The 143,655-nt window shown below is 48.3% G+C and overlaps 1 protein-coding gene across 2 annotated transcripts; it reads left to right on the top strand.

Moving 5' to 3' along the window:
* The first annotated feature begins 64,067 nt into the window (after nt 1-64,067).
* Amotl1 (angiomotin like 1) lies at nt 64,068-129,617 on the top strand. 2 transcript variants are annotated; one of them, XM_032910925.1, is made up of 13 exons: nt 64,068-64,224; nt 83,416-83,565; nt 86,429-87,374; nt 102,806-103,094; nt 105,284-105,428; nt 106,174-106,263; nt 114,829-114,974; nt 118,501-118,650; nt 121,200-121,390; nt 125,634-125,759; nt 126,850-127,076; nt 128,610-128,885; nt 129,397-129,617. In XM_032910925.1, exons 1-13 carry the CDS (start codon nt 64,176-64,178, stop codon nt 129,501-129,503), a joined length of 2,892 nt encoding a protein of 963 aa, XP_032766816.1. In that variant the 5' UTR covers nt 64,068-64,175; the 3' UTR covers nt 129,504-129,617. The 2 variants fall into 2 exon arrangements, with proteins under 2 accessions (XP_032766816.1, XP_032766815.1); XM_032910924.1 differs by having other exon boundaries at nt 86,426-87,374.
* The last annotated feature ends 14,038 nt before the right edge of the window (nt 129,618-143,655 follow it).

Here is a 143,655-nt window from a genome sequence, read left to right as displayed (position 1 = left end):
TGGCTAGGAATTGGGAGCTGAATTGCTCAGAGACCTAGGGCCGAACCAAATATGATTGACAACACCCCCCCAAAAAAACCAATGAAATGATTCCTACCAATATTCTGCTATACCCATAGATCAGTGCCCAGTCCAGGTGTCATCAGAGGCTTCCTCCAGCAGCTGATGGAAGCAGACACAGAGGCCACAGCCAGACATGAGGCAGAGACCAGGGGACCCTGGATAAGAAGGGAGGAAGAATTATAGGAGTTATAGGGGTCAAGGACACCAGGAGACCTGAGCTCATGGACTCACAGAGACTGAAGCAGCAATCAGACAGCATGGGTCTATGCTAGGTCCTCTGTGGTTGTTTAGCTTGGGTTTTTTTTTGTTTTGTTTTTTTTTTAAATGGGACTCCTAGCAATGAGAGTAGGGGCGTCTCTGAATCTTTTGCCTGCTCTTGGGACCCATTTCTTCTTCCTGGATTGCCTCATCCAGCTGTGATATGAGGGTCTGTGCTTAGTCTCATTGCATCTTGTTATGCTGTGCTCAGTTGATATCACTGGGAGGCCTGCTCTTTTCTGAAGGGGAGTGGAGAAGTGGATCTGAGGGAGAGGGCGTGAGGGGGTTGGGAGGAGTGGAGGGAGGGCAGGCTGTGGTCAGGATGTATTGTTGGAGAGAAGTATAAATAAAAATTGCAAAAAAAAAAAAACAGTTCGAGCAATAAATTATAGATAATGGGACCTATTTTTCACTGTCAATTAAACTTTCATGGCTGATAAATAAATATATCTAAATTCATGTCAAGTTTAGTTACATAGGATTAAATATTTTTAAAAGTCTTGCTTTCTGAAGATCCCTTTCCCCCTTCACTACCCCAGGGCCTCACTGCTGATGGGTCTATGCTAGAGACCCATGCCAGAGAAAGTCAACTTAGAACCTCACCTAAGAGGTCCGTTTGCTTTCAGAGGATCCTCTGCACAGTCTGCTGGTACCGTTGCTACGGTTCTGAGGTGAGACAGGGCACCATGGTAACAGGGGGACATCAAAGCTGCTCACCCTGTGGCAACCAGGAAACAGGGAAGGAAGAGAAAGTGTCCCTGCAACACACACACTGACCCCACCGTCTCTTAGGCTCCACTTCTGAAGCGCTCACTCAGCTATGAATTCACCGACGGATCAACCCACATGACATTAGCTCCCTCTCAGTCCAGTGGCCTCCGTGCTCTCTAAGGACTCAAGTTTCCTACCATAACCAGCCAGAGCAGGCTTCAGCAGGCTTCTTTTTTCTTTTTTACAGTTTAATTTTTTTTAATAGCAGATAAGATAAATTTCACAGCAAAGGATTTTTGCCTCCAATCAAGTTGGAAGAGTCTTCCCTTAAGATAATGATCGTAGTGGAGTTGGATCCCAGCAGCAGCTGCGGCAGCTCGGTTCTTCTGTAGCTTTCTGTCTCCCTTTTGTTTCCAGAAATATGGCCTATGGTGCGGCTGTCTCTGATGGTGTCACCAAGGTGTCAATGACATAAATGTTCGCAAGACTTCATGACCAGAAGAAGTGAAGAAACACCGGAAGGCAGTGCTCTTTTGCCTGAGCGAGGACACGAGGAACATCGTTCTGGAGGAGGGCAAGGAGATCCTGGCTTTGAACGTATACCTTGCGTATGAGATCAACCAGACACCCCAACAAGCAAATAGCTCGTCCTTCTGGTGTCATCCCAGGACTTCTTAGCCTATAACAGGAGGGGGGATCTGGGGAGCAGATTGCTTCCTAAGAACTTTAAGATGATGTGTGATGATGTGTAATACTCAGATTGGGAAGCACGGCATTGACTCTCCAGGATGGTGCTGAAATTCAGTGAGCTCCAAATTTTGTGACTTCTCCCTGACTTCCATAGCTCTCTGAGGATTGGGTTGAACTCAGGGAAGCTGGTCCTCTGTCGTGGGATGAGCTATCGTCTTTCCCCAGCTGTGTCCTGTTAGTAGATATCTTTTCCTTTTTGCGACAGTAACAGGGCTGTCACTGGCTCGCCAGAGTCCTGCCTCTCATATGGCTTGAGGACATTTACATGCAGAAGACAGACAACTGCCACTCTGTCTCTCAGGTTCCTTTATATATCCAATATTGTTATTAGTGCTGGGACAAAGGCCACAGAACAGGAAAGAAACCGAACCAAAACGTGTGGGGAACACCAGACAAACTATCTGTTCATTATGACACTAAATTGGTCAGTGCCCTTTAAACATCTGGACATATTTTACATTTTCAAGTTAATGTCGCCAAGTTACCTTATTTCTACATAATCTAATTTTTAAAGAATCATTATTTGCAGGCATGCAACACCCTATGATTTTAACATCAGTTGAAAAGACAGGAGAAGAGGTTCTTTTTCTGTGAATGGGGCCTGTGATGAAGGTGTCTCTTCAAGTTAGCTACTATGGGGGCTGTAGATGTAAATGCTGAAAACTGGGAAAGTTCTTTGATCCCTAAAAACCATTAGTTTTCATCCACCTGCAATAAATCCTTTCAAATAGTAAAGGGGAAAGTCCTCCAGTCCAGCTAAGGACCCATCTCTCCTTTCTGGTCAGACCACCAAGGTTTAGAATCTGATGTCCTACTGTAGGCATTCTCACACTACAAAAAAAATGGATGAGCATTTCCTCAGCACAGAATCAGATGAAAATTGAAAGACTTTTATATACCACATCAAGTGAAATATAAAAGTATTTTGCATGTAGGTACACACCAGGCAGCATTTACATGTATATACACATCTCTGTCAGCTCTGCCCTCTTCAGAGTTCTATGGCTTAGTAAAGTATAGGCCTAATCCTGCCTTGCCTCTCCCTTAGCGGAACCTCTGGCTTTGAGTAGACACCTCAGACCGACCCTATACATCAGTGTTGGCTTCCAGCAACCCTGTTCCCACCTTCACTCCCAACCTAGGAGCAACTCCAGCTCCCACCCATGAGTCTGGACCAGATCGTTCCAGCTTCCCCTCATCGAACAGGAGTGTGTGAGGGACGGAGCTTCTACACCTCCTGCTTTAGCACCTGTGCTGTGGTTGTTAGAAATGTCCCCATGTCCCGGTCACTTCACATTGACCCTTTCCAAGGTGGCCCAGTCTCTAAAATAATCTCAACTGCCTTCCATATTTGCTGTTCAAAATCTCCCTCCATGGGGAGATGGCTCCCCATGATTGAAGTGTTTGCAGAGCAAGAAGGAAGGCCTAGGTTTGGATCCCAGCATTCATTCGCAACTGAGCATAGCAACGTACATCTGTAACCCCAGCACTGTGGGGAGCAGTTGGCTGGACACCCGGTGAGAACTTCAGGTTAAGTGGGGAGCAATAGAAGAAGATTCCATGAATTGACCTCTGACTCCCACACGCATGCACAAACAGGTGCTCAGGTACACGTGAGCACACACACACACACACACACACACACACACACACACACACACTCACACACACGGGGGAGGGGGGAGTGCTAATTGAGATTTAAGTTGCCCTCTGAGCCAGGTGTCTGATACAGAGGGTGCAGTCAGGACCTCAGGAGGCCTGGGATTCACCTCCCACGTATCTCAACCGTCTTTCCTCCAGGAGCGGCCACCATGAAGCCCTCTAGGACTGCAAATGTGACTGTCCCTGTTGTGACTGCAGCTCAGAGAACTGCAAAATGGTTGAGATACCTTTCCAAGCTGCCTACCACCCTGACCAACCCATAGCTTCCTTTCTCCCTTTCGTACGTAGCAGGGTGGGGAAGCAGCTCTCCTCAGGAGAAGCACACTCATGGTAGTCCCAAGGCTGGAAGGGCACAGCAGGGTGCTTCACCTTGCTTCATCTGCTCTCTTCGTGATAGCCCTATGAGTCAGGCAGACGGGTACTAATGTTCCCATCTGTAACTTCCGCAGCCAAGCTGAAAAATGTGGAAATACCAGTTCCTGATCAGAAGACTGGGGTCAGTGCCAGATCCTCCACCCCTTACACTGTCCCTTATAAACAGGGTCCATGATGTAACTGGCTGGGTGTTCTAACCCCTCACTCCTTTCCTTCCTTCCTGCTTGCTTGCTTTCTTCCTTTCTTTTTATTTGCTGGAATGCTGGGAACATAGACAAGCTCAGAGGCATGGGGTTTAATCCCATGATGACAGCAGGCTTTGGTAGAGACGCAGACCCATAAGAGCTAGAAGACAGGACCAGGCCTCTCTCAATAGAGTACATACACCTTAATACATACACACGTGCAAGAAGGTGGAGGGACCCTCGCCCACTTCTAAGAAGGAAGAGCTTCGCTATGCCCACCTGCCTTGGACGCTATTCAACTTTGATGGGCAGAGTTCCTGAGAGCCAGACAAACAGGGAGGCACCCATTCCAGGGCCGCCTCTGGAGGCGGTTTTGAAGAGAGCTTGCCAGGGTGGAACTGGAGAATGATTGACCCTTCTCTTCCAGGATAACCAGGTGGGGCCTGAACCTGTCCCAACCGCTGTGGGCACAGCACCCAGACCTTCTGTCCCCAGGAGACCAGGGCAAGCGTGTGCAAACAGATTCAGGCAGGCCCTGTGTGGCTCTTAACCTGAGTCCCTAGCACAAGGGAGAGAATGCCTTCCTCTCCCCGGCAGCTCCCTCCCATCTCTGCCTCCGACATTCATCCCCTATCGGGTCCCAGCTTGATTCAGCTCACTCTGCCTTCATGTGTGTGGGGCTCTGACTGACAGGTACTAGCCGTGACCTTGGTGCAGCCCCTGGCCAATTCCACCTTGCCTCCTGTCCATCTTCTCTGATGTAAAAACGGCAGCCATGCCCAGGACTGCAATGGAGGAGAAAGGAGACCATCTCAATATGTTGCGAATTCTAAATTAAGACTCGGCTGACGATTGTTACTATAATGTGTTCTTTGGCTGGTTTGGGCCAGGAGACCCAGGCAATGAATCCAGTTGTTATCTGGAGACAATTTGCAGGAAATAATCCTCAAGAGACAGATGAGCTGATTAAAATATCCCTGACTCTCAGTTTAGGGCAGCAGAGGGAAGGGAGGGTATGATGTGGTGTGCGGCTGGTTCTTTTTGGATTGGGAAGGAGGTAGGGAGCATGCACTGTAATTAGTTCCCTGCCTGCAGATGGGTCACCTTCCCAGAATGGACCTCTCTCCTGCTGCCACTAATTACTCTTATTAGAAGTCCCACCGCTCGGGAGAAGCCCTGATGGAGAGGAAGTTCTCAGCCCTGCAGATCCAGAGCAGGAGCTGGGACAAGGCTCCAGATGGGAGGGACTGTGACGCGTCCTGTGTCCAGGGTTCTCTAATTGAAGACCCAGGTGCATTTCAGCCACTGGGGCAGGCTGTGTCAGTCCAGTGCAGAAGGCCCACAGGATAACGGGACCCATCCCATCTTCCTTCTGAGCCATCTAGCCTGGGTGGGTTTGAGAACCAGTTCAAAGCTTTAAATTAAAAGCCAAGCAAGTCTCCTAGAAACACAAGATTTCCAGGTCTAAGTCTAGATTTAAATTTCTATGTGTACACATATTTGGAAGCCCAAGGTTGTTTTCAGGAATTGTCCTTCAACACTTTTATACCAATGCACTGGGGGTAGAGTCTGTCTCTTACGTAAGCCCAGCTCTCACTGATCTGGCTAGCATCACTGGTCAGCTTGCTTTGGGACCAAACATTTCTATGTCATTTCTGGAATGACAGCAGGCTAACACACCCATGCACCATTTATGTGGGTGCTGGGGAACTAACCACTGAGCCATCTTTCCAGCCCCAAGGAAGCGGTCTAGAAGAAGATGGAGAGGGAACTGAATTCTTGTTCTCACCCTTGCATGCACGAGTGAAGAGAACAAAATATGATGCATGTATGTGTGAAATGGTTACTTTTCTCTGTATGCTGGCCAAAAAATTATTTTGAAAAAAGATTCTCTGGTCTAGAAGAAGAAATATACTTGGACTCAAGTTTGTAACTCATCCATTTTCTAGCTGTGGGATCTGAAGTGCAGTTAATCATGAAGGGTAAGATAAATAGTGCTCGCCTCAGTAAGATGCTGAGTGTGCCTGGCCTGGAGCAGGCACTCAGTGCATTCCTGTGGTTCTGAACTGCTCCGTCCAAGAAGCCTACACGCTGAAGGCAGACAGGCAAGGCTCAACACTGTAATTATGTCATAAGGAAATTAACTCAGTTGCCTAAACCAGAAACCTGTGAGTGAGTCCTGACTTCTCCCGATCTCTCTCCCCTTTGCCATTGGATGAGTAGAACTCACTATCTGCACATAAATCTCGAATGTCTTTTGTATCTTTTCTTTGTCAAGGGAATCTTCTCCAATTCTAACCATTTTAATATGTGCTGTTAGCTTTTCTATTGATTACTCCTCAAAGCATGTCCACCTGGCCACTGGTCTCCTTTTATAAGATAACCACATCTATTTCTGAAAGTGATGGAAGACGGTGGGCCTGGGCAGTAATGTCTCTTAAAGGTTTCCAGTAACCTGCTGCAGTTGTGGTTTGAATGTGAGCGGTTACCACAGACTCATGTGCTTGAACACTAAGTCCCCAGTGGGCGGTATTATTTTGGACAGTTAAAATTGTGGAGTCTTTAGAAGGTGCGGCCTCGCTGGAAAAGGTGAGTTGCGGGCTGAGGGGCGGCTTGAGTTCTCTTGGGGGACACTTCCTGTTTGCTGTCTGCTTCCTGAGCCCAGATCCTACATGACCACTGGTTTGCTCCTGCAGAGGGACTGTATTCCTGAGAGTGTGAACTCTCTTGTGGTTTTCTTGTGAGGCCCCAGCCTTGAGAAAAGTAACACAGTATCAAACCACTGCAGCTTTTATCAACAGAGGTCTCTTACAGAGCGCTTTTCTAGACCTTGCCCCTTGGTGCCTCCCAGGTCGCACTTTACAGGCTGATCAACGTGAGTTCAAACCGCCGCATTCTCTATATTTGGCGCCACCTGTTGCTGTTTTTGAAAAATAAGATTTATTTGTGGGGACTGAGAGGTCTGATGGTAACACTGGGCCAACTCTGATCTCACAGGCTAAGCCTTCTTCAAGGCAGAGGTGGAAGGCGGGATAGGCAAGCATGTTGTTCAGCCTGTAGTTCTCTCTGAGTCTGCTTCTAATTTGCCTGTTTCTAAGATCCGGCTTTGTGTGGCAATAGGAAGCTGATGCCCAGACTGTGCTACTAGACTGGCTGGCCTTGGGGAAGTTCGAAGTCTCCAGCCGGCTCTTCATGCTGTCTGCTCTGCTTACAAGACTCCACGTCACTTATGCCTCCTCGAAGGTGTTGAGAGGGAAAGTATCCCATGATGCCACACTCCCTGTTCTTTACTTCATCCCTCTGCTGCCAACTCCCAGGGCAGCCCTGACCTTCACCAGGGCCCAGACCTCTACTTAGCTGCTGCTTACTGCTGGGCGCCTTGGGTCCTTTTCCATGCTGATGATGGGCTGGCAAATCACTGGAGGACGGGCTCCCTTCCCAGCGTCCTCTTCCCTCAAACTCTTTCCTCTGAGTCTTGGCTGCCAAAGTGATACTCGGCTGGTTTCGAACTCACCGTTTCCCATTGTTGTTTGGTGTTTGTTTGGTCTGCTGCAAATATTCAAATAATTGGAATACAGCTGAAGGTAAAGCCAATTTTTCACTTGAGGAGAATTTCTAGACAGTTTTTAACATGATGAAAATTTACCTTTGCCATGCTTGGTGTTGTCTCACATCTGTAATCCCAACAGTCAGGAGGCAGGAACCACAGAATCATCCTAAATTCAAGGCCAACGTGATCTACATAGCAAAGCCCAGAGCTTCCTTTCAATGCCTCTGTCAAGTAGCAATCAGGAAAACTCCCTCTGAGGTTTTTTTTTACTGTCTATTGTAATGCTAAGTGCTGATGAGACCTGGGGTCTGCACAGAACCCCTGTGACCCTTCCTCCAAGTTAATTTGATTGGTGAATACAGATGCCGACAGCCAATAGGTGGGCAGAAGAGACATAGGTGGGGTCTAGGTTTTGTTGGCTTTCTGGAGAGGAAGAAGAAGCTGCCATGGGTTAAGAGTCAAGGCAGTATGGCCTTGAGAGCTAGTCAATTGGAGTTAAGAGCAGCCCAGATGGAACATAGGAAATAGCAAGTAATAACTCAGGGTTATCAATAGGGAAATAGATTCTAATTCATGGAGGCTGGGTATGTGCCCAGCTCTTGTACTGATCAAGGTTTATTGTAAATATAAAAGCTGTGAGTGTGTCTTTCATCCATTAACTCAATAACCAAATCAGGGCAGTAACCCCGGGCAGTGATTTTAATAACTTTTACTACAGCGCTCCACAGAGATGCCCACAAGACAAACCAATGGAAGTAATTTCTCAACTAAAAGTCTGTCTTTCCAGATGTGTCAAATTGACAACCAGGACTCCCCATCGCAGGAACACATCCTTGAAGTGACAGTTCTAGTCCATCTGCTAGGCTGGAGCCCTCACACCTGAGCCCCTCTTCTCAGCATTGTTCCTGCCGGGCAGAGCTCTCAACTTGATCCTTGAGGTGCACAACATGTTTTAGCCCCAGCTGTAGTGTCCCCTGTAGAAGTCTTGTAGTACTGTCTTAGAGTTTCTATTGCTCCAAAAGCAAGCGGGGGAGGGGAGGGTCTGTTCAGCTCACACTTCTATATCACAGTTCACGAAACTCAAAGGAAGTCCAGACAGGATCTCAAACAGGGCAGGAACCTGGAAGCAGGAGCTGAAGTAGAGGCCATGGAGGGATGCTGCTTACTGGCTTGTTTACTCCCTATGGCTTGCTCAGCCTGCTTTCTTATGGGACCCAGAACCACCCAGCCCAGGGATTGCCCCATCCACAGTGGTCGCCCCTCAATCACTTATTAATAGAATGTCCTACAGGCTTGCCTGCAGATTGATCTTAGGGAGGCATTTTCTTAATTGAGGTCCTCTCTTCTCAGATGATGCTAGCTTGTGTCAAGTTGACTGAAACTATCCAGCACAATCACCCTCCTAGGGCTTTTGTAATAAGGTAACACAAACATGGCGGCCTCTGCTATAGAAATCTACTGCCTCATAGATCTGGGGCTGGAAGCCAGACAGCTGAGTGTCCTCTGTAGGAAGGCTCTTCTCTGCCTCTCCTCTGGTGATTCACTGGCACTTGTCATTCCTCGGCAGCAGAATATCACCCTGGCTTTGTCCTTGTCACCACATGCTGTTTTCCTGTGAGTGTGGCTCCAAGTTGGCCACTTTTACTTTTTAAATCAGATTTGGACCCACCCTCGCTGCCTTGCTGCAGTGATGAACCCATATGTAAAGAAGGCCACACTCTGAGGAACAGAGTGTGGGCTCTGGAGAATGGTTTCCTAGCACAGCCTCTGTCTCGATCTCACCCTGAGGCTTGGTGGCAGTGGATTTTAGGGTGTACTCTAGTTAGGGCCATGTGCCTGGCCAGAGAGGAGAATACAACAGAAGTGTAAGGATGAGAGGTGTTGGGGTCACATAAACTCAAGGAAGGCTGAACATGCTCACCGACCTCGGGGATGTCAAGGAATGTTCTAGAGCCTCAGTTGAAAGCACACCCCAACTCTCTTTATACTTTTATTGCAAGCGAGAGGTCCCTCACAAGCTAATTCCAAAGTTCCTTGGTGAGTGACGCCTCACAGGAAAAGATAATGTGAGATTATTCGACCAAGAGACTAAAGAGAAAGGATTGTTTCATTGAACAACCGAGTTAACACTGACATTTGACTGAGAAAATGTTGGGGCTCGGTTCCCAGAACACATCGTAATCTTACTCGAGTTGACCAGAAAACTGATTGATAAGCGCTTTAAGGAGAAATCCTCTCAAGATGACAGACCAGTCCGATGCATCTGCAAAGGCAGTGCCTTTTATGGAAACAGACTCTGGGTTCTGCCCTAGTTCAAACCGAGCAGGAGGTTTTGTTTCCTTTGGGGCCGTCGTGGAGTTTGAACCCATGACGTGCGTGGAAAGCCCGCTGCCACCAGACTCCGTGCTCAGATACCAGATGAGAAGAATACCCAGAAAGCATTCTCTTACAAGGCTTCCAGCACAATGCCACCAACACGGGCTGCTTCCTAAGGATCTCATCGGTGCCACGGTGGTATCTACTTCTCAGTCATTTCTCCACATAAGAACAGGTCCCGCTCACCCAGCCCAAACACTCACAGTCCTCCAGGCCTTGCCCAACCCAGGCTTTGTCTCTTATCTCAGACCCTGTCCTTGGCTCCCTGTCCTCCATCCCCCTGGTCTCTTCCCTGCTTTAGACCTACCTGGTTCTCTTCCGCTCAGGACATGCTCACTTGCTGGTCCCTCTGCCGTGAGTGGTTGGGGGCCCGGTGCTCTCTCCCATCTGGGGCTCTGTTGACAGAAGCTGTCCCACCATTGCATCCCTCCTCCGTCCATCATAGCACTCAGCACCGCCCACCCCTTACTGAGGCTTTTCCTCTGGCCTCGGTATCAGCTTGTCAGATTCACATAGATAAACTACCTATCCCCACTGCTTACTACAGAATCCAAGCTTCTGGTGTCTGTCATAGACACTTAAGTTGTCGAGAGACATTTAATTTAAAAATGGGGAAACTGTAGCTCAAGGGTCACAACTGCAAGTGCTGCCTGGAGAATCCAGCTGGACCGCCCACAGCCCACCCCTTATCCGTTCTCCGCCTGGTCTTCCTCTGCGTCTCTGGAGCAGCATTCACTCATTCGTTTCTTTTTCTTTTCCTTCCCGTTTTGGACAATCCCATACATGAATACAACACACTGTAATAGAATCCACCTCCATTAGATTTCTTGTCTCCCCCTCTCCTGCTGTCCCCTCTTCTTAGCTAGTACCCCCACTTTCACATTTCTTCGCATGTAGGTCTTATGTGTGCAGCCACATCTTCGGTGTGTTTGTGAGTACAGTGGCCATGGCATACTCAGAGGACGACTTTCCACAGCTCTTTTCCTTGTCTTCTGGTTCTTACAACCTTCCTGCCCTCTGATATCATGTTACCTAAGCCTCAGGGGGATGAAGATGTATGTTTGTGAATGTGTGTGATGGTGATATATGTATGTGTATATGTGTGTGCACGTATGTATATGTGTGTACATGTATGTATATGTATGTGGTATGTGTATGTGTATGTTTGGGTATATGTATGGTATGTTATGCTTGTTTTGTACATGTATGTGTTTGTATATATGTGTTCATGAGTGATGTATGCATGTGTTTGTACATGTATGCTATATATATATGTGCATGGCATATGTGTTTTTGTGTATATGTCATATGGGTGGTGTATTGTGTTTGTGTAAATATGTGATATAAGTGGGTGTGTTATACATGCGTGTCCTTATATACATGTGTGTATATGATGTATGTGTAGTATATGTGTATGTATGTGTAGTATATGTGTGTGTTTGTGTATATGTGTGTATATTGTTTTATGCATATAGTGTTTGTATATAAGTATGCATTTGTGATAAAGGTGTGTGTTTTGTGAATGTATGTGTTTTTATATATGTGCGTATGTGTGATATATATGTATATATGTGTGTTTTCGTCATTTGTGTAAATTCATATATGGTATATGGGTTTGTATATTTATGTGTATGTGTGCTTTATGTGTATATGTGGTATATATGTGTGTTTATATATATGTGTGTGTATATGTTTCTGTGTATGTGTGGTTTATGTGTCTTATGCATGTGTGTATTTGTGTATATGTGTGTTTGTAGGTATGGATATGTGTTTGTGCATATGTGTGCAGTGTGGCGTAGGTATGGGATATGTGCTTTTGTGTATCTGTGTGGTATGGATGCACATGTTTGCATGTACCTATGCTTTATGTGTATGTGTGTTTTGTGCATATGTGCATGCTTGTTCATGTAGAAGCCAGAGGTTGGTATTGGCTCTCTTCCTCTCTCGCTCTTCATTTTGTTTCCTTTCATCTCTCACTGACCCCAGAGTTTACCTACTGGCTAGACTGGCTAGACCAGTGAGGCCCTGGGCCGCCCACCTCCAGTGGCCTCGCCTCTTCCCTCTCCTTCAGTGCTAGGGTTACAGTGCATACCACTACTCCTTGGTTTGCAGTGGGTGCTAGGGATCTGAGCTCAGCTCCTCTGGTTTTTGATGCAGATACTTTACCGACTGAACTACAACTCCAGCCCCACGAATTCTCTCTTTGTCCTTCATAACCCCTGGGCAGCACTGTGATCTCCATAGCGTCAGGTGCTCACAGGGCAGCACTCAACAACTCCTCCTCCTCACCTCATAAGTTTTCCAACCCACACTACTCCGTGTGGAGCCTGGTCTGGGAGCACCATTACTGCTCCCCAGTGACACTCTGTCACGTGACTTCTACACTCACTAAACACAAATCATTCAGTAACCCTTTCTACCTGCGCTCACACCAGACTTTTCCTCCTTTCTCCGATCCTCTGCCCTACTCACACTTGACTGCCCTCCCTGAGGGTAGGCAGGAAACAACCCATGCCAGTTCAGAGAAATCTTTAGCACATCAAATTCAAATAGATTTTTGAGGCAACCAGCAACAAGCATCTCACGTTCTTGGCATGAAGTAGACCAATGGGTCATGCCACTTCTGACAAACCACAGCCCTGAGAAGATCCTGAGGGGGGGCAGGTAGAACTGCCTGGCCCTGTCACATCAGATGTGAACCCAGGACAATCTAAAATTAGCCACATTCCCTGCCAGGCTGAGGCTCTGCTAGAGCGGCTACAGCTGAGAGCCAGCCACTGTGGCAGCACCCTCTGCCCTGGGGCTCAGCACTGAGTGGTAGAAACAGGTGATGGAAAATTGGCCCTAAAAGAAGAGCCGGATCAAGTTCAGAAACTGGAACCGAATGCTGGGTCCAGGAACCAGGACCACTAATCCAGGCTGACACAGCCAGGGTCAAGGAGAGATCGCTGTAGAACAAGCCAGACGTGCCCACATCAGTTTCTGCAAACTGGGGAGGAGTAAGGTGCAGGGAGGGGAGGGAGCATTTAGGGACCTGCTGGATGCTCATTGTGTTAGGTCCAGCATCTCCTCGTTGGTCTCTCCTGCCCTTTGTCTCTTTGATTGTTAACCAGATGGAAGCCAGATGTGTGCATCCACTCTGCGAGGGTCATACAGTCACTGAATGGTAAAGAAGGGATACAAACTAGGCTGTGGAGCACAACATCTGTCACTTTCCTCAGTCCTGTCCTCAAAGTAGCAGGATGAGGTGCTGCTATGATTGGTTGCTATGACAAAATTCCTGACAAGAGCAACTCAAGGAAGCGGGTGTTGACTTCAGATCCTACGGTTCAGTCTGTTGTGGCTGGGACATCCCATCAGCAGGAGCATGGCAGCTGGTCACATTGCACTCCTAGTCAGGAAGCAGAGAGAGATGAGCGCTGCTGCTGTTCATTCTCACTGACTTTTGCGTGCAGCCAGGATCCCGTGATGGATGACGCTACCCGCATTCAGGGGAATCTATTAGAAATGTGGCCAGAAGTGTGTCTCCTTAGGCTGACGCTAAGTCCCGTCGAGTTGAGAGTGAAGATTAACTCAGGATGTGACTTTGCTAAAAGCAGAAACTTTACAGAGATTTAAATGAAAAGTTGCACTGATGTTTAGGGCAGATCCTGAAGCTGAATTTTTGGAAAAAGAAATGCGGACACAGACACAGGACTGAGGGTGGTAGCTGGGGTGCAGATGAATAGGGAGAAGACCATGCAAAGGCAGAGGCAAAGCCATACCAGCTAAAGCAGGCCAAGGATGCCCATTATGAGGAGAGGCAAGGAGGTGCTAAGGAAAGAGTTCCCCAGAGTTCCAGGCCCGTGTTCCTGCTGATAGCTGGATTTTAGACTCCAGAATAGTGAGACTATAAATTTATGTCATTTAAGTTAATTTAGGGTACATGATTATGGCAATCTTAGGAAACTAATGCAATTACCAATCACCTTGACCTATGTAATAGTTACAGAACAACCCTCACTAAAATCTACACTCAGTACAAACACACATGATCAGTGCACCATGACATATGCAGCTACAAGGGCAGACACCATGTAGAGTTGTCCTCTGACCATGTGAGATTACATTAGAAACCAGTAAGGTAGTAGGAAAAAATCATAAATTTAATAACATCTCTTTCAACAATCTGTTGTAATGAAAAGAAACAAGCAGACCCAGAAACATTTTGAACTGAAAGAGCAAATAGAACATTTTGAAATTGAAGCTTCAGTTAAAGTAAGGCTTATCATTAGCTTCAAAAGATATCGGAAGAATGTGACACCAAAGATATAAGACTTTGTCTTAAGGTCCTAGAAAAAGAAGAAAATCAGACAACATGAATCCAAAATAAATAGAAGAAAGAAAATACCTTTTTTAGAAATCACTAAAGGCAAAAAGCTAGGGTTTGTTTGTTTGTTTTTGAGATTGGGTTTTGCCATTAGCTTATGCTGTCTGTGAGTTCCCAGAATTCCAGAATTCTCCAGCCTGTTTTCTTCGTGCTGAGGAAAGTAAGCCTAAAAGTTAGAACCTTAAAGTAAAAGGTAATGTGCTTTAATTTGGCAAATTAATTACAGAAGACCTTCAGCCTACATCATGGTTGTGAATTGTTGAGTTCTTAAAATTCCCTTAAAATTGAGAGCAAGGCAAGAACACTAACTGTCACCATGTTTATTCAGTATTGGGTAGGAGGACCCAAGCCATTAAATAAGAATAAGTGAATAAATGGACAGGAAATGTGCAGTTCAGAAGGGTGTGAATGTCAGATGATGTGATTACCTACATGAACATTCTTCTCATGAATTTATCAGAGTGGAGGGTTCAAGATTAGTATACTGACATCATTTGTGTTTTTATGTGTCATCAGGAATGAATTGGAAAAATACTTAAAAATAATTTCACTGCTAAGGGTCAAAGGGAAATATTTGAGAACACATTTTGAAGACCCGATGACCAAAGCAAAGGTGGTATTGATTACTAACTCAGGGCAAGCCTCGAGTTAAGATCAGCCCACTTCCCCACCATGCTTAACAACATTAGTAGACTGTTGACAACTGGTGTTGCCTAGACGGTGTCCAGGTCTCAGGGAGAAGATATGAGTGTCTAGCTGACTTCAGAGGCGATGAGGCCTGAAAAGGAGGCTTCTTCTTTAGTCCACTGTGACTTCTGTGGGAAACCTGAAAGCTGAGACAACACTAAGGACCAAAATCTCCTGTGTCTCACAGACCTGGCTTGCATCCTCTCTAGTGGTCTTACTGGCAAAGTAGTGACTTTAAGACTCAGCAGGACTATTCTAGAAACACGGAAAGGGCAGAGCTGGCACCACAGGTCCTCTGTGGGACACTTGCTCTGCGCCTCTGTAGACTAGCCTTCGAGGATACTATGATGAACTAAATAAAAATGGCTTCTTCACTCATGGATCTTTTTATTGATAAAACTCCACCCCTTCTCCGATTGGCTCATTATCTGCACCCTGAACAGAGGCCTTCTAAGTCCCTTTCTAAAAGCCGTGCTGACGTTTCTTACATCTCAAAGTTCAAATACCCGCTTCTACTGTCAGATTCTAATACAATATTCGATTAGACAGGGATAGTTTCTTGTTTTATTTTTTCCGCAGTGAAACTTGGCACAGAGAGATCCAGAGGCTCAGAATAGCTCAGCAAGAAATCGAATCCATGTTCAGTGACCTAGATTCTCCTTAAATTCCCATGACATGGAGGGATGGGTGAAGGGCAGTCAGCTGCTCAACTCAACCCTCTGTTCCACTTCCAAGAGGGGGTTGTAGCCATCACCACTCGGCACCCCAGCTAGAACAAGGAGTTGTCATGGAGAGCTGCTTCCTGGACCACTGAGTAACTGACCCGACTCCCATGTTAGAAACCCAATTGCTGCACCTTCTGTTTAATAGACAAAACCGAATTCTTTATAAACGTTCTTTCCCAGTCTTTCTGGTAGGACGTGGACACGTTTAGGACTGATTTGTCAATATGACCAACGACCCCACACTCAATTGGGTGATTATCAGAAAATGAAACCCAGTCACCTTCGTTAGACAGGCCTCTCTGCTAAAATGAATATTTTCCCCTACGAAGTCCAGTCACCAGTTCGTTAGTAACCTTTTTCTGCTCGCCCAGGAGCTCCGAGAACTCCCTAGCAAGGCAATTACTCCAAACTTCTCGCCCGCCTTCCTTCCCCTCTCCGCCATTTTCCTAGCCATGCGTTTTCTTTCCCTAGAGTGCTGGGGTTTTTCATGTTGGATTCTTGGGAGATAATGACCTGGCTCAAAGAAGTGAGTGCCTGGCTTTCCTCCCCTTGAGCCAGCAGAGGCTACTGATTGGTGCTTCAGGACCTTGAGAGGATCCAAAACAACAGAGCTGTGGGATTCCTGCGCTCCACCTTGCCAGGGCTGAGCGTGTCTGGGCAATGCCTGTGGCTCTGGATGGAGTCATCACGGATGAGGCAGCCGAGTTGGCTCGGTCAGGGAGCACTCGCTGCTCTTTTTAAACTCCACGGCACCAGGGATGAAGTCACCTTTTAAAACTAGCTGACTTGTTCGTGAGTCGCTGTCACTGCTGTTAGAACTTAGTGGTTTTTTTTCCCACGGCTGGGCACCAGAACTTTCTCTCAGGTAAGCACATTTTCATTTAGTTCGTTCCCTCCTAGGGACATCGGGTTCAGGAGACTCTGGAGGGCATCCCTGGAGATATTGGAGTGAGGTCAGGCGATGCTGGTTTGGATCGGGGAGGAGAGTCCTGGGTCCTCACCTGAAAGGGTAGCAGACCCTGGTTGAATGATTCAAATGAGCCTCAGGAGTAGTCGGGGGCTGCGAGTGGGGGCTGGGTTTGGGTGTCTCTCATAAGTTGTGCTTTAATTGATAAGGCAGCTAAAAGCAGCCTGTGTCGGGCTGGAATCCTCCACACTCCGTACCTTTCTGACCGTTGGTCTTGTGTTTGAGTCAACCCTTACAGATTTGGTATGCAGAAGGCAGAGGCTCTGTGGCAAGCCTCAGTTTTTTTTTTTTTTTTTTTTTTTTTGCTGGCTTGAATGCTCTCCTTCTTTCTCAGGCATGTAGCAGGAGACAAAGGGGCCCAGGATCTCTGCCCCGACATGCAGGTACCTCTCATAAACAACGGCTGCGTTGCTGCACTCCTGGCAGAAATGAGCAAACACATCCTAGTGCCTGTCCATGCAAGTTCTTCTAAGGAAATGGGGACGAGGGGTGTGTGTGTGTGTGTGTGTGTGTGTGTGTGTGGTGTGCATGCACAGGCCCTGTGCTTCCAAACACCAGAGGATTCTCTGCCCTCTGTCCCTGAATTACATTGTCACTGACTGGCACACAGATAACAACCTTGGGGAGGTTTGATAAAAGCATCAAGATTATCACAGAGATGCTTACAGATAATGAATGGGATTTGGAAAAGGAGATGATCCACTACCAAGGGACTGCTGAGAGTGTGACCTTTCACCCCTTGACACAGGACTCTCTTTCTCACAAGTACTTGGAACAATCTTGAACAATACCAGTACCAGTTTTCTAAAATTATTGTTTTATTTTTTCAAACAAGATTTTTGCTATGGACCCCTGCCTGCCCGGCAGTTTGCTGTGCATTCCGGATTAGCCTCAGTCTCACAGAAACCCTTTTGCCTCAGCCTTCTGGGAGCTTCTGGGGTTACTTTTTATTCTGAGATGGTCTCATTAAGTTGCCCAAACTTGGTTCAAACTTACTGTAACCCAGTCAGGATCTTCCAGTGTCAGCTTCCCAAGGAGCTGGGCCCACTGGTGCTGCCATGAACCCTGGCCTGGTTTACGGCCCGCCTTGGCCTGGTCTTGGCCACGTGGCCTTCCTTTCCTCATTTTCCCTGTTCTGGGGCAGAAATAAGGCCAATCTCACTGGGATAGAGAAGTAAGTGTACATGTAGAAGACCCAACACTGAGCAGTTAAGAATCGTTGGCTATTTTTTCTCTTTTCCTTTTCTCTGAAGATCTCTAATCTCTCACTGTAGCATAGCTCTAGTGTGTGTGTGTGTGCGCGCGCGCGTGTGTGTGTGTGTGTGTGTGTGTGTGTGTGTAAAGTTTAACTATATGTGGCACAGCAGGAAGGAGGCACAGCAACAAACACAGAGGTCACTATGTGAGGCCTGATAAATAAAGAGCACAGAACACGGAGACGGGCAAGCAACCAGAAACTGCACTGAACACAGTAGCCACTGAGCGTGTAGCAGGGGATTTGAGTGAGCTGGTTCCTATGTACCTGAAGACAAAGCGGACGTTCATGTGTAGCACCTTTATGTTCAGAATCCTTGGAAACGTAGGGCATATAGGATTCTGAGGTGAAATCTTCCAGAAGGCCTTTTGCTTTCAGAGTGACTTAAGGATATCCATGTTAGTGCTTTAAGCACAAGCTCGCTCATTCATTCATTCATTCATTCATTCATTGGCTAAACATCTGGATGTCTGCTCTACCGTAGAGGATTGATGGAAATTTTTCTCATTTGAACCCAAGCTAGTCTTGGGGAGCTGGTTTTTGGCCAACAAAACAGAAGGTGACATCCAGAGACAGCCAGAGCGAAGGTTTGCAGCTTCTGTCTGCCCTTGTCTACCCCTCACTCAGAGGGAAACCGGTCTCCATAGAAAGTGATGTAAGCGGCTTGTTGCTTAACTAACTTCTGGAAAATGAGGATTCAGCTTGAACTTTATGATTGCTAGTTGTCCTAGTGCCAACCCTCCCTGGGTGGCATTTCAGGCATCCCAAGCACAGGTGGGAAGATACGTTCACCATCGTCAGAGGACAGCTATGCGGGGAACTCACACAGTAGGTGTGAGCTGCCCTGCTCAGCCCAGCCACCCACAGAACCTTAGGAGACAATAATGTGCAATGTCCGAACTCAAGGGTAGATTTATGCAGCATTAGATAACTTGAGTGGAGCCTAATCTACTCAGACACCATTCCTGGGTAGAGCCCTTGAGCTGATATAAGGGACAGATATCCCATGATATCATTGGTCAAAAAAAACAAAAAACAAAAAACAAAAAAACCCCAAGGTCATTATTTGTGTTTATTTTTGTAGGAAAATTCTACTGGGTCAATAATTCTTATTTGACAAAAGAAGTGTAAGAAACATAATAACTTTGCTAATGAGTCCTACCATTGTAACACAACCATATACAACCATTGGGAAGTACCCTGTTACACACACACACCTCACAGCATCTCCTTCTATCTCCTATCTACCTCAGTCTCTGAAGCAATTCCAGAAGCTCTGCGTTGCCTAACCTGTTGGCCCCATCTCACCTTCTGATACAAACTGTTTAGGGGAATAGGTACCATGGAGAAAAGATGAAGTTAAGGAACATCCCAGCTGATCACCCCTAGGGAAAAAAATCAGTGAGGACTGGGATTGAAAATAAGTCTTAAAGAAGACACAGATTTAGTAGTTAAGAGCATGGATTCTGAAGTCAGATGGCTAGAGTTAGAGTCCGAGGCTCTCACATTTCTAGTTGGCTGAACCTACATGGTATGGAGACATTTCTTGCCTTAGTTCCCTCATCCTTCAAGTCTTGATGATGATGTCATTGCACCATGACCTTGTGGGGATTAAGTAAAATGATGCGTGTAGGGTCACTAACAGTTGCACAGTGCACCCCTATGCTCATGCCACATAGGCAAACACTAGTTAACTGTAGAAGTGACCATGTTGGTATGGTGCTGCTAAGAGTACTGCCACAACCATGCCAATGTCATAGCAACTCTGGCAAGCCCAGGCCATTAGTCAGTCACAGTACAGGTGACCGAGACAAGCCATCAATTAATATATTCAATTGAGTACTTGCTTTGTGAATATCCATCTTTATACCCAGATTTTTCCTCTTACCGTCCAAAATGGTTTTTCAAAGATTGCCAAGCCTTGCTGACTGATGTGAGGCCATGTGGTTTTGACTTTTTGAGTCTTCTAATTTTCTTCTTACCCACGTGGCTGATAGTTGAGTATTTCAAAGCTCCATTCATTTAAGCCATTATTTTTTAAACTCTGGGGGTTAAGGGTTGGTTAGTAAAGAACTCACATCATGAGGATCCGAGTTCAAGCCCCCAAACCCACATAAAAGCATGATGTGGCAGTGTATACCCGTAATCCTGGGTATGTTAAGCCAGAAGGATCACCAAGGCTAACTGGTCAACCAATCTAGATGAATCAGTGAGCTCAGGGCTCAGTGAGAGACTCTGTCTCAAACTCTATAGTGGAGATACATTGAGAAAGACACCCAACATCAATCTTTGTCCTACACAGCATACACAATGGAGCACAAAGTCTATTTAAGGAGGCATTGAAGTTGGGTGACTTTGACAGGGATCCTGAACCCAGTGTACTCCAAAAGATTTCAGTTTAACAGCTCACAGCTTACTCTTTGGTAAGATAGTCCAAATGAAGCATAACATCACTCTGGAGAGCAAGACATACATACTCAGTTCACCTCCTTTATTTATATCTTGGAAATACTAAATTAATTAATTAATTAATTAATTTGTTATTGAATGTTTTCTTTATTTACATTTCAAATGTTACCCACTTTCCTGGTTTCCCCTCTAGAACCCCCCTATCTAATATCCTCTCTGCCTGCTTCTATGAGGGTTCTCCCACTCCTACTCACCCACTCCCTCCTGCCTCCCTGCCCTGGCATTCCTCTACACTGGGGCATCGAGTCTTCAAAGGACCAAGGGCCTCTCCTCCTATTGGTACCAGACAATGCCAACCTCTGCTACATATGCGGCTGGAGCCATGGGTCCACCCATGTGTACTCTTTGGTTGGTGGTTTAGTTTCTGGGAGTTCTGAGGGGTCTGGTTGGTTGATATTGTGATTCTTCCTATGGGGTTGCAAACCCCTTCAGCTCCTTCAGCCCTTTCTCTAGCTCCTCCATTGGGGTCCCTGTGCTCAGTCCAATGGTTGGCTGTGAGCATCCACTTCTGTATTTGTCAGGCTCTGGCACAGCCTCTCAGGAGACAGCTATAACAGGCTCCTGTCAGCAAGCACTTTTTGGAATCTACGATATTGTCTGGGTTTGGTGTCTGTATATGGGATGGATCCCCAGGTGGGGCAGTCTCTGGATGGCCTTTCCTTCAGTCTCTGCTCCACACTTTGTCCCCATATTTCTTTTAGACAGGAGCAATCCTGGGTTAAAAATTTGGAGATGAGTGGGTGGCTCCGTCCCTCAACCAGTGGCCTTGCCTAACCTCTAGATATGGTCTCTACAGGTTCTCTGTCCCCTTTCTTGGGCATTTCAGCTAATCTCATCCCTGTTGGGTCCTGGGAGCCTCTTGCTTTCCTGGCATCTGGGACTTGCTGGTGGCTACCCCCAGTTCCCCATCCCCCATTGCTACATACCTCTGTTCAATCTCCTGACCCTCTGTACATCTCCCCTGTCTCTTCCCATACTTTATCCTGTCCCCCTTTATTCCTCTGCCCCCTCCTTTCTTCCTCCCAAGGCCCTCCCACCATCTACCTTCCATGTGTATTTTGTTCCCCCTTCTAAGAAGGACTGAAGCATCCACATTTTGGACTTCCCTCTTGTTGAGCTTCATATGGTCTGTGGATTGTATCTTGGGTATTCGAGCTTTTGGGCTAATATCCACTTACCAGTGAGTGCATACCATTTGTGTTCTATTGTGATTGGGTTACCTCACTCAGGATGATATTTTCTAGGTCCATTCATTTGCCTAAGAATTTCATGAGGTCATTGTTTTTAATAGTAGTAAATGTACCACATTTTCTGTATCCATTCCTCTGTTGAAAGACATCTGGGTTCTTTCCAGCTTCTGGCTATTATAAATAAGGCTCCTATGAACATAGTGGAGCATGTGTCCTTGTTATATGAGGAGCATCTTTTGGCTATATGCCCAGGAGTAGTATAGCTGTGTCCTCAGGTAATACTATGTCCAGTTTTCTGAGGGACCTTCAGACTGATTTCCAGAGTGCTTGTACCAACTTGCAACCCCATCAACAACGGAGGAGTGTTCCTCTTTCTCCACATCCGTTTTTGATCTTAGCCATTCTGACTGGTATGAGGTGAAATCTCAGGGTTGTTTTGATTTGCAGAAAATACCAAATTTTAATCTATGAAAATTTTATCTAAGAGAAAGGAGAGACAGGAGAGAGAAAGAGAGAGAGGAGAGAGTGAGAAGCCATGGCAGGTGATGTTAAGATTCTGCTCTGTGTATTTACAGGTTGTTATTAATGTTCCTAAGAGATGGATGGTACTGGGCTTTGTATGTTTAAGTGGGAAATTATATCTTATCAATTGGGTCAAAAAATTTGATCTATTAATTAATTCTTCACAGGCACGGCTCGTTCAGCTTATGGCTGGTCTAGTCATACCAGAGTCCTAGAACAAGCATGATGCAGGCATTCCAATCATTAAAGAATGACTGGCTTATATGTTTTATATATTTTATTATGAAATATTTACGTATCTATGAGTCTGTGGCCCACTGCACCAAGCCTCACTCAGATTAACATTCTACATAATTACAGTGCTTTATCAGAACTAGGTCACTGATGCTGTTACAATCCACAGACACTCAGATTTCTCTAGTTGCTTGCACTCTGTTGTGGTGTGTGTGTGTGTGTGTGTGTGTGTGTGTGTGTGTGTGTGCATGATTGTATGTAAATTTATCTCATGAGCTTCATGTGACTACCACATCAATAATACTCAAAGCTCTGACCTAACTGCAGACCTGTTTCTACTGCCTCCTGCTATTTCTAATTCCTTGAGGCCCATTGACTGTATCATACTGTGTGTTAGGAAAGAATTTATGTAGTTTTGCCCACTTGGAGTGGGACCTTGAGGACCCCCAGATTTTTGCACACATTACTGCTGATTCTATCTCATTAGGGAGCGGCACTGTTCAGAATGATGCACCACAGTGGGCTGGCTGGTTGCCATCCTGCTCGTTGGAGTAACACTGAAGTTGTTTCTATCTTTTGTTTACTACAAATCCATTAATTACTTTCCTTGTTGGTGTGAACAAATATGAAACATGAAGCAGTTCGGATTACTGTTTGAGGGAAACAGTCCATCATGACAGAGAAAGTGCGGCACAGGCTTCCCCACACAGCTGCTCACATTTCTGCAGTCAGGAAGCAGAGGACACACAGGAAGTGGGTGGGGTTACAAAGAGTTGAAGCCTTTCCACAGTGACTCAGAATCTCCTGTGATGCTCACACCTTTTAAAGGTCCCACAGCCCCGCTTCTAAAATAACTCTATCAGCTGGAAAACCACGAGTTCAAATGCATGAGCCCCTGGGGGACACATATAACCCAAACGCTGCCGTTAGTCTTACATACAAGTTTCCGTATGAAGGCAAATGTACACTTCTCTGTGACAAATGCTGACGGTACATCTGATTCCTATGGGAAGTTGATTTTAATTTTAATGGAAGCTTCTGAACTGCTTTTTGGAGGGGGGGGGCATTATATTGCCCCAGCCATGTGTGATCACGGAATTTGCCTGTATCTTTGCCAGCACTTAGCATTATATCTATTTCCTGTTTTACTCATTATGATAAGTGGGCGTGTTCTACTACTGTGGCTGTAATCTGTGCTTGCCTAGTGGGTTTAATGTGGTTGTTTGCTGTCAGTGTGAACTTTCAGTGACATGTGTACTTGTATAGTTTGCATGTTTAACATAACAAAAAATTTAACACACACACACATCCTTATTCTAGATTAAAGGCATTTATCATATGTTTGGAAACATCATATCAAATATTTTCACCAATGCTATAACCTTCTGTAGAACAAGTGTTTCATTTTCATAGAGTTCAGTTTATCAGTGCTTTCATTTTTGAAACATGCCCTCAACGTGCCACATTCCAGCCTTTCAGGCTCTCCTGTGACATACTGTGCTCTCTACGGCAAGTTCTAATTCTTTACCTCAACATAATTCTTGAACTCTACCCTTTGATTTTTCTAAGAGTTGTAGCTTGATATATTGCACTTTACGCCTTTGATTTTATTTCGTATTGATTTTTTATAAAGGCTCAAGTTAAATCAAAGGTAATTTGGAGGGAGGGTGTAAATTTGTCAAAATGCCCTAGCACCAATTTGTAAAAGGCTAAGCCTCCTCCATTGGGTTACTTTTGCACTTTGTCAAGAAGAAGCCTGGCAGGGCTTGGTGGCACTTGCTGTAATCCTAGTACTTGGAAGTCCAAGTAGGAAAATTGCTGAGAGTTTGAGGCCGGACTTAGGTTCATAATGAAAATTCAAACACACACTCACTCTCTCTCTCTCTCTCTCTCTCTCTCTCTCTCTCTCTCTCTCTCTCTCTCTCTAACACACTCAACCAACCCAGTGTGAAATCTCACTTCTTTCCCTGTGTGTCTCTGTTCAAAGTGCCTCCCAGCCCTTCCTTTATGTGATTTTAAGTATGAGTGTGCCTTTCTTTTATAATTAAACTCTGTTTGTAAACTGCTTTATATTTTACAAGTCAACATGATTTTCAGTCATGAAAAGTTCTTACATATTCTTACAGTGCTAGTTTGCTTGTGTGGCTATGTGGTTTCCCAGTATAAATTGTATTTCGTTAACTGTTTTTTAAGGACTATACAAATGTTCCCACTTTTATTTAGAAAGAATGTTGCACATACACATCTAAGATAGTGCCCTTCACCTGCTCTGCACAGTAGGCTTAGAAATCTAGCTTCTCCTACTGAGTGGCAAGGTTATTTTTGCATACACCAAATCATCTACACAATTTGGGGTCTTACTGTGTAGACTAGGGTGGCCTTGAACTCACAGAGCTGCCTGCCTATGCTTCTGCCTCCCAAATGCTGGGATTATATGCCTGGCTTTACATCAATGTTTTTGGCAAATAGTTTATTCCAGCTACAAGAACAATTGCTTTGTTTCAGCCTTATGGCGAGTGTTATTATCGGTGTTATAAATGTATCCACATCTGCATGTACAACGATAATTATTGGAAATGAAAACAAGAAATAGGAACAGCTATATCGGAAGAGTGACTTTTGGGGTGTCACTGGTGAATGGGACCTCTCCTTTTGATCATACTCAACACCTGTGTTCCTTGAAGTCAACAAAAAACATCGTATTGCATTTCTTATATAATTGGAAATAATGTCTGCTCAAACCCTAAGCCTGTAGGAGGGTGTATTCTATACTTCAGCTCCTCCACATTAGAAGAGCTTCGGGAGCTCTTAGGAGACACGGAAGCCTGGAGTCTGCCCCAGAAGTTCCATATTCTGCTTCAGAATCAGCACATTAACATATTTTAAAGGTCCCCTAGAAAGTTCTAATGCACAACAGAAGTTGGGAAATTCTGCTGCAGGGGATGGAAGGCACTCAGGGTCCCCAGAAGGCCTCCATGGCGAGGCAGTCTCAGCACATGGGTATATGGAATCACGATCCAGGGCACTCTCCGTTCTCTGTGGTGTTGACATGAAATTAAACTCAGATAAACCTGGAAAGCTGCAGCAAAGTATGCTCACACTGTGTGCACATACGCAGTTCTGGGACAGGCTGCCTTTTTTACCCCAGGGTGGAGCTACTCAGCTCCTTCCACACAAGCAGATATAACGAGCCTATCCTAGCCATTTCCCCGAGAAATCACACCAAAAATTCCCACACTGTGACTGGCATCAGGAGGTAGGAATTCTTTATTTGGAGAGCTACTTTGTTCTAACGACATGGCTGGAAGCCTGGACTCAAAGGACAGAAGAACTCTCCTATCCGGCTTACTCTCCACCTAATACTCCTCCTGATGGGGCTAGATTCCCAATGTGGGAAGCTGTCTCCGTCTCAGCTCCACTCTGCACATCTCTCCTGATGCCTTCTCCACCCTGAATGATCCTGTCTCCATATTCTTGACACATGCTTAGCCTCCCTCACAATGGTCTGCCTCTGGTTGGGTGAGGTTTTCAGCACTGGGTGACTGTAGGAATAAATCCATTTTGGGGGAAGGTATGTGTCCCTACGGTTGGCAGGGCCCAAGGGAAGATGGGAGCAACAGAAACAAGATGATCAAGCCACCATGTGACTGAAGGAAGAAAGTGATGGGAGAGGTGGGTTTCCTTTGTGTAGATAGAACATGTGCTATGAACAGCCTAGCGAAGCCATGCACTAAATCAGCCCCAGTGCGTGACGTGGAAGATAGATTTCGGTGGAGTATGAAACTTCCCAGAGTGGAATAAGATGCTGGGGGAAGCCTGGGTTCATCTCCAAAGATGAACATCTTCAAGTCCTGTTCTGACTACAAGAATCTAGACTTCTCGGAGGTCTCCTCAGCTGGAACGGGCAGGGGGATTGTGTTCACTTTGCCCTTGACTTTGAATATTGGCTTTGTGTAGCTATTCAGTCCTTGAAACATAATTCAGTCCAATGTGATGTGGAAAACGTACAGGCAGCTGTGAACAATGCAACATGAAAACATCAAACATTTATATGAACAATGTCTTGCATTAATGGCATATTCTATATTGACTACATAGATTAAATAAGTTGTATTACTAAAATTAGGGGGCTGGGGAGATTGCTTAGTGGTAGAGAGCTGGTTGTGTAAGTATGAGGACCAGAACACACAGAAAATGGTGAGTGTTGTGGCAACCTGCTTGTCATTCCAGCCTCTGATGGCAGAGATAAGGGATTCCACAGAGCAGGCTGACTAGGGACGTGAGCCATGTTTGCAAGCTCTGGGTGGGGCAGAGAGACTCTCCTCTCCTGACCACCACTGACCTCCATGTGCAGGTACACATAAGAGCTTTTGCTCCCACACAGATTCGAACACACACATACGCACACATGAATACCACATTAGTACATGGAAGTGGAAAAACAAATATATTTCCCCTACGATTTAAAGATAAAATTTAAGAGTAATTTTAAGATTACTTTAATTTAAAAATTTTAAAACGAATACACTCAAGTTGAATGCTTGTTCCTTTCGAAATTCAAATTTGTATAGATCTAACCCTCCATCCAGGTGGTGGTATTTAAAGGCGGGATCTTGGAGAGTGGGTAGATTCATTTGAGGTCATGGATAATGAGGGAGGGCCCTTGCAAGAAGAGCAGAGAGACGGAGGCCTCCCATCTCTCTCCGCCTTGTGAGACGTAGGGAGTGAGTGGTGAAGAGCCTCCTTTGTGGTGGCATGAAATCCATCAGGTGGCATCTTCTTCTAGAATTCCGCATCCTCCAGAATTGCTGGACATAGATGGCTGTGGTTAAACCAGTCAGTTTTATTCAGTCGAGCTTGCTAAAGCATGTGGCAGTTAGAGAATTAGAAATTATTTAAGAACCTCACAGGGCTGTTTTGGATGGTAGCTTATTTTTTTTCCTCCAACTCAAATATGTCTTTCAAGATGCACCACAGCCCCGGGCTCTGTTCTTGCCAACTCTCTATTCTTGGTTTGTAATCAGAGCTGTGGCAAGTTATCTCATCTGGCTCTTTGTCTCCCTGGCCTCATCCCAGTGCCTTCCCCAAGACAGTTAATCCTCTGCAGTGGTTCCCCGCACCCTGTGGCACTCGCTGCTTAGGGCTCTTCCCCAGAAGGCTCTTGTGCTGTTGCTTTGCCTCTTCACCTCTGTTGCTCTTTGCTGGCTGGCTTTCCTTCTCCCTCTGAGAACTGGCCCCCGGGGCAGCTGCACTCTTACCCACTTTTTCCAGTGATCTTCTTCCAGACAAATGCACCCTAGCCACCAGCCAATGGAGCCATCACGGAGACCAGTGACAGCCTTCAAAAGCTCCTCACAGTTCACGCTCACCCCAGGTGGAACAAAAAGGACCAAGAGACTCAAGTGTTACTGATGGCAACCAAGAACAATGGCTACTACCATCAGTGGTTGATGTTTTTTAGTGTGGTCAGGATTTCCACTGGGCACATTACAGATATTTATCAGTTGATTACTACAATGACCTGACAAGGGTATGCTGTGACCCAATGTTAAAAATGAAAATAAAAAGGGGGGGGTTTCATCAGATTAGCTTACCTAAGGCCACTGCTACTCCTAGGATTTAGCTTAGAGCTATCCCCAGAGTCCTTGCTGCTGACCACTATGTTTGCCCTGTCTCCCATAGGCTTGTCACCTCACAGCTTGAGCAGCCAAGTTGAAATTCAATGCCGATTATGGAGTGATGTCTATAAACAAATTCGCCAGGACAGCGAGCGGCTATATACTTGTGTATCGTATTGCATATTCGCTAGCTGATGTCTGCTTTCCCCAAATGGTGCTCAGGAAGGGAGACAAGACTTTTTGAGCCCTCTTTAGCACACTGGAAAAACTGAGTGTAGGGGAGAGTCCCATGCTGGGTCAATGCGTTAAGAAAATAAGAGACCCTCAGTGTCTTCACCTTTTTTCTTCGTTCCTCCATTTGTATCCAGACATTGAACTGCCAGGATGGTGGATTTTGGTGGGAGAGTTTTTGTTATGACTGCAGACTTCCCTGTGTTGTGTGAGAAGTTGAGTTTCTCAGATGAGAGTACAGTATACCAATTTGAGCCAGTCTGGTCATTGTGCTCCAGTAGGAATGTAAGGCTTTGTCCTGAGGAGGTAGCCTTAATGTGACAGACCATCATCTTGTGAGAGGAGTTCTCTCCGGTACAAAAGGACTGTGCTGAAGGAGTGTGCGGTGTTCTGAGAAGAAAGGGGACCAGGAACTGCCCTCTGCTGGGGGCGGTTCCAATGGAGAAGGTCCTGAGTTGGTTCTCCAGCTTTAGAAATAAAACGCACGAGTTCAGTAGAGGACCTTATAACTTTCAACTTCATTATGCTTCCTAAAAATATGCCTGTTGCCATAGCTCCTTAGAGAGTGGCAGTATGAATTATTTATTGGCACACGTAAAATATTAACATCAATAAATTATGCCGTAGCTTTGAAAACACTCTACCCGTTTGGAGAAGCTAGTTTGAAATAATGTTTTTCAAGTTATTGAAATTTCCGGTTCTATGATGTGGGGAGGATTCTCAGACACCAGTGAGAAGCACAGAATGATTGGCTCAATGCTCAGACCTCGAGCGTTACAGACAGAAGAGGATTCTGTCCTTCCAAGTGCTTCTCGCCCTTTATTCAACCAAGAACAGTGTCCTCACAGTACATGTTCACGTAGTCTTTCCAAAGTTTAAGTGCTACTAAGTTATATCTTTTGAATAGTAAGAGTCCAAATGTCTCTTTTTCTATATTTGGGTTATTTTAAGCTAGATGGGAAAGGATTTTCCAAATTTAGATGTTGGAACTCAGAATAAACCCTTGAGGTTGCCCAAAGAGAAGAATACCCACCATTCAACTCTCGTCAGCTATGACAATCTACCCTTGACATCGAAGCGTGGATCTCAGGTGCTGGAGAACTGAGTGGTAAGGGAGACTGAGTCCCGTGCTGTGGCCTCTTCCCTTCCCCACTTCAGTCAGTTGCTTCATTTAGCTTCTGCGTGGGACCATATACGTTTGTGTCACCCTCTTAGACCTGGCTCATCGAAGAAGCAGGCCTAGGTTTGCAAGCAGGGAGAATACTAGAAGTGGGGTGAGATCTTGCTAGTCATAGAGAGACATACACCTCACCTTTAGACATCCTTTCAAGGGCAGGACACAATCCAGAAAGGGATGAAACAGTTCAGAATGCAGGGCATGATCGGTCTCCTGTTGAAAATCTAACTGTGAATTGCTTGACCGGTGCTCATAGATGCAGTGGGTTAGCTCAGGGAGCTCAGCATCTCTGGCTTCAGCTCAGGTTGAATAGCATTTGCTAGGGAGCAGAGGAGGAGACAAGGGTTGAACCTCTAGCTCATCTTCACAATTCTAGAACCTACTCTTTGCAAATCCTTGTGTTTCCCTGTGTGTGGCCCATGTTTCTACGTGTTACTTTGTGCTGTAGTGATCTGTCCAGACATGTTTCCCTCAAAAAAGGAAACAAAAATCTATCCATGACTCCATTTAGTCCAGTGGCTAGGACCTAGGAGCCACTCTAAAGATTGCATAAATATTTATCAACTGAGTGAATTTATAGCATGCATTTATGGGTGCATACACATTTGTGTACATTTTAATTTATAGCTCAAGTTATCAGTGAGTAGTCCTGCCTCCCACGGTCAGGTCTACATTCCTTAGAACAAATGGTTGTTTAAATCCCTTAACAACAGAATATACTACCTGATTCTCCAAGCATTGTGCTTGTAGTTAATGAATTCCTTTACAGGTGGGACCAAAGTAAATTACCAAAGTACAGGCAGGATTCTTCTGAATTGTATTTCTAGGTCAAGTTCATAACATCAGAAATGACCCTGGGGACTAGGACTCTAGATGTGACTTGGCTGGTTTAGGGATGTTGGTGTCTACACAGGCAATCAGACATGCCAAGCAGGTGGGCAGACGTGAAAGCTGAAATAGGATCATGGGTAGGGGAGTTCTCAGCCACTTAAGCCAGACGGGGTCAAGACCAGATACAAGCAGAGGTAGATATGGTGTGCCTAGGTGGAGAAATTGCCAAAACAGAGGTTGTGGGTGAGGGTGCAGAGTGCTATGCAAAGGGACTTGCTAAACTGAGATTGGCTCGTGCCAACTATGACTACACATTCCTCCCCTTCTGAGTGTATTCATTTGTTCAGCACAATCTGTATCATTTACTCAGTGTCAGCCACTGGGAAAATGTAAACACACCAATATAAACAAGGCACACTAAGCTAGTAAAGTGAAAGCCAAACCTCTCAGACACATGAGTAGAGTTGTAATACCGTGTCATGAGTGGTGAAAGGGGCGGGGAGCTGGTGGAAGACTCTGGGAACACATGACCAGGTCAAACATGAGATAGGTAAGATGTGGTTAGCACAGTGAGGATGACGATCAGTCAAAATAATCCTACTCAAGGTGTATGGATGTGTGTATGAGCAAAAATGCAAAAGGCCAGGGATGACGTTTACTCAGGAGTTGTACACACCCAGCCATAGCTGGATCCTGTGTGCTCCATTGAATAGTCCTCTAGTAACAATGAGTCGACTCACCTGAGGCGTGAGTTCATCGGATAGGTTTCAAGAGCACCTGCTACCACAAAAGTGTGATTAGTGGGACAGGGGAGAGAGACCACGGACACTCGGCTGTGAGTGCAGGGGAGGCAGTGAGAACAAACCCAAATGGATTCTATGTCAGGCAATCACCAAAGGCCAGTGGCTGACTAGATGTGAACATGATCAGCCAGTGGAGGGCTGAGATCCTGAGTGGCTGGGAGACCACCTCACTTAGGAGGCACACAAGCAAGGAGAGAGGAGTTAGTGTCACGGAGTGACCATGCTAAATCCCCAAACATCTGAATCCCTGCTACTCACCTTACTTCATCAAAATCAGCATGTCTCCTTTGGGAGGTTAAGGGGGTGCAATGCTTGGCTAGGATCCTGACTCACGTGTAAGCCTTACTTAGTCCTTCCTTCTCTTCGCCAGTATTTATTAAATAGCAAGTGTGTACTCACAGCATCCCAGCGTCTCACAGCCCCCAGTGCCCATGTGTGTAGGTGGTTCATCTCTGTAGAGGGCAGTTCTAGGCATACATATCACTGTACATGCTGTCCCATGCTACCTAACGCAGTCCCTGCTCCCTGTTCTCAGAGCTGTGGCAATTTCGTTTGTCATTAGATTAACGTGGCTTCCTTAAATTTTACTTTAATCGTTGAGCTTTTACTTGGGAAGAAGTTAGATTCCTAGAGAAAACTCTGGGTAAGTTTCTTCATATGGACACAGGCTTGGAAACTGTTTTCTAAACTCTAGAATTTTATGACTGATCCCAGGGCTCTCTGGGTCTGGAGGGATAGTGTAGCAGATAGCTTTCCCAAGCTGAGTGTCAAGACACGTCAGTGGGGTCTACCAAAAGGAACCTCAAATGTTCAGATGGCTAAAATTCACTTATGGGCTCCACTCTAAGCCCACACATTCAGAAGACAGCATCTTACAAATCTAATTCCGAAACTCAGGGCTGTGTCTATCTTTCCAGGGCCTGGAAAAATAAGGAATCTACCTTACACACTGCTTTCTGAGGGGTAATTAAAAATCAAGCAAAGTTCTTGGAATTTTGAACTCCTCAGAGATTAATACACAAGAATTAATAAAGCGATTTGGAATTTCTAGCCTGTTGTAAACAAAACTTTCCCGGGACTATTAACTAATATTATTTAATGATCAATACAGATATAAACATTATATATTTATTTCAGTCAATTAAGCAAGACCATTATGGACATGACTCAGATTAGATTTATTCCAGAAACTTTTGAGTTTTTAGTTTTGTTTTGTTTTAAGGCTACCCCATGCAGTTTGGGCTGGTCTGGAACTTTCTATATAGCTGGCAATGACATTGAACACTTGATGTTCCTGTGTTCATCTTCCAAGTGCTGAAATTACAGCTTATGCTGCCCAATTTGACTTATATTTTTAGTTTTGCACAGAGAATGTCTCTTGCTTAATAGTAAGCAACCTCTAGCTCAGTTGGCTACCTATTACACACTCAGCTAGCCAAAGAACAAATAATGCAGCTTCCTCAGTCCACTGACACAGGAGAGAGATTGCCTTTGTGCCTTGCTTTTCTGTTGCTGTGAAAAGCTAGCATGACCAAGTCAACTTACAAAAGAAAGAGTTTATTGGGGTTCTGGTTTCAGAGGGTTAAAGTCCATGGCCATCATCATGGTCAGTAACATGGCAGGAGGCAGGCAGCCATGGCACTGGAGCAGTAGTTGAGAGCTTACTTCTGATCCACGAGCAGGAGGGCAGAGAAAGGGGTGTGGGGATGGCATGAGCTTTTGAAACCTCAGGGCCCACCCACAGTCATACACATCCTCCAGCAAGGCCACACCTCCTAAGTCCTTCCCAAACAGTTCTGCTAGCTAGGCATCAAGCATTCAAATATATGAACCTGTACGGGCCATCATCATTCAAAACACGTATGTAAAAGCAAAACATGCTAGTCTGCAAACTTTGGGAGCCAGAATCACCCTCTGACACCATCTTGATTCTTTTAGTAAGAGTAGGGAAAGTTTAGTCCAGATAAAGAAATTTGTTCAGAGGTCAAAGTTAATGCTAGAGCCAGGATGAGCTCTGGCTTTTGGAGTCCAAGGCTGTCATCAGCTACTGTGTTACGTTCACTCTTGTTCAGAATTATCCTCTAAGACCTTGAGACTGAACACAGATTTCTGGCGAGCTGTCTGCTGAGTGGACCACAATTTTTATCAGCCTTGGAGCTTCATCTCAGACTTTTGCTTGGTGCAACTCCCAGGAGCACCTCATCCGGAAAGCAGCAATTGACCTGCTCTGGTTACAGCCGCACAGGCTGTGGGCGGACCCATGGGGAGGCTCTGAACAGCATTTTGGAAGTTTCACAGATCAAATCAAGCTATCTGGTCTGATTACAGTAAGTCATCAACTATGCCCATCCAATCAGGCCTCAGGGTTTCTGCCACAGCGGAACTCCCACTTGCCACATCCACAGACGTGTTACTCAGTCATGTTCAATTATTCAAAAACCATTTTTATTTGAGGCCCTGTGCCTTCCATAATCTTAGGAACATTGCTTTGTAATGTGGGCAAAAGTTTGGCCATGAGTTGTCATCAACGAAAATGCAGTTTATTTCCCAGAAGGGCCTTCTCAGGGGTAGTTAGTGTGGTGGTTGGACGTTTTCATGAAAGTCAAGCATCCTTGTGACACAGCATTCCTATTGGGCTTGGCAAATGGAAGTGGAAAATTGGTCTCTGGGGTCCTGCAATACTCTTCCCCATTATTGAAGCCTATAAGGAACTGTAGAAATATATGTATATATTATATATAACGGTAGCTAGTTATAGCCTTTTAATTTGATGATTTTGATCATATATATATATGCATTCTCTCTTCCTTCCCCCCTTCTATCTTTCTCCTTTCCTTCTTCCTTCTCTTTCACCTCCTAACTCCCTCTTCCTACTTCTATTCTCCCCTCTTTCCCTGAAATTTTAGGAGTCAGTAACAGACATGAAAGATAAAAGTAAAAAGAAAGTTCTTTTCCCAAGATGCAGGTGTGACAACATTTGCTTGAGAACATTTCTTCACCAATGGACAGAGGAACGTGGCTTGGGGACACTCAGGCCAGATTCACAGCTCTGCCATAAGACTGCAGGCTAAAATACTAGGATGGACGGGAAGCTGGCCACTTTGAACAGAGAAGGCGTCTTCTCCTGGAGGGCGTCAGCAGTAATCCATACCCGTTTCTGTCCTTTATGTCTTTCAGGCGCTTGATGAGAGCTGCATGCACGAGGGGCTAGGTGGAAGCATGGATCTCAGCGGAAACTGGACTCTGGAGGAAGGAAGCTGGCTGTCCCACACTGGGGATCACCACTTCCCCAACGGCAGAGGAGGTATGGTCACTTTCCTGTTGCCAGCTCTCATGGTCTCTCCCATTCCTGCCCTTCACTGTGTCAGCCTGCCTGACAGAGTCTGATTAGACGTCAAACAGATCCTCAATGTATGCAGCATTACCTATGCTACTTTAAGAAAAAACAATTGCCCCCTGGGAAACTAGGATTCAGAATGTTTGCTTTGCACAGTGCTGATGGGGACCCGAGGTGCTGTGACTGCCATCTCCTGAGCTCTAGTCCTCACCAGATGCTATACCAGCCAACATCATTGAGCTCACACTGAGTGTCGGGCACTGGGCTCTAGCTTTGCTTACAAGCTCCGAGGCAGAGGACAGAACAGCCAGGGCTAACAGTCTAGGCTAGCCCCCCTCCCGTTCTTTCTCTTTGTCCAATTATTGAATCAGTGGGGCTCAGCCCTAAACAATGAGGGTGCTGAGGCTTCCGTGGAGTAGAGCCCACCTGTAAGAGGCAGAAGGCTGATGCAGAGCTGTGGTCCTGTACTGACTTTATGTCACCCTTCCATGCCCCCAAACCGATAGAGCTCTGTGGCGAGAGCTGGAGCCACTGATGAGATCCAAGATCCCTGAGGCCCATGCTTTTAAAGAATGTGCCTCTTGGTTGTGTACTTGCCCATTGCCAAACAATGGAAAGATGAGATGAGAGGGAGGGGGAGGGGGAGGGAAAGGGGGAGGGGGAGGGAGGAGGGGAGGGGGAGGGGATGATAACGCAGACAGACATTGGGATCGTTAGACTGCTCTGGCATGTTGTAGCTCTGACATGGAGTAGCTCACACGGAGTGAATATGGACGATGTTTATGGATCATACTCTAGTATCTCCTCTCACCAAGACTACCAGAGGGAAAGCCTCTAAAAACAGAGATTCTCAACCTGTGGGTCCAGACCCCTTTCACAGCTGCCACCTAGGATCATCAGTAAACACGGATATTTACATTAAGGTCCCTAACATTAGCAAAATTAGTTATGAAGCATCAATGAAAATCATTTTTATGGTGGTGGTGGGTCACCACGACATGAGGAACTGCATTAAAGGGTTGCAGAGTTAAGAAGGTTGAGAACCACTGTTCCCAAAGGAACATCATATGCTCTGGGAGAAGAAACACTGTTGCAGCCTATTACAAAAGCCAACGACCTTTGCACCCAATACCCATTCAGCCCCTGGGTGGATGACTGAGTGTGTGATGGATGCCCTGTCCCATGAGTATCTGTGCCTTTGTGAGAATACTTTTGCTTCTACCATCGCCCTCCCCTCTCCACCAGTCCCTTCCCATTGCTCTCAGAATGTGAACAGCATCTCAGCCAATGGCTGAGGGTAGTGGGGAGAACAGACGTCAGTGGGACCCACTGGTGCCATGCAATAGAATCAACTCTAGAGTTTTTAGAATGGTAAGACTCAGTTACCATGGTAACAGGGGCATGGCCATGCTTATTGTAACCACGCTTTCACATCCCTCTGTAAGCTCACAGCCCTGCAGTCCTCAGGCAAGGCTGGCCATACCTGGAAGGTAGAGCTGTTTTGAAGCTGCCCACAGAGGAGCCTGGGTATGGGATGAGCTTCTGAAGCTGATGGTGCTTAACACAGCAGAGTGTCCGCTCAGACTATCGGTCTGTAGTGACGGAGACACCCAGGACAGAATGAAGCAGAGCTGACATTACAGGACACAGCCCAGTGACCAGTGGTCACCCTGACTGGAACTTGAGAGTTCTTGTGGGCAGCTGGTATTGCGGGGATCCTCAGAGGACCTGGGCAGAGGTTCAGGAAAAGTTCATGGCTTTAAGCAGAGCCTGGTGAAGACTGGAAACGGTGCCAAACCCTCTGTGGCAGAGTTAGGTCTGAACTGGACAAATTACAAAAATTATTTACTAGTTATATGCGATTTCCTGGCTAAGCCCTTTTTTTTAATAGACATAGACATCTCAAACAATTCTTATCGGAAAGAAACCATTCTCGGATGATGAATGAAGAAACTAGGCCTGAAGCATTGAGAACTTTCCCGGAGTCATTCAGCTATAAATGGTAGAGCAGAGCCTGGAGCCTGGATATGCAGCACCACAGGCAGCATAGGCCGGTCCAGTCAGTGCCAAACACTCCTCGCTCTGCCTGTGAAATCTGAGATTCCGGTGGGCGGCTCCTTGACAGACCCGGGTGGCTGGCAACTAGTGACTGCTTTGCAGAGAAAAGAACTCAGAGTAGAGGCAGAAGGCACGGTGATGCTGAAACACTCAAGACGCTGGGGGCTGGTGGGGGTGGGGCGTACATCTGTCTCTGTTTACACATCTCAAGACCTGGGGGCGGGGGTGTCATCTGCTTGGAAAACCACCCTCTGACCCCACCTCAGCAGGCTGCTGGCAGCTTAGAGGCCTGATACCCAGGGTGGGATTTTCATTTGTAGTGAAGTTCCACGGAAAGTTGAAGTGTGAAGGCCTTAGGGCTCTGTTCTTGGCTTCATGGAGAACTCATTAAAATTCAGTCTCTGCCAGTAAGGCTCAGTCATCCTGAGTCACAGATCTTCAGGCAGGTCCACAAATTATCCTGAGTTTCTCCCCGCAGTTGTTAGGGAGGGACTAACTCCAGGAAGCCGATTAAGAAGGCCCTCAGCCCAGGGTGTGTGTGTGGTGTGGTGGTGGTGGCGGCAGGCGGCCGGGGTGGCGGTGGCAGTGGTGGGGTGATAAGAAGTTTCCGAAGGAAAGTCCCCCTCCTTGGTTCTTGCTTCCTACATGCTTTCAAATTCTTCAAAGGACCTGGCCCAGTGGGTCCTTTGGAACACATTACAACCTGGAACACTGTTCTGCCTCTGAGTGTCACGGTACAATTTGGTCTGGCCTGGGCTACCACACCTGGGGTTTGTTGCAGGGTGAACTGGCCTTTTCGGATACCCACAAAGCATTTCTTCTTCTAGCTGTGCTCACTCAGCTGTTTGGGGTGGAGGTTGGGGACTTCCCCCACCCCCTGCTTGCATTCCTCCTCAGGGGAGGGGCAGGAAGATTGGGAAGCCCAGCCCTGCCAGCATGTGGCCGGCAAATCACCGAAGGTCAGTGGCTGAGGTCTCACTTCGGTCATCAAAACAGAAAGATTTCCCTTGTGGTGCCGCAGGGCTGGGGAGAAGCCAATCTTGGTGGAGAAGGAAGGAAGTGGCCATTTCTGAGTGCAGCATGCTCGCCGAGCCTTGCCGTCTTTGTTATTATTCACTTCTGAGGTGATCACCGTATTAAGAGGGGAGGACCATGAACCCATCTAGATAGGTTACAGCAGAGTTCAAGGCCAGCCTGGGACGCCTAGAAAGACCCTCTGTGTCTCAAACAATACAAAACAACCCTCACCAGACTCTTGTGAGGTAGCTGCTGTTATCTCTGCACGTCACAGCGAATGGCAGCACGGCTTCATGGAGACTCGTGTCTTCAGGGCCCAGAACTCTGTCCTGTCACTTCTCTGCCAGGTTCACAGGTCACCCTCTCCAGTCTCTTCACTCCTGTGTCTCGCATCCTCCCTGGGGTAGAACGGAGCAGCAGCGCTCTTACCCCGGATGTCCTGTTTGAATCCGTCCTCCTGTCCATTTTACAGAGAAGGGCATGGCAAAGGAACATTTGGAGTCTTACCAAGAAGAATGGCAAAGCCAGGCCTAGAGCGCAGGTCTCTGCCTGTCCCTGCCCCAAGCACACCGTGTCGACTGCCAAGGCGACCTCTTGAGGAAGCCATGCCAATGTGGACAGAGAGGCACCCAGGCAGTCCAGGAAGACTCCATGACATCTCTGAAAGTTCTCCCTTGAATCCAGGGTGCTGGGGTGAAGTATGGGACCAATGGCTGCTGCATGTTGGCATCTGTACCACTCTTCCTGGGCATCGGCTGCGGATTTCAGTTACCAAAAGTGCATTTGCCCCAATCTCAACACCGCTATTTTGTCTGATTTCAGTAGATCCAGCAGAGCGTTAGTGGGAAGTGCATTATTTTCCTCTGCAGGGCCCTTTCTGTGTGTGTATTTTTGGAATCGCTTTTCCTTCTGGTTCCTGTCTGCATGCGTCTTCCAGGAACATCTTGACTGCGTCTGAGCCTGTTCCCTTTCCAATGGTGTTGAGTGCAGAGCCTTTTAAAGCTTTACCTCTGTAGCATACTTGGCTAAGGGGCTGGGGGAGGGGCTGGACACAGCCGGTCGGCTCGCACCTTTCAAGGGCGGCTTGCTTTTGTGAGCAGTCTAGAGACCTTACTTAGTGTTTTACCAAAATGAATCCTTGCAGTTTGTGCCAAGGGTAACAACTGTGAAGTTTTTGTTTCGTTGTTTTTCAATGAATTCACTACCCCACTTAGGCAACTCATTTATTTAAACTTATAAATTTCTCAAATTTATAAATTGAGGTTCGGGGAGGGAAAACCGACTTTGTTTCCTTCCTCCTTCTCATCCAGGATCTGAAGCAAGGTCGTGCTAAAAGGAAGGGATAGTAAACCCTCAGGAGGAATGTCACTTGGGCCACTTCACTCTGGGGGGTAATCGCCAATTAAAACAAACCTGCAAGCCTCTGGGTGGGTGGGCTTGTGTTTGTCCTTGGCGGCTGACATTTCTAAGGTGTGTGGATGGGAGACGGGGCTACACCACCAGCACATTTTCTTCTCCAGGGGCGGGAGGCAGGAAGGCCGCTTCCCCATTGTGTTCTGCTCTTTACTGTGGAGGCCTCCAGCAAGTGGACTGCTACAGGCCTCCACTACCTGCAGAAAGAGGCCAAGGGCCATGCCAGGGAGCACAGGCTGGAAGAAGAGGTCCTGGCCCTCTCTGTTCTTCACACTGCTGCTGCCTTGAAATAGGAGCGGGGACTTCCTCTTGCTGACCACAGGGGCCAGGACAGCAGGGCAGCCGCTCTCCACTTGGGACACAGAAAGGTAGTACTCTGGAGTGCTGTGAACCACTGTGTAGTAGAAGGAAGAATTTGTACGCTCCCTGCTGGTGGGCACTACATCTGCTTGGCTTCTCCCAACCATCTAATGAGAAAAGTTTCCTTCCTGTTCTCAGGAAGTTGAGCCTTTGCGTGAGAATTGCCATTCCTGAGAGAGTGAGTGTCCCCATTCCTGAGAGAGAGAGAGTGTCCCCATTCATAACTGACAGCCGAGGTGCAAACTTATTGAATGTGCAGTGTCTGTTATAACTCAGTGACGCTCGCGCACCATCATTTTCTAGAATAAGTACTTGGTGTGTGGCCAAGGTCCTCTGCAGGGGAAGCCCTTGTTAGACAGTGACAGGAAAGGGCTGGGGAGCTAGTGAAGTGGTTAAGTGCTTGCCAATCAGCCATGAGGGTTAGAGTTCACATTCCCAGAACCTAAATGCTGGATGGGTGTGGCAACCTGCCAGCGATTCCAGACCCAGAAATCGAGACAAGATAGAAGAACTCCAGACTAGCTAGCAAGACTAATTGTATCAGTGAGCTCTGAGTTTGACTAAGAGACCTTGCCTCATTGAATGATGGAGGATGATCGCTGCCATCAGCCTTAGGCATAGATACACCCATGCATAGACACGTGCACATCACACACACATACACACACATGCACACACACACACACACACACACACACACACACACACACACACACACAGGAAAACGGAAAAAGAAAAGGAAGGAAGGTAGAGAAATAACAGGAGGGTTGGGACCAGTCTATTCTGCATCTGCAGATTTTGACACAGCCTTGAAAGTACAGCAAATTCCTAGTAAATGGCTTTGTTTGTTTGAGATGGGGTCTCCCTTCATAGTCCAGACTGGCCTCTAACTCATAATCCTCCTGCCTCAGCCTTCAGAGTACTGGGATTAAAGCCATGGACTACCATGCCTGGCATAACTATCCTTTCCATTACCAAAGTGTGTGTGTGTGTGTGTGTGTGTGTGTGTGTGTGTCTGTGCAATGTTAATCATAAAACATGGAAAATTGGAGCCACGTATTCCAGGAAAGTTCTTTAGTAGCAAATATTGAAAGGAGAAAAGTGTGTTCTCATTAGCTTCCTTCCAGCAGAGTGCAGGTAACGGAAGCGCTGGGAAGAAAGGCCTTGGTTTGCAGTCCATACATTTATACAATAAACTCAGCCTGCTGTAGATTAGAGCAGTGTGGCAGGAAGCTTGGCAGACTCCAGACCTAATCACTCCGTGGAACACTTGTTACACTGTGTCTTCCTCAGCTCCTTGTTGCTATAACAAAGCACCAGAGACTCGGAGGCTGGGAAACCCAGTGTATGTGGTGGGCAGTGCTCAGTATCTGACGAGGATCTTTTTACGGCATCCTAACATGGTGGAGGGTACCACATTGGGGATACAGCATGAGTGCCAGCTCAGATTTAGTTCTTAGGAAGCCATGAATGCCACCGCGGGAGCCCCACTCCTAAATTCACCAAACCCTAATTACTTCTCAAAGGCCCTCTGTGTGAACCCAAGGACCTGGGGGTCATAATACATGTGTTTTGGGTTATCATAGTTAAACCCTAGGGAAGAAGGCCATTGCCTTGCAACCAGCCTTCAGCCCAGCTATAAGAACACAAGCCAAGTGCAAGAAACAATGAACACCACTCTCCCTTAATTTGAATGTATATTATGCTGTCTTTCTTTCCATAACTATAACTAAGACTGGTTAGTGGACATAAAGAACCCATCAGCACAAGCTATAAAGGCTCATAATATCCAGTAAGAACCAACAACTCCCCAGTCTTTACAACAGACCTCTCCCTTCTTGGATTTACTGAATTAACTTGTGCCCTGACAGCAAGCAGTTATTAGGTGACATGACCATATTTCATAGAAAATAAAAAGCTAATTGGGGCATAGGGAGCTGGGGGTAGCCACCAGCAAGTTCCAGATACCAGAAAAGCAAGAGGCTTCCAGGCCCCAACAGGGATGAGATAGCTGAAATGCCCAATGAAGGGGGCTGAGAACCTGTAGAGACCATATCCAGAGGTCGGGCAAGGCCCCCAGTTGGGGCATGGGGCCACCCACTCATCTCCAAACTCTTAAGCCAGAATGGCTCCTGTCTAAAGGACATACGGAGAGTCTCTCAGTGGAGCAGAGACTGAAGGAAAGGCTGTCCAGAGACTGCCCCACCTGGGGATCCAGCCCACATGCAGACACCAAACCCAGACACTATTATGGATGTCAAGCAGTGCATGCTGACAGGAGCCTGTTATAGCTGTCTCCTGAGAGGCTCTGCCAGAGCCTGACAAATACAGAAGTGGATGCTCACAGCCAACCATTGGACTGAGCACAGGGACCCCAATGGAGGAGCTAGAGAAAGGGCTGAAGGAGCTGAAGGGATTTGCAACCCCATAGGGAGAACTGCAATATCAACCAACCAGACCCCCACCTCTCCAGAGCTTGCAGAGACTAAACCACCAACCAAAGAGTACACATGGAGGGACCCATGGCTCTAGAAGCATATGTAGCAGAGGATGGCATTGTCTGGCATCAGTAGGAGGAGAGGCCCTTGATCCTTTGAAGGCTGGATTCCCCAGTTTAGGAGAATGCCAGGTGGGGGGTGAGGTGGGAGTGGGTGGGTGGGTGGGGCAGCACCCTCAAAGAAGCAGGGGGGATGTGATATGAGGGTTTTGGAGGGGAAACCGGGAAAGTGGATAACATTTGAAATGTAAGTACATAAAATATCCAATAAAATCTAAAAAAAGAAAAGAAAGGAAAGAAAGAAAAGAAAGGCTGCTGAAACTGCCAGCAAATGATGCAGCTGCTGTTAGAACCCAGGTCTGACCGACATTGAAGCCCTCCTTTGGAGCAAGACCTGGCCATGAAATTGGCAGTGGAGAGACTATTCTGAGCCTTGACTAGAAGGGGCAGTTCGGAAGTGAGGTAACACAGAGACTTGTTGGCTAGCTTCTGAGAGTGAAAAGAAGGACTCCAACGTCCTTTTGATGGTTTCTGTTGTAAAGAGGCAGCTAATAAAGAAAGTGGCATCTGGAGAGATGACGTCAAAGCAGCAGGAACTAATATAAGAGTCAGCGCCTTCAATGGGAATAGCCTGGGACAAAGGAGGGCATCCGTTTAGGTGGAAAAGGGGAAACCATGTCAGTTGGGTCCGTCCTCAGTAGAACTGGGCTTCTATCAGGACAGGTGGTTCAGTCATAAACTAAGAGGGCAGAAGAGAAAACACAGCAGGGAAACGTGCGGTGGTTGCTAGGCTAGATCGCTGAGGAAATTTAGATTTGGGGGTATGCGAAATGAAGAACCCCCGCTTCATAATAAGAGCACCAGAGACGGAGAATGGCCAAAGCTGGACAGTTTGTATTACAATGTTTCCAAGTCCTGTGTGAGCCCCACGTGGCAGGCATGCTGATAGAGCCCAGAGAGCAGAATGGAAACCCTAGTGCAATGAGGCTTCTCCTCCCTCTGCTCTGCCTGTGTCATCAGGAGGGGATGGCCGTATATGGCATCCAGGGTTTGTCTTTTTCTTTGTCACATATGTTTACCTGGTTCTTAACAAACCCACCTGACGGAGCTTCTCAACACTTTACACTGTTTAATCCATGCTCACCGGGCACATGACCTCGTCACATCTTCAGGTCATTAGGCAACCTTGGCTGTTAATTTTCTATTCTATCCACCCACTCTGTACAAAGGGGAAAGTCCAGACTACTCATGGGAGTGTGGCTGAGGAAGGTAACAGCCAGAAGGCAAAGCCTTCCGAAGAAGTGGTCAGAATTACTCAAGGGTCTGTGCCTGGCCAAAAGGAGCGGGAATAGCGTGAACTATGACCCAGCGTTGTCAGGGAGAGACAGGGTCAGACAGCAGGAAATTCAAAGACCCCTTCAGAGAGGAGGATGAGGAGAGTGACAGGCACTCTTGCTGCTGCTGAAAGCACACGGAAGGGTCTTGGGGTTTGTGTGGAAGAGGTGGAGTGGCACGTGGAAATGCATTCCTGCATATTCGGTTCCTGGATTGGGAACTTTCATCATCAATAACAGGGCAACAGTCTTTAGGGGTTGGAGTGATGGCTCAAGAATGGCTGCCAGGGTGGGGAAGGACAGCCTCCTCTCCTGCTCTGTGACAAATGCAGGCTGGGCCTTCTTTCTAGTTTCCCACAGTGTTACGTAACCAAAAGCCCGGCGTGGAAACCCATGGCTGACTTTACAAGGTAGCTCTTTGAACCAGACACGGGACCTTCTGGGTACTACAGCTACTGTCTGGTCACTTCTGGCCCCCAGAAGCTTTGAGCTGCCAACTGTCAGTTCTTTAAGGGAGAAGAGAGACCCAGGCTCCTCCCTCCATCCTCTCTGTCACTGCCAGGTAGAAAGAGGGGGCATCTGCTGTGGGCTCTGTGTCTGGAGCACCTCACACCCCAAACACTAGATCTGTCCTGGCAGAGCCATCAGTCACTCAGTACACAGTATGCCTACAGTCACTCAGTACATAGTATGCCCACACGTACTACTCAATGATCCGAACTAGGAGAGTCCCATAGCCAGACACTCCTTACAACGCTCAGATGGAAACTTCTGCTTCTCCATTTTACTTGAAACCAATCACCGTGTGCTAAAGAGGCCACCCTCACTCTCTCCCTATCATGACAGGAAGGTCGGACTCTGTGTGTCTGTGCCAAGTTACTAAGCTTCTGCTTCTCTGCCCGTGAAATGCAGAGCAAATTACTTAGCTTATTTAAACCCAGTGGTCTCCTACGAGGAGAGACAAATGCTCAGGCTATGGAGCTGGAATACAGGTTAAAAATATGGATGGAGCAGGGCATAGTCTGCCCTGCCTACTTCTAGTGTCCAGCTCTTGGGACCCCTGGGCACTGGGAGGAGTGCAGACCTGACGCAGAGGAGCAGGGAATCCATTCAGAACAAGCAAGTCTCTCATTTTAAATAAATGAGCAAAAGGGTTAGGGTGCAGGAGGACGTCCTCTATCAGGGAGTGGGGAGTCAGCGTGTGTGTCTCGTGATAGCCACGGTAGCCTAGCAACGGGCAGGGATGCATGCAGGCTGTGGGGCCGGTGGGCGCAGCTCTCTTCTCTCACTCGTCACAGCCCTCACAGCTGCTGCGCATCCAGAAGTACCTGCGGCTCCAGGAGTATCCGCGAGGCTCCTGGGAAAACTTTGGGATGTCAGCACCCAGCCGGCGGATATAGCCATGCGCCCCAGGGGCTGAGGACAGATGATGGGGTTGCAGCCCCACTCATTGGGAGCTGCGCAATCCCAACCAAAGAAAGTTGATGCGCATCCGAGAGCTTCAAGATGAGTGCCCCTAGGCTGAAGGGGTTCTTCATATTCAATGGATTAGGCAGTCTGAATCTCTTCTGGAGTCAGCTTCACTAATCGCTAGAGAGAGAGCGAGAGAGCCCCATGCTGTCCTGAGGGATCTGAGCTCTCCAGAATTCCTGGTTTATTGGCCCTGAATGGTTGCAGAGACTCAGTTTTTGTTTTCTGCCTTCTTTCTTCCCCCAGAGAGTGATTTTGTGGACACCACTCCCGCATCTTTCAGCGCGGAGGAGTTAGGTAAGTCTGGCTTTTCCCCCTTTCTCCCCACTACCAGAATTCCTCCCCAGAACCATGAGGTTCCAGAGGGAGTAGGGTTGGAAGGTGGCTGGAGAGGACCAGGAGACAAACCTCTCTCTGGAATTGGTGTCCTCATGCCGCCGCCCTTTGCTTGGTCAGAGCGTTTTAGGGGGGCTCACAGACACGTGTTGCCTTCCGATCAATTGTTACTTGCAACACTGCAGACTTCCAAATCTGGCTTCTGTGAGCATCTTGAAGCCCTGCCCAGGATGTTGCTGGCATATGTGTCTGTCTTGCCAGGTAACCTGTAGGAGGAGGACCCTGTAAGGGTGTATTTTCTCTGGAAGATGCCGTGTAGTCATTAAATTACAGGTCCTAGGGCCACCCTTTCTCCCTGGTGTTCACCGATTTTGTCTGTAGGCCTTGGGAATGGAACCTTGCATCCTCCCGTGCTGGTAGCTGTTAGAGATGCATGCATGGTCTGTGGAGAGGGACAGAGGCAGACTTCCCTGTGTGAAGAGGAGGCAGTCCTGGATCCCTGGGGGCAGCCTCACTTGGTGGCCTGGCCAGCCTGGTTTGCAAGGCTCTTCTGGTTGTTCTCTTATCACTGGCCTCAGACCCCTGTCATGAAATAAAAAGATTTGAGGGGATGAGGTAGCAATAACAGAGAGGGAAAACTACCCACAGAGCCAGAGACGTACGTACATATGTGTATGTGTGTGTGTGTGTGTGTGTGTGTGTGTGTGTGTGTGGTGTGTGTGTGGTGTGTGTGTGTGTGTGTGTGTGTGTGTGTGTGTGTGTGTGTGTGTGTGTGTGGTGTGTGTGTGTGGTGTGTGTGTGTGTGTGTGTGTGTGTGTGTGTGTGTGTGTGTGTGTGTGTGTGTGTGTGGTGTGTGGTGTGGTGTGTGGTGTGTGTGTGTGTGTGTGTGTGTGTGTGTGTGTGTGTGTGTGTGTGTGTGTGTGTTCAGATACTGGGAACTGCCGTGTCCTGGGATAATAGATTTTTATGGAGCACCATAGCACTGGGAGTGAAATTCCATCCAAGCCACAACTTGCATTTACTTCTTGGATTCAAAATAGGTCAGAAGGGTAGACATGATGACTCATGGCTGAAATCTCAGCCCTTTGGACGCTGAGACAGGAGGATCACTGTGAATATGAGGCTAGTCTGGACTACAGAATGAGTCCCTGTCTCCAGAATAAGAGAAAAAAATAAAAGTAAAGACAACCAGCCAAGCAAACAAAAGGTCTGGTTACCAAGGATGCATCCTGAGATAGGGGGAGCGGCTTTTCTATGCTGAAAACTGGTTCACACAGGTTGTAAGGCTGCTGCACCTCTGTAGATGGAATCTCAGATCAAACACTTGAGCAAAGCTGGTTTTCTAGGCACAGTGGCGAAGCTTCTTTGTAAATGCAAATGACATTTAGGCCACTTTCCAGAAGTGGTTTGTTAGAGGGAAGGACTGGGTCATGTTTTCCATGTGTCCTGTAGCACTGATGTCATCCATGCTCCATGCACGGATGGGAGATGCTATTTAGCCCTTCATGCTGGAGCTGTGCAGAAGCAAAGGCAAGGCGGACCCTGCTTGCTCAGGGGAACCCGCTCTCCAGCTGTGAGTCGTCTGCGCTAAATGATGGTTTATGTCTCTGAAGGCTCAGGTGTTGCACCCCTCTACATCTCCTTCTGGGATTAACAGGCGGGACCACCCTGCCGAGGCACTAATAAGGAAGGGAAGCTCCCCAAATAGGCACTGAAAAAATGCCCTTCTTTTCCCTCTTTAATTCAGAGTTAAGAAAATAACCTTTCTTCTTCAGCTCTCCTGAGAGACGAGCCAGTTTCTCAGGCAGAGATGAGGGCAGCTTCTCCGTTTGCCCTGTAAACAGCAGTGGTAACAGTAACAAAAGCCATCTGTAAGGCTGGGCGGTTTGTAAACAACAGAAACCGTATTGGTTCTGATTCCGCCCTCTGGAGTCTTCTGCTTCAGATTTCCTAAGTTGCTGTGAGGGGCTGGAAGCTGAAGGTGTCTGTTGGATATGTTCATGCTCCAGGCTAGTTGAGTACCCGTCAATTCCCAGGGGGTTGTCCACACTGACAGAATGCTCACTGGATGCGTCTGTGTTATTTCCACGTGATTCAGGTTCGAGGAAGTTCTTGTTGGGAAGGGGCATGATGGTTTCTGGCACCATGCTTAGGCACAGCAGAGAAAGCACCCTTCCTAGAACAATGAGCTCGCCTAGCAGCTTGTGCTTTCTGGTGCGGAGGGAGGTCCAGCTCTGGCTAGAGTACACCAAGAGGTAGAGAGAAGCTGGAGGAAAATATCACTCTACCCACCACCCTGTTGACACTCGCCGGGTAGACTTCCCACACCAAGGGATTTTCCTAACCTCTGCAGATCTCACCTGGGTGTCCTACCATCTAACTCAATGCTGCGGTTTCTTACCAGACGTAGCACAGGGCATGGGCTCAGTCACACAAGGCTGTCTCCTCTTCAGTTGCCAATGGCAAGCAGGGGCTCTTCTTTTCCATGTGGAATCACGTGACTACAAATTGATGGTTCCCACAACCTTTTCCTCCAGTTCAATAGTGGACAACACAACTCCAGGAAATGCTTTGGTTTTATCTGGTAGGATAATCTAAAGGGTGTGAGTGAGCAGCCAGATGAAAATGCATACAGGGCAAGCCATGGAAAGGTCCTGAACACAGGGCCGTCCGTCTCGAAGAGTCGGGGTATACTAATTCCTAACATGGGCATGCAACGTCCGACTCGGTCTCTCCAAATTTTAGTTAGTGTGTTTTAGAGATGCTCCATCTTTGTGTTTGCCATAATAGGCATAATCTTCAGCCGTTGGTGACTATATTCATTTTTTGTTGTTGTTGCTGCTGCTGTTGCTGCAATAGACACCATGGCCAAGAAACCTAGAGGGAAGAAGGATTTATTTGCACTTACGGTTCTAGGCAGGGAAGCCATAATGGTGAAGGAGTCATGGCAGGAGGCTTCAGGGGCAGGAATCTCAGAGATCATATTTCCCTCCACATGAGGGAAGCAGAGAGCGAGACAGGGTGAGGCTGTAAACTCCCAAACCCACCCCCGGGGACAGTGACATGTCTCCTTCAGCAAGCCTCCACTGTTAAAGTTCTAAACCTCCCTATTGACACCCGAGTATGCATGCACATGACCCTTTGGCTGCCATTTTTCATTCAGAACACCGTAGTCAGTTGGCCTCGGTTCCCAGAAGTCAGGTTGGATGCGGGGTCCTGAGAAGAGCCTTATCCAACCCAAAGTTTCCAGCTTCTAAGATGGCGTCGTTCCTCTGACAGTCAGCCACCTCTGGTAGCTGTGTAGGGACTTTTCTGTTTGTAGTAACTAGTCGGACTAGAATACACGTAGAAAGAGATTTTTGACACTTCCCAGGAAATCCCAAGGGCTTTTAAAAACTCTGTATCTGCAAATGGAGTGAAGACAGAATTCACGATTCCATATCACAACACAGAAATCCATAAACACTTGGTTTGGATTAGTTTTTCATTTTTGTTGTCCACTTGAAAGACTCGTACTTCCTGCGTTTGAATGATGGGACTGCTTTTATCAGATGTTCCATCTAGTATCTAAACTGTTTTAACTTCTTGAAGTGTCTCTGTACCCTATCTAGCGTCCATACCTGCCAGTCGGGGATGGTGAAGAGGTCAGTGACTTATTTAACACACTGTCCCCAGAGCAGTGTATGGGGTTTTCCATCCGAGTCTCTGCTGACAGACCCAGTACTTTTTGGCATATGATTAGAAGTCAATTCGATCTCTGGAATTTTATAGAAATCTGCTAACAAATTAAGAGTTATTCTCGCTGTTGCAGAAGGCAGGTTTCTCTACTATGTAATGAAATTCAGTCACCCAAACAAGAGTTTTTGAAGAGGCAACAGACAAAGGTGTGCTACGCGGAAGGCTGCAGTGACAGAAGCCACCCTCTCCCCCACTGGGGTACTGTTTTACTTGGATGGAAAGTGCCTTTCCTATAGATAACTTGTTAGATGGCTCTTTGTGAGCCAGGGTACAGTGTATGAGACTTGGGACCATCCTATGCCAGGGTTTGAGAAAGAATGCAGTCAGTGAAGGTTGGGACAGTGTTGGGGATGTGACCCATAGTGAGGAAGCAGAGAGCTGACAGGAAATGGCCCCAGGTTATTAGACTAAAAGGCACAGTGACTGACAGTGCGGCTCTACACCCATAACATTCCAAAGCAGCACCGGCCGGGCCAAGGATACATACGGGAACCTGTAGGCACTTTGCACATTTGAATCACAGCACTCTGCTTAATTACCTCTGCGTGGCTCTCCTGTAGACTAGGCCCTTGGTCTGACACAGAGGACTCTCAGATACACATCCTCCCACCCACTACAGCACTCTAGCTGTGTTGGTGAGCTCCAGAGTCCCCTTGGTTCCCTCTGCCTGGATGTCCTCCTTCTCTTCTCCTTTCTCCCCTGGAACTTGGATCCATCTTTCAACTGTTTCTGTGTGTCATACCTCCTAGCATGTCTTGGTTATTTTTCTATTTCTGTAAGGAGACACCTTAACCAATACGTATTGTGACTTAGTTTCAGAGGGTGAGTCCATGATCATACCAAGGGGAATGGCAGCAGGTAGGCAGACATGGTGCTGAAGCAGTAACTGAGCTTACATCGAGGCAGAGAGAGTTCAGGGGAAAGGAGACAGGAGACTGAGATAGCGACACACCTCCTCCAACAAGGCCACACCTCCTAATCCTTCCTAAACAGTTGCACCGACTGGGGATTAACCTTTCAAATACATGAGCCTATGGGAGTCACTCTCATTCAAATCGTCACAAAACAGTTCTTGGCCTTGGCTGAATATTAACATGAAACTCATTTCAAATCCTGAAATCAGCTCATATTCTTGGATTTCTGCAATACGATCCTTGGAGGGGACTCGAGACCCAGTAATCAAACTTGTTCTGCTTTGGTGCTTTGTACTGTCCAGTGTGCATTCAAATTGACATCACTACACGTTTTGTAGGCAATTGACAATACCTGGGCCTGCAAGGTATCCAGGTCATTTCTGTTACAAGAATGCCAAAGCTTTTACTGAGGTTTACAGAATATATACCCCAACACCGAGGAAGCACAATGGAGAAACAAGTTTACATTCTCAGCAGGAAAACAGAAACCAAAACCCAGAGGTGACATCAAAAGATGTTAGCACCCAGGTGTTACCCACCATGGCCAAACAGAAAGGCCAGGATGTTCCTACAAAAGAACAAAGGCTTTCACATGCATCAGCAGGTTCAGCAGGGGGGGCAACACTGAGGGGGGGGCAGGAAGGTCTGACAGACAAAGATGGCATCGTCCCTTCTCCTTTACCACACTGCTGGCCATCTACAAATCTTTAATAACTGCTTATTGAGCAAGCGTGGGGAGGAGGAGCCGCTGTGTGGGGCTTCCCTTTTTTCTGGTAGTTCTAGATCTCTAAGATTAATTTCCACTGGATGCAGAAGTGTCATGAGATACCGCTGAGGGTAGTGACCAGGTCATGTGATTCTTCGTTTTTATTGTCCTCTGGATTGGATTAGGGAGATACTTAGGGCATTAGCCACCATGCCCTTGGATGGGTCTGTGAGAACAGTTTAACGTTTCTAGGAATGATTGATTAACTTAGGGGAGAGAGCTGCCCTGAAGGTAGACGGTACCACCCTGTGAGTGAATCCAAAGGGAGAAAGGAGGAGCTGGATGAGCCTGTTCCTGCCTCTCCACAGCTGAGATGTAAGCACACGGCTTCAGCCAACATGTCTTCCCACCACGACGACTACCCCCTCATCCTGAGGCGATGTAGCGACAGAGGGGCCTGGATTCTGGATCTGTGATCTACCAGCTGTCTTCTTTATTCATTCCTTGGGATTTTCCAGTTTACTCTGTGTCTTTCAAACCGACATTTTAGACTCGAATATAAGTATACAGGAATGCATACTTATTTTAGAAAAAAAAAATAGACAATGTGACGGACCCGTTGGCACCCAAAGCAAGCTGTCCCCATTCTCTGTTCCCTGATTGCTTGCCCTGTGTAGTGGCTTCTTGCTCTGGAACCCTGAGTGAGCTCCTTTGCTGTTGTCTGCTCAGGTTGGGCGAACGGTCCTGAGAGAGCAGAAGATGAGATTCCTGAGCCTGGGCTTCTTGGAGCCCGCAGCCTTAACTCCCCCGTGGGCCAGTGTGTCATGAGAAAGGGTTTTCTTATGCTATTCTTGCCAGCTATATCCAGGCAGGATGTGTGGGACCAGTTAGCGAGGGGGAAACAAGATAGCATTTGTGTAACTTTCTTAAAATAGGAACTTAAATGTTTATCCACCACAGCATCTTTCTCAGATGAGGAAAGTGTTTGTAACTCCGTTTGAGAGCTTGTATGCTCGGTTCAGGACAGGCTGAACCCCAATGCCAGTGGCATAACACACCAGAGCCCTGTTTCTGGCTCATGATTTAGCACTGGGATGGTAGAAGACTCTAAATCTAGGTTGTTTTCCTCCCTTGGCGTCACCACGGTGGGGGGCGGGGAGGTTTCCATTGGATTCTCTGTATCCATTTAACAAGTGAGTCAGGTGTGCTAGGGACACTCGCTCTTAACAATCCTGTCCGAAGCTAAAAGTACTCTTTCCCTCATATCCAGCTGAGAAACAACTCCATCATCTCAGGGAAGGGTAGGCTCGATGGATGGTACAGTTTACTTTGGCACAGGAAGAAAAGAGCATCTCATTCACAGATGGTCGCTAGCTGTTGCTCAGTCTGTGGCTTGAGCTTCACTTTGGCCTCACACAAGCTTGGCATCTCTGTTACGTGGGCTGCTCTCACAAAGGCCAACATGCAAATGCTTAAACCGGGTCTAAGCTAGTTTCCCTTACCCAGCAAACATCAGCGGTCCCTGCCTTGTGGGGGCAGCGTCTCAATGCTCTGGCTCTTCAGGGCAGCTCCACTGAGTGGTCAGAAGGAGCTGGCACTGATTCCACAGCTCAGGGAGACGGGAAGGAGGCATAGCCGAAAGCAGCATGCAGCCTCCTCTTGGACTCTACAACCTGCCATCCCAGCGGCAAGCAGGCTGGAAACTGGACTAGACGGGAGTAGGAAAGGCGTCTGATCAGAATGCTTGGGCAGAGCAGAGAGACAAAGTAGGGTACTGGCTGACAAGAATCTTAAGGAATTACAGGCAGTGCGTCTTAGAGGCTAAGAGTATGGGCTGGACATATGGTGTAGGTTTGGATGTAGCATACATCTTTCATGCTTTCTGACCTCGGGCGGGTTCATCCCTACCGACATTTTATAACCTCTAAGGTCATGTGCCAGCTACTTTCAAACATATTTCCGAAGCTACTTTTCACTCTTTTCCTCTCTGTTCCGTGCCTTAGAGAATGTGTCTGCGTTTCTCGGCTTCCACCGGGACTGGGCTACCGGGGGCTTCTGGATGCATAGTGGATGGGGCAGGAGTTATTGGGGGATGTCTCTTTATTCAATCAAGATAGAACTTCAAATTAGCTGTCACAGACACAGGAACATGCCCCACTGTGACCAAGATGGGTGATTCATCCTAACTCTGCTTTTCCTTAGCCTTGACCATTACAATGTGCTAAGTAGTCCTTCTTCAAGTTCCCAGCACTCATTCCTCTTGAGCCGTGGCTGATGCGGAGGATAATAATAGTTCTGACCTCAGGCCACAGTGGTGAGCAGTATCCAAACTCAGCAGCAAACAGCGCAGCTCACCTTTGACGTCTTTCCGGCCCTAGACAGGTACTCACACACTTCCCGGCAGGGTCTGAAAATTGTAAACATTTCGTTTTTTTATATATACATTAAATAGTATTGTTCCTCACCACCCTTTCCCACTCTGTGTCAAGAGAGTATGTCATGCACAGATCTGATCTGGGCGGAAGGCTTCATAGATCTGGTCTAATCCGTTGCATTTATAGGAGATGAACAAAGAGAAGGAACAGGGATTTTAGACTCTTGTTCTTCATCCAAGGGAGCCATACCAGCTCACCAGGGTGGGACTTAAGTCACACCCCCTCATTGGTGTCCCCAGTACAACGGTTTCCAAGGATTCACGAGGTCACATGACTTAAGGAGCCACGGCTTCCTTTCAAGTTACCCTCCAGTTTAACAGCCTGGAATCCTCAGAAAAGGATGCTGCCCTTTGTAACAGCATCATGCCCAGAGATAGGAGAGCCAAGGGAACAACATGGTGAACAGTCTGTGTCCTCAGAGATGGGAGAGCCAAGGGAACAGCATGGTGAACGGTCTGTGTCCTCTCTCTGCAATATCTGGTGGCCATTCAGCTCTGGTGATGGCCTTTGATGTCCTTGCTCACATCCAGACTTAAGCCTTGGTCTCGGTTTGCTGAGTGCCTTGGTAGTGCACACTGCTCCGTGTTCTGGTTGTAGGCATGCAGATTTGCTACCCTCGGCCCCTAGAAGTCTCGGAAGGGGTCTGGTCTTCCTAATAACTGCAGAAACCCAACTCATCCTGGGATTTGAGATCCACTTGGCCATCTGCCTAGCTTCAAGCTCTTCTCCAACCCCACCCCTGGATCTACTCCAGCTATCTCCACCCCTTGGAAGCCTGTCCGTCCAGCTGTCCTCCTTGGAGGCATCAGACAGAGCTTCTGAGAGGGAGGGGATTTTACTCCAGATGAACTTTTTCTCGGAATGATTGACAGTGGAAAATTCAGTTCCCTTCACAGGAAACCTCACCCTCCCGCAGGGTGTGGTCCAGCCTCCCGGCTCCAACAGAACAATCGCAGAGGACTCCACTTGGTTACGTTGCCCACACCGAGCAGCTCGGTTTCTGCTGATTTATCTTTCTGGCCGTCGCAGCCCTTTCCTCCTCAGACTGGCTCAGTAAAGCCCATTAAGACATTTTCATCTTATGGAGAAGACAACGGAGGCTCAGAGAAATGGAGTTATCTGCTCGAGGCTGCTGGGCTAGTTAGAAGATTAGACGTGTAATCTTTCATTCATGATCCAATCTCGGTTCCTGGGGTGAGCAGTGCGCCTTATTCTCTTGGGGAAGATTCAGTTTAGAGTTGGATAAAACAACAAACGCATACACACACACACACACACACACACACACACACACACACACACACACACACACACCCTCTACTCATCCATATGTGTGGACTCAATCACTTATGGTCAGATTTTTTTTTCTGTGCACATACTGAACATGTGCAAGTGTTTTCATTATTCCTGGAACAACACAGTGTTAACAGCTTTTACCAGTGCTCACCAGTGCCAGACGTGTGAGCAACCCAGGCATGATTTAAAGTTTACAAGGGAGGACAGGTATCAGCTAGGTGCAAATTCACACCATCTTACTTTAGGAGCTTGGGCCTTGGTATCATAGATTTGGGGTGGTGGTGCTGAAGCCTCTTCTTCCAAATATGGGGGCCGGGATGGTTGTATCTAGCAAGGGGCCTGGTCGTATGTGGCTGTTGAGGATGCAGTTGTAGATGGCAATTGTTCAGAGCCATATTGTTTTAAACCATCCAACCAGAATCAGTCTGCTCCAGAGGGATTTTCTATGGCAGGGTGTAAAGCAACGGTACAGAAACGTTTCTAAGAGTCCTGCACCGGGACCCGGAACTCACGGCTACTGGTGATGCTGACACACCTGTAAAGGAAAGCAAACTCATGTGAACTCCAGGGTTTGGGGGACGACACTGCTGGACTGCGGTGGAGGGTGGGGCGTGGGCTCATGAGGGCGGGGCGTGGGCTCAGGGAGTGAGGCGTGGGCTCAGGGGGTGGGGCGTGGACTCAGGAGGGCGGGGCGTGGACTCAGGAGAGCGGGGGCGTGGGCTCAGCAGGGGTAGAGGGAAGCCTAGCTCCCCCATTAGATCTGTTCACAAAGTGATGGTGCAGCTTGCTCAGGAGGTGACAATCCCTTCTGGGAGAAGCAATGGGCTGAGGAGGCCACATATTCCAGAAGATGAATGAGTGCCCACTTTGGGGGGGAAAAAAAGAAAGAAAAAAGAGGGAAGAATATGGAATTATGGGAGAAGCATACAGAGGGATGGAAAGAGACTTTTGTCTGCCAGGTAGATGTTTCCAGAAGGAATGAAAAGGAAAGTGGCCAGTTGCTCTATGGAGTGTGTGTGTCTCCATAGAAACGTTGGGGCAGCACCCATTGTTAAGCACGCGATGGCTGCAGTGGTGAGTGGGGTGTTGAGGAGTGTGAGTAACCGACCTGGTCCTTTCTAGGGTGCTATGGCCACAGTTTTGGGGCACACAGTTGCTCTTTCTGGATTGTGCCCTGTTTGTGTGTCTCACGCTTTTTTTGTGTTACCAGGTGGACACAGTAAGCTGGCTTGCTGCGCGCCTGCTGCCCTTGCTTCTGCCTTGTCCCTTCTCTCTCTCCTCCCCATTTAGCCCCCTCCCTCTAGCTCTTTCCCTGCCCCACCGTAGTCTCTGTGCTTAGCCCGTGTTTGCTCAGGTCGGGCTCCTCTCCCTTCCTTACTCCTTCCTTTCCTTCTCCATCCTAAGTTGGATGCCTGCCTAGGGCTCCCTGCCAGAAAGTGGAGCAGGTCAAATTATGAAAGGGGATTTAAAAAAGAATGTTCTTTGGCAAAATGGGGGAAACAGATGTTTGGTGCTGGCGTGTCTGTCCCTCGATGTCTGCAGCAGCAGGGTTTCTGGAGATGAGCATCCAACCCCAGAGCACAGACATGCGTTTATTTCAACACCAAATGTGTCTGGATATTTATTTCTCCTTAATGCTCCTCTCCCTGTAACCTTTGAGCACTCAGATTTACTCTGCACAGGATTACTGGCTGCTGGCAGAAATGCTATTTTCTACTTCTTTTTAAAGCTTTTGAAATACTGGACAGCTGCCCACCCTCGTACGCACGTGCAGGTTACTCCTTAACAGGAAGCAATTCAGGACTGGTTCTTGACGGCGGAGGAAGGAGTCTGGGAATAGAACCCGGGCTGCTGTAGGGACTGAAGCAAAGCATCCATTTGGTTTGGTGATAGGGGAGGTTTCTGTGCTGTCGGCTGCTTAGAACTGGTGTCTGAGACCAGATAGTCTAGCCTCAGATTGTCATGTGGTTAAGGATGTCCTTGGGCCTCCCATGTCTACTTCCTCAGTGTTGAGACTACAGATGTGCACAGCTGGGCCTGGCTCACTGTTGCTGCCCACCAGGAAATGAGAAAAGTCTGCTACTGGCTGGTTGGTTTGCTTTTTCTTCCTAAGGCTCTTGTGTCGTCAAGTCTAGCCTCAAACTCATTATGAAAGCTAAGTGTCTTGGTTAGGGTTTCTATTGCTGTGGTAAAACACCGTGCATGACCCCTCAGAAGGAAAGGGCTGATTTCAGCTCACACTCATCACTGAGGGAGGTCAGGGCAGGACTTGAGGCAGGAAGCTCTCCTCCTCCTTTGGGTTAAAGGGGGAGGAGAGCTTGTCATGGAGGAGCGCTGCTCACTGGGGTGCTCCCCATAGCTCACCCTATGTTTTATGCACCCCAAGACCACCTGCCCAGAGCTGGCAGCACCCACAGAGCTGAGCCCTCCCACATCAATCTAGACCTCCACAGATTTCCCTACAGAGACATTTTCTCAGTCAAGGAAGAGGTCCTGTATTTGAGTCAAGTTGAGCAAAGCACCGGGACACTAAAGATGACTCTGAAACCCTCTTTGGGCTTCTTTTCTTCCGAGGGCTTGGAGTGCGGCTGTGTGCCGCCATGCCTGGTTATATGTGGTCGTGTTGGAGGTCAAACCTAGGAGTCTTACGTGCTAAGGGAGCGCTCTGCCAACTGAGCTTTCTCCTCAGACTTAAGCTTTCCTTTTTGGACTCTACGAGCTACACCCCTCCCTCCCCCCCATACTCTGGGGCTCAAAGGGAGACACGATGGCTTGAGTTAGAAGTCAGACAGCTCCAAGTCCCTGTCAGACAGGCTCTTGTGTGGCTTAACCATGGGTACCCAAGTGCTTTACCTCCTTCAGGGCTGTCTGTCTTGATGTTTTTAGAAACTCTTAGGTGCATTCGGTTTTATATACGAAATTGTGTATCAGCATTAAGAGTGAAAAGAATGTTTATTTCATGGAAAGATGACAGGCCACAGTTGCCCTCTTCCTGTGAGGTACAGTCACAGGGCAGAAACGGCTGAGGTTGCTTTCCCTCAAGGAAAGATCAATATGGACAGAAGCCCACGGGCCTCTTTCCATTGAACAGTGCCAAATAAATAACCAATTCAGTAGTTTTCCTCCCCAGGCAACCAAGTGCCCAAAGACACCCTCAGCAATGTCTAGCGATCTTTTTTTTTTCTTTCTTAAGAAAGTATTTACTTTGTGAGTGTGGGAGTTTTGCCTGTATATATGTCTGTGCTGCATGGTTGCACAGTTCCTGCAGATCCAGAAGAGGGTGGATCCCCTGGAACTGGAGCTACAGATGGTTGTAAGCCACTATGTGGGTGCTGGGAACTGGACCCGTTCTGCAGTAGTTGCAAATGCGCTCGAATGCTGACTGGTCTCTCTAGCCCCCTGTTTTCTTAACCAGACATCAAGAGGCGGCTGCTACTGCCTATCCAACTACAACACACAGAGCAGTACCCACAACGAAAGCTCTCAGCCTACTGTCAGTGCGGAAGGCTGAGAAACTTCACACTAAATCATAAGTCAGAGAACTTGATCGTGAGCTCCAGTGGTCCCGAGGTTTCTGCAGTGAGAGCCTCAATAAGAATCAGAATAACCTAATTATTCCAGGTGAATTAATCATCTGAATGGTTACTTTGCCAAGCGCCTTATATTCACAGCTACCCGCTCTGTTCAGCATCTTCCCCCAAGGTCTGTGTCTGTAGCCGGTTTTCAGAGCCAAACGCCCTTTCCCCTTTCCCATTACCTTCGTGGTGTAAATACATTTTTTTCTTTCTGGCCATGATCTTATCTTCTCTGTCTCTCACATTTTAATGGCTCCAATTATATGCTTAGTGGATATTAGGCAATAGCACCCCCAGGAGAAACTGGCGAGACAAGAGACCAGTGTGTCGCTGAGGGTGTGAGATTGAAAGCTCCCAGACAGGCCTCAGACCGTAACTTAGTGAGCCAAGCCCCCTGTTGTGGTTGTAGCACCGAGCCTGGTCGTTTTTGTCCATCCAAAAGTCCTTCAGTGAATTTCAAAAGGGAGCAGATTTCCCGCCGATGGATTCCGTACTGGTTGGTTTTCTCTCAACTTGGCACAAGCTCTAGCCATCTGGGCTGCGAGATCCTCAGTTAGGGAATGGTCTCCATCGGATGGGCCTGTGAGCCCATTTGTAGAGCATTTTCTTGATTAAAGATTGACTCGGAGGCTGAACCCAGTGGGTGGTTGTCACCCGTGGGTCCTGAGATGTATAAAAGCAGGCGGAGCAAGCCCTGGGGAGCAAGCCGGTAAGCAGCATCCCTCTGCAGCCTTTGCATTAGTTCCTGCCCCCAGGGTCCTGCCCTGAGTTCCTGCCTTGATGTCCAGTCATGGTGGACTGTAAGCCTGAGATTCTTCTCCAAGTTGTTTTGCTTACAGTGGGTGCTTACAGCGGAAAGCACACTGGAACAGATTCTGTTCTGTAACAGTTTTCTTAGGGGCAGCCTTCTCATCCTCGGGCACAGTTTCCAGAATGCAAAGGATATCCCACCCTGGCTCTCTGTCCAGTTTTCCTCCTCACACTCCTTCCCTGTCTCCTGTTTTTCCTTCTTCCACAGGAATGAGTCTGGCAGCAGTCAAGGACTTTCTTCTGCCCCTTCCTCCTCTTTCAGTACCCAGAACCTCATAGGCATCAATCCCCGAATCACGGTGCCATCAACAAGTCACAGGATGGGGCAGGGCATGTGCCTGACTCGTTAGAGGCGGCATGCACGATGCAAGACTTACTCAGGAATATGATTGATTGTATGCTTGGAAACAAGCTAAGGAAGGGAAGACAAACTTGTCTTTATGGAACAGAAGAGTGAATGAAAAGATTCCGGGGGTGGGAAGCTCTTTGTCGGTGAGGAGTAGGGTAGTGCCCTTATCCAAGGAAGGTATCTGCCACGTCTGTCTGTGGGCACCAGCCTCCTATTGTGACAGTCGGCTTATGTTGTCAGCTTTGACGATTAAGAACTGCACAGGACATTAATGAAACAGTCTGGGCCTGTGTTTGTCAGGGCTTTCTCCAGAGGAAGTGAAGGTAGACTGTGGGTGGCACCGTCTCATGGTTCTCACTGAATAAAAGGGAAAGACCAAACCAGGCAAAGGCCCCTTTCTCTGTCTACCTCCTGATCTGCCCAGATGTGACCCAGCAACCCCGTTCCTGCCAGCATGCCTTCCCACCTGTAGTGTTATGAGCTAACATAAATACTTACGTCTTGTCAGGTCTTTGGTAATGGGAATGAGAAAACTAATTCATTTATCTATATGCAATACGCTTTCTCCTATATATGCTAACATACATGCATATGCCTAACATAAGTTATACAATACACCTATTAAGACATTAATAATGGTAACTAAACCAGGACAGTTATACAATATATTGTTCTTTCTGGCCCACAATACCTTGTTTTGTTCATGGGGAATGCATGCTGCACGGCTGCACTGGACAAAGGACAGCAGTGAGGTCCTAATACTCACACAAGGGTACTCATAAACTTGATGGAAACTTTATTTCCAGAATTTGCGATGTAATAGTTTGGGAATGCCGTTGAACAGGTAAACTTAACCGATAGAAAATGAAATTACGAATAAGAGGATGTGCGTGTGATTGGTCCGTCAGTCCCAATGCTAATGTGTCTGTGACTTTGGAATATCCTCTTCTCAGTCAGGTGTGATTGGCCGTGTCTCTAACCCTGACTCTAGAGAGGCTATGGCAGTATCACCATGAGTTCAGGTTGGCCTCGGTTACATCGTGAGCACCAGGATACCCAGAGCTACCTAGCAAGGACCCTGCCTAAAACAAGAATAAGCCCTCCATCAAACAACAGCAACGTCAGAGATCCCCTCGTCAGTCCTTTGTGCACATCCACGCTGTGCCTCAGCACCTGTGATGTCATGAGCCATCGCCCTTCACCTTTAACCCCTTCACCTTTAACACACACAGTTCCGTGTAGCCAGCACTTGTGGAGGAATCTCAAGAGCTCCCCACCCAGTGAGCATCTGAGAGACTCAGTGTGAGTTCTGACATCTACGCTGAGATGTTCGGAATATGGAGATGGGGAGTTCAAATTCCTACGTACTGTGGTTCAAAAAAAAAATCACACTTTGGAAAGTACCATGGAACTCAAACTTTAAAATGACCTTCTAGAAGCAAAAGAAGTCATTTTAATCAAGGCTGCCTGATTTTTATAACTGTCATTAACAGTGACCTACAGACAGTAGTGACATTCTAGCGGAGGCTCTGTGGTTCCTCTCACGGTCAAGTCCGTGGTTTCTCCTTCTGTTGTTTTCCTCCTCTTCTCTAGCAAGCTTGGGCCTTTTTCTTTGGCTGCTTGGTGTCCATTTAACAATGCACAAATCAATAAAGACTTAGAGTGTGTGTTCGGATGGGAGCTGAGTGAGTGTGTATGGATGGATTTGCATGCTAATGAAGTATCGAGTGTCCTTGGTATTTTGAAATTTTGGAGGAAAAAGAGACTCTTGCTGAGTTCCTGAGATGCAGATGTTGATATGTTACCTCTGTGTTATCCCCCTAAGTCTGAAAGAACTTAGGCCACAGCTCTGGTCCCACCCTAAGGCTGTAGTCATTTTCTATGTGGGTCCCCGGGGAACTCACTTTACCACCCCTATGGGTAGTCCTGTATCCACCCTGTTTGGTCCCCGGAGGCACTCAAATGGGCCATCGTTGTTGGTCACCTTCCCTAGCAATTAGCGAGTGAAAACTTGAATCACGTTACAATGGATGTTGACATTTAGTGTGAGTATATAGATCCCCGCAGAAGCACAGGTATGAATCACTGCTTTGCGTGCTAGTTAAGGCAAATTATTTATTTTAGGCAGGGTGTTAGGAGTCACCATGGCTGGACTGGTGTTCTCTCCGTGAGACTAGAACTTGCTGCGATCCTCCTGCCTCTGCCACTCTACACATATACCACCATGAAGTCATCGTCATCATTATATCTTATTTCTGTTTGGCTCACATGAAGCATTGAACTCTGCAACTAAACGTTCTTTGAAACATTATGGAGACAGCCTTGTTGGAGCTGCAGCCTTCCCTCTCAGCCCATAGTTTCTGAGCAATAGATTCAGATACATTTCACTAGAAGGACATTCGCGCTCTACATTCAAGGTTCAGATTATTAGCAGTTGAATGGGCTAAGACAGAGGGTCCAAGGTGGTTAGCCTCCAGCTGGGCTTACTGCCTAGGCTGCCATGTGTCCGGCTACTTGGAGTCAACACGAGGGATGCAGGTAAGGTTCTCCTGATGAGCTCAGAAGGTTCTTTTGCCTGCAGGCTGTGCCCTAGAGATCTGTAGCGCTGGGTTAGAGGTCAGCCTTTGGGCTTCCCATGCCCTTTGCTTCTCCAACTCTTCCTCACCCTCATTTCCTTTGCAAGTGGGCTTTCTTTCCGTATGAACTGGTTCATGCCGTGGTTCCATCCTTCTCTTTCCTCTACACCTTGGTCCCCTACACCTTCCCCCAGAAGAAGTCACTTAACATTTTCCTGAAACCAGTCTTTCAACTGTGCTCATGACGCATTCTTCCTAGAAGGGCCTTTTCGTGTGCCTAGGGCTACAAATCTGCTGCTTGTCCATCCCTCCCCCACCCCCACCCCCAAGATAGCTTTCTTAAAGAAAGGAGAAAAACCTCACTTCAAAATTTTGTGATCTTTCTTATTGGATGCCATCAGAGAGATAATATCTTCCTCCCTCCCTCCAAACTCACACCTCATTGCTTCCCGCAACTGTCCAAAATTGTTCACCTCACAGGGCTTCTGGAAGGCTAACTGAAACGTCAGCAAACACATGCTATGTACAGTCTACTTTATATCTGCAACATACATTTACTGAGTCCATATGCTTTGTTTCCCTCCTGTTGCTGTGACAAACATCATAAGCAGAAGTAGCATAGAGGAGGAGAGGATTTATTTCATCTTACAGGTGACAGACCACTGAGGGACATAAAGGAAGGAACTTGAGCAGGGACCTAAAGGCAGGGTTGGCTTGCGGTTCCTCTGCTGGAGGAACTCACTTCACAGTCATAGAAGTACGGCAGTAACCATGGAGGATGCTGCTTGCTAGCTGGCCCACAGGCCATGCTTAGCTACCTATAACACAGATGAGACTAATTGCCTAGGGAATGGTACTGCCCACAGTGGGCTGAGCTCTTACACCAACAATCAAGATGCTCTCTCACAGACGTAAACATAGGCCATTCTGATTTGGACAGTCCCTCAGTTGAGACTCCTTTGTCAGATGCCTCTAGGCTGTGACAGTTGAGGCTAGCTAGAATGCTACACTTCTTTGCATGATTTGATGCTAGTCTGGTTCCTTTGCTTAGGATACTGAGGTCTAGGGATATTAGATGACCTGTCCAAGGTCATTAGGATACCAAGCTGAGCTGTCACGTGGCCCACACTTGTTTGTATTCTAGAGTTGGTGCTTGCAACTGGTCAGTTTCGCTCCCTCCTAGGGGAACACAGTAGAGGTATTAGAATGTGTACACTAGTTCCCTCCATTTCTAGTCGTTCCCTCTTCTCCATAACTATACAGTTTGTCACAGATATAAAGTAGACTGTACAGTGAAGCAGTTGGTCCCCGCTGACTGGAGGGCAGACAGCTCCTGAGCTGGCCCTCAGCCTTGCTGCTGTGAGGTAAGAGGCACCAATGGGTTTCCACCCTTGGCTTTGCTACTGAACTAGTTCTGTGACTTTAGGGAAGTTGTTCTACAGCCAGGTGGGGTTTCCTCACGAGCCAAGTGAAAGCTGTGGTACACATATTCTTCAATTCTTCCCAGGCCACACTTTTGTGACTGTCCATTTACTCATGCTGTCTCTTCCTTTGTAGTAAAAATTCTGTCCCCCATTTATTCTTTCTTGCCAAGTGCCCCTGGAAGAGAGACCCCGCCAACTCCCTCTGGGCATCACTGCCTCTTGCCCAGTGCTTCCTTTTCCTGCTCACCAAGCCCCGCCCCTCCACCCTTTCTACACAAAGCTGGTGTCCTCTCTCTCCTGTCCGGACATCTAATAAGTGAGGACCTCCTGCCCTGCTCTTTTCCCTGCACACGTTTTGGCTTTGTATCTTATACACTTTAAATGGAGCCTGTGCTTGAGAAATAACTTCACCAATTACATTTGGGCCCCCGTGTCTGAGAAACGGAGGTTACCAGATCAGAAGAGGGCTGTCAAGGAATCTGGATGGAGCCCTGAGGGTGAAGCTTGCGAGCAGCTGAGTTTAGGGAGTTGGCACAAGCCAGACATGACACCCCCGAACCCCCATGGCCTGATCAGAAGGGAGAAAAAGGAGCGCAGACAAACAGAAACCCTGATATGCCCCTAACCCTCCATGTAAGGGCTTGGGCAGCGCCCCTGGCCTCTCCTCTCAGAAGAGCAGAAACGTCCTAGAGTAGGCTTCAAAAGGCAGTGAGTGTAACAGTCTAGGGCTGGGTAAGGAGTGTTGCTTAGGGGAACAGCCTGATTTCAGAGGCGGGGCAGTCAGAAACACCGTCCTAACACTTAAAATTCTTTGCTTCTGCTTGAGCAGATAACGGCCTGGGGGTTGTGGCCACAGGATGTACGGTTCTAGGAACCCACTGAACGTTTAAAGCTCTAAGGAAGGTCTGTTTAGGCTATTCTGCTCCTCAGTGGAGCACATCGTAGCCCCTCCTATCCTGAACGCCCTACCTGATGGAAGTACTAGGGACTGGGGAACGCTTTCACCTGGAAATTCCACGTTGAAGAAAAGTTGGTCCTAAACCGAACCTAGCCAGGAGTTCGGAGGCATATCCCAGCTAAGGATTCTAAGGATTCAGACAGAAATGGTGAGTGTGACAGGAATTCAAACGCGGCAGGGGACAAAAACAAGGGAGTCTGTCTCCCTCTTTAGTCTCAGGGAGACACGTCAGCCAGAGCCCCGGCAGTTTCTGAAGTCCCGGGAGGGGCGACGGGAAACTGGGGACGGGCTCTAGGGCCCCGCGGCCCCGGCCGGGGCGGGGTGGAGTGTAGGGTTACCGGGACCAGACCAGCGACCCTCCCGGGTAGCGCGCCGGAGACTGGGAGCGCAGGGCGCCCAGGGACCCGGCAGCGGGGTGGGGTGGGTGGGACTGGAGGGGGAACCGGGCATCTCTCTGCTTCCTGAGCGCAGAAGCGCCCCTCGCCGTGCCTCTCAGCCGCCATCCCCCTGCCGCCATTCCCGGCCGCCGCGTTACCCAAGCCAGGATCGCCCCATGGTCGCCCCATGCGGAGGGCAAAGTCGCGCCGCGGACCTTGCGAGCCAGTGTTGAGAGGTAACCAGCTCAAGCTGGGGGGTCAAGGAGGGCTCCCTCTGACTGGGCCGAGAGGTTTCCGCGGCTGCTCCCGGGAGCCCAGGCTGACATCAGCTCTGCTCCAGATGTGGGGACTTGGGGAACCATACTGGCGCCGGGGCCTCTGAGTGTCCCGTGAGAGATCCAGAAGGTTCAACAAGACAAAAATCAGAATCCGATTCCGTGCCACCCTCCGAGTGCCCAGCACCCCCCGGGGCGGATTCCCCCGGGAGGCCGGGGACTTGGGAACGCGCGTGGGCCCCTGACGCCGGACTGGTCTTTCCTGTGTAGCTGGCGGGTCCCGGTCGCCGTAGGGGCGGGAGGGTTGGCGGTGCCGCTGCTCCGGCGCAGACAAAGGCGCGCGGGGCGCCCAGCCGGGACCCCAGGACGCGCCCGGCCCGGAGGCTCGGGCCCCTTCCGCCCCTGTGCCTTCTTTGTTCTCCCCAAACAAGTTTCTTGCACAAGTCAGGGGTTGGATCCGGCTTTCCCTGACCTGTTGGCAGTGCCGTGAAAAGAATATGGTTTCCGGGAGGAAACATAAACTTTCCAAGGGGTAGCTGGTTGAACTTTCTTGGAACGTGACATTTGTGGCAGACAGGAGAGTGGAACCTCGGCTGGTGACGGCCCCTGACAGCCCAGGGAACTCGCTGGTACTAGCCTTAGGTAGCCAGGCTTGGGGGATGAAGTCTCACCCTCTCCAAGTCCCCTGCTTGGGGACCCCAGGAGACGAATCCCAGGCCGACCCCTTTATTACCTGCCCCATTTTCCTCTGGAAAATGTTTGCCTTTCTGCCTGTGTCGTGGGTGTATTGTCTAAATTGCAAATGCCTTTAAGCCGGGATAATGTGTGGGTCATCTGGACCTTGGTTTCTGGAGACAAGTTTTGGCCCCAAGGGCCTTGATGCTTACTTGCATTTTGGATGGGATTTGGTCCTTTGGTCCCTCTGCTTCCTGCCCCTGGTTCTATTTTCCTACAAAGACTATTACAAGTTTGGCGGGGTTTGCTTATTAAAGTCCTTGGTGGTGGCGGAGGATGTGATATCTCAGAGGTCCACTGGGCTCAGAACAGTGTCAACTTGTTCACTGGACGTGCACAACCAGAACCGGGTAATATTAAACAGCTACAGTTCCAGAAGACTCCCTTTCAGGGAGTGAAAAGTCAGGGCTTGAAGTATGGAATGCTCATGGTTTCCTGCTTCCAAACCTAGGCCGTGGCTTCTGCCAAACTGGCTAAGAGTCTCCCTGGCTGCCTACCACACAGGGCCCAGGTGGTGTTAGTCAGTACTTAGGGCTCTCTGGGACTCGAGTTCTTAGAATAATGAGGGAACAGTTCTTAAGTCAAACTGTGTGGAAGGAAACCAAAGGACCAGAATGCATAGATTTGAACAGAAAGAAAAAGAGTGGGGCCTAGAATAGAAGGTTCTAAAGATCTTTTACGTGGTGGGGTTCCTGGTGCGTGTGTGTGTGTGTGTGTGTGTGTGTGTGTGTGTGTGTGTGTGTGTGTGTGTTGGGGGGTCATGCATGGAGCAGGACATAGAATAGAAGGTTCTAGAGACCTGTTGTTTGGTGGGGTTCCTGGTGTGTGTGTGTGGGGGGGGTCGTGTGTGGAACAGGACATAGACTAGGTTATAGAGACCTCTTGTTTGGTGCTATTCCTGGTGTGTGTGCATAGTTCTTAGGTGAGCTGGTTTTGTTTCATCTTGCACGCCACATTTTTTCCCCATGAGGAAAACCTCTGTCCACCTAGAGGTGGCAAGCAAGGGAGATGCTGTCCCTGTGGCTCCCCTCCTCCTCCTCCTCAGAAGAAGGCACTGTTGTCTAGGTGGTTCGGATTCTGTTCAGCTGTGGGCTGGAGGGTTCCATCGGACTGAAGACCATGTGGAGACCGAAGGACTTAAAAACACACCTTTCAGCAGCTGCAGCAGCAACACACGAATGTAGAAACCTGAGGGGTTTTCTGGGAAGGTCTCTGTCGTGGTGTGGAGAATGCAGCTTCCAGAGCTTTGCTGGATGGCTGTGTTCTTTCTGATGTCCAGACCCACCCAGATGTGTGACCCCAGAGCCCAGGCGGGAGGCAGAATTAATAGATGTGAGGCAGTGTCCTCTGGGTGTCTTCTGGGGTGATTGTGGAAGGGCTTTGAAGATGATAACTCTACAGTGCACAGGACTTCATCACCCAGTGACACGGGAGGACAGACAGTACAGAACCTTGATTTTCAGACCAATAGGTTGAGCTCTGTGAGAACGGCGAACACTTGTAACATTTACCAACGTTTTCTCAAACAGCATTCTTTCCTGTCTGTGTGCTCTGTGTGCCTGTGCATATGGATGCTCAGGCCTGGACAGTTTATAGTGTTTGGAATGTTTCGTTAACACTGGAGGGTTCTTATCACCCAGAACTCAGAAGATGACAGAATCCTTGGAAAGCAGGGGGTTAGGGAGGTCAGGCTAGAGGACGTATTTGATTACAAAGTTTGCTGGAAATTGTTGTCTGAGGTTATTGAGGTTTTTAATATTTGTTTGCCTAGAGACTTTCTTTCCTGTTGGCTTGCCTTTGCTTTGTCTCAGAGGAGTGGCTCTGTGTACACCTGGCAGTGGTAGGTGGGTCAGCACGCTATCTTTCTCTGGAAGGAAGCCATTGATGCTCTCGGGTCTTGTGCTGGGTTTAGGATGGACTCTCTGTCACTCTGAGACCCTAGGGACAGTCATCCCAAGCTCTGGGCAGAACTCCCAGCCACCCCAAGAGGCTCAACAATTCATCAGGATTTTAGGTTTCGGTCTTTCCCCTTTCTTTGTAGGAGGAAGTAGAGGAATGAGAGTTAGGAGCACGGTCCCGCTAAGTCGCTGGGTAGAGCTTTTTAAAGGCTGTGTTTTTGAGCGTGTTTGACTGTGTTTTCTCTTTAGGCACGCACTTCTGTTTGTCGTCTTTTAAACGTCTATGGTTCACCCAGTCTTCACTTTCCACTTGAAATAATCTTAGCTTCAGAGGATGTTGCAGGAACAGTAGTGAGGTCCAGGGTACTGGTTCTCTTCTCCTGGTGACCGTTTTGTCGTCTTGGCACTCTAGAAGAACCCACATAGCATGGGCGCAGTCCTCGGAGCCTGTACAGGAGTCTTGGGTTTGAATGCACACATATGGCTTGTTCATTTTTACTGCCCGAGTAGTATTCCAAGGTCTAGGTGTGCTGTAGTTTGGCCATTTGCCTGTTAAAGGTCACCTGTGTTACTTTCAGTGTTTTGTTTACCGATAAAGTTTCTGTGGATGCTCACAAACAGGGTTTCGTGTGGACGTGTTTTTTCACTATTTCAGATAAGCAGCCAGGGGGCTAGGTTATATGGTGGCCATGCTTTTGACAAAATGATTACTAAACTTTTCTTCTAGTAGCTGTTTCGTTTTAGATTCCTCCCGGCAGTGTAAATGCCTGGCTTTTCTGCATCCTGACCACTTGATGTCATTGGTTTTTATTTTAGCTGTCCCAGCGGGTGTTCTAATAGGTGCCGTAAGCTTACTGTGGCTTTAATTCGTATTTCCCCAATGCCTACAGACTTGCACATCCTCTCTGCTCATGTGCTGTCTGGCCTCTATGAGGAAAAACCCATTCCTGCGGTGTGTTCTGCCTCTGTCCTAACTGGGTCGTTTACTTTACCACTGGGCTGCAATGGTTCTTTGTATGCAGTCTGTGGCATGCATCTTCTCCCACTCTGTGGGTTTCTCTTTTCGTTCTCCTTCTGGAACCATTTTGAAAAACTAAGTCTGTAATTTTGGTAAAGTCCAACTAACTGATTTGTCCCTCCTAAGTTTCTCTTGCCTAGGCCCGTGTCCCCAAGACTATGCTTGCTTCTAAAATGCTTGTAAATTAAGTCTCAAAATCTGCAAGTCTTAGTGTTGGCCCTTATTTATTTCTACCTACAAACAACTATTAATTTATTGTGTGTGCATTTGTGCTTGCATGTGTGGGGTGTGCATGTGGAGGTCAGGTGACAACTTACGGGAGTTAGTTCCCTTCTTCTATTGTGTGAGTTCAGGGGACAGAACTCAGTTTATCAACCTTGGCAGCAGGGGTGCTTGTCCACTGAGCCCCACTTTTTAAAAAAATAAATTAGCATGAAAAATGTGATTTCCTTCTGGCTTTCAGACACTTTTTGTTGGCCTCCTCTTCTGCACTCTTGCTTCCTCTCTATTCCTACCCTGGAATAACTCCCACACACTCCATCAGTCTTCCCCCCTTACCTCCTCCTTAAGTCCTCTCGTGGTCCCGCTTCTGGTTTCATGGCCTGAACCTCCCACATAAAAGGCTGAAGTCTAGGATCTGGTCTCCAGCTCACAGCAGTCTCTGTGCGTTAGTCTCCCAAGGACTAGGAATACTTGCTGACAAGGCCAGCTAGTTGAGGACTTATGAACAGCGCATGAAATGATGGCTCGAAACACAGGTGGGAAAACATAGTGTTTATAACTCAGTAACACAAAGGTGAGGAAGATGAATAGATGAGTTAGTATATATTTAATATATGTTTAATAACGGTCTTAACCTCCGCCACCCCCATACTATGTGTCCGCGGGGAATTTGCCTGCTGAAGCCTCAGAGGTAAAGTGAGGTTGAAGACAGTTCCCATACCTCAGAGTTGCATGAGGGGAAAAACTGAAATATAAGACGTACGTCATAACTAGCTCAGTGCCAGGCACAATGGAGCCTGCAGTAAACACATGCTACCTACCACTAGGATTAAAACAGCAGGAAGTGCTGATGGCCGGCTCACTGGGTAAAAGCACTGCCACCAAGCCTGATGACCTGAGTTCAGTCCTGGGGACCCATATGGTAGGAGGAGGGAATGAGTTTCTGGAAGTTATTCTCCAACCCCCGCAGGGATGGGACAGCATTTGCTGCCCCCGCCAAATAAAATAAGTGACACAAAATTTACTAAAACAGTGGGAAAGCAAACCGTAGTACAGTATTGTGTGTTCTTGTGTGTACTCTTACAGAAGCCTCTCTTTCTTCAGCTTGGGGCTTCAGGCATTTCATATCATCGATGAAGTGGTTTGGAAGCTGGGATGCTGGATTCACGATCTGGTTCAGTCTGTAGGACGGGCCATTTTCTTTTTGAAAACAGTGAGGGAGTAGAGGAAGATGCCCTTTCTGTGCTGACCTCAGCAGGTGGCAGGATATGGGCCGCTGCCCCAAGGCTGGAATCAGTCAGGATGTGATCTGAACCTCCTGACCGGCAGCCCTGCTTCCTTTTCCTCAGTGACCTCAGGTTTTTGTTTCCAGAGAAAAAAAGAGTAGTTCTCATCCTGAGGAGGGCGCGGAGCAGTCTATGGGAGGGCTTGTTACAACACTGGGTGCCAGGCCAGCCCTGGGAGCTGTTCTGTCTCAGGAGGTCGCAGGAGGGCCTAGGACTTTGTTTTTAACACACCTCTAGATCACACATGGAGAGGCATGGCCCTTTAAGTTGGGCCTGCCTTGAAGCAGCCCTCTGTGGAGTTTGTCTCAGTTTGAAAGGCGACATTTGGAACAGGCTGGTTTCTGAGATGAGCGGAGGGTGTCTGTGTACTTTCTCCTCGGGTCTCTCAGGTCAAACTCTCTCCCATACACCTGCTTCCTCTTCCCTACCTGTCTCTTGTCACTCGGAGGACATGTCAGGTGTGGGTCTGTGCCACTGTAGACAGGTTATACTGCCTGAGGAAAAATACTCCTCAGCCTCTGTCAAATAAACAGATTTGCTAAATATTTATATTCTGACATGAGCGTGGAGTTGAGGTGGGACAATGAGTATGAAAGCTCTTCAAAGGAGACAAAGGCAGGGTACTGGAAAATAAGGTTCGAAAACATTGCATTTAATTTCGTGTATGCATATGTGTGTGAGAGGCTATGTTCATGTGTGTGCCCGTGCCTGTGGAGGCCAGCAGCCTTGGATCCTCTGGGACTACAGTTACAGGGGCTTGTGAGCTTCCTGATGTGCATACTGAGAGCTGAACTAGAGTTCTCTAGAAGAACAGTGAGTGCTCTTAACTGTTCAGTTGTCTTTCCAGCCCCTTTTAAAATAATGGTCTTGTGCATCTTTGATGTGTCTTTTGAGCAGTGTCTGGACATGCTGTGGGCCATCTCTCCTAATGCTGAAAAGGCCACCAACCACCTCTGCTCACGCTAAGGATTACTTGGTTATGGTTGTAGAGACATGTGAAGAAGGTCCCTGCAGGGATCGAGTGGTTGACTTGGGTGTCTTGGGTTTTCTAAACCAAGATGTCATAGAGGCACGTTGACAAATGGCAACAGCAACTAGAGAAGGGCTTGGTGTTGAACCTTCTGCAAGGAGGCTCAGGTAGTGGCATACTGTTTCCTTGCAGAAACAGGTTTCCATGTGTTTTTCCTCCCTGCCAGTTTAGGGCAGATGTGATCTGTATAATATCTGTCGTCCGTCTGTCCTTCCTTCCTTCCTTCCTTCCTTCCTTCCTTCCTTCCTTCCTTCCTTCCTTCTGATCTAGACCTCCAGTGTCCGTAGTCACCACCAGCCACTTTAAATCAATGAAAAGCTGAAAGTCCGGGTCTTCAGCTCTGCTGGCCACAATTCAGGCTGTAGTGATTACTTCCACTGTTGCAGCAATTCCTATCCAGTGTGGGTGAATGGGATCCCATTCATGAAGGAGAAAGGCCAAGCTGCTCCCCTGAAGTCAGCTGCAGCTAGATGGTGAGAACTCCCAGGGGAGTGCTCTATCTGCAGGAGCCTCCCTACCTCCCCATGCCACTTCTCTCTTCATTTGGTAGGCAGAGCAGCATGGTACCTGAAGTGTGCCAGGGTAGACCTCCTCCTAGGCTCTTATCAAAGCATCCTTTCAGTTTCTAAGGATGCTCAGCCGGTGGCATTCTCCTAGGGGATGCTTCTAGAGAGGGATACACTGGGGGGCCCAGGCAGAATTGGCACTGAGAAGCCCTTCTGGACAAGGTCATTCAAGCCAGTTTGGCCACCCTAACTTGATCAGTATCTCTGTTGAACCAGAGTTGGGGGCTAGCCCAGTTTTTCTCTCAAGTGTTTGAGCTTGCTCACCACCCCCCATCCCCAGGTCTTTACAGACCACCTCTGAAATGAGGTACCTTTTAACATGCTTCTCTTCCTTTGCTGACAGCAGTCTCCCCAGCTTCTGCTTGCCACAGGTACCATACACATGGCAGCTTCTTCTTCAGGCCTCTGAGCTGTCTTGTCCTTTCTGTTTCTTCCCTCTTTACCGCCATCATCTCAGCACAGACCAAGCAAGACAAGAATGGTAGGTTGCCAGCTCCTCTCACAGGCTTGGTTTGCCAGGAGCCGGCGAGGAAGGAGCCAGTGAGGAAGGAGGCGTCTCCTGTTCTGCTGCTGCTGCTGCTGCTGCTGCTGCTGCTGCTGCTGCTGCTGCTGCTGCTGCTGCTGCTGCTGCTGCTGCTGTACACTTAGGGCAGCCTTGGGGACTATGCTCAGGGATGTAGGTTTGAGGGAAGCCTCTCCCTTTCCCTTCCTTAATGGTTTGGAACCACATTTCTTGTTAACCAGTCCCCTCCATCTAGGGGCCTCGTGGAAGGAGTACTTCTCTGGTAAGGGTTGTTTCCCTGGGAATGTCCCCCTTCGCCCGTCCCCCTTCCCCTGCCCCCTGTCTCCTGCCCTCCACCCCGTGCACACACATACCTTGAGTATCTCTGACATTATTTCCATTGCTCATTTTGGAGATTCAGGGAAAAGTTAAAAGATTTAAGGACAGACATACTAGAAATGTACTTTTTTTAGAACAGTGTGGAATTATGGACACTGGATAATTAAGGGTAGGCAGTCCCAGGCTGTTGGTATTTTCAGGATTACATAAATAGATTTACATATGACCCTGGGAAGTATAGAGCAGGAAAGTAAGAATAAGTGTAAATGTCTACTCTGAGATACGTATTTTCTTAGTTCTGAGTTTAAAAAAAAATGAGATTTTTTTTTCAAAACTGTGAAGTTTCTATATTTTCTCCAAAGTAAATTCCAGGAGTTTGGAGGGGGAAAAAAGAAAACACATATTTATATTCCAGTGACATTTACTCAGTGACTAAGATCATTTTATTAGTTTAGGAGCACAACTCAGAGATTTTAATAAAGGCTGCTCATGAAGTGAACAGGTTTTGTATGGGGACAGCGTGTGTGTGTGTGTGAGTGTGTGTGTGTGTGAGTGTGTGTGTGTGTGTGTGTGTGTGTGTGTGTGTGAGTGTGTGTGTGTGTGTGTGTGTGTGTGTGTGTGTATGTGTGTGTGTGTGTGTGTGTGTGTGTGTGTGTGTGTGTGTGTGTGGTATTGTATCTTCCTCCATCTTGCCTTCCACCCTGGTTTCTGTCTCTCACTGAGGGTGGGTTGGCTGGAAGAGCTGGCCAGCGAGCTCCAGAGAGCTGACTCTGCTTCTAACTGGGAACACAGGCCAGCTCCCTGGGTCAGGTTTTTATGTGGATGGTGGGGGTGTGGACACTGGTTCTTGTGCTCATGTGACAAGCACTTTACTTTCTGAGCTGTCTCTCCAGCCCAAGGTTAGTAGGTTTTGTTTTTGTTTTGTTTTTAATTTTAAGGCAATAATTACAAATATGTTCCTGAAGTTTGCTTGTAGATTTTTTCATTTTCTCTCTTGGAGGAAGATATCTGCTGAGCATTGCTGAGGTGATATTTCTTGCTTTTAGACTAGTTAAGCAAAAAAGAATACAGAAATTGGAATGTGAAGTGTCCCCATAGGTATTAGAACACTTGGTGTCCCCAGCTGCTATAGATGTTTGGAAAGGGTCAGAAACATTTGGGAGGTGGAGCCTCATTGGAGGAAGTGAGTCACTGGAGGCGGGCCTTGAAGCTTTGTAGCCCAGCTCTACTTCCTGTTCATCAGTGTTTCTGCCACCAACCATTTCCCTCCATGATGGAATCTATGCCACTGAATTGTAAGTTAGAATAAACCCTTCCTTCCTTAACTACTTCTTCCTCAGATTTTTTGTCACAGCAATAAAAGAGTAATTGATTTAAGACGCATTCACTTCAGCACTTATCTGTCGAATGAGGGACTAGGCTGTTTCCACACTGAGTATGGAGAACTTGAGTGGACAACTGGATGAGGGCATTGAAGTGATTTCTGTGAACTCGACATAACCTAGAATCATAATGAGGAGTTATCTGGATCAGGTTGCCTGTGGGTGACTGACTTGCTAAGTGACCCAGCCCCTTGTGGGTGGCCCCATCCCCTAGTCCAGGCCCTTCCCTGTGTAAGAGTAAAGAAAGCTAAGTGATCAGCCAGCAGGCGGCATTAGTACAGGGATCTGTACCCTGCCTGCCCTGAGCTCCTGACTGTAGATGTGGAGTGACCGCTAGTCTCAAGCATAGTTCTACCACTGTGACTTCCCTAGGATTATGAACCATAATGTAGACTTATAGTCCAATAAAGTGAGGATGCTCACTGTAGGAATATTTTTTACCATAGCAACTGTAATGGAGCAGGAGCAGGTATTATAAAAACACTTTATCTTTTCAATATTTAAAGTCTCCCTGTACCAGATACCAGATGAGTACCAGTTTTATGCCTCCAGGAAACCTTTATGTTTTTGTTAATGTATTTTTATGAGTATGTTTGTATGTTGACATTCACACACACATATGTATGTGCATGTAGAAGTCAAAAGTCAGACGCCACCCTGAATCATTCTCTACCTTAGTCTCTATTTATCTTTTTTTTTTCTGCTATCAGGGATAGAACCTAGGAGCTCATGCTGGCCAAGTGCTGTGCCGTAGGCAAGCAGAAAAGTCATAGAGCAAAGGCTCACAAGAGGGTTTGGGTTGGTTTTTGTTTTTCTGCAATGCAGTAGGCAGATGTGCCCCGCCCCATCTAGTACCCTGTTGTCACCAAACTGTGAGGGGCTGTGAACCTTAGATCCTGGCTTCAGAGTCTCGCACTGAACCTGAGGGCCATGAATTTGCTCTGGTGGCCTGTCCATCCAGAACTCCAGGACCTGCTCCTCTCTGTTCCCCAGTACTGGCGTTACAGATGTAACACCATATCTGGTTCTTCCCTTGGGAACTGATATCCTAACTAAGGGCTTCATACTTGTATGGCCGGTATTCCCCTGCCTGAACCGTCTCCCCGGCTTCCTGTGATCATCTTGTGAACATGAATTTTACCATTAATTCTCCCTAGTTTTATTAAACGGTGTGAATTTTACTGAACACTTGCTCTGTAGGGGAACCCTGCACTGCCCTTGTCTTATTTAGTGGTCGCAGCAGCCTAAGTAGTAGTTGTGAGGATTCTCGTTTCCTGTTAGGTAAAATATCTTAGGTCTGATGTTTCAGGAGTCATAGCCGATGACGTGTGTGGCCAGGGCTGTGACACCAAGAAACAGATTTGTCAAAACAAAGCCCAAAGCGTACACATCCCTGGCTGTCTTATCTTCCGTCTTCCTCTTTCTATGCTGGTGTTTTGTGATAGAGTCACTCCCTTTCCTCTTCAGTCACTCTGTCCTGGTGTCCGTCCCTTTGTCTGAGACTATCCTGCTTTCCTGTTGGGTGAGTCACCTCAGTGTCTTTCCTACTTCCTAGGAGCAGTGTGTGTCACGGGGCCTCTCCTTCACCCTGAGAAGGAGCTTTTCTGGTTCATTCTTGCTCAGGGGCTTTCCTGCAGGGTCAGCTGGGTTACTGTCCATCCCGAAGCCACAGGGTTCCCCTCATCTGGTGACCTCAGTGATCACCAGGGGTGCTGGGCCTTCTCCTGTGCTTGGCCTGAGAGAGAACCCATTTTTAATTACAGCCAGTTTTTAGCATTTTCATCTTAAAATTCTTACACTCCCATCTCACAGGCATAACCCTTGGAAGGCATGGGCACGCGTGATACAGAACGTGTTTCTCAGAGTGCTCTGTGGGGGCCCGTGGAGATGCCCGGGACCTCAACACCCCCGTCCTAGCAATCCGACGCACTTGTACCTTTTCCTGCACGTTGACATCTGTTCTGGGTGCAGAAGCAACACTGCAGTACCTCTGCGGGGACCCTAGCAGTGGCCAGAGTGCTGCACTTGATGCTCCAGAACCAGAGTCAGTTTATTCTGCACACATCGTAGAAAATGGAACTTAAGCGCCTATTTCACTTAAGAACAGCCTAGTTCTAGCAGTATGTCGTCAAATTTCAAACTTGAGTACTGCATCCTGTGTCCAGAGGAACAGGAACTGCCTCTTCCCGGAAGTGGAGGAAAGCCTGCACCTGAGATGAGGGGCATTTAATGAGCTGACTTCAAAGGGAAAGTTAAAAAAGAGAGAGAGGCATCTATGTGTATGAGGAGCTAGCTGTCTGTAAACCATACCATGTGTGCAGTACCCACGGAGGCCAGGAGAGGGCAGCATATTCCCGTGGCGCTGGAATTGTAGACTTTTGGGAGCTGCGGTATGGGTGCTGGAAATCCATCCCAGGTCCTCTGCTGGAGCAACCAGTGCTCTTAACCAAGCCGTCTCTCTAGACCTGAAAGTTACACATTCATGGAAGAACAGCGGGCAACCAGTGCCTTTTCTGATGTTGTTATTTGGTCAGTGTTTTCTCAAAAGTGAACAACAGGAACCTGTGATTTTAAATGGAACAAGGGGCATTTGTCCTACTTCCATGTTTGCTACTGTGATAGAATCCCTTACAAAAAGCAACTTAGGCAGGGCTGGTTTTTTAGCTCACAGTTGTAGGTCGCAGTGATAATCTCCCAGTTCCGTTGTATTGTGAAGATAACATGCAAGTACCGTGACAGCTTCCTGGAGATGCTCAGGGTGGGGTTTGCTCCTGCGGTTTTCCTACCCTGACGCCCACATTGCCCTGCCCTGGCCCTGGATTATCTGTTGTTAGTATCAGAAGAAACGCTGGCCTAACTCAGTCCTGCGCTCTGTGTTCCCGTGCTAGACAGACCTCCCTTAAGCTTCCTCTGTGCCCTTTATCATTGTGACATCATGTGGCAGTCCTCTGCCTGTAGGCGTCCCTCCTTCCCGGTCCTCCAAAGCTGTACGCTGTGTTAGCAGCTCACTGGCTCTCCAGTGGGCTCTGGGCAACTGTGCCTGGTGTTCTCTAGAAGCAAATCCCACTATCTTAAAGGCAAGGGCTTGCTTCTTATTTCTTTGTATTTACAGCTCCTATCTCAGGCCCTCGAACATGTTCAACACGTTGCTTCTCACTGATAAAATATCAGAGACATTTCTAAGTAAGCACAGCTAAGTTAATCTTTAGACAGGTTTAAAGTTAGTTACCACACATTTCCCTTCAAGGGCGTCTAAGTTAAACAGGCGTCATTGTATTGGTTCTGTGTGCTTTCTAGAGTAGAAGGCTCAGGCCGTGGAATAGGATTCAAGTCTGAAGACAGTTTGGAAGACCATGCCTTGTATGGGGCATGTATCGTGAGTGGGTGTGCTGTGTGTAAGCCCTGGGTTTTCAGGCATGTTTTCCAGGGACGAAGAGAATGAGAAGGCAGGGTGCATTTCCTCTCAGAGAGATGTATGTTGTGCACAGGCGTGTGTTGTGAGCGGGTGTGTTGTGTGTATAGGTATGTGTTGTGTGTAGGTGTGTGCTGTGTGTAGGCATGTGTTGTATGTATAGGTATGTGTTGTGTGTCGGTGTGTGCTGTGTGTAGGTGTGTGTTGTGTGTATAGGTATGTGTTGTGTGTATAGGTATGTGTTGTGTGTATAGGTATGTGTTGTGTGTAGGCATGTGTTGTGTGTGTCGTGTATAGGCGTGTGTGTTGTATGTAGGTGTGTGTTGTGTGTGTAGGTATGTGTTGTGTGTATAGGCATGTGTTGTGTATAGGTGTGTGTTGTGTGTAGGTGTGTGTTGTGTGTAGGTGTGTGTTGTGTGTATAGGTATGTGTTGTGTGTAGGTGTGTGTTGTGTGTAGGTGTGTGTTGTGTGTATAGGTATGTGTTGTGTGTATAGGTATGTGTTGTGTGATAGGCGTGTGTTGTGTATAGGCGTGTGTTATGTATAGGCGTGTGTGTTGTATGTAGGTGTGTGTTGTGTGTATAGGTATGTGTTGTGTGTAGGCGTGTGTTGTGTGTATTTGTATGTGTTGTGTGATAGGTGTGTGTTGTGTGTATAGGTATGTGTTGTGTGTAGGTGTGTGCTGTGTGTAGGCGTGTGTTGTGTGTATAGGTATGTGTTGTGTGTATAGGTATGTGTTGTGTGTAGGTGTGTGTTGTGTGTAGGCATGTGTTGTGTTGTGTGTATGTAGGTGTGTGTTGTGTGTATAGGTATGTGTTGTGTGTAGGCGTGTGTTGTGTGTGTATGTGTTGTGTGTGTGTGTGTGTGTGTAGGTGTGTGTTGTGTGTATAGGTATGTGTTGTGTGTAGGTATGTGTTGTGTGTAGGTGTGTGTTGTGTGTAGGTGTGTGTTGTGTGTAGGTGTGTGTTGTGTGTAGGTGTGTGTTGTGTGTAGGCATGTGTTGTGTGTGTAGGTGTGTGTTGTGTATGTGTTGTGTGTAGGCTTGTGTTGTGTGTAGGCGTGTGTTGTGTGTATAGGTATGTGTTGTGTGTATAGGTATGTGTTGTGTATGTGTTGTGTGTAGGCGTGTGTTGTGTGTAGGCGTGTGTTGTGTGTATAGGTATGTGTTGTGTGTAGGCATGTGTTGTGTGTAGGTGTGTGTTGTGTGTATAGGTATGTGTTGTGTGTATAGGTATGTGTTGTGTGTAGGTGTGTGTTGTGTGTAGGTGTGTGTTGTGTGTATAGGTATGTGTTGTGTGTATAGGTATGTGTTGTGTATGTGTTGTGTATAGGTATGTGTTGTATGTAGGCGTGTGTTGTGTGGATAGGTATATGTTGTGTGTAGGCGTGTGTTGTGTATAGGTATGTGTTGTGTGTAGGCATGTGTTGTGTGTAGGCGTGTGTTGTGTGTATAGGTGTGCGTTGTAGGTTTACGTTGTGAACAGTCGTGTGTCGGGCACAGTTGTGTGTTAGGAGCAGAGATACCGTGTGCTTCTAGGTGTGTCGTGTCAGGTGCGTCAGGAGGCTGCCTTTGCAAGTCGTACCTGGTCTCAGGTGCCTGTGATGTGACTTGGCTCCTCCCTTTCTTTCCAGCCGTGTTCTTGGGTTTTCCACTTCCTTGAAGCCAATGTTTTCAAGTATGAATCTCCTTGAGTGGGGTATTCCACACCTCAGGAAAACCTCCCGTTCTTCCTGAGCCAGGCCAGGTCCCGAGGTTCAGCTGTGAGCTCAGCATACTCAGCAAATCCCTCTACCCTTCGGAGGCGAGGCAGAAGCTGCGGACTTGGTTCTAGTGTTCGATATGGCGGTCTTACGATCTGGTGGTGAAGTCGTTTTGAGGTGCATGGGAAGCTTTAAATGATATGGAACTATCAGGAAGTTTTGAAATTTGGTGACACCTGGCTGTTGTCCTTCTGTCAGAGGTACCTTTGATGACAGGACCTCTGCCTGTAGACCCCTCAAAGCACCAGCATTCGCTGCAAAGGGACAGGAAACATTCCCGCATTCTAGGAAGCCGAAGGGTGAAGGAGCTATCTGAAACACTCAGAGGCTTCTCAGAGAGGGAGTACTAACGTTTTCCTTGAGTTATGTGGTGCTGAGAGTGTCCCAGAGAACAAAACTTTATTCTCTGTGTAGTCAGAGAATACACCTAACTGCATGCCACTCGTAGACATCCACAGGGACACCCAGCACGTCTTCCAAGGCGCTGTCTTCACGAGGGTCGTAGCAGCATGACCTTCAACAAGGCCTGTCGCCAAGTCCTGAGCTGGTGACGGTACAGGATGCAGGGATGCTGAGGGACTCAGGAAGACTGCTGACCACCAGAGGGGGAGCCTGATGATTGACAGCCTTGGATATCAAACTCTGACCTGGAAGTGATAGACCAGAAGATTGTGTATGCAAGATGTGACTGTGGAAAGGAACCTAAGGACAGAGATGTTCCAGGCCCCACCCCTGCCTCCATGGTGTGCGTGTGTGCGTGCGTGCGTGTGTGCGTGTGTGCGTGTGTGTGCACGTGTGTGCGTGTGTGTGCGCGTGTGTGCGTGTGTGTGTGTGTGTGTGTGTGTGTGTGTGTGTGTGTGTGTGTGTGGGGTGGTAGGGCACTGATGTCTAGAGTTTAAACCTCACGGGGGCTTTCTGAGCCTGCGCTGTTGGCATGGTGATAGATTCCGGCTCTGCCTCTGAGGGGAATCCACCAGTTAGCACAGGAATGGAGCTAACCTTACCATCCCCTGCCCTGCCTCTTTCCCGATAACCCATTTTTCTGTCAACAGCGACACTCTTCATTTTCTGTGCATTTGCTTTCAAGCTAGTGAGAGGAAAAGTCTTGGTCAGGCCACGTCCCCTGCGGGACCGGAGGACGGACACAAAGAAAGAGGCAGTGCAGGATTGTAAAGGGAAGTTATGTTTCCAGTGCCTCCAAAGAGAGCTGGAAACACTGATCTCAGGATGGGGAGAGAAGGGGGTGGGGGCATGGATCCTGTGACTTAGGCATTTTGTTAGGCAAACAAACCAACCAACCTAAAAGGTTCTTGGTAAAATGGGTGGCTGTCAGTCTGTGGAAACTCTAAGCTCTCTAGAATCCCAGAGCTCAGCCTTAGTCGAGCCCAGTAATGAAGACCCTTGCCTTCCCTCCTGGTAGGGACACCAGGAGCTCCGTGGGCCTCCCCAGTGACCTGGTGCCCCCAGGCTGACCTTGGCCTACTTTTCAGTGCTTTGGCCCAGTGTTCAAAACCCTCAGCAGACGGTCTGGCCTCCGAGAGTTAACTGTAAGTCACGTAGACAAGGGGGCCGTGTATGGAAGTAGCCCTTATGAAGCCTCTCCACACAGCCAGCCGTGCTGTACGGATACAGTGCTGAGCCAGCAAGCCCTTGCTCTCCCTACTCTGGCAGGGTTGTTGGTCTCTGGGTCTGAGCCAGGCCTTGCAGGGGCCTTCTGGGTGGAAGCCGTGTCTGGAAGGCTTTGTGGGTTTTGAAGCCCCTGCTCCCCATAAGGAAGTGCCAGCAAAGCAAACAGCCTTCTGCTCAGGCCGTGGGTCCGCTTCCAGGCTCTCATTTCACACAGCCTGGGTCCAGCACTTTGCTTAGGAAAAACAAAGGAAGAAAGGAAGGAAGGAAGGAAGGAAGGAAGGAAGGGGAAGGAAGGAAGGAGGAAGGGAGAGAGAGTTCTTATTGGGGAAGGTCCCTGTTCAAGATGGTGGACTAAAATGGTCATTAAGAAGTGGGAGCACATGGGATAGAACCCCAAAATGGTGTAGACCTTTGTTCTCTGACCCAGGATTCCCATCCAGACTTCAAGACGAGCATCATTGCCACGGTTCCTGGTGTGGTGTTGACCCTGGTTCCTTAGGCAGGGCGGGTGCTGGGATAGCCCAGCCTTTTCTTGCTGAGCTGGAATAAACTACCCAGGCCCATTCATCTGCAGGGCTCTTCTCTGTGGCTCCCCTTCCTTTCCTCAGCACCCTGGTAGCCGTGAGAATGTCTGTCACTAAATGTATGAGCCCCACGCGTGTGTGAAAGGTGTCTTGAGTGGCCATATAACTGGCACAGTGTCTGTCTGTCTATCCGTTCGTGTGTGTGTGTGTGTGTGTGTGTGTGTGTGTGTGTGTGTTCACTAGTTTTACTTTCTACTACGACCACGTAGTAAACGGCAGTGCATCTCTGGCGTTCTCTGAACACAGGTTCCTTTAGGGACTACTATTCTGTGGCTTGGAACGCTGGAGCCCGTTTTTTCTTGGCCAGTCACTGAAAAGATGGAGAGAAATGATTGCCGTGAATGCTGCTGGGGCTCATGGCTAATGCAGGGTCCCTTGTGAGAGCTATGTTACACGTGTGCACATTCTCTCGCTCCCCTAATGTACATCCATGTCTGTTGTCTGTTGTATTCGAAGCTTGTTCTCCTAGTTGCTCTAATAGACAATAGCCTGGAAAGTCGGTGCATGCTGCCCCACACCACTCCTGACCCAGCACAATTTTAAGAAAACACCACACTTTGATTGGAGCATGTGAGCTCTTGACTCCGCCCACCCCCACACCCCCGCCCCCGACTTGGTACAGGAGCCTGCAGGGCGGAGGTGAACAGAGGTGACTTGTTTATTTTGCCCATGGGCCCCACTTTCCCTCTATCTTTGGGGTCCCCAACATTCACTGCATATTGGAGTCATTTTGAGAGCTTTGGAAAAGACGGCTGTCTGGCTCAGCCTGGTGGTACTTGCCTGCAATTTGAGCTACCCCAGAGGTAGAGGCAAGGGGTTTGCGTGTTGAGAATTTCCTGAACCACAGAGTTGAGTTGAGTTTAGACTAATCTGGCAACTTAGTAAGACCCTCTATCAAATAAAAAATATATTAAGTAAGAAACAGATACAGCTCAGTCAGTGGTAGAATGCTTCCTAGTATGTGCAAGACACTGAGTTCAGTTCTTAGCACTACACACATGTGAACACACACTCGAGCATACACAGACTCATACAGGTACACACACATGTATGCACATACACATATGCAGACATTCATGCACACACATGCACACAGACACACACAAACACATTCACACACATGCACATATACATACTCGTGCACATACATACTCACAAACATATAAACACACACATGCACACAAGCCAACACACATATACTCATGCACACACACCAACACTGACACATATACATGCTCATACACACACACATACACACACATATACTTATGCCCACGTACAAACACACACAAACACACTCAAGCACACACACACACACACACACACATAAACACATACAAACACACAAACTCATGAACACATACACACACAAACACACACACAATACAGTTACTTGGGCCCTACCCTATAGTGGGATTTGTAAAGTACCCCAAGTCTCTAATATGCAGTCAGGCCCATGCCTTGTTCCTCTTTATTTTGATACTCATGCAGCTAGAAACAATGTCAAAGCTGCCTAGAATACCCGATTTTAGCCATAGTTGTAAAAGACGAGACCCAGAAGGGCCTTTCCTCTCTTCGGGGCAGTCAGTACACGCTGCTGGAAGGAGAAGCCTCTGGCTGTAGGACGTAGTGTTAGACTGGTCTCCATACGTGCGGTTCATGTCTGCTATGTAATCTTCTCTAAGGTGAGAGTCCCAACTAGGATTATTTTATTTTAAATTTACATGGTGAGCATTGCAGCATGAAAATCAGAATTTTATCTTTATGGGTCAGACGTGTCCACGCTGTGGTGAGCACACATTCAAATGGTATTTCACCTCTGGGGCACAGTGACTCAGGGAGAGGGGGCGACGGTCCTATCTTTGGCCCTTGCTGCCATGAGTCACTGGTAGCTCTGGTCTTGTCCAAACCTTAGGAAGACATTTCAGATGCCTGGTTTGAGGCAATTTCTGAAGATTGTTTTTACTTTCAAATGGAAATACCTTTCAGGCAAGGACCTTAATAAATAGTAACAAGGCTCTCCAGAGTAAGTTGAAGAAAAAGCAGAGCTTTAATCTTGGTGTCCACACAGAGGTATGTCAGCAGGAAAGGAAACTGGCCGATTGGCCAGAGTCCCTACAACTGGCTAATCCACTGTCAGTGTCCCTGGAGTGGGGTCTCATGGTTGGTGGCCGTGGGTCTAAGGGTAGCATCAAGTGTAACTTGAAAAAGAAGCGCACGTGTGTGTGTGTGTGTGTGTGTGTGTGTGTGTGTGTGTGTGTGTGTGTGTGAATGGCCATTGCTTGGCTGAGGCCCAGGCCCAGGTTCCCGGTTCTACAGCAACGTGAGTTTCAGAAGCCTCCCAGGGAGCCAGAGCACAGTGTGTCTCAGTCTGGGACTCTCTTGCTGACACATGGCCTGGCAGAGTGGCCACCCCTTCTTCGATCACATATTTTTGGAGAGACAGCTGTTCTTCTTCTCACTTTCCTTTTTCTGGCCTGCTCCACTCTCGCCTTTCTGTCCTCCACCTTGGCCGTTCCAACCCTCATGCCTCCTGCAGTTCCTCAGCCGCCTGTGGGTGCTGCTCCTAGGTGACAGCTTCCCGCCTTCGCTCAGCGGGTCTTTGGAAGCTCATGGGTCAGCATGGTGGGTGGCTGGATCTGTGACAGTTCTGGGAAGTAGCTTTGGAATTTTGTGAATGAAATAGGCAGAGTCACACTGCAAGTTGCCATGTGGGGTACATGAGTCACGCAGGAAGGAGGGGCACGTGATTGGCACTGACACACACATCATTTTCTCTCTTGCCAGCTCCTCCCCCCATCTGCTACAGCCCCGGCAGTCCTGCGCAGATTCTAGAAGACCCCGCCTACTTCTACCCAGACTTGCAGCTCTATTCTGGGAGGCATGAAGCACCTACTTTGACAGTGGAGGCAAACGGAGGCCTGAGGGGGAAAAGCGGTAAGTCCTCTTGCTGTTGGAGTGCACGTTGGGAGCCCAGAGGGAGGGCGTTTCTCATTTTCATCTCTTCTACATCAAGAAACCCCTGTGCCCGTGACTTTAGTTTCCACCACTTTCACACAATGGTTTCGATGACAATCCAGAAACATTAATTGAAAAGTGCTGGAAGTAAACAGTTCATAAGTCTTAAACACAGATCTGTGCTGTCAGATCGGGACTGTGTTACCATTGGCTGTTACTGACAATCTTGTATGTGTAATTTGTGTAATTTTTTACAGGTGTACACACACACACACACACACTCACACACACACACACACACACACACACGCACCCATGCACACGTGCATGCATGCACACAACACGCACATATGTGCACACATACTTGCTTGGCACTGACTGTCCTTGGCCACAGATTCCACAGAGGGTCTTAGAATGTATCCTTGAGGGTAAAGGAGGGGCTGCTGTCATTTAGACATTTCTCTAATCTCTAGCCTTAAGTTGTCATACTGAGCTAAGAGTTGTCTCCAGCTAGGAACTTTATTTTAATTAATGTTGTACCACGATATTAATAAGAATTGGGGCTGGGAGAAATAGCTTGTCTCCCAAGCAACTTAGGCCTGAGTTGGATCCCAGAACATAATGGAGCTGGATGTCATATGCTTGTCACCCTAGCACTGGTGAGGTGGAGAGAGACAGGTCCCTGTGCCTCACTGGTCCAGTTACTGACCCCAGGTCCCAGTGAGAGACTTGCCTCAAAAGCACAAGGTGACCTTCTCCCCAACCCCAGGGCTCAGAGAACCTTGTGGAAGAGAGGGCAAAAGGAATGTAAGAGCTGGAGGGAGTACGAGTGCCGTGAGATGCTGGTTTCCTGACAGGGCTGCTGTACACTTACAGCAGCTGTGGGATGCATGGAAGACCAAGGCAACCAGATCTGCCAGGGTCCCGGCTGGGTTACAAAACGGGTTCAAAAATGAAATGCAGGAAGGAAGGAAGAAGAGAGGAAGGAAGAAGGAAGGAAGGAGAGAGGGCGGAGGGAGTAAGGGAGGAGGGAGGGAGGGAGAGGATGGTGGTAGGAGGGAATGATTGGGTGGTCCTGGGGGAATCTAGGAACGGATAGTAAATACATCATTTGCATATATGGAATTGTCAAAGAGCAAGTAAAGAATATTCTATTAGGAGAAAGAAGGTGGGTGGTTCCTGAGGAACGCCACCTGAGGTTGTGGCCTCCGTGCATACAGGAACACCCAAACAAATATGCATATTCACCCTCCCCACCTTAAGGAGTGACTGCCTCTACAAGGATCTTCCCATCTCTGTCCTCGGAAGCTTGAGTTGCATCATCTGTAACCGGCTCTTCTGAATTGTAAATCTCAAGTTCTAAATGCTTCCCCTGCCTTTTCTCGAGCCCTTTGCCTCTTTCCCCAGCTCTGCTTCCAGTTCTTGTTTTTGCAAACAAGTCAGAACTTCGGAAGAAATTCAAACCCTTCCTAAGGAACTTCCTCCTTTCGAACGAACAATTCTCCATCATTGATGTCCTGGGGTGATGGAGAGAGGTGAAGCCATTTTCAAAGCGTCCCAGGGCTCCTGACAAATGGACACCCCCCTTTCCAATGAGAAAAGGAATGTAGTAGTTTTCCTGTCCGTTAAGACCCATTCATTTCATGACCCATTCACTTAAATCACTTTTTCTGCTGTACTTTTATTTTAGTTTTAGCTAAACTTTGATACTTGTTCCCTTAAGTCTTGCAGATCTGTGACTTTGAGGATCAATTGCTTCAGGCTCATAACTCCAGCACTTACATTAACAGTGTCTTGGACAATCAAAGGTTCTGTCTGTCTGTCTCTGGCGTGTTCACTGTTTAGGTTCTATGAGCATCTCCTAGGCTTTGGACTCACTAGCTTCTGGTACAGAGAGGTAAACAACTGTTTTGTGGATAGAGACAGAGGAGGTCAGAAGCAAGAGGCTTCTGTTTGGAGTCTCAGTAACTGGTTAGTGGGGCCAGAACACGGGAATGGGGCCTCTGGAAGAGAGTTGAGCAGGACAGCAGTTTGGTACAGAGCGTAGGGCTTGCTTCTGGCTTCTTACTGTCACCCAGTGTGAAACACTTTAGTAATAGTCAAGACACCAACAAGACACAGGATAGGAGTCAGGGAGGGAAGGAAGATGTGTTGGTACAAGATGGCTGCTAAGGGCCAGCAGCTGCCATTGCAGAGGTAGGGCCCTGACTCGAGAGTTGAAGACAAGGGTGGAAATTTTGCTCAGTGGGAGCAAAAGGGGATTCAGATGGAGCTTGGGGCAGTCCAGACTGGAAGAGGCAGGAAGTGGGGGTACCAAGGCAATGATTGAGATGCTAAATCGGAGGACATTCTAAACAGAGAGCAAACAAGGTTCAATGTTGTAGAAAGGTTACATGTGTAACATGAGAGCTGGAAAACTCAATGTGTGGTGTTTGAAACATGGGGACAGCCAATGTGGGCTGCCTTCTGAGGACAGCTCTGAGAGAGGGAAGGGTGCGTTGGAGAGCCATCATTAGTGATCTGACAGAGGACTATGGGTGCTGTCTTTGTGACTAATATTTTTTGTTTTTACGATGGGAGGACAATGTCAGTCTGTGCCACAGTGGTCCTGTTAGGAAAAGGAGATATGTCATGGTAGATCAAGTCACAGAGGGGACAGAAAAGGGATGGGAGGGGAGAGCAGAGGCTCAGGAAGTCTGAGAAACACACCCTCGAGGCATTGCAGGATGGGTCAGCGATGACATCTTTGGAACCTGGTCTTTCAATGATGCTCTGATTAGCATATCAGTCAGTGTCTCCTGGGGACATCCTATTAGCTCAGTTCCTGTTTGTCTTTCAGTAGAGGACCCTCTCTCCAGCTTCCACTCCCCGAACTTCTTGAGGACGCCGGAGGTGGAAATGAGAGGTTCTGAGGATGTAGCTTCTGGAAGAGTGTTACAGCGGCTGATCCAGGAACAACTGCGCTATGGAACCCCAACCGAGAACATGAACCTACTGGCCATTCAGCACCAGGCCACAGGGAGTGCAGGGCCAGCCCACAGCACCAACAACTTTTCTTCCACGGAAACCCTCACTCAAGAAGACCCACAAATGGTCTATCAGTCGGCCCGCCAAGAACCGCAGGGTCAAGAACATCAGGGAGACAATACGGTGATGGAGAAGCAGGTCCGGTCCACACAGCCTCAACAGAACAACGAGGAGCTGCCCACGTACGAGGAGGCCAAGGCCCAGTCCCAGTTCTTCAGGGGACAGCAGCAGCAGCAGCAACAGCAGCAGCAACAACAACAACAGCAGGGACAGGGGCCCCTCGGCCACACTTACTACATGGCCGGAGGTACCAGTCAGAAGTCCCGCACCGAGGGAAGGCCCACTGTGAACCGGGCCAACAGCGGACAAGCACATAAGGATGAGGCCCTAAAAGAACTAAAGCAGGGCCATGTCCGGTCCCTCAGTGAGAGGATCATGCAGCTGTCGCTGGAGAGGAATGGGACTAAGCAACACCTCCCCAGCTCGGGAAATGGAAAGAGCTTCAAAGCTGGAGGAGAGCCATCTCCTGCCCAGCCCGTCTGTAAAGCACTGGACCCTCGTGGCCCTCCACCTGAATACCCCTTCAAGACCAAGCCAATGAAATCCCCAGTCAGCAAGAACCAAGATCACGGTCTTTACTACAGTGACCAGCACCCCGGGGTACTCCACGAGATGGTCAAACCTTACCTAGCACCTCAGCCTGCGAGAACAGAAGTGGCCGTCCTGAGGTACCAGCCACCCCCAGAGTACGGCGTCACCAGGTAACTCTGAACCCAGCTTTGCAAAGCTCAGACGTATGTTTGGCGTTTTGTGAGGAGTGTTAGCTTTTAGGAGAACTTTTGTCTTGTCCATAGTATTTAATAAGCCATTTGTGGGCTCAGGGAGAGGGAGGCTTAGAACGTCTTCCAGTCTTAGCGGCTGGGGATGAATGGGACTGTTGATTACTGAGAAGTGTTATTACTGAGTGTGTGTGTATGTGTGTGTGTGTGTGTGTTTGTGTGTGTGTGTTGTGGTGTGTCTGAGTATGTGTGTGGTGTAGTGTGTGTGTGTGTGTGTGGTGTATGTGTGTGTGTGTGTGTCTGAGTGTGTGTGTGTGTAGTGTGTGTGTGTGTGTGTGTGTGTGTGTGGTGTATATGTGGTGTGTGTGTGTGTGTGTGTGTGTGTGTGTGTGGTGTGGGTGTTTGGGGTTGTGTGTGTTGGGTTGGTGAGTGGTTGTGTGGGTGTGTGTGGGGTGTTGGGGTGGGTGGTGTTGTGTATGTGGTGTGTGTGTATGTATGTGTGTGTGTCTGTATGTGTGTGTGTATGTGTGTGTGTGTGTCTGTATGTGTGTGTGTGTATGTGTGTGTGTGTGGTGTGGTGTGTGTATATGTGTGTGTGTGCATGTGTGATGTGGTATATGTGTGTGGTATGTGTGTGTGTGTGTGTGTGATATGGTGTATGTGTGTGGTATGTGTGTATGTGGTGCGTGTGTGTATGTGTGTGTGTAGTGTGTGGTATATGTGGGTATGTTTAGATGTGGCTACATATGTACAGGTACATGTGGAGACCACAGGAAAATGTCATCGTCTTGAGTGCTGTCCCTCTGGTACCATCCCCTTTTTGGGCTGCTTTGTAGGTAGAGTCTGCCCAGAACTCACCAATTAGTCTAGACTGGCTGGCAGGTGGTTAGGACCTGCATGTGTCTGTCTCACCAGCACAAGCATGTGCCTTCACAACCAGCTTTCTTAATGTGAGTTCTGAGTATTGAACTGGGGTCCCTGTGCTTGTAAGATGGAGCCATCTCTCCACCCACAAAGTTGTTTTGTAGTCTTTTCTGTTATATTAATGAAGCCATTCCCTCTCCCTTCCCTGTTCCTCTTCCTACCTCTGTTCTGCCCTTCCTCTGTTTATTGAGACAGGGTCTTACTAGGTAGAGTAGCCTATGCTGGTCTTCAACTCAGTCTCTTGCCTCTGCCTCTCAAAGCTGGGACTATAGGTGTGCATCGTGATATTTGACTTCATTATACAATTTAAAGATGACTTCTTTTTGCTTTCATGGGCACTCATACACATGACAGGCACACACACACACACACACACACACACACTTTTTTTTAGAAGGCAGAAGCAGAAGAGGAGGAGGGGGAGGAGGAGGAAGACTACTACTACTACTACTACTACTACTGCTGCTGCTGCTGCTGCTGCTGCTGCTACTCTGGATGCTAGAATGTAGGCACTGACAGACCTTGGAAGCCCTTTAGTCTCAGCTCATTCAGCAGACATGAATCTGAAGTGTGGAGATTCACGCAGGTGTCCAGAGCTTGCAGCTGAGCACCAGGGCCTGGCCTCCAGCCTCCAGCTTCTCCATCTTCCATTCCAACTCATCTCGCTGGCTTGTAGTGTACGTGTGTTTTCTGATGGATGGGCAGGTTCAGCCTTTCTTCTTCTGCGTGACTTCTGTGCAGCCTTGATCCACAGATACAAGTATGGTGCCTTCCCTAAGAGCCCTTGAAGCATTGCCTTTGGGGAAACCAGTATCAGAACACATCACTGCCATTCAGCGTGATGTTCAGGGTAGAAACAGCCAAAAGTACCAGGCGATTGGATAAGTCAGAAAAGCTCAAAATCTGAAGATTTAGAAAGCTTCTCAGGCTGCTTCTGCTCTAACCTGGCCTATAGAGCGGGTCCCCGGACAGCCAGGGCTACATAGAAAAACCCTGTCTCAAGAAATGTCAAACCAAACAAACAAAAACAAACAAGAAAGCTAAGAGAAGGTGACACCGACGGAGGTCTCAAAGGATTAATAAAAGTGGGTATTGGTAGAAAGACCATCTCCAGAGGCAGGAAAGCCATGAAGATGGACTGAAGAGCAAGGGCGTACAGCCCAGGCGTTTAGGCATAGTAGGAGGCAGAGGATGTGTTTGAGCAGGGAAGTTGTGGACAGTGTAGGTCTCTCACAGTTACTCTAAGGAGTTTAGCGTTTAAGCAGAGAGAAGCCTGGTGTTCTCAAGCAGAGACTACCTGTTGGTATTTAGCAACTACATTCAGTGGTGGTGCGGGATGGTTAGACGGAGACTCGGCTTGCGAGGCCTTTCCGGGAAGGATTCAGTACTTCAGAGAACTGGGTGTCCAGGTGGAGGCAGCAGCAGGGGAGAGGCGTCTGATACGAGAGGCAGGGAAGTAGAACTGAGGGGAGTCTGTGATTGGCTAGACCACTGAGGAGCGGGGGCGTGTGTTTGAGGCAGTTGGACATGCAGCCTCTGGGGAGAATGCGGGAGTGGCCAGCGTGGAGGGTACTCGGCTTGTGCGGGAAGAGCACGGCCCTGAGAAGACAGGTGTCTCCTGCTATTATTGGATGCGTCGTCATCATAGAGGTTTGTCTGAGTCTAAACTGAGCTGGAGCTCCTGATGGAACCCTAGTGGCTGGGTGGAGGCTTCACTGTGCTGGGAAGGTGCTGGGAGGTGGCCACCTACTCCCCAGCTCTGACACATTTGACACGAGGTGGGCTTCGTAGCCATCTTTCTGTTGCTGTAACCAAATTTCTGGCAAAAAGAAACATGTAAGAGGAACGATTTATCTTGGCTCATGCTTTGAGAACATGGTATCTCTCATGGCCTGGAAGGCAAAATGGAGTTCAGGGTCTGGGGGAGTGGCTGGACCCTGTCACTCCTACATGTCTGTGTACCCGGATGAAGAGGTCCTGAGTGGATGCCAGTGCCCAGCTGATTTTCTGCCCCATCCCTTTCTTATTCACTCAGAGATGTGTCGCCACTCACATCCCGGGGGGCTTCCCTCTTCAGTCAAACTTCTGGAAACACCCTCAGGGACACGTCCCGAGGTGTGTCTTCTAGGGGAGTCCAGATGTGGTCTACGTAAAGTTGAGCCATCTCGGTGATGAATGCCCGTTCTGATGTGTCCTGGCCAGCCCAAGCCCTCGTGAGCAGCAGAGTGCGTTGTGATCTTAGCATGGGTTTAACCTGACTCTGCAGTGGCACCCGGGATCTCCTCTCTTTACCAAAGGGGAACTTTCACCTTGAACGATGCCACACCTCTGGTGTTTGTGTCACATCGTCATTTCATAGTTCATCCCGAACATTTCTCTCAGTCTCTGGAAGACCCTGATAAGGATGGGAAGTCTTTCCAGTGAAGTTGCCTTCTTCCTCCTTGCTAGCTCACAGTTTTTTATGGTTTTTGTTTTTTATCTGTATGTTTTGCCTGCGTGTATGTCTGTGCACTGCTTCAGTGCTTGGTGCCCCTGGAGGGGCAGAAGAGGGTTCTAGATTCTAGAACTGGGGTTATAAACAGTCGAGGGCTACCACCGCATGGGTGCTGGGAATTGAACCCTGGTCCTCTGTAAGCATAGCGGTGACCACTCTTTTTGCCAGAGATCGCAGAGCCATCTCTAACAGCACAGAAGCTGGACTCGTTGGTGTCTTGGCAATAAACCATGATGTGAGGTGGGCCAGTGGGGAGTGAGGCATTTCTTAGAGGTCTCCCTGGTGACTTGTGGAGAAACCATTCGCCTCCAAGTTCTGAGGTCAGAGAAAGACATTTCCGTGGGGTTTGAGTGCCCCGAGAAGCTTGGCACTGGAATTTACATGCCCATCAAAGTGTCTTAGAAGATGTAACAGACAGGCCACTGTGACTGGCCCCAGGGCTGTAAGGCCACTTGGTGAGCACAGCCGTGGTAAACCAGCCTGGCTCCAGCAGTACAGCCTTTGGTGGGCTTAGGTAAACAAGCTTGTCTTCACAGGGCCTGCTCCAGACATGGTTAGCAGAGCCTGGAATCTAGGGTTTGAGCCTGAGACTCGGTGGTGTGTGGCATTATATACCACCCAAGAGGCAAGCAGTGTCCCTTAGAATCTCACCGGGCTGATCCCTTTTCTGTGGTTGTATGTTTGCCACTAATGGTGACAATTTAGGAAGCTATTGGGTGCACACTATGCACGTGGCAACATAGACTCCTGGGTTAGGATGGACCCTCACTGAGATCCCTTGGGTCTTTCTGCCTGATGCTACAAGAGGCCCTACTTAGGATCTAACGGAAACCCGGCAACTTGACCCCACCCATTACGCGTTGAGACAAGTCTGAAGAACAGGTGAAAGCTTTGGGAGGAAAGCGAGGGTCTGACTCCAGTCGCTCAGAGCTCTTTGCCTGCTCTGGTGGTTCATGTTCTCCCCTTCAGCTCCTGTGTAAACTGATGAGAGCAGCCACTGGCCCCAGCAGAGTCGACCGACAGCGACAGCATCGTGGCTCCTTCTGTGAATGAGCTCAGGAAGCCATGAGGAAGGGGAGGTGCTAAGAACATGAGAGCTGGCCCCGGGGCAGCTCCGAGGTTGCGTTTCTGGTCTTCTCTGCTTTGGTTTGCTTCATCTTCATCTGGAATTGAAAGTGGCTCACCGTGAGGACAAGATGAGACTTGGGCTGTTCTTGTTGAGGACAGCGACTCCCTCCAGCCCCAAAGCAAACGTTTGTTATTAATTCTGACTCACTCTGTGGTGACTTGGCGTGTCGCTAATGGGAATGAAGGCACCAATGAATTCCAGGGGTGGTTGGATTTCTCTGCTAAAGCAGTTTAGGGTATATTAGTCAAGATGCAGTTTTTTTTTTCCCCAAAGAGCTCTATGTCAAAAATAAAAATGAAAAACTAGAGCTGATAAAATAATTCATATTGATCTCCCATTTCCCAGTAAACCGCTAACACGGTAAGACATGGGATTTACTAGCTAGATGTTTTCAATCTTGAAAATGATTTTGCTCCTATAATTTATATACTTTAATCAGGATCGTGTATAAAATAAGACTGAAACCTGTTTTCTCTAATACCTGTTTGAGTTTTCCATTACAGATGCTTGGCACTCTGCAGCTCAGGGTGTGATCGTGGAGCGCTGTAACAGGGCTGCAGGGGTTTCCCCAAGGCCTTACTGTATGCAGGGATTTTAGTGGCGGCCATGTTCCTTAACGTTTACAGCATTTCTAAGAAATGGGAACTAGGAAATAGAGAGATTGTCCCGTGGCGAAGGGCAGCCCTGTTCTTACAAAATAGGACCCCAGTTCAGTTCCTGGCACCTGCATGGTGGCTCACAACTGTCTGTCTGTAACTCCAGTGCCAGGGGATCTAGCACCTTCTTTTGGCCTCATGAGTAATGTATGCATGAGGTCCACAGACAAATGTGCAGACAAACCACCCATACACATAAAATAAAAATAAATGAATCTTTAAAAACAGAAAAAGAGGAGGTGCTATTAAAAAGCTCATTCTTACGTAGGCAAAACCTGACCGAAGAGAGAGGGTCAGTAACAGTCATGGCCAACAGCTCGGTGGTGTAGGAAGCCCAGAGCCCCTTACTGCATGTGGCCCTTCCCTGGTTAAGCACTCAATGGCTGTGCATGTGCTGGAAACACACTTAAGTTTTTACTTGACCAGGTAATGGTGAATGTGTTACTAGTTTATAGAATCTCACCAGACTCCTCCGTCCTCCTCCTTGCTCCCAGAAGACAATGGGAGCAAACTTAACTTTGCAGGGAGCTGCAGGCTGTGAGCTACAGGAGTGTCTAGTCTCTTTGTGGAAGTCTGTCAGCCACAGAATGCACATTCAGGTACTACATAGTCAATATGGCATGGGCCGGAGGGGAGAAAGCAAAAGTCCCGTTGTTTTAAGTACACTCACAATTTTGTGTTGGTCTGCCCAGGGGACCCGGGTTGGGCACACCTGCAGCAGTGTCTGTGGCTTGCTGTCCTTTGAGGTAAGGTTCTTTAGATTCTTTAACAGTCTTAGAATGTGGTCAGCACTTACTCTAGACCAGTGTTTGTTTTAGTAAGACCCCCCTCCCTTAGGAAGAGACAGTAGCAACCATTGGTGAAGGACTCTGACAGCCTCTCTCTGCCTGCTGAGCCTGGGTTGGCCTCTCCGCCCTTCATCATGGACCCATTATGCCTGTTCAGCAGAGAGGCTCTGCTTCCCAGCTTCCTAGAAACAAAGGAGAGAGTGACTGGCGAGCATTTGCTGCCATTTCTGCCCGTCTGTGGCTGGACTAACTTGACTTTGGTAGGTAGGTACCTGTAAAGCAGAGAATGGTTGGGTTTGGCCAGGCTTCTCTCTCGGGCCCTGAGAAGCCAGGGTCTGTGGCTTTCCTTGCACAGAGCTGGCTTCCTGCTTCTTGTAAAGGTGTGACGTCACCACCACCCGTGCTGTGACTGGAGAAAACTGTAGTGGTTCAAATTGTACTTTAACTATATTCTCTGTCAAGATACATTTTCAATTAAGACAATGCCTCCATAAGATCTGACTGAGGCAAGCCCGTAGGACATTTCCAGAATCGTGGCTGATAGGGGAGGGCCCAGCCTGTTGTGGGTGGGGCCATCCCTGTGCTGGTGGTCCTGGGTTCTATAAGAAAGCAGGCTAAGCAGGCATGGAGACCAAGGCTGTAAGCAGCACCTTCCATGGAATCGGCATCAGCTCCTGTCTCCAGGTTTCTGCCCTACGTGAGTTCCTGTCTTAAGATCTTTTGGCAAAAAAACTGTTATACTGAATTGTAGGCAAAATAAATCCTTTCCTGCCCAAGTTGCTTTTGGTCATGGTATTTTATCACGACCCCCTAACCAAGATGGTCACTCTCTGGGAACATGACAAATGGCATTCCAGGGAGGAGGGAGAGCCAGGGGGGAGGAGAGTTCGGGACCACGTGTGACCAATGAGCAATTACAACAGTGTAACCCAAACAAGGACAGTTTATCAGGAGCATGTGCAGAGGCATGTGGAAATGGCCCGTCTGACTATGGGCCAGGGCTGGAAAAAGTGGAAATTTGGTGAGTGTGTGCTTCTGAAATGGTGAATTAGGATTTGTAGCTTATACGGTCATGAAAATGAAGCAATACTTGGAATTAGTGGGTAAACTAAACCCTTGGCTTCTTTGTTTACACATCTCCCTTAGTGAAAATGAGGCCGTGTAGCCTCATTTATTAACGTTCAACTGTATGCGCTGAACTTTCTGTCAGGACTCAGGAGTGTCAGCCAGACTTGGTGGTGCACACCTGTAATTGTAGCACTCGGGGATGGGGCAGCAGGGGCAGTAATTCAGCCGAGGTCATCCTTGGCCAGCTAGCAAGTTCGAGCTTAGCCAAGGTTCTATTAGACCCTTCTCAGAAAGGGAGAGAGAGGAGAGAGGAGAAGAGAAGAGAGGAGAGAGGCGAAGAGATGATGAGGGGAGAGAGGAGGAGGAGGAGAGGGGAGGGGAGGAGAGGGGAGGGGAGGAGAGAGAGAGAGAGAGAGAGAGAGAGAGAGAGAGAGAGAGAGGAGAAAGAGGGTTTTCAGCAATGCCCACAGCCCACAGTATTTAGGCAAAACGACATTAAGTGTAGTGCCTGTGTGTCCTGAGAAATTACTCTGCGGTGTGGGAATTTTAAAGAGCTAGGGTCAAGTTCAGGTCACTTTCCCAGGAAACCTGACACAGCCCCAGCTGCAACGCATAGCAGGGCAACTTCTTTAAACAGATGAGACCCACCCACATAGCAGGGATTCTGAATTCAGTTAACTCAAGAGTCGAGTTTTAATTTGAGCATTTGAGACCCATGATTGTTTGCAGGACCGACAAGTGGGGACTTCTGCTCCTTCAGTTTGCAGAACCTCAGTTTCTTTTGTCTGTTTACTAGTGTAGTTCTGAGTGAGTTCTTGTTCTGTGCCCAGCTTGGCCTTGACACTTCTAGGCTCAAGCAGTCCGGCCTCAATCAGCCAGTTAAGTGGCTGGGGCTAGGGTTGTATGTCATGTCTGCCCCCTTTCTTCGTCTGTGTTTTTCCTACAGCCAATAGCTTTACTTCCTTAACGATCATATGTTTACTGTAGCAATTACATATGTGTGTATGCATGTTTATCCTGGTACTTTATTTCTAAAGAAAAAAAAATACTGGCTTTCTCCAGTTTCCTTTTCAAATATAGCCTGTATTAAACACTCTTTTAAAACACTATGTTGCTTTAAGGATCGGAAAGCTTTAAGAAAATACTATGTTGCAAGGCACGTTAACAGAATGACTTCTTTCTTTTCTGTGGCCTTTTATTATTTCATCTCATTGTTTCTTTTTCTTAATTACTAAAATAACAGTGTTTTTTTTTTAATTTTTATAGAGTACACATGTATTACTTAGGTGATAATTATTATATTATTTATTTTCTCCTCATTCTGACCAGATAACTGAGAAGAAACTTAGGAAAGGAAGATTTATTTTGGCTCCTGGTTTAGGAAGAGGACATCATGGTGGGGGAAGTGTGGCTTCCAGCTTGTGGGTGGTCACATGTGGGTGGTCACCTGTGCTGTCGGGAAGCAGAGAGAGATGAACACAGTCTGGTCTCAAGTGTAGACAGTGCTGCCCACATTCAGGATGGGTCTCTCCTTAGATAAACCACTTGGGAAAAATCCTCATAGGCACACACAAAGGTCTGTCTCCTAGGTGACTCCAAATCCAGTCAAGGTGACAGTTGACAATGAGGAGGAACCATAATAGGAATTAAAATAAAAAGCTACATATATCCTATAAAAATAGCAAAAAAAGGGGTGAAGGGGAGAGAAGGAAAAAAGAAAAGAGAAAAAAGAAAGGAAGAAGAAACAAAGAGGTATAACTCCCTTAACTGGAGACATAGCTCCCCTAACTGGAGACAGTCACCTTTAGCATCTACGTAGCTCAAGGCCAGCTTGGGCTATATAGTATGACTCTTTCCTGCTAAACTAACCCAACTAGCTTGCCAAGAGTGCTCATGGGAAATGAAACACACACTGCATAAAAGCCTGTTGTACTGAGCATTCATGGATACACTCAGAACTTCCTGCAGTTTCTTATTTCTGTTCATGTTTATGTTGGAAAATATATTTTTGGTGTTTTAACTTTCTCTTTTGTAAATTATTTAATCACATTCTCCATCTGTTTATGCCTTTGGTCTTATTTCCGTTGTATTTCCCAAGTGTTTGTCAATGAGGTAAGCTGTGTTTTGTAATGACCGACCTGTAGATACACACAGAGTCTCGTGCACAGACTGTAGCCTGCAGTTCCCGCTCTGCCTGCTCGTGGTCATGGAAGGACAGCTGGACATTTACCTGAGTTCCCTGATACCACTGAATTCTGGAACTGTCCACCAAGCCTACTGACCTGAATTGTACCCTCTTGTAGGATGTCATACAGGTGAAGTCAGGTACAAGATAGAACAAGGCCTGTCATTGGATGAGAAGGAAGGATGGGTGGGAGAAAAGTTTTACCATGATGGACATGCATGTATATACATGCATATGCACACGTACATACACACACATGTATACATAATCAATAAAAATGGAAATGGAGCTGGGCAGTGGTGGTGCATGGTTTAATCCCAGCATTTGGGAGGCAGAGACAGGTGGATGTCTCTGAGTTCAAGGCTAAGCTGGTCTACCAAGTGAGTTCCATGACAGCCAGGGCTACACAGTGAAACCCTGTCTCAAGAAACAAAACACAAAATAAACAACAACTACAAAATGTAAGGACTGTGTGGGCCTGTAGGTAATATAAAACTTTCTAGCAGTTCCTTTCATAATAGTTTGTTTTAATTTAAACTATTAAGTTCAACTTATATTAGTTTGTGATATAACATACTGGAATATCTAAACCTTTAGAGTGTTCATCAGCTTTCTTTTCATGGTTAAGAACTAGTTTATTGAACTAATTTTGAGAAACTGGAGTTTGTAATTTAGAGACTGGTCATCCCTTCATACGTTATGCTTTGGACAATTATTTTTGTTTTATTTTTGTGTTTTGAAAATTATATTAACACCTTTCTATTTTTAAAATTGTGCAGTGTATGTGTGTGTGTCTGTGTGTATGTGTGTGTGTATGTGTGGTATGTGTCTGTGTATGTATGTCTGTGTGTAGTGTGTGTGTGCATATTGGTGTGTGGTATGTGTGTGTGTGTGAGTGTGTGTCTTTGTGGTATGTGTCTGGGTATGTATGTCTATGTGTAGTGTGTGTGTGTGTGTGTGTGTGTGTGTGCGTGCGTGTGTCTATGTGTGTACGTGTATATCTTTGTGGTATGTTCTGTATATGTATGTCTGTGTGTAGTGTGTGCATGTGTTGTTTGTGGTATGTGGTGTGTGTTTGTGTGTGTATATGTGTGTACATGTATGTCTGTGTGGTGTGTCCTGTGTATGTATATCTGTGTATAGTGTGTGTGCATATGTGGTGTGTGTGTGTGTGTGGTATGTGTATGTGTGTCTATGTGTGTACGTGTATGTCTGTATGGTGCGTTCTGTGTGTATATGTCTATGTGTAGTGTGTGCATGTGTTGTTTGTGGGGTGTGTGTGTGTGTGTGTCTGTGTGTCTGTGTTTGCCTCACAGAGACTAGAGGAGAGCATCAGATCCCCTGGACCTGGAGTTACGGGCAGATCTGAGACACCAGGGTGGGTGCTGAGAACCAGACTCTGGTCCTCTCCTAGAGCAGAATGTGCTCCTAATCACTGGGCCACCTTTCCAGCGCTTTCTTAAATACTAAAAGATACATATGAATTTATGTAGAAGTCTATTTGCTGATTCACTTAAAACATGTAAAAGGCACCTTTGTGCTAAGGGGATGACCCAGGAACATGCCTTGCTGCACAACTTGATTCCTGGAACCTGGCGTGACGGGGGCCTACCTGTAACCCAGTGAGGCAGGAGGATTCTCGAAGCAGCCAGCTAGCCGAGCTGAATCTGTATTTCAGGTTCATTGAGAGATTGTCCCCAGAAATGAAGGCAAAGAGTGATTCAGGAAGGACACCTGACGTGTGTGGCCACTACACACATGCACACATCCTTACTAACGATACATACGCAGCCCTTAGACATACACCCAAGGGCCAAACAGCAGCATACCCACATTCTGTAGTCAGTCCAGGTATGGAAAATGTTATCTTTCTGCAAATACTTACGATAAAAACCAGATGTTTTCCTTCTCATTTCAAGTCTTTAAACCCTGATGTCTTTACCCACAGCACACGTAGGTGCTTGGCTGCCTCTGTTTCTGTTTTGGGTGGACACGCAGGAGTGAGATCCGAGGGTGACCTGTCCTTGCAGCACCCTGAGCTGCTCAGGTCCTTTGCCTGCATTTCGTGGTGGGCCCTGGTGTGGTGCGGCGTATGCTTTGGGAAGTGTTTTTAACTCTGTACGGATGTCAGATCTCTGGTTTGTCCTGTAAATCCTGGGAGCTTGACTTGCATACTTGTGAAATAGAATAATACTCAGCTGGTGTGGGAGCCGAGGATGCCCAGGCTGGTGAGAAGCAAGATTAAATCAGGGCTATGCATGACACACCTATTTGCAGGTAGAGTGTAGAAGACGTATTTAAATATGCTTATGAAGACGGGTGTATGTTGAGAGGAACAAATGTTACTAAAAGCCTGTTTTCCCAAACCACTTAATGGTGTTAGTCTAATTTTGTGACCTCCTCAGGAAGGAGGAAAAGGGCTGAGTTGTTATTGTGGTTACTATGCTACTGTGTTACAATGATTCCATAGTCTAAGTAAGTCAGGTCGGCAGCGGGTGTCTCCTTCACACACTGCCAAAGGATTGTCTCTTTGAAAAGCTATCAAGCAGTTAGAGCCAACTTGGTCTCAGACTTGAGGATTAAATCAGTTAACAGAGCTGCTGAGTCGCAGCTCCCTCTGAGTCATACGCATCTATCCTTGGACAGCTTGCCCACTAATAATTAGGTAGAAGAGAAGGCATTGAGTAATGTTAAAGTGTAAGTCGGAGAATAGGGACAGCATAAGGCCGCAGGGGTGGGTCGTCAGGGAGTGATTAAGATGACGTTGGAAGTTCAGAGGGGAGAATTAGGTACAGTCCTGTGAGAATGGCCCAGGCCAGCACTGACAGAGTCAGCCTCTGCTCCAGCATCTCTCAAGACACCATTCTCCAGACCATGCAGGCCCTGTTTTTTACCTGACTGTGGCCTCCTGGATGAGAGGCCCCTTAATTCTAATTCTTATTCAGATGTGTTAAGAAAAAACAGTCTGTTAGATGGAAACAGTTCACACCTTTGGTATGTTAAGGCTCTGTTGGTCATTTAAGGAGCTGGACCACTAGGCCAGCAGCACCTGCTTTTACCCTTGCAGGTTCTTGGTAAGGTGAGGGAGTGTCTACCCGGCAGACAGTGTAGCTCCTTGGCGAATGTGGGGTGGGTGCTCTCCACAGACGTGACACATCTGACTGTCTTGTTTGTCCATCTCTTGTATTTTGGAGGTTGCCTTCTGTGCTGTTTTTATTCTAAATAGACAAATAGTGACATGTTGTGTATGTGTGTATGGGGGTGTGCCACACACATGTGCATAGGGGCACACATGCCGTGGTGTGTATGTGTGGGGTAGAAGACAGCTTGTGGAAGTTGATTCTCTGTTTCCACCATGTAGGACCTGGGAACAAACTCAGGTTGTCCGCCATGGTGGTGGGGCCCCTGTACAGACTGAGCTTTCTCACCAGCCTGATACCTTATCTTATAAAGGTCAGAGTGGGATAATGCGTGTGACACAGGCTAACCCCAGTAGCTGGATGTAGGCCGTGCTTAGGAGATAATAGTCATACGTAAAGCTTTGAGAGCTTCTCACGAATGCTTTGTGCCTGGCTCTGTGAGGTTACAGAAACAGAGAGAGTGCAGCTGGCACTGTCCAGGGGTGTGTACCAGGCTGATGCTCTACCGAGATCCAACAGGGGAAAGGGGTCACAGGTTGTCAGTTATGGTCTAGAACCATAATGTTGTTTATTAGTGTTGACTCCCATGGCCTCTTTCCCTCTTTGGTCCCCATAACCAGGAAGTGTTTATGGTGGTGGTGGCCCACTGTTATGTTGTCTCAGCTGAGGGCAGGCCGTGCCTTGGCACTGGAATGTTTGTCCGTGTGCCTACACGTTCTCCCTGGTGCTCCTTACTCTAAGCCCAGTTGCACTTGGCCCTGCTCTAGGAGGCCCAAGCCCTGGCTGCCTGAGTAGTGGACCTCAGGAACAGAGATTTTCTGTCCTGTCTGACCATCATCCATCCTAGTACAGGCGTTGTTCTCTGGAAAGTTCTCTTGGGTGGACAGCAAGGGCAGAGCTGCTTTGCCGATTGGCAGAAGCTTCTTTAAAGCTTGACAAACGTGTTTTCCCCCCTGCATCCTTCCAGCCTTTTGAAGGCATTAGGTCAGGATGTCATCGTCTGTCTTTCCTCTTGAGTTTCCTGTTATCAGGAAGAGAGGACCGCGGAGGTGGTGTTCACTAAGTGGACTCAACCCAGATTTAAGTACATCTTAGACGGAAACCCCACCCTTACCTGCAGTCCATCCGAGAGCAAAGCTGTCCCCCACCCTGGCTCTAAGGTTAGCCGTTTCATTACCTTCATGCCTTGTGAGGAGAAGCACCAGAGGTACGAAGAGCATTAGTCTTTGAAGCCAGTGCTGCAACTGTGGCATTGGGCTCTTTCTGAAATACCCGGTTTCTATGTAAAATACAGTGCAGGATCCACTGGCCTGCAGGCAGCCATGAGCATTAATAAGTCAGTTGTTTGGGGTCCATGCATGACAGGGGTTTTCACGGTATGAACAAAACTCACAACCTGTCTGCTCCTGTGATGGGGCTGCACCCTCTTGTACAGGACAGCACTTGGAATGGGCACAGATTCGTCAAATGTCATAGTCTAAAGAGAGGCTAAGTGGTTCTCTAGAGTTCATAGAGAGGAAAGAAGATGCTTCAGGCTCTTGATGATGGCTTTTTGTTTGTTTGGTTTTGTTCTTGACTTTTCTGAGTGGAGGAAGGAAGAAGGGGGCGATGTCACTTAAGAATAAAGAACAACTATATGGTGCTCCAATATTTTTACCTCGACCAGGAAAGGAAGCTGAGACCCCTCGAGATTAGAATGACGCGGAGAAGGAGCTCGTAAACTCGGGATGGAAGGAGATTCACCTTGGAGCATCTCCTGAGGCTGGGTGGGAAAGTCTGATGTCAGGAAACAAGGCCTGAGGTCAGCCACAGATTTATGAATGCCGTGTGCAGGCTCCCGTGTGGCGCCCCTGCCTTAGCGTGAAGGAAACCATGGTGATTCTCATGGGCTGCCAGGATGGTGAGGAGATTGAGGGGAGGGGGAGTGAAGACCAGAGGTAGAAGTTCGTGATTCTGAGTTGAAGTCCAGCACCTGGTACTGAGCTGTTGAAGGGCACTGTTGGGTGTTTTATCGACGGGCTAGATTGGAAGTCTGGATGTTTAGACCTCAGCACTGATGGATCAAAGCACAGGCCAGCCCTTTGCTCATGCCTTCCCATCTGATTAAGTGCTACCCCTGCCCATTTCTTGCTAAGCCCCACATCTAGAAATATTTTATCTTCCTCCAGTTTGCTTTTTCTCCATTCTTCATATGCACCATACCCAGACTTCTCCTGGTCTCCGCCTTGTACACTGAGTCCTGTCTCGGCAACTTCTCTCCTAGCAAGGCAGCCCTCACTGGCCTGTGTGTCTCTTAAGGAATTGTGGCTGCAGCTTGCGTTGACTCTACCCCCCGTCGAGCACTGCCGCCCGATGGGTGCGCTTTCTTCTGGTTGGTGATGCTGGCTGGTGCCACTTCCTGCCACAGGTCTCGTGCACTGGCCAGTCCTCCTGTCCGAAGTACATCTTTCCCTGACCTCACCCTTTCATCCAAATCCCTGGGTCTTTCTTGACTGCCTTCAGACTTTGAGAGACTCTTCCCCCAACCTCTCTCACAGAAATAGCTCTCTCTCTCTTTTTTGAAGATTTATTTATTTTATTGTATGTGAGTACACTGTAGCTGTCTTCAGACACACCAGAAGAGGGCATCAGATCCGATTACAGATGGTTGTGAGCCACCATGTGGTTGCTGGGAATTGAACTCAGGACCTCTGGAAGAGCAGTCAGTGCTCTTATCCACTGAGCCATGTCTCCAGCCCCCAGAAATAGCTTCTCTAAAATTCTCTTCTCTGGAGAATAAGACTCCACTTTCAGCACGGCTTGCTTGTCTCTTCTGGAGAGCAGAGACCTGCTCTGCCTTGTGCACTGTCTTCCCAGTGAGAGGAATATGATAAATACCTCTGAGCCTGAGCCTGCTGCTTAGCAGGGTATGAGGAAGGGCATGGCTGACCCCTGCCGAACGAAGCCACTGACTATGCCTTTGGCAGCATGGCCTTCCTTCTCCCATACTTCCTCTGGAGTCTGACGACTGGTCCTCTCTTCCCTCGCAGCCGCCCCTGCCAGCTGCCTTTTCCCTCCACGGTGCAGCAGCATAGCCCCATGTCCTCTCAGACTTCCTCCATCAGTGGTCCTCTGCACTCCGTCTCCCTGCCTCTTCCACTTCCCATGAGCCTGGCGGCTCCACAGCCCCCACCGGCCTCCCCCAGCCAGCAACTCGGACCAGATGCCTTCGCGATTGTGGAGAGAGCCCAACAAATGGTAGAGATCCTCACAGAGGAGAACCGTGTGCTTCACCAGGAGCTTCAGGGCTGCTATGACAACGCCGACAAGCTCCACAAGGTATGTGACATGCTGAGGTAATTTGATGGATCCTGGGAAAGGGAGATCGGTAAATAATGGGCTGTCATTGGCAGGACACCATGAGATGCTTGGGTTTCATTTCCGAGCCACAAGGGTGTTTCACAGAGATCTTATGAGTCTGATGGCCTGTCTGGGCACTTCCTGTTTTGAATGCAATTCAAAGGAAGGAGGATCTTGGCAGCCATTCTGTGAACACAATTCAGGACACACCAGCCACTCATGGTAGCTCTGGAAGAAACAGAAAGGCCTTGTTAAAGAGTGGGGCAAAGGGAGAAGCAGCTCCTGTATGAGGAGGCCTAAGGGAGAATCGCAGGGCACCAAAGGAACCTGCTTCCTCCACGCCGCTCCGCTCGGATGACCTGCGTACTCCAGGGAAGGACTGAAAGCCAGGCTCTAGCCTTCTGGTGACCCGGGTGAAGGCACATGTGCTTCCTAGCCATGGCTTAAGGTCCGGCTGTAAGCAGTCACCGGCTGAGAGCTTCCACGTGTGCTCTTTGAGTCCACTTCATCCTAACATATTCATATGTTATGTCATGACATATGACTTCACTTATGGCCTCTGATTGTTCCCTGCCCAGTGCCAGGAATGGCCGCCTCACCCAGCTCCCTTTAGCCCCATGGAAGGGAAACACTGGAGACTTTATACTTTAAACCTGACCAGACAACTCAAAGGGTGGGTGAAGAATATCCTGCCCCATCCTCCATGGCCTTAGCCGTTGCCTGCAGAAGCCACAAATTATCAGTGCCCCAAGAAACCTACATGTGTGTAGCTCCTGTCCGCTCCCCGGTCTGTTCCAACTCCCATCCTCTCCCTCCTCTCTTCCAGACCTGTCCAGAAATCCCACCTTCTCTTTCTCCCAGCAATCCTTTTAAAGTTTCTGCCATATTTACTTAGCCAATTAACAATTAGGGAAACTCCACACACATACATACATACATACATACATACATACATACATACATACATACACACACAATACATACATAGATTCATACATACAACATACATACATGTACACATGCATAATACATACATACATTTATACATACAACACACATACATACATTCATACACAGACAGACACACACACACACAATTATACATACATATTATTAAATCAATTTTATTTTTACCCATCTGTCTATTAGATGGCCATCTAGATCTAGGCTGGTCCCATATCTTGTCTGTCACCTCATCCAGTCTGCCCTGCATTGCATAACACTGTGCTAGAAGCCGTAGATATTCACTTGGAAACAGTATTATGCCTGATTGTTAGTAAGGCAGTTACAGCACTTGTTGGTCTGGCTTTGCAGTAGGTTAAAGGCTCCACCATTAGTAGCCTTGATTTGGTAAACTCTTAAGCAAATAGACTCACAGCTGCTGCTTCAATCGAGTCCCTGCAGTTCCTTTGTATATGATACCTGTATATCTGTTTATAGTTGGTTGGGGGTGCATTAGTTCTCTGTATAGCTTCTGACAGACAGCACTCAGTAATGAAGCCCAGTCTGGCATGGAGACAGGGGCAGGATCTCTGGAAAGAATGCTATGCTTAAGGATTGGAAGTCTGAGTTTTGGTTGGAGTACTTGAGTTCATCCGCACCTTAATGTCTTCCTATGTGAAATTGAAACTTCATTAATGATTATAAATGGGGTTACAGAAATAAGATATTTAGGGAACTGGCGAGCTAGTTTAATGGCTAAAAGTGCTTGCTGCTCTTACCGAGGACCTGAGTTCCCAGGACCCATATTGGGGGGTTTGCATCTGCCTGGAACTCTGGGGCATTCAAAACCCTCTACTGAACTCTTTGGGTACTGATCCACATGTGTGTGTGTACATGTGTGTGAGCACACAGAGACATGCAAACAATAGCAAATAAGTAAGTAAAATCTTTTAAAAGGGATATTTCAGTTATGCCTAGAGTTCTCCCTCCCTCCTGTCAGAGAGAGACTTTACTGGGTGTGTTGGACAGCATGATCAGACGTAGGAGACTGTTCTGACAGGGTCACTGAAGCTGTTACGAGACAGGAGGAGGAAGGCGGAGTAGATATGAAGGCTATGGCACAGAAAGACATCCATGAAGATGCAGCTTCATTCTCAGGGTATTGGACAGCCAGCAGCACAGAGCCCTGTCACAAATGCCACTTCAATGCTAGGTCTCTCTTACAGTTTGAAAAAGAGCTACAGAGTATCTCGGAGGCCTATGAGAGCCTGGTCAAGTCCACCACCAAGCGTGAGTCCCTGGACAAGGCAATGAGAAACAAGCTCGAAGGCGAGATAAGGAGGCTTCATGACTTCAACAGAGATCTCCGAGGTATACCTTATTGCTTTCACCCCATTAACATAGGCGTCTTCCTTGGCCATTCTCTGCCTGAGTGTGTGTGTGTGTGTGTGTGTGTGTGTGTGTGTGTGTGTGTGTGTGTGTGCTTCAGAGGCTGACTGTTGAGAGTTGGTCTTCTCTACCTGGTTTAGTCAGGGTCTTGTTATTTCTGCCACACTTAATGCTCCAGGCCAGCTGGCTTATCAAGTTCTAAGTGTTACTCTACAAGAGGACTGGGTTTACAGATGCAAACCACTGCATATGGCTTTTTTGTGGGTCTGGGAATTGAACCCAGGTAGTCTGGCCTTCACGGTTAGCCTTTTCTATCTAGCCAGCCTCACCTTATTTTTATGAGACTGGGGATTCTCTTGATGAACCTGGAGCTGGTCAATACAACTAGGCTGGTTGGCCGTCAAGCGGAAGCCCTGGGGATCTTCCCATCTCCATTTCCCAGAGCTGGGATTACAAATGCACGACACCGTGTGCAGCTCTCATGTGAGTGCTAGGATCAAACTCAAGTCATTATGCTTGTTCAGAATGAACTTTAGGGGCTGAGACATCTTCCCAGCCTCCCAATGTTTTTCCTATGATAGCTTGGACAGTGCAGTATTGTTCCTGCCCCCCGAACTGCTCATTCTGGAGCCCTACCTGATCACCCCTCTCATCATACACAGCTCTTGGCACTGTCTGTTTTTCTCTGTTGTGTGATGGCTTGGGTTCGTTTCTCCTGTGTTTGCAGATCGACTGGAGACAGCCAACAGGCAGCTGTCCAGCAGGGAATATGAAGGGCACGAAGACAAAGCTGCAGAAAGCCATCACATGTCCCAGAGTGAGTATGTGTGTCTGTCCCAAAGCTGTGACCTTCAAAGTATGGGAGCGTGAAGCAAGGCTCATACCAGCTTCCAGTAGGTTTCGTGCTGTTTCCTGTTTGTGAGTTAATCTAACCTGGGACCGATGGTTCTCAGATGGGAGTCTCCTCAGTCAGTCAGGGGCAAAGCTGAGCTGTCAAACCTCATCTCAGGGATGTGAAGTCTGTGTATGCATTAGCTACTCTTGTGGCTGTAACAAAACTCTTGAGAAAAAGCACCCTATGGGAGGAAAGGCTTGAGAATAAGGGCCATTACGGTGGGGAAGGGTGTGACAGCAGCGTGCAGGACTGCCTGTTCACATAAGGGTAGGTCAGGAAGCGGAGAAGAGTCTTCCCACTCAGCTTGCTTTCTCCTGTTTCCTTTTTTCATTTAGTTTGGGGCTCTGGCCCACGTTCAGGGAGGTTTTTCTTCCTCCGTTATTTCTGTGTGAAAATGCCTGAGACATTTATTAATCTAATGAAGCTGTCCTACAGCTCCTTGCTATCCATGATCCCCTGCAGGCCCACTGTTTCAAATAAATCACAACCCTTCCTTCCAGGAAAGGACAGGATACTCAGTGGGGGAATTTAGCGCTCTGGGCAGGTCGGAGTGTCAGCCTGGTGTGATTCCCACACACATTCCTTGGGAATCATCAAACTGCGCATGCGTCTCCACGCACGGTGTCCCAGGAGCCACTGAACCCATTTCATCCAGGAGCAGGGGCAGGGTCTCTGTAGGCCTCCATCCAGACTTCAGGGAGAGGCAAACAACAGCATCAGATGGGTTTTGAAAGGCTATCAGCCAAGTTTGAATTTCTGCCAACTCATTGCATGAAATGAGCCCGAAGTGTAAAACTCCAACTGTCATCTTTTTAAAAAGCTGTTTACAAAACTGTATCCTGGCGTATGTCATAATTCCTGACGACATCACGAGTCAGTGCTCACCGCTTAAAGACAATCCAAAGCAGCGAAAAGTTCGCATGTTTGAGAAGTGGCCATCCATCTTCTCATAACGGCATTCTGACATGTGGGTGTATCAAAGCCCTTCAAGTTTTAACACTGAGAAATAATTGACTAAATCTCGTGATTTTTCAGCAGTTTGGCCTAACGTCCTTTCTGTCTCCCAAACTGCCTCGCGATTCCACCTTTTCACGCCCTGTCTCTATTTAAGTTCTGTCTTTGGCAAGGGGTCGCTGGTGCTAGCCAGGCCTTTGCTCCTCAGGTGATTGCTGTGGGCTCCAGGATGTGTCTGTTGATATTGATGCCATGTGTTTGCCGTCTCACCTGAGCTTGCATAGGAAAGTTGTGCTGACTGGTTTTATGTCAGCTTGACACGAGCTAGAGTCACTGGAAAGGAAGGAGCCTCCACAGAGGAAATGGCTCCTTACGATCAATCTGTAGGCAAACCTGTGAGGCATATTCTTAATTACCGACTGGTGGGGGAGGGCCCAGCCCATTGGGGTCGGTGCCACCCCTGGCCTGGGGTCCTGGGTGCTATGGGCTGAACAAGCCAGAGGGGAACAAGCCAGTACCCAGGCTTGCCATGGCCTCTGCATCAGCTCCTGCTCCAGGTTCCTGCTCTGTTTGAGCTCCTGTCCTGACGTCCTTCAGGGATGGGCTACAACGTGAAAGTATAAGCCAAATAAACCATTTCTTCACTTGCTTTTGATCATGGTGTTTGATCTCAGCATAAGAAACCGTAAGACTTAAGGCCAGGTCTATGTGTTATTTGCATGGATGTGCTGACATCTTGCTTTTGGATGACCGTGCGTGGGCAGGGGGAGACGTGCTGGCTGTGTTCTGTCAGGGTATAAGTCCATATTGTGTGTCGTTCATGCCGTGTGATGAGCACTCATTTGGTCTCCCAGACAAAGGCTGAGCTTGGAATAACGGGGTTTGGTGAGCTCAATTTCTGGAGACTTTCAACTCTAGCTCAAAGCTGAAACAGCCGTCAGGCATCAAGAGCCCTCTGGGTTTATAGGGTATGGTTTGTTCTCTGCAAACGTGCTTTGCTACCTTTCAAAGGCATAGACAAAGGCCACGGGCATTTTACAACTGCTTAGAGTATCCCGAGGTTGATGTGTTAGGTAATTGAGTCTAGGCAGGGCATTTCAGACAGACCTGATAATGGTGCTTCCTGACCAGTCTTCCCACATGAAATCTTCCTAGCACACCTTCCTCCTTCCTTCAGCGTTATCAGGATTCAAAATGTTTCCCTCTTCGACCAGAATGGATAGATTTCCATGTTTACACAGACCTTTTTCCTTAGTGAAACCTGACAACCTTTTGAATATTGAGAAAATTAGCGTGGCCCCCAGTTACAGTGCAGATATCCCCCAGTGTTTGTTCTTGCTAGTGTCCACGGTGCTGGAAGGTATCATTCATGTGTGTGGACTTGAATGAATCATCCCCCAGTCTCAGGAATTTGAATACTTAGGTGGTTCTCAGCTAATGGCAGTGTACGGTAGACTTAGAAGGTATGCGGCATGTGGCCTTGTTGGAGGAAATATGTCGCTAGAAGCAGCCTTTGAGAGTTGAAAGACTTTTGCCATTTTGAATTGACTTTCTCGATTTCCTGCTTATAACTTGAGATGTGAACTGTCAGCTCTTCCTGCTCACACAGCCCTCATCAGAGAAGCTTTTACAGTATATGGTGATCGATTATGGGTTTTGTTCACTTTTTATTTTTTTATTTTTTGTTTTGTTTTGTTTATTGTTTTTCAAGACAAGACTTCTCTGTGTATCCCTTGCTGTTCTGGAACTCACTCTATAGACCAGGCTGGCCTTGAACTCAGAGATCCACCTGCCTCTGCCTCCCAAGTGCTGGGGGTTAAAGGTGTGCACCACCACTGCCCAGCTGATTATGGAAACAGGAAGAGGACGTGGATACAAACCTCAGGACCACCCTTGAGTGACCAGCTTTTTCCACCTAGGTCCTATCTCCTGAAGGTTCTATAGTGTCCCCTAGAAGCACAACCAAGTGTGCAATTCCTGTTCAAACCATGACATGGTCACCCTTATTAATAAAATGCAGGACGTATAAGTTGGGGGTCAGACAATGAGTGAAAGTTGCACGGTGGAGTCTTCCCTTGCATCTTGCGTCTGTAGCCTCGTGAACAGCTGTAATGAAAAGATGCAGAGATGGGAGAAGGCTGGGCGGGAGAAGGCTGGAGGGGAGAAGGCTGGGCGGGAGAAGGCTGGGCGGTGAGGTGCACTCTACCATGCTTTCATTCATGGTGTGGATACAGAGTGACAGGCATGGATTACTACATCTCTGCCTACGTATTAACACACTCTGTTATTCCATATTCTCCCAGAAACTCTAGTATTAGAACAAAAGAGAACACAGGTCATCAAACCCTTCTCGTCCTAACCTCAATATCACCCATTCAAGGAGCAGCATCCTATTCAAATGAGTCCTTTGAGACTCTAGCAGTTGGTTCAGAGAAGGCAAGACAGCCTGACATTAGTCATGACACGTGGATACATGTGCTGAGAATAGGGACTGGGGTGTAGGGCTGACAACTACCCTGGCCGGTGCAAAAAACGAGGGTAAGACAAGGTACAGAGTAAGAAGCTTCGTGGTTTTTGGCTTGGTGTCATCCCTGATGTAAGATGTGTAAGTCCGAAGGGAACACAGACATGGACGGATGGACGGACACACAGACACACACAGACACACACACACACACACACACACACACACACACACACACACACACCAATACTAGAAACTGAACTCTGTTCCGCACAGTTGCCACTGAGTTCCGAAGGGCAAGGTGGGAACTACACAGGTCTGCTGGCCTCTGTGTAGTCATGAAACTTGGTGTTTCTCTGGAGGTTCAGTGCACAGGGGTTTGAGGATCTTAAGGAGATCCCTTTCCTATCCCCTAATGATGGTCACCAGAGGAATTCAAAACTTTGTTTTATGACTTTGTCTCTGTGTTTCCCAAATTTGTACAGACTGCAAGATGACAATGGCAAGGCCAAATTGTTACTGAAGAACAAGATTGTAGGCCACTGGCTGTGTGAAACTGAGCCTTCTTTGTCCTTTAGCTTAATTGAGGTCCCCTCTCTCCACTCATCCACCCATCCACCCACCCATCCATATCTATCAATCATCTCCATCATCTCAATCCCCACCTACATCCCCGCCCCCACCTCACCTCTCACCCGCTAAAGTCAGCTTTACCACAAAAGCACATCCACCACCTGAGAATATCTATCAATCTTAGTTACAACTTCTCAGCCATTAGATCTCTTTTTAAAAAGATTTATTTTATTTATATGAGTACACTGTCTTCAGACACACCAAGAAGAGGACATTGGATTTCATTACAGATGGTTGTGAGCCACCATGAGTGGCTGGGAATTGAACTCGGGACCTCTGGAGTAGCAGTCAGGGCTCTTAACTGCTGAACCATCTCTCTAGCCCTAGAACTTTTGTATTTTAGTCATTTCTTTATGAAAATCAATGACTACAAATTTGTCTGTTTCAGCCTAAGGAAGTAAAAATAAACTACTAGATATGGGGGAAGCTGCGTTGAGAGGTATGAAGTTTCATCTTGTCGAGTTTTTAAATGACCACATCAAGCTTTGTGACATTATTGGATAAGGCACACCTGGCTAGCCAGGCATGTGTGCTATTCCAGGGTGTAGTAAGTCACATGTGAGGCCTGCACAGGGTCTCCACACCTTGCCAGCGTTCAGGGGAGCGAATTCCCCAAGCATGCCTTCAAAGCTTGCCTGTCCATGTTGTATTTTAAAGGTAGAAGGTTCAAGGGCTTCATCCACTTGGTTTGACCCTGGCAGGCAGGGTCAGCCTGAGACAGCCAGGCCTTTACAGAAACAGAGTGTGTCTGAAGGGCAGCTGTTTATATTCAAAGGAATCTTCTCCAAGTGTGAAAATAAACGGGAGTCAATTCAAGCTCTGATTGTCTCCACCTTGTGAACAGAGCTGACTAAGGCAGGCTCCTAGTCACATTTTTTTTTTTTGGTTCTTTTTTTTTTTCCGGAGCTGGGGACCGAACCCAGGGCCTTGCGCTTCCTAGGCAAGCGCTCTACCACTGAGCTAAATCCCCAACCCCTGCTAGTCACATTTTGATGTCTAGCTGCCTCCACATGTTAAGATTCTCACACCGATGGTTTTACAGTTGTCGTTTTGCTTGGCATTCACGTGATAGAGTTGAAAATTGAGCTGCTTTGTGTGGGCCACATTCCTTCCGCTGTATAGAGAGCTAGATGGACGGAGGAAGCAGATCGCCATCTCAGCTTCATGAGGTACCGAGGACCCTCCTCACGGATACAGGAAGCCTGCCAGCCTCAACTCAAACGGCGGTTTCTTGGGGAAGCCTCAGCTGAGATGGCAGTTTCTTAGGGACACCTCCCGAGGGAGTTGGCTCTTCCTGGTGTACAGTCTGTGCACATGCTCCGTCCTTCCCTCTGCCCACACTCATCGCAAGTGTACATTAGTAATGACTTAGAGCCTTCTCAGTCTTCCCCGATGCCCAGCCAGTCTGTAAACTCAGATCTGACCTGCCACCCCCACCATTACACCCCTGCTCGACTGTGTTTCCAGAACCTGACACTTAGAGGCATTTAGTAAACATTCCAGGGAAACGGTGGCCATGATTGTCATTTGCTGTGATCTCCTGTGTCCTAGGCTTGGCGAGCACCCTTTCTGTTGAAGGATGGGTGATGTGGGGCTCAGCTTTGGAGCAACCAGTGCTCAGCTCTCGGCAGCCAGAGCCTCAGGGCACCCACAGATGATCCCTAAGGATGGGGCCATGCTTCAGTACAACGTGTTTACAAAACAAACAAACAAGCAAACAAAAACAAGATAAAACAAAAGACCAAAAACCAAACAAAAATCAGGCCATGGGCGGGACTTAACCTGCAGATCATAGTTTACTAAGCTCACTTCCCACCATGGTGGGGAGGAGAAGAGGGGAGGGGAGGAGGAGGGGAGGGAGGAGGCAGAAGTGGCAGGAGCACCAGCAAGGGCTGCGGGCCTGGGTATAGGTAAAGCTAATATAGCAGGCACTTGCCTAGTGCACTCGAAGTCCTGGCTCCTCTTTCCTGGAGCAAGGGTGTGTGTGGCACCGCCAGAGACCTCGAACCAAACCCCATATTGAAACCACTTGCTCCACTTTCCTCACTTGTCAGCTGGCTGACAGTAGGAGGGCGGAGCCTCTGTTGTGAAGCTCTTGTCCAGGTGACTGGGGTGTGGTAAGTCTCCAGGGATATTTATTAACTTTAGTTTATCAAAAGTCTGTTAAGCACCGGATGCCAAAACGAGCATCTTTAATGGTTGTTTAAACCATAAGAATGGTCCTGCAAAACCCATCCGGTTCGTTTCTTGGATGGGATGGAGTGTCTGAGAGGCGACATCACAGTCAAGCCTCACTGTACCTACCCTTAAAGGTGCTCAGTCAGGAGACACAGCCAGAATACAGCAAATACAGAGGCGAGTGCCAGCAGCAAACCACTGAACTGAGAATAGGACCCCTGTTGAAGGAATCAGAGAAAGGACTGGAAGAACTTGAAGGGGCTCGAGACCCCTTATGAACAACAATGCCAAGCAACCAGAGCTTCCAGGGACTAAGCCACTACCCAAAGACTATACATGGACTGACCCTGGACTCTGACCTCATAGGTAGCAATGAATATCCTAGTAAGAGCACCAGTGGAAGGGGGAAGCCCTGGGTCCCTAAGACTGAACCCCCAGTGAACGTGATTGTTGGGGGGAGGGTGGTAATGGGGGGAGGATGGGGAGGGGAACACCCATAAGGAAGGGGATGGGGAGGGGTTAGGGGGAAGTTGGCCTGGAAACCGGGAAAGGGAATAACAATTGTAATGTAAATAAGAAATACCCAATTTAATAAAGATGGAGAAAAAAACAAAACAAAACAAACAAACAAAAAAAACAACCAAAGAAAAAAAGGTGCTCAGTCAGACCAGGCTGGCCCCACTGACATAACTTGCTGTTGCAAGGGTAGCTCAGTTAAGTGAGAAGGACATCCCAGTGGATGCTAGCCAGGCATCCTGGGATCCCATTCTGCCTCAGCTGCCAGTGGGCCTCACACACAGGCCTTCAGTCCTGCGCTCTGCTCTCCGTCCCCACAGTGCCAAGTGCACTTGGTTCCTTGCTCGGTTCCTGTGTGGGCTGCCGGCCTCTCCCTAGTGACTGACCTGCAGCCTCAAGCTTCGGGTCACCAGGCCCCACATTCAAACCCATGTTTGCTCCTTTTGTGAGACGCTCTTCCAGTTGCTTCTCTGCTCAAGGTGCCAGTCCTCAGCCCGAGGTCTATTTTTGTTACATGCACGAGTGATTGCCCATGGGAGGAAACGTCCCTGAATGGATGCCCCCACAGCAACGTGCTGGTGCAGCTTCCAGACTTGGCTCTCGGTTTCCGCCTGTGTGGCTGGGGGGATTGGTGACAGTGCTCTGGTGACATGATAGTAGAGAGATTCTCCTGAAGCTGCCATTGGAGCTGCTTGTCTCCTCTCTATAGATATAAATATCTGTTGGTTTTGTCAGTTACCTTTTATCAGTTGTTCTCATTTGCCTTCTGTTGCTGGGATAAGCACCATGACCACAGGCACCCTGAGGAGAGAAACGTTGTCCAGGCTGGCTTTGAAGTCAGCATAGCCTGGTCAGGCCTTCAGCTTCCCAAGTGTCTGTCTGGGTTTATAGGCTCATCACCCAGCCTGGCTCCTTTTATTCTCACGTGACGAATTCTTCCAGGCATTTTCATACTGTGGGAAGCATGTCTATATGATGTATGTGTGAAGTGAAGATACAGCCTTTTGAAGCAGGAAACCCGTTTTCTTAAGCAATACTCGTTCCGTGACCTGTGGACTTTCCTGTTCACTGGAAGGCTGCTCAGGAAGGGGATGAGAGGCGGCTGGGTCACAGTCCCAGCCGCAAAGGCGTGTGATCATCTTTTGTTGAATGGTAGAACAGCTCTCCTAAAGCTGGAGTTCCTAGCCCATCGAGACAGGACTAGAGGAAAACCTCAGCCCTTCATAGGGGAAGGCCAGTGGTCAGGCTGGAGCCGAGAGCTCCCTTGTCCTGTTGCAGTGAAAGCCCCTCTCTGCTTTGCTGTTCTGGAATGGGAAATATAATACTATTGCAAGGGGCGCCTACCCTTTCATCTCAGGCTTGGATGATGCAAGCAGGGGAGGTTGGGAGCATAAATAGAAACATACGAGATTTAATTTTGAGTATTAAAGTCATTGTGGGAGAATTTGGGAGCCGTTGTCTCCCGTGTGTACGTCCCTCTTCCTTCTTGCTGTGCTGGGATCAATCCTGTGTATGCTTAGCCCATGTTCTCCCACCGAGACATGACTGGGGAAGCATGTCCTGAGAGTTAAGGGTGGGCTTGAGACATCACTCACCCTCCCCTGCTGGCTAGCAGCAGCCGTGGCGTCCCTCTGCCATCTGCACAGTTTTAACTTCAGTCCTTGCCAGATGTAGCCTGGCAGCGAGCCCCAGGCCCAACACTTCCTGATGGAGCTCGCCCTGTTTTATTCTCTCCCTTCCAGATAAAGAATTCTTGAAGGAGAAGGAGAAGTTGGAAATGGAGCTGGCAGCAGTGCGGACGGCGAGCGAGGACCATCGGAGGCATATTGAGATCCTGGACCAAGCTTTGAGCAATGCCCAGGCCAGAGTGATCAAGCTGGAGGAAGAGGTGAGACCAGCACGGGGGAGGAGTAGAGCCCAGAAGACGTCCCCTGCTGCTCCCGACCCAGCTACTTTACCCAGAACAACCCAAATGCAAACGAATAAACAGTTTACCCATCGCGGAACCGGGCAGGATCTGAGAGACAGATATTAACAACATAGCCCAAGAGCCCACAGCCTGTTGGTAGGCAACTGTTCGGTGCTGCAAATAATTGGCACAAACAGAAGGCGCTGGCTTCTGTAAAGAAAAGTCACTGTGGCCTGCCTTTGGGCTCCCAATTCTGAGGCAAAGGTTGGGTGCCGTGGTACTCAGTTGACCCACTTTCGCTTCCTGGTTGGCTGTGCGGTAACCCACATCCCCCATTCTGGAGATGCTGATTTAGCGGTCTATGATGAAGCTGGCTTTCTAGCTTACCTTTGTAGTTGCACTCACTGTCCCTTTAACCCCAAGAGAGGGACCACAGGAACCATGTACAGGGCTCAAGCCGGGGACTCCGAGCTGTAGTCTAAGAGGAGGAGGACAGGTGTTAACCCCAAGGCTGTGCCCTCACCTTCTCTCCCTACAGAGGTGCCTGTCACGTCTGTGATGGGGCAACCTAAGCAGGCATCATCTTGGTTAGTAGATGCTAGGAAATCTGGAGGACGGCAAACGAACACATCAATACTGAACTGGCCCTTGGCACCAAAGGCATCAAGGGCCATGCCCCTTGGGTGCATTTTAACCCCGCAAGTCTTGTGCAAAAGCTCAAATGCGAATACTAGCAGGAGAATCCTGAGTGGCAGCCAAGAGCACCTAGCTTGTCATCATAGAGAGAATGCCCTTTGACCTTGCAGACAGGAGGTCTGCTCTGAGCAAGGGGGGCCTGGAGGCCCCCGTATCGTTGTTCTCAATGAAATCATGTCTTGAGGCCTCCTCTCTGTGCATGGAGCTAAGGGAAGTTCTATGTTGTAAACTTCTATTGTTACCTTTTAAAATGCGTGGGAACAGAACATACGTGTCACAGCGTGCGTGTGGGGCTCAAGGGACAGCTTTGATGTGGGTTCCAGGACTGAACGCAGGTTGGCAGGCTTGCACTGCAGGCTTGCACAGTGGGCTCCATCTTCTGAGCCATTGTGCCAGCCCTTTTGTTTATTTTATGTATGAGTTCTGTAGTCGCCTTCAGACACACCAGAAGACAGCATCGGATCCCAGTACAGATGGTTGTGAGCCACCATGTGGGTGCTGGGAATTGAACTCAGGACCTCTGGAAGAGCAGTGATCTTAACCACTGAGCCATCTCTCCAGCCTTTGTTTGGTTTTAATATTCTTTATAGAAGTGAAAGTCATTTATGGGCCCTTGAAGGGCCATCATGGTTCCTGTCACTAATTCCTAAGCCCCGTCATGGTCTTTTCTTGGCCTCCCTTGTATCTGGATGTGTTTGGCTGCATGACTCAGGGTATTTGGCTTTATTCACACTCCCTGTTCATTATTATTATTATTATTATTATTATTATTATTATTATTATTATATTAAATTTATTTTATGCATATCGTTTTGTCTGCATTTGGGATTCTAGCCACAGACAGCTGTGAGCCACCTTGTGGGTGCTGGAATTGAACTCATGTCCTCTGGAAGAGTAGTCAGTGCCCTTAACCACTGAGCCATCTCTCCAGCTCTGCACTCCCTGTTCTAATGCGGGTTTCTTTGGAAGGGTTTTGATTCAGTCCCTACAACAGGGTCGTAGAGCCAGGCTGCTGGCAGTGTGACACACAAGCTTCCCGGCATGACACCAGCTGCATGACTGTGACTAAGTCATGTGGCCTCTTGGCCTTCAACTTTCTCATCCTCCATGTGGAAGTAGAATAGGATGCTTTTCCTTATTGTCCTCAGGAGGATTAGATGAGATGCACTTACAGAGCAAATATCTGGTGGGGCAGTGCTCTGAAAACACCAGCTAGTAGAATGGCTGCCATGAGTCATCCTCATTGGGAAATGCCCCTTGCCAGCCTTACGGTTGAAACATCCGGGGATGGATCCACACATCAAAGGATCTTGTAGATGCTCAGGGATACTACCCTTCACGTAACATTATACACTGAGTGCCTGCTGGCCGCTGGTACTGGCCCATGCGTTGGAGACACACTGCTCGCTCTGTCCAGCAGAGACATAGACACACACACTTCATGGTGGCTGTATACTCAGAACACTGCCTGCATACAGTGGTAAGAGTGTCTGGTGGTTGACATGAATCATTTGCTCCAGTGAGAACGCCAAGCTCAGGAACCTGCCTGGTAGACAGGTTGTACTCAAGAGCCTGCTAATGTAAACAGTCAAAAGCAGCCTGAGAGAAAGTCATCCAACCGTCAGGTAACGGCTGTCGCTTCCCTTACTGTGGTGGCTCTGGTAGGGCGAGCAGATGTAGGCAAGGCTCTTGGCAGAGCTGCTGCACAGCCAGAGGCCTCCCTCATCCGGGCGAGTCACAGCCTGCTGGGTGACAGGGCTTCGGCGCACTGCTGAGTCACTAGTAAGGCATCCGTCTGTTCAACCAGGTGCGGAGAGACAGGAAAACAGCATCCGGTGTCATCTCGCAGAGCACCAGATCCAGGAAATGTTTTGGCCTGATGTCTTGGCCTCAGTTGATTCCCAGGAAGCAGGAAAAACACGTGGATTTATGCACGTGAATGAGCAGACAGGGCCCTGAGTGCTAAGGGTTAGGGTTTGGCACTGTGAGTCATGACCCTAAATTCATCCTGATGGTGTGTTTGTGCAATCGTTTAGCAGTCGTTTCCACTTCCTTAGTCATTCCCCCAGGTGCTCCCTGTGTCCTTCCTCTTCCTTCAGGAAGCTACTCAGCCGCAGAGGAAAGTCACTCCAGACACTGCTGAGGTGAACCTGTTTCTCTTTGTACCAGCAAATGTGTGCACATGTGCACTTGCATACATCCAAACCATGCATGTAGACCTAATCCCTCTGGTGTAGAAATAATTGTAGCGCATTTGTTACATAGTGCATTTTTATTAATTGTATTTTTCATATATTGCTCTTTATGGAAATAATTTTCATTTAGTAGAGACAATTCAGAAAATAATAAATTTCTTACTCTTGCAGAAATGGCTATTCTACCATAAACAAGACAAATACGTGTAAAGATTATTCTTTCTCTTTTTTTTTCACGGCTCTTTATATACATAATAGACGGGTATGGTTGTGATAACATAAGTAACGTCTGGTTTAGGATTTTTCGCTAGGCTTTAGAGATTAGGCGTTCTATACACCAAAAGCTTTCTATTAATCTCCTTTCCAATGGCTGCAAGTGCTATGATTATAAACCAGTAATGAGTCAGAGAGTACCTAGGTGTTCACACCAGAGGGCCCTCCATCCCCAGCCTCCTGGCCACCTGGCCGTACCTGCCACAGGCTTCTGCAGGATCGAGAGAGGTGGTGCTCACTCCTGCAGTTCAGCTGGGGGGTCTCCACCCTGTCCCCCAGCCCAGCTGCAGGGTCACTGGTGTCCACTCTGCACTGTTTCATTCAGTTACTGTCTCCCTCAGTTACGAGAGAAGCAAGCCTATGTGGAGAAGGTGGAGAAGCTGCAGCAGGCCCTGACCCAGCTGCAGTCTGCGTGTGAGAAGCGAGGGCAGATGGAGCGCAGGTTGCGGACCTGGCTGGAGAGGGAGCTGGATGCTCTGAGGACACAGCAGGTGAGTGACAGGCTGCAGGACTGGTGAATCAGGTAGAACGGCCTGCAGATTCACCTAGCAGCCCCCTGAGGACCATCCGATGGGCTCTGTGCACCTACATGGCCTCCATAGAGACTGGGAGTCTCTGAGTTGAGGCTAAAAAGAAGGGAATACATTTTAGGTGACCTTACATAGGGGACATTGACTTATTAGGCCTGCAGGATGAAAACACAGAGGCAGAAGAGGAGGACACGTAAAAGACAGAACCTGGAAAGTGTTGCAAAGCCAGGACAGCTAGATGCAGCTATGGAGGGAGTTGTCCGTGAGGTGACTTCTGATGACACAGTGGTCCAACTGTGGAAGGCAGTTGGCCATATGTAGAGTGTGGCACCTGGGAAGAGGTTCAAGTTAGGGGAACCTGCAGTGGGTCAGAGAAGAACCCCTAAGAATACTGGTGGTAAACCAGGGACTTCCATGAAGTCTAAGTCTGACCCTGGAGAGCCAAGGAGGAGCTGCAAGTAAAGGAAAATAGGGGTCACACTGATCGATGAATTCATTTGAGGAAGAAACTCAGCAATCTGTAGTAAGACTGACCATGAACAACAGTTCCTCCAGCATCTGCTGGTGACAGCCACTTGTGAAGCTTAGCAGTGAGGAACCGCAGAGAGGAACATTCCAGTTCAGGCACCGTACATATCTCCATGTCTCAGCAAAGAGAATTCCTGCAGGAAATACCAGTTCAGGCAAGCTCCTGCCTCTGAGGCTCTGAGGCTCGCCTGGCTTTCTAGGGAAGTGAGTGAGCTCCGTCTGTAGCTGTCCGGGGACATGCACTGCAGGCTCCATGGAATCATCCACTCACTGTATAGGGCAGAGTGGCTGTGACTGCCCTTGAAAGCATTGCCCTTGGGGCAGCTCAGCCCTAGTGCATGGCAGGTCCACGCAGGACAGAGATGGTTCTCCCACAGCCGGTCCCTGTCGCTCAGCTACTGAGACCTCCGTCCCCACCGCGGGCCATGCTGACACCCGGATGGTAGACCTTAAGATCTCTGGCTGGCAAAGCGAGCTTGGCTGGAGCCATAAAGAATGTGCTTTTCCAATCACCGTGCTCCGCCCTGTGGTTAGGTGGCCTGTCTGTGGACCTCTTACTCCGGGAGCTGTGAGAACAGACTCAACTATAAATAAAGAAGGACTGTGAGTCTGGAATCATACTTACATGCTCACCCCACACACATTCATCCCTGCACACATTCCTCCTATCCATCCTACACGTACATGCTTACCCCTGTACAGGCTCACCCCTAACACTTCCACCCCATACATAGTCACTCCCTAAGCACGTTCACCCTGCCCACATACATGGTCGCCATGTGCACATTTATGCCCCAATGTATATGGTCACTCCCTGCACATGCTCACCTCCACTCACACTCATTCCCTGCACATCACATACTAATACACACACACACACACACACACACACACACACACACACGCTCACCACCCCACTGCCCCTCCCCTGGGCAAGCTCACTCCCATGATGCTTGCTTCTATGCCCTCTTGCCCTGTGCCTCCTCACGCCAGGATGAAGATCGAGATTCAGTTGTCTCCTCTGTAAAATGAGGGAAGCACGTTAGGCCCATCTTGTGTTTGCAACTGCAGCTAAGAAAAACTGCACAAGGTTCAAACTGTAGGTGAATGGTTGAACGCTTTTGCCTAGGGTGCATGACACCACAGGACACTTCTACCTTCTGCCCCCTCAAACTTATTTACTCCAAAACAGATGACAGAATGTGTCAGAGTGAAGAGAGGAGGAGGGAAAGATGGGTTAGGTATACCCAAGTTAAGGGAGAAGTCTGAATCTGACTCTTCCCAGACCCAGAGACATCCAAATAGCATGCACCCTATTTCCTCTTAACTCAGAGAGGAATGGCCGTGCCCTGCCCTATAGATATCCACCTTCCTGTGTATCACCTTCTCTGTCTCTGCCTCCAACAGGGCAGGACCCGGTACCAGTACCTTCTTCCCAGGCGACAGACCGCCACCTAGAACCCGCATGTTTGGGCTTCTCACTGTACTTCTGTGCCTTTGTTTTTAACCTTCCAGTATGAGAGGCAGCAGTCTGAAATGGCTCCCTGCAATTCCAGAGAAAGCGCCCCACGGCCAGGACTTGGTCCTGTTCTCACGATTGTGGCCTTAGCTGCATGGTTTACAATGAGATGGGGGGCAGACCTGAGTCTGAAGCGCAGCTCTGTTATGCGTTATCTAGAGGCATCAAGTCATGAACGCGGTCTCTCTCAGGGACCTAATCTGTGTGTAAAACTGGAATAGCGTGTGTTCGACAGGACCAGGTGGGCATTAGATGAAACAGAGGCGCATGGAGGTGGCACGGGGCAGGCTAGGACCTGCTCAGTCAGGTGCTCGTGTTAGAGGGAGTCTGGGCTGGCACGTGCTGAGGTGAGGTCAGTGCAGGATGCAGGAACTGAGCGTCGCTCATCAGGTAGCGGCAGACCGGGCTGTGACCCATCTTGTGGCCCATTTAGAACATTCTGATACTATGTCTACTTCTGCAGAAACACGGGAATGGCCAGCCCGTCAATCTCCCGGAATATAATGCTCCCGCCCTCATGGAGCTTGTGCGGGAGAAGGAGGAGCGGATTCTAGCCCTGGAGGCCGACATGACCAAGTGGGAGCAGAAGTACCTGGAAGAGAGCACCATCCGACACTTTGCCATGAGCGCCGCCGCCGCTGCCACGGCTGAGAGGTAAGAGGTGGCCCCACCTCTCGGGGCTTCAGACGGATGGGGCTGGGCACAGTGGCCGAGGAACTCACTAACAGCCTGGGCTGGATTAAAAGTTTGTCTCAAAAGCAAATGAAAGTATCAAGGGGCCTAAGGAAGTCTAGAGAAGACTCTCCCGGGGAGCAATATCTACTTTTTTAAAAAATAAACTTCATTATTCAAAAACAAAGAAAATTTGCAAATAAAAACATCACACAGAAAAGCTAACCAGGTCCAAAGTCCACACAAGTAAGTGGACTCCATACAATAGCATTGGGATGCAGGAGGAAAGCCGGGGAGCTTTGTGTTAGATTTATATTTTTAGTATCAAATGTATTCTATTATACATGTCTACACCCAAACCAAAAAATCCATGACAGAGTTAAAACTCGGAAAGCTATTAGTGTACATCCGCTTTCCTAACACATGTCCACTTTATTAAACACCTGTTTTGTGTGTGTACGTAAGTGTAGTCACATGCACGTCCTGGAACACGTAGGAGGGGATATCAGAACAATGCTGGGTGTCCACCTTAGCTGAGACGGGGTCTCTTCATGGACTTCCCATGGGATACACCAGGCTAGCCAGCCCCACAGCTTTCAGGGACTCCCCCGTCTCTGCCTCTCCTGTCACTGTAGGGGCGTGTTGGGATTACAGACGTGTGCTGAGTCTGAGAGTTTACACCGGATTTGGATTTCAAACTCAGGTCGTCCTGCTTGCTTGGCGATTGCTGGGCATCAGCCCAACCCAGGAAATCCTTAAAGCCATAGTGCTACCACACACACACACACACACACACATACACACACACACACACACACACACACACACTCTCTCTCTCACTCACTCCACACACACACCACACACACACACACACCACACACACCCACATTCACACACACACACACACACCACACACACACACACACACACACACACACACACACCACACACACACACACACACACACACACACACCACCACCACACCACACACCACACACACACACCCCACACACACACACCACACACACCACCACACACACACACACACACACACACACACACACCCACACACACTCTCACCCTCTGTCATTCACACATATTCTCTCTCTCTCTCTCTCTCTCACACTCACACACACTCACACACTCTCTCTCACACTCACACACATACATACATACACACTCACACACTCACTCACATGCATACACATACACTCAAACATATACACACTCACACATACACACACACACACTCACTCACACTCACACACATACACACTCACACATACACTCACACATACACACACACAATAGATAGATGATAGATAGATAGATAGATAGATAGATAGATAGATAGATAGATAGATAGATAGATCAATCTTATAAAAACAAGACAAAAATATTGGTCATTCTACCATGGCTTTTCTGATGATATGGTTGGGGGAAGGACCACACAAACTATTCTGAGAAAGAATGAAATTCTAAGCTCTTGTCTCCATGCTGATTGGCTTCGGAGAAATGGACAAAAGACTGTTTACAGCCATTATGTTTTGAGTCTTCAGTCAGGTGCATGTGTCACATTTAAAAGCACCAACCTGGGGGCTGGAGAGATGGCTCAGTGGTTAAGAGCACCCGACTATTCTTCCAGAGGTCCTGAGTTCAATTCCCAGCAACCACATGGTGGCTCACAACCATCTGTAAAGAGATCAGATGCCCTCTTCTGGTGTATCTGAAGACAGATACAGTGTACTTATATATAATAAATGAATAAATCTTAAAAAAAAAAAAAAAGTAAATCTTAAAAGCACCAACCTTTAAACAAATGGCATGGTCTTTGCCCACCAACTCTTTTTGCTAAAATTCTTCCCCTGAGGGAGACGTGAACAGTGCCCACCACCTCCTCAAGGTTCCAAAGCAAACCACAGCTCTCCACCAAGGTCGCCCTGGAGAAGCAATGGATTTATTGAACTCCTTCACAGAGAGAGTGCGGAGGGGTTACTTGGAAAGTCTGACTCTGATGATGGCTTCCCAGAGAGGGTACCAGACGCAGCTCCTGTCCCCCTGGCTTCCCTCTGCCCTCTAACCCTTCCCAAGCCCCTGAGACCATGGGCAGTTAGGACACACTGCACACAACTCTGGGAAGAGTGGTATCTGGTGTGGATTTCGTGACCCTGCTTCCTCCTTCTATAGGGGCTGTCTGTAAGCCCCACTGAGATGGGGGATCTTATAAAATGGGGGTTGTTTTACTCAGAGGCTGCTGTTCACTTCTTTATCAATCTTGACAGCATTGGCTAGGATGTTGAAGTGGGTTTTTATTTTTTTGTTTTGTTTTTTAATGTGTGGGCAAGGTTTTGAAACTTCACAGACCTCAAAGCAGAGCAGTGTCCCTCAGAGTTTCTGGACCCTTGCTATCTCAGTTACCTTTTTTACCTAAGTGCCTGCTGGCTCACTCAGCAGCCCACACATGAATTTTTAAATATGCTTCTGGCGCCGCAAGAATTTTATCAAAGTAACTCGATGGGCAATGTTTCTAGCTACTGGTCCCTGTGTGGATGTTTCTGTGAACCCCGGAGTGTTTATGATTCTGCATAGTGGTTCAAAGCATTCTGCTTGCTTTCTCTGAGATTCATTTTCCTGACATTTTCACGGCCACACTGTTTACTTTTCTGGGTCACGTTCTCACCCCTGCCCTTTCGTGTGTTTGTTTTTACCATGATGCATCTTTGCTGAGACCTCCTTCATAAAGACAAGTGAAACTCAGAACCAGGCTGGGCGTAGTGAAGGGCTAGGGCCCCTTTTTGTCATTACACTGACAGTGTCCTAGAAGTCACCGTCTGTGAACACGCTGTAAGAATGGATGCCAAGTGTACCATTCCCGGTGTTCCCCAAGTGAAATAAAGGCTCGCTCCTCACTAGCTGCCCTGCAGCAGGGTAAAGACCTACACATCGAGTAGCCACCAGTCCTAAAATACACAGACAGCAGCTCCGTGGGTGATACACAGACAGAGGCAGACGTTCCGCTGCTGGTGGGAGAGCGAGCTAGGGCGAGAGTAAGTACAAGACCAGCAGCAAATGCAGAAGCCCTAGTCCCCATGTGTCAGCGGACCCAGTATGGGCACCTTCCACACATGTAAGATAGCATAGGTCGGTGAGCAGCCTTGATGATACAAGAAGCAGGGATTTTTGTGAATAAATATTGTTTTCCCGAGATACTGTCTCTCTTGTTTGTTTAGCATTTCTTTATTTAGGAGTTCACATGGCTATAATGAATTTTTATCTTAGCCATCCCTCCTTCTAAGTCCCTCCCCTTGCCATAATCCTCTCTTGAATTCATGTCCTCGCTCTGTGTTATGTGTGTTTCTTTGTCTCTCCCTCTCTCCCCCTCTCTCTGTGTATCTCTGTGTCTCCCTGTCTCTCTGTCTCTGTCTGTCTCTGTCTCTCCCTGTCTCTCTGTCTCTGTCTCTCTCTGTGTATCTCTGTTATCTCTCTGTGTATTTCTGTCTCTCCCTGTTCTCTCTCTCTCTCTCTCTCTCTCTCTCTCTCTCTCTCTCTCTCCACTAACTAGCCCTACTTCCTCAGCTAAGCACGGTATCTTGCTTGTGACGTCTCCTCCTCCCCGTCCATGCTAGAGTGGTGACTGGCATGAGTCTTGTGCAGACAGCCATAGCTTTGGAGGGTTCCTGGATGTCACTTTGCTGGCGACACGAGCTCGCAGCTGTCCTCCCGTCCTCCGGCCCTTTCCATTTCTCTGCCCCATTTTCCACGATGCCCCCTGAGATCGCTCTCTCCATCCACTCATTCCCTGTGCTCTGGCTCATGGTGGATCCGTGTAACAATCTGACCGCTGCAGCAAGTGGTGTCTGGTGCGGGTTAAAGCTGCAGTAAGCAGGAGTGTTGGTGAGTGCAGCCCTTAGAGACTTAATTCTTTAAGTTTGGAGAGAAAATTGAGCCAAGATTTGGGGCGAGCTGCCAGATGGGGGGCTTTTCTGGGACACTTTGCAGCTGTCGCCCCTGATTCACATTTCCTGAGGTGTTTGCAGGAGTTCCCATCCTGGGGACACTGACCCCGAGGTAGGGTCCTGGAGGTGGAGGAGAGCCTTTGATGTCCTCTAGAAGGTAAAGCGCATCTGTTACCAAGCAAATGCTGCTCTCTCCGTTCTACTTCTGTTTGCATTGAAGACCAAGGAAAGGGGGCCCTAGAGTCAAAGTGTGTCTCGTGTTCCTAGGGACACTACCATCAGCAACCACTCAAGGAATGGCAGCTACGGGGAGAGCTCCCTGGAGGCCCACATCTGGCCAGAGGAAGAGGAGGTGGTGCAGGCCAACAGGAGGTGCCAGGACATGGAGTACACGTAAGATACCCACATAAGATGCCAGCTCTGAGTGGGGACACCAGCTGGTGCTGGGCTCCCAGGCCAGGCCCTCCTCACTCTCCTACTTTCCTTGGTCCTAACTGGCGTGAGCTTAAGGGCTTCAAAGCCTCCTGCTCTGGAGAGGGGAAAGGTGACGACAGAGGCTGTCTAATAACTGGAGTCTTCAGTTATCATCAGTCCCTGAAAGTTCTGGGTGATTTTGCCCCACCTCCACAATCCTATGAGCTGAGAATGAAACAGAAATACCATCCCCAAGGTCTAGAGATTGGGGGCCAGAGTTACCTATTCCCACCAAAGATAAAGAGCTCTAACCAGGGCTGGAGAGATGGCTCAGTGGTTAAGAGCACCCGACTGCTCTTCCAGAGGTCATGAGTTCAATTCCCAGCAACCACATGGTGGCTCACAACCATCTGTAAAGAGATCCGATGCCCTCTTCTGGTGTGCATGAAGACCTACAGTGTACTCCGGACGTACAGTGTCCAGCAGGAGTTGTGATGTCACTGGAATGCCTGAGGCTCCCATGGGCTGATATGAGGAAAGGGTTTCCCAACGGAGCCAGAAATAGGTTCAGCAAGTATCTATGAGTTATGGAAAGACCCCCGGCTTGCTGCCTCTCATCTTTGGCCATCGGTGCGGAAGCCATTTTCTCTCCTAGAACCTAGCCATTTCTTCACTTTTCCTTCCCCATAGACATTTCCCTGCGGTCACAGTTTACCTTGTGTGGGACCAGAGCTTCTGCTTCCCTGGTGTTCACACCTCCACTCTTTATCCCCAAATGTGAACCACAGGTGTCCTTAGTTTAGTCCTCAGAGTTCCTAGCAGATGGCTCCTGTCTTTCTCACAGGCCCCTGGGTCTCCCCCATCTGCTGAGGTACCGGGGAAGGTGCACTGTTTGATCTACTTTGGGAAGCACAGGAAGCACAGCTTGGGAAACTTGCAGACCGCCTCTGCCACTCTCAACCCCACATCCCAGAATTACTGTGAAAGTCCCTGAGACAAGTGTTGCAGAGTTTTCTATCTAACTGGCATTTTAATCACACCTTTGTTCTTCCATGGTTTGGTTTTACAGTATTAAAAACCTCCATGCCAAAATCATAGAGAAGGATGCCATGATAAAAGTCCTGCAGCAGCGATCCCGTAAGGATGCTGGGAAGACTGACTCTTCCAGCCTGCGGCCTGCCCGCTCTGTCCCATCCATTGCTGCGGCCACCGGGACACATTCTCGTCAGACTTCACTGACCAGCGGCCAGCTGGCAGAAGACAAGAAGGAAGAGAAGACCTGGAAGGGGAGTATAGGTGAGAAGAGGACCCCGTAGAAGAGAACATATAGAGCGGCACCTACAGAAGCCCTGAGGTGGCCGCCTTATCACTGCTGGATCTTGGGGTGTCATCTTTTGTCAACGTATGCATTCTTCAAAGGGGGAGGAAAGCCAGCCATGTGGGGGTTAAATGAGATACACAGGAGAGCTTTGGATTCCAAAGGCTATGTGAGCTCTTGGGCATGGATTGATTCTTGTCAATATAATTAACAAGAACAACATGAAGTGTCTTAGCAGGATAAGCCTAGAGTCCCTCAGAATCCTGGACCATCTCTGTAACTGTTCCATGGCGTGTTCTATACCTGTGGAACATGAAAGGAGTCAAGGTCAAGGATGAGGGTCAGCCTGTGTTGTGCATGTGGGATGTTGAGAATTCTCCAGCAGGGGTCTTAGCACAGACATGCTTGTTCCCAGGCTGGGCCAGTGAGCTTGGAAAGGACGCTTCCAAGACCACCTCTCCCCCGCCCTGCCTGCCAGCGCCTGTCCCTTCTTACACCTGTCCCCGTCTCAGCACACATTTTCATTCCTCTCTATACCCAGAGTCAATGTTCTCCAGCACAGGGCCTCCGAGGTGTCTGGCTGATTTATTCCACGGGGTATAAGGGCTTCCATATGAACCCACAGAGTAGGGGGATCAAAGACTCTCAACCAGAATCTCATCTGTTTGATGTCCCTCTATTGGTGACCCCAATAACCTTAGCTCATCAGAGAGGATCCACAGGGATGGGAGCTGTGATTATTAAAGCCCATCACACGGACAGTGAGGCGGGTCTGGTTGAGGGGTCTAAATTTGTTCAGTTCTGCCGGAAACTGCTCTAGGAGGAATCTGTGTGATGATTCAGGTACACATCACGGGTGCCTGGGCTTCTCTCTCAACATTTAGCAGGTCAGTACAAGGCCAGAGAGTTGAGGCCTAAGGAAGACCGGCCATATTGTCTACACCAGACTACCTCCTTGTCAGTGTGACTGGGGCCCACACGTCAGTCATAGAGACAAGAGGGGCTCTGGGGTTCAGGTGGAAACCACCCTCACAGGCTTCTGCATAGGACCTCAGGGTTTCCCACCTCACCCATGATAGGCCTGAAGAGCTGATGAGGACCATGGTGTCTACCTTCCTAATTGCTAAGCAGCTCCCAGGAGCACTTGTCCATCCCTTCTCTTCCCCTACTACTAGATGACTACCTCACACTCCAGAGTTTCACCGGGCAGCGATAAGATGGGATTCAGGGCGGCAAAAGGCCCTTTTTCCTTCCGAGCTACCCCACCAGTCAAATACGATTTTCCATTGTTTGAATTTAGAATGCAAATACCAACTCCATACAGAATTTAGTTATATGGACTTGATACATAATACTTCACTTCATCAAGAATGCACACAAGTACTTAAGGGTTTAATGGATATATCATTGAGTAAATAAAGTTATCCCTGATCTAGAAAGGAAAAGGGAAGTGTTCTTACAAAAGGAATTGAGAGAAAACATCCTTGAAAAGCTGCTTCTTCTGCCTTCAGGATTCCTGCTGGGGAAGGAGCACCAGGGACAGGCTTCTGCCCCTCTGCTGCCAGCCACACCTGCCTCTGCACTGTCCCCGCCGACCTCCACCACATCAGCCAGCAGCACCCACGCCAAGACAGGCAGCAAGGACAGCAGCACGCAGACCGACAAGATCACTGAGCTCTTCTGGCCCAGCATGGCTTCCCTCCCCAGCCGCGGCAGGCTCAGCACCGCCCCTTCCAACAGCCCCGTCCTGAAACATCCAGCTGCCAAAGGAACTGTGGAGAAACAGGGTATGTCGCCCCTACCTCTCCCGTGCCTAGAGAGATCAGGAAGTCCAGTCAACCCCCGTGTTCAGTGGTGGCCATCACGTCAGGTCATGTGTTCTTTGTTGTATGGGACTAACGTGTATCCCCAGGGGGTAGGTGGAACAGACATAAGAAGTAATTTGAGGGAGGAAGGATTTGCTCGTGGTTTGAGGGACAATCCATCCGTCAAAGTAGCAGTGACTGAAGTAGGAGGCACTTGCTCACATCTGGGCAGACAGGAAATGGGGGGAGTCAGGTCTGCAGCTGGCTTTCTCCTTAGTTTTTACTCAGTCCAGAACCCTAAGACACTGTCTTCTCTGGGAGCTGCCTCCAGTCATTGTGCACTTCCCACCGAGGGATTCTCATAGCCTCCACCGGGGTGTATGAGATTCTTGGGCAAGGTGTGACGTTAGAAATGGTTCCACCATAAAAATTCCCCGTAAACCAAGGTACCCGCTGAGTAACAGGTTGCTGATATCTGACCTCTGTTTGGCAGAGAACTCTCCTGGTCACGGGAAGTCATCAGAACACAGAGGCCGAGTCAGCAGCTTGTTGCAGAAGCCTGAGTTCCCGGATGGAGAGATGATGGAAGTGCTCATCTAACCGTCGTCCTGTGGAGTTTGGTGCCAGCATGCTGACAGACACAATAGAGGCTGCAAGAAGAGAAAAGATCCAGATGGTCAGTTGCAGTAGCAACTGCAAAACCAGGACAGGTGTGGACACGTCACAATGTTACCAACGCAGCTGGCTTGTGTCACAATGTTACCAACGCAGCTGGCTCGTGTCACAGTGTTATCAACGCAGCTGGCTTGTGTCACAGTGTTACCAATGCAGCTGGCTTGTGTCACAGTGTTACCAACGCAGCTGGCTCACTTGTCTGCAGAGGGAGTGAAAGAGAATGCATGCAGGCTGAGAAGCAGAGTTGAGGAGGAGTGGAATTTTCCATTGTAGAGAAATTGTATGTTTTGGGGAGGCTCCATGCTTCCCCGTTCTTGGCTGATAAACAGATGAAGAAAAGCCAGCCTTTCCTTGGAATGACCTTCTTCCCTTTGCCTCTTAGCAGGTTTGGTTTAAGAAGAATCTTGGCATAATGTAGTGAGCATGTGTGTGAGTGAGTGAGTGTATGTGTGTGTGTGAGTGTGTGTGAGTGTGTGGGTGCTTAGCAGATACATCCAGGATAATGGGGAATTCCACAGGCAAGTTTTGTCACCTTCTTGGCTGTTTTCGTTTGTGGTTTGTGGTTTCAGAGAGTGTGAGGCTTTGCTTGTCTGGATTGAATGGTCTTTTCTGAGCAGGATGGAAGAGAGATGCCCTTGGCCCTCATCCACCCTGACTTCTTTGAACTTATCTGTCTTGTCTCTACTTATTATTTTGTTGTAATTTTTTTCTGTTTAATTAGACATAGCAGAGTTCCTTACGTATGGGACTTAGGAGACTACCATCCATGCTGTGGTGTCCAATTGGACAGAGCCTTGTGTTGACCCCGGCTGCTGCCCCCACCTCTGCTTAGCCAAACTGCAGCTGTCAATCTTACTGTGAGCTAGGGAAACGTGGATGAGGAGTCCATGAGTCGATAGATAGGGTAACATCGTGCCCTGATGTGCCTCTCATTCACATCCGCTCTCTTGCAAGGAACTTGACAGTCACACCCCAATGCCCTGTAGGAAGGCTTCCTTGTGAGCAGGCACCACAGGAACCCCATGATGGCGTATGCAGAGCTCTCTGGGTGGCTGCGAGATCTCGCAGGCATCCCCCAGCCACTTTCTGTACTGGAAGCTCTCAGTTCTGCTCATTGCTCCCTCCGGCCTCCTTCTGCCCTGGCTCCTGTTGATGAGCACCGTGCCGTCCCTGATCAGTTCTTTCTTCCTGTGAATTTGCTCCGTAACCCATCAGGCTGGTAGACTCGCAGCACGGTCAGTGTCACAGGAGGGACAGGACTTCCGTGAAGTGAAGCAGCAATGTCATGGAAGCGAGCCCCTGAGAGCGATAGGCAGGGCGCGAGGCTGCTGCCACAAGGTCTCATGTTCATTGCTGTGGACACTGGCTTCCTACAAACCCCAGGAGAAGCCATAGCACGGGTGGCCCTTCAGGCTCCTGAACTATCCCCAGATCAGTAGGATTTGTTTTCCAAGTCCCCTTCCTCATTCCTTCTTTGCTCAAGAGAAAAAAAAGAAAAGTGGTAACTCTGTGACTCTAAGTCCCTCTTAAATGCAGCACTGAATCTAGCTTGGCTCGGAGATCTCTGCTTGGGTCATGTGTCCCCGGACTTGTCTCTAGGGTGAAACTGTGGCCTCCCCAGGTTGAGGTGGCACATGTATTGTGAGAGATAGCCCGGAGAGCAGAGAAGAGGGGGAGGGGGTAGGGAGGAGAGAGCAATGGTGTCTCCCTACAGGACCCTGGGCCATCTGACAAGACAGAGGAGGTGGGACTGGCTTCCCCATGCTCCACATGGCAGTGGGAACCAGGCTTGGAGTCCCCCACCCCCTCCTTACCTCTTCTCTCAGACCTGGTAGCCCTAGCTTGCCCTGTGCTCTGCAGGGAAGGGGATGAGAAGACAGCATAAGAAGTCTTGCCAGTTGAGGTGGGGCTGGAAGATGAAGCAGGTGGGTGTAGGAACCATTTTGGATAGGGCATGTTGTTTGGTTGACAGCAACTAATTCTCTTAAGAGCATATTGTCTCCAGTTAATGTTGGAGACAAACCCAGAAAGGGAAGGGTATAGAGATGGGTAATTAATGAGATATTCCAGCCCCACAGCAATGTCTGAGCCACCCCAAACTTAGGCTGTCTCCCAGCATAGGAGTGGGGCACTGCCCCTTACTCAAATTCTAGTCTAAGTGTTCCAGACACATTGTACACTTGGACAGGAAGTCTCCTGTTCCAGCACACCCTCTCCCCCATACCCTCTCCCCCATACCCTCTCCCCCTTACTGTTAGTACGTTTCAGTTGTTCAAAAGCAAAGGGGGCACAGACTAGGCTTTAACTGCATGTGGAGTGCAGAGTTTGCCTAAGAATCCATGTTGAAGAAGATAGAGGTTATGTCTTTAAGGTCGAGGCCCTTCAGTCTTCCATCCTTGTAATTCTCTTGAAGCATGCAGGACAAAGAGCCCCAGGCACTCAGAAGCCATGTTGTACTCCGGGAAGTTCATGGGACCTGAACTCCTTCAACACCGGGAACAACAGTACTGCATAGGTACTTGGGTACTGACTGCAAGCACTAGAAAAAGTACCCATTGAATGTCCCTCAAAGCATCAGGGAAAACGAGGCCGAGTTCACTCTCCTGATTGCTCAGATGCAGAAGCTGGACCCGTGAGGTGTACCAGCCCATCTCCAAGCTTGACACAGGGCTAGCACTTAAAGCAAAGACTCAGAAGAGGAGTCTCGGTCACAGGCTGCACAGCCTTGAGCATGATATATAGAACTATGCCTGGGTGATCGGTGGCCCAACTTGTGATACTTGTGTGCACATAGGGAAGCTGACACTCCTCTCGGGGCCTGAAAACAGGACTAAACCCAAACCCCATATAACTAACCATACCACTACCATCCACAGGCGTGGATGGAAGTCTCCGGTCTGTTTTTTTTTTTTTTTTCTTTTTTCTTTTTTTCGGAGCTGGGGACCGAACCCAGGGCCTTGCGCTTGCTAGGCAAGCGCTCTACCACTGAGCTAAATCCCCAACCCCAATCTTCACGGTCTGTTACAAGCACAAGTACAAAGCCGATAAAAATAAGTCAGAGTCCTTCCTCGTGGTGCAGAGGGCTCCTCCTCAGATCTCTTGGAGCCTTTGATCATAGAGCTTGACGGTTTCCTCTCGGGATAAAGGATAGGTAAAGGCTGTGGCCTTCAGTGGTGACTGCCCCACACCCTGCTTGAGTCCTTGAGTGAGCAGTGTGGTCACGCCCGCATACTTGCACGTGTCGTGTGGAACGTGAGAAGTGATGAGGTCACGTCTCTGTCCCTGTGGTTTCAGTAAGTAGATTCCTCTCTGGGTAAGCACTGACCCTGTCTGGGGGTTCATGGCACCGAGAAACAGTCGTCTGCAAGGAATTAGGAGTACGCTGAGCACTTGGCATTGGTGTTTGTTTCCCAGGAGCTGGTGGTCAGAGACTGGAGTGTTCAGCAAGTCCCCACCGTGCCCACAGGGTGGGGCTGCTCCCTTCCACACCCAGCTTTCCTTAGGGGTGAGACAAGGAATGGTGGGGCCAGTGTTGTTCAGTCCGCAGAAGCCTCTCTTTGGAGCCCATGTATGGGGCTTGACCTTTTGCTGTGAGTGCATTTAGAGGCAGTTGCTCCAAGTGAATTCTGGCCTCAGTACAGAGAACCCAGCGGTTTCAGCACTCAAGAAAGAAGCCGCAGTGTCCCCTACAGAGAGGCTCTGTCCTGCTTGGCCCCAGCCGCCCGTGCCACACATTTAATAAAGTGGCTGAAACTCCTCCTTTCTAAGAGCTGGTGTGCTGGGTCCTCTCCTCCCCGCAGCCTTCTGAGTCCCAGAGACTTGTGTGAGCATTCAGATAAGGCCAATCTGGGAGACAGGGGATGACCATGACACAGGGTGTTTCCAGGCAGGTCCCTTGTGCGTAGGCTGCAGAGAGCTGTCCTGACTGGAAGCTTGGGTTGTACGAACACATGGTGCCTTCTTTGTCTGCGCTGGACGAGTAGGGTGTGTTTCTCTGTGTTCTCTGGGTAAGATCACACCCCCTTTAAGCAAAGGGCTGTTGTGGATATTGGAAGCAAGATTGATAAATGTTCTTAAATGGTGGTGCTAGAGAAAAGTCAGTCCCCGTAACTTCCTAAAAGCTGAGTCAGCCAGTCTCTAAGTATGTACATGTTGGCTTTCTTCTATTTTTTTTTCTAGTTAATCAGTGTGTTTTAAATGTTTTTAGTTGATGTGAGGATTTTTTTAAAGGCATTTGTGTGTGGTGTGGCTCCATGGGAGATAGGCTGTGTAATAAGAACCCTCAGAAGCCAGCCAGTCATCCAAGGGGCGCCCAAGTTCAGTGGATTTCTTCAGGAATTGGAGAGCAGTATTTTTCCCTCTTTTCAGTAGTACCTATTCTCATTTAGTAATTTAATGGTATATTACATTATATGTGAATGCATACATAAATGGTGGAATTTCTCTTCTTAATATCCAAAAAAGTCCTTCTGTTGCCCTCTGAGCTCTCTCCTTGGGGAGGGCTGCAGGGCTCACCGTGTAAAATGGTTGTGGACTCCTCTAGCAGAATGGCTTCCAAGGCCTGGCCCGTTCCTCAGATTCTCTTTGAAGTGAGAGGTCATTGTCTTTTGAGAATGGATTTAAGTTTTGGAAATACCCCACGCTGCAAGGGACTGAACACAGAACAATTAGTCAGAATCAGAATCAAGATGACTCCATGGAAAAGGGACTGCCACCAACCAGAGCCAAGACCTGAGTTTGATCCCCAGGAACCCCATGGCAGGAGAGAGCCAGCCGATGCAAGTGTCACACACACACACATAACACACACACACAAACACCTACATACACACACACAAACACATACACACATGCAAACACATGCAACACATACACACAAACACCTACATACACACACACAAACACATACACACATGCAAACACAGGCACACACACACACACACACAGAGTTTTTAGAAGAATATCTATGATGTAGGAAAAGGTTTGTTAGTACCTGCAACCTCTAGGGCCTCATTTCCACGCCTGCTTCTCTTGCCAGGACTTATACGTGTGCAACCCCTGCATACACTACAGACCTAAGTACATACTCGCTAACATGAACACCCAGTAGGTATTCTGTAAAACGGATATACTTAAGTGCATGTTATTGTCATGTGTGCCGTGACTGAGCTGTGTCTTTGTCATGAAACTTTGCTTCTTCGCCGAGTTAAGACTCTGCCCTCCCTCCGAGGCAGGAAATGTGCAGCAGTTTCTGGAATCAGCTTCTCAAGTTTTCCCGCCTGTGTTGTGTTTACTTGTGGCTTTGCCTGAGAGTCTGTCCTCACGTACACACCTGTGAGTATTTATTACAAGGCAGAATGGGGACAGGCATAGCCATAGTACTTGTGTTTGAATGTTTCCAGGGAGGGACAATGGAGCCCCCCTCCTCAGTGAGGTGCTCACAGAATCTGTGTCAAATTCTGTGAACCGGGGCCAACACTAGTACCAGCTTCACCCCGACCGAGTGCCCTGGAGCTACTGCCCCCTCCACTGCCTTGTGTGTGCATGGGTGTGGTTGTGTGTGTGTCTCTGTTGGGGCATGTGCCGCATTTCGCAGTGGACTTTGGTATCCACGTGTAACCTTTGGCATCTGTGTTCCTGGACCGCATTGACAGATCTGTGGTGTGCAGATCTGTGTAGAAGGGTCTGTGTGCAGAGTGGGGAGTCCCCCGAAAGTGACTATGGATATTGTTGGTCAGCCAAAGACTTTCCTATTCTTTGCTGCTTAAACTTTGTGCCTTAATATTGTAAATATAAACGGTTAAAACAAGCAAGGCGGCTCCTCTTTTTCCTTCCTCATTTCTTTTTCCTCCAAAGGACATAGACGAAGAATGGATATCACTTTGACATCTTGCACATGGAGTGTACCTCATGATGTTAGCCCCAGAGACTTGTGCCCTCCCCAGTGACCCTCAGCTCACATGGACACAGTCCTAGCTGCTGGGGTTGGCAACCCGCCATCCCTTCCCAGAAGATGGTTGAGGAGGGGAGAAGTGTGGGAGGCCGGGCTGGGGTGGGGGCAAGGCGGGTGGAGAGGAGGAAGAGGGGGTGTTCTCTCAGTATATGCAGGCATCCCGGGAGGTTGGGGCTCCTGGATGCTGGCCTGTGACTGTGGGAAACAGTTCTCTGCTTTGGGAGCAAACCACAGGCAGACATGTTCTGTGCTGCAAGATGGGCAGGAATGGTAGCTGCTTTGTCCCAAGAGAATAGCAATGAGTCTCATGAGAAACTAGAATTCAGGCAAGGAGCCTTAGCGAGACACAGTGACCAGAGTAAACGCCGTGGCATCACTGGCTGGGAACTGGCTGTTTATCTCTGGCCATGTCTTCTGGAGGGGAAACCTATCTGTCTCCTCGCCGCAGGACCCAGCATGGGAGGGGAGTCCTAAACGTGAGTTCAGAGAGAGGATGAAGGAGGCGGCTTTAAACCACCACAAACATGGTCGGTTCCCTTCAGTCCTCACCGTTGTCCGGTCACCGTCCCTCTGCAAAGACTGAGGCTCAAGTAGTAGCAAAAGGTAGTGGGACAGGGACTCCAACAGATGGTGGCCTGCAAACATGTGGGTCTTTAGAGGTGAGGAGTTCAAGTCCACATGTGCCTGGCTTCTAATCTATCCTTCCTTCTGCCCAGATAAATCTTCTGGGGGAATAGTTTCTTGGACGGGGGATAATCTACACAGAATTATTAGGATTCTCTCACATAAAATAGGATTAATGATGATTAAGATAGCTGCTACCATTGGGCCCAGTGTTGTTAGACTGTATAACTTGTTGAATGAAAGCAATTATTCTAAAACTATAATTTCTGACACAGTGCTATCTATGTATGCACGCCTGTGTCTCCGTACAGATGGGACGAGGAAAGGTTTCTGAGATTAGCCAGTCTGGATTAGCCAATCAGGATGCCGGGTGCTTCTGTGCTGGCACTCTGACACCCGTGTGGTGCATCGAGGCACTGGGCTGGGTTCAGTCTCTCTGGGACTCTGCAGAGTGAACCCCAGGGCTGGGGCAGAGGGACCCGTGTGCACATCTCACGCCCCAGGCCCAGAGCGGTAGCCCAGTCCGGAAGCCACTGAACCGTGTAAATAGAATCTATGCAGACGTTGCAGGTGTGGCTAGGTGGGTGTAGAGAACGCTGTGAAAAGGTCAGCCCCAGGACAGCATTCTTAATTCCAGCACATTGTCTCACTCTGTTATTGTGAACCTAAGCCCCTCCTCAGAAATTGCCCCTCACAGACCCGTTTACACAGAGAAATGTGCTTTTTTATGTGTAAAGAAAACACGAAGACCAGAGAGACTGCTCAGTGTTTAAATTGTATGCTGCTCTTCCAGAGGACCTGAGTTCAGTTCCCGGCATCTATGTTGAGGGGCCTCACAAATGTCCTTTAACTCTGGCTCCGGGTTTAGAACATCCCCTGTCTATTTCAAGGAACGCTGTCTGGAGCTGATGAAGCCATCAGGACTTAGGCAGGAAGGAGCAGAAACCAAAGGAACTATCACGGCCTATGAGCGGACAGTAGCTCTCTAGCTGACGCTGTGTGCGTCTTAATACCATTCATTTTACAAAGCCAAGCTAAGGAGAGAAGAAACGAGCTTCCCGGTGTGGGCCAGAGTGGCCGGTGTGGGAGGCAGGGATGCTAAATGGTGGGAAGGGCTGATCCAGCGATAATTTGGGATGGAATCCGCAAGTCAGATTTGGAGCAATTACTCTTGGCTAGGTGTTTGGGAAAGGCTATTTCGTTGGGAAATTCTTCTCCCCCTGTTCTGATTGCCATGAAAAAATTTAAATTTCCATTTCAATGTCCCAGTTGGTAGTCATTAAGTGTCACAGAGGAAAACAGTACACACTGGAAATCTTAGTAACGTCGTGCAAATGCCACTGGAACTCCACGGAACCGTTCCCAGACCACAGCAGACATCCGGACATCCTTAACGTTCTGTAGTTAAAGATTGTAATGTGCACTTTCCTCATCTGCCCTACCTCTCCGCCCCTGCATTAAAATGCCTGAGAAATAACTGAGGGGTACAGTTATGGAGGCTTCGCTTTTAATTGCTTGGCAATTGCTGCAGACCATTGTTGGGTCCATCGTGATGGACCTGCGGCAAAGCAGGACATTGCGGCAGGATGAACATGGTGGAGCAAGCGGCACCTCGCGGCTGACAGGCACAGCAAAAGAGAGGACAGAAAGAACGGCAAGAACAAAGCGCGCTCCCTGTTGTCCCAGGACAGAGTTCCTGGCTTCTTTTGAATGATGCTAATCTCTTCAGCAACACCTTCCTCAGACCAGTTTTTGTGCAGTGTTCTGTCTAAACTGGAAAGTCTTTCAAATCTTGCCACTCTGCTTGTTGCTCTCCATTTTCATTACAAACCTGGCCAGAATTCCAGTGGCCAGGAGTGCCCATAGCACATAATACAAGGTTGGCCCTGGGTTAAAATTTGCTCCACTAGATCCGTTAGTCCATCTCCTGTATTCACCAGATCCATTAGTCCATCACCTGCATATTCACCAGATCTGTTAGTCCATCACCTGCATATTCACCAGATCTGTTAGTCCATCACCTGCATATTCACCAGATCCGTTAGTCCATCACCTGCATATTCACCAGATCCGTTAGTCCATCACCTGCATATTCACCAGATCCGTTAGTCCATCACCTGCATATTCACCAGGTCCGTTAGTCCATCACCTGCATATTCACCAGATCTGTTAGTCCATCACCTGCATATTCACCAGATCCATTAGTCCATCTCCTGTATTCACCAGATCCGTTAGTCCATCTCCTGTATATTCAGCCCATCACAAAGGCGTGGGCTTGAACAAAGCAAACTCAAGTTCTCGTCACAATGTAATGTCAATGATCTCTAGAACAATCCCCACTGGAGCCCTCAACTGCGTATGGAATCTGATAGCCACTCCTTTTTAAATCAATTATCGATTAGCCTTCCATTGCTATAGTAAAATGATCTGAGGCAAGCAATTGAAAGGAGGAAAGATTTATTTTGCTCACAGCTTCAGAGACCCCACACTTAGTCACTAGACCGAACAGCAGGGCAGGGGGGACGTGTGGCAGAAGAACATAATCTTTTCACAGCATCCAGGAAGCAGATAAAGGAAATTGGAAACTCCATTTCCGCATGTGTCTGTGACTGCGCCCGGGTCTCTCGGGATAGTCCCGGAGGACAGCTGCTGGAATGTTTGCATCTGAGACTCGGAGGAACCCTTTCTGAGCTGTCTGTCATGCCCGCGTCCTCCTGACACAGTGCTTGCAGCTCGTGTGACGCATCCCTGGGACACTCACCTTTCTCTTTATCCTTGGCACTCTGTGGGGAAAAGCCCTCATTTCAGAAGTCCTATTCCTAGCAGTAAGCGTTCCACCATGAAGGAAACACAGACTCGGCCAAGATCCCTGGCAGACACTTTGGAGGACAGCAATGCCTTTTCAACTGTGCTCGGAAGTAAGATTGCAACATGAAGCAGGGGCTATGACAGCGCTTTCTGCCATCAAAAAGATGTTATTATATGTTTGTGCAAGTGCATGTGGGTGCATGCATGCGTGTGTGTGTGTGTGTGTGTGATATGCATTTTCTATATCCCAGCAGGCCATTGTATCCAGGCGGGCAAAGCTGCATTTATTCCTCACAGGTCTGTCCCCCTTCTGACATGAATGACTTTTAAAGCTGAACTGGAGGCTGGAGAGATGGCCCAGCAGTAGTTAAGAGCTCTGGCTGCTCTTTCAGAGGACCTGGGTTCAAGTCCCAGCACTCACATGGCGACTGACAACGGTCTATAACTCCAGTCTCAGAAGATCCAGTGCCCTCTTCTGACTTCTCTGGACAATTCACACACATGGTGCATAGACATGCACGCAGTCAAAACACCCACACATAAAACTGACAGGAAAAAGGCTGAACCCAAAGCTTCCAGGACACACACACACACACACACACACACCGTCTGTGAGGTCTATCACAAGGCAGCTCTGGCCACGTTCCTAACAACTCTTAATGTACCTGTCATGTATAAGACTGGGGGCTACATCACTGAGTCATTTGGAGCATAACATGAACGCTCGCCCCACGGCCTTTAACATATAGCTAGCTATTCAGGCTCTGCGAAGTGACTCAGGCTAGCTTCTCTTCAGCACTGAAGATGAGACCCAGTGCTTAAGACACTTAAGTATTAAGTATTCAGGTTGCCAGGGTCAAGGTCACCGCTGCTCTTGCATCATCAGCTGAGTGGCCTTGAGAAAGTCATTGCACTTCTGAGTTTCTCTTCTGGAAGATTACTAGAGCAGACACCGTGTCTATTTTTCCCAGGAATGCGGCCCAGGTACCTGGCCCAGTTCTCACGCATGCAGGCGCTCTGCTGACGGAGCCAACCCTCGGGATCTAATGTGGGCAGAGTTGTAGGGAGCAGGAACACCACAGCTCCATCACAGACACCAGGCAGCTGTCCCAGCCCTGGCCCCGGTCTGCCTCTTGTGCGCTTCCTAAACAAGCATCTGCCAGCTGACTTGTCGGACGGTGGGGATTCTGGATTGGACCCTCATTAAAAGCTGAGCTAGCTGCGAAATGCCCCAAGCTTCTCGCCACATATGTTCCGTGTCTGTGTCATGGAGACCAGAGGAAGCCATTCTGAAGGAATTTTTATTTAGAATGTTTGTGTGAGTGATTCATATCTGTTATGAAGACAACAAGACAGTGTAGATGTGTACAAAACAGTGTAGATGTGTACAAAACAGAAGCACGCCCTCCTGTACACAGCCGTTCTCAACAGCTTAGAGGACTTCCTTCCAGTAGGCAAACAAGTAGTAAAGTGTAGGGTCTGTATAAACACACGGTGATCGGGAGAGCAGATCACTCTAGTCAAACATGTGGTTTGCATTGAACGCCAGGTCATCGCTTTCCCAACAGCGCATGTGGCCCTGTCTTGTGTGAGGGGTTGGTTGGACAGCATGGTGTCAAGGGTGACAGGTGCATCTTCATGCAAGGAAGAACCTCCAGGAGGTCTTGTTCTTTTGTTTTACAAATCAGTAGCTTTGGGAACCACTTGTACAAAGGCCAATTCAAGACTCATTCAGGAGGATCCTGGAAGTTGATCGCATGTTCAGCACCGTTTAGATCCTGGGTAAAAGCTGGTAATTTGGACCACCTTGTCGGCGATCTTGGAGGAAACAGAGGGGCCCTGGGTAAACTTGGGAACTTCTCTGTGTGAAGTCAGATCCTAGTGAGAATGTCAGCCCCTTTCTCACGGAAGCTGGCAGCAGAAGGGTGTGAGACGCCTGCCTGCACCCTGTGTAGACCTGAAAAGGAGCACTAACTCTAACCCCCCAGCTCTCCTACCCAAGACCATGCTCATCCCAGGATCCGTGTGACAGCAGAAACTCCCCTTCTTCCCAGTGCATTTCTGGAAACTGCTTTGCTGCATTCGAGCAGACACAGTCTCCCAGGGACTCTGTCGCTTCTGTACTGTGAAAGTCTTTTCTTCCTCCAATGGCCCCTGCTGGCCTCCCCCATTGGAGTTGAGCACGAACCTCTCACCTTTCCAGCCATGTTTGCTTGCTTGCTTTTAAGACCTGAAGGTCATTTCTGGAAAGGCTTGAAGGTGACTCCCAACTCACACAGAAACCCAAAGACCCTTGGCGTTTGGGGTCTTGAGCCCACTCCCGTCAGGCTTTAACAAGGCTGACAAGCACTGACACGAAAGAACTGAACCCATACTGAAATCCCCTGAAGTCTGAGCCACAGACAGTCCAGGCTATCTTCTCGGCTATCCATGTTGTTCTTCCCCTCCCTCTCCTTAGGACCAGCTGCACCCTGTGGGGTAAAGCTGGCAATACCTGGTCCCCTGCCTGTGCTCACAAAGCCCAGCCCAGGCTGCGTTGGTGCCCAGAGGAGCTTTGAGTGCACTGGTGGAGCCAAGAGATTTCAGGCCAGATTGGGCACAGACAGCTGATCCTTAATGGATTCCCTTTTCTTACCTTGCTCGCTCCTAAGGCGTTAATAGACACATCTTCAAAATAAAGATCCTTCGAAGGGCAAATCACCACAGGTTCTTCTCTTAACCAAAGGGTCCCCCAGAGCCCTGTACTTGAGTCTGCATTTTAAATGGACTTGTAAGGAGGTAAGTCAGCCAGTCTGTTTCTGCTGTGTGGATACTAGGGTTCGGGGGACGCAGTACTGCTGGGACCAAGAGTGTCTTCCTTCCCTACAAGTTGGCTAGGTAGATACAGGGGCTTTGTGTCCCAGGCGAGGTGCCCCAAACCCAGAGTCACTGCCTCTATGCTAAGCAGTGACCAGCTTTTGTTCCAAGGGAGACATTACCTCATCTCTCAAGGTTGCTAGCCTCGAGGGAACACAGCCTTGAGAAAGGGCCCAGGAAAGACTAGTAGGGGACTTTCGTTTCTGAAGTGCCTAGTGGGAGCCTTGAGAGAGGCTCGACAACCAGGGAGAGGTCATGTCCCTCAGTAACCATCCTGGGAAGGGTGCAGGAGCCCTGCCTGCACTGGCCGTGGTGAAGACATGCCTTACTGGTGCTGGGTTGCCATGGACAACCAGGACAGCTACGCATTCAGTTGGTGATGGCGGAGCCCAGACTTGGCTCCTTTTCCTCCTTGGCTCTTCCTGGTCAGTATAGACTGGGTGGTATAGTTTGGTTTTAGTAACATTTTCATTGCCATGATTGATGAATGAATTCTTATTTCTTGTCCTCTGGCCTCTGCCCCTACCTGGTTCAGAGTCAGAGGTTCTTAGGCGGGGTTGAACTAACCTGTCCAAGCGTGTTAAGCATGCTGCCCGTAAACACAGTGCACTTCTGGAATAATCCAAAGCTGAAGACAGCTACTGTAAATTAGGAAAACATACTCTTTACTCATGATACTTGGCTATCATTTGCTGGCAAACTGCCCATATACAACCCTACGGAAATGTTATACCCGCGTCCAATCTTGTAATTTGGTTGTATGGAACTCGCTCTACCATGTGTGGTCAGGCTGGACCCCACACACCCGCCTGTATATCTGCTACTGCTACTTGCTAGCTGAGTGATCTTGGGCAAGTCACTGGGCTCTCTGAGGCTTGCTACCATTAGAATGGAGACAACACACCCTTTCCTTTCTTTCTTTCTTTCTTTCTTTTTTTTTTTTTTTTTTTTTTTTGTTTTTTTTTTCGGAGCTGGGGACCGAACCCAGGGCCTTGCGCTTCCTAGGCAAGCGCTCTACCACTGAGCTAAATCCCCAACCCCTACCTTTCATGCTGTCCCCTTTCCTGCTGCCTCATGCAGCTTCCACTTCCTACCCCAGATCCCGTTACTCACAAGGTCTGGACCAGAAACTAGGAAAGAAATGGTGCTCACATTCAAGAAGAGTTCTTCCTGCTGAGAGACAACGGAAGTGTTAAAATCCAAGACAGTGGTCCAGGAAGATGGACAGCCTTCCCAGTGCTGCTGACTTAAGGAGGGACAAGTGGGAGATTTCTGTATACACCTCTTCTATATCCATCTGGCATAGACATTGCTCTTCTGTTTCCTCCCGCATCGGAGACCTAGTCCTCCCCAAAGCCTCAGTTCTCCTCCCTACTCGTCCTTCTTTTTTATTTTTTTTTTTTTTTTTTTCCGGAGGTGAGGACTTAACGCCGGGCATTATCTCTGCTAGGCAAGCGCCCTACCACTGAGCTAAATCCCCAACCCCCACCCTCCCGGTTCTTTGGAAATTTGCCTCTGAATAGTTTTAGGGTGAGATTCTGAATCCAATTAGTGATTGCTGGTCTTGAAAAGGCGTCTCAGTGTCAAGCTTGTGGATGACAGAGAACTCAAATCAGGAAGCCTGCCGTCAGGAACACGCCTTCTGGGAGCTTCCGAGGTGAATAACATTTCCCCCCACTGAGAACCGTGACCTTCTGCAGCAGCCAAGATGGCCAACCTGGGCTTTGCTTCTTGCCCCTGCTCTCCCTCCACCTGGACCCAGGTGCTCTAGTCAAGGAATTGAGGTTTGTAACAGTAGGATTTGGGTGTGGAACCTGAAGTCACACTGGGATCTTT

This window comes from Rattus rattus, chromosome 8, assembly GCF_011064425.1.
Source record: "Rattus rattus isolate New Zealand chromosome 8, Rrattus_CSIRO_v1, whole genome shotgun sequence".
Classification (NCBI taxonomy): Eukaryota; Metazoa; Chordata; class Mammalia; order Rodentia; family Muridae; genus Rattus; species Rattus rattus.
Note: the sequence above shows the minus strand (reverse complement) of the source record. Positions and strands in the feature narration are given on the sequence as shown.

Excerpts from the sequence above, each read along its gene's own strand:
- Amotl1 (XM_032910924.1), top strand. The coding sequence starts at position 64,176 with ATGCGGAGGGCAAAGTCGCGCCGCGGACCTTGCGAGCCAGTGTTGAGA. Across the intron at positions 103,095-105,283 it reads ACGCCGACAAGCTCCACAAG|TTTGAAAAAGAGCTACAGAG; the intron begins GTATGTGACATG and ends TCTCTCTTACAG. Across the intron at positions 118,651-121,199 it reads ATGCTCTGAGGACACAGCAG|AAACACGGGAATGGCCAGCC; the intron begins GTGAGTGACAGG and ends CTACTTCTGCAG.